Raw genomic sequence first — 129053 nt, 5'->3', positions numbered from 1 at the left:
CCCGTGGGTGCAGCCACTGTTCCAGCGGCTGGAGACACATCTGCTTACAACACAGACCCCGCGTCCTCACGGCCGGCGGTCGATAGGAGACAGTGCGCAGAGCCCATCCAGAAAACACAGCCCGTATGTCCTGGATGTACGTGGGACGTTCCGAGTAGGCAGATTGGAGAGCGGGTGAGGGGGTGCCTGGGCTGGTGGCAGGGGTTCAGGATCTGACTGCCACCGGGCACAGGGCTTCTCTCCAGGGAAAGGGGCGTGTTCTAAGATGTGCTCACGGTGCACAACTGCAAACACACAGAGCACCACTGGATTACGTGCTAAATTAAAAGGGTTACTTGTGTGATTTCTGAATTGTATCCCAATAAAGCAGTTTTAAAAATCATACAATGGGGGGGCGCCTGGGTGGCTCAGTGGGTTAAAGCCTCTGCCTTCAGCTTGGGTCATGATCTCAGGGTCCTGGGATCGAGCCCCACACGGGCTCTCTGCTCAGCCGGGAGCCTGGTTCCTCCTCTCTCTCTGCCTGCCCCTGCCTACTTGTGATCTCTGTCAAATAAATAAATAAAATCTTTAAAAAAATAAAATAAAATAAAAAATAAATAAATAATCATACAATGTAACATAAGCGATACCTGCTACAGGAAAGAGAACAAGATAAAGGGCGTGGGGGCTGGGTTCAGGGGAGACCCACTGTTTTCTTAGGAGGGATCAGGGTAGCCCCTGAGAAGGCACCAGCTGGAAGTGAGGGAGCAAGCCTGTGGGGCTCTGGGCAGAAGGAAGCACAAGTGCAAAGGCCCTGAGGCAGGGGCAGGTGCTGACGCATCAGGCAGGAGAGCAGGACGACCGCAGCCTGACTCCCAGGGACACGGGAGCGGCTCGCGAGTTCAGAGCCCAGGAAAGAACATCTTTAAAGGGCAGAGGAGGTAGGAAACCCAGGTGGGAGCTATCAGATAACCTAGGCAAGGGGTGAGGAACTCAGGGTGACAGCAGTAAGGTGGGCCATGCATCACGACGCAGCCAACAGGTCTTGCTAGCACGTGGGACAGAGGGAGAAGGAAGGAGTCGGGTGACTCCAAGGCTGGGGGCATCCGTGAGGGAAGGACGCAGGCACTTTTCGGCTGAGCCGAGGGTCTGCAGGAAGCGCCGGCTTGGGGCAAGATCGGAGTCCAGCCTGCATGAGCTAAGCCAAGAAGCCAGTTTGATGTGCTCGGGGAGGCCTGGTCTGCAGGGCCCTCCCCAGGTGTGGGTCCGACAGAACAGAAGCATGCTCGAGGACAAAGCCCTGGGACATCCTGACATTTAGAGATCAGGAGAGAACATCAAGACCACGAAGGCACAGGGGAACGGCACCGGAGTGGCCGCAAAGGACATTCTCAGGACACGGGTGGTGGAAGGGTGGGGGCGTGAGGAGGACAGCTCCAGTCCACCGTGGTCCGAGGGGGCGGCAGTGGGGTGGTAGGGGTGGGCGGCTGGACACAGTGGGTGTGAGAGGAAGTGGGTGACCCGACCACCAGAAGGCGGAGGCAAGTCGACCGTCCACAGATGGATAAGGGGTCCATCCACACAATGGGACTGTCACAGCCAAAATAAACTCCAAGGACACATGGAAACCTGCACAGTGGGGACAGACCTGGAGGACGTGACGTGGAGTGACACAAGGCGGCCACCGAAGGAAAGCTCCTGCAGGACTCTGCCCACGTGAGGTCTCGGCAGAGCTGTAGTGGCGGTGGGCGACCCCCAGCTCCTGTACATGGAGGACAGCACGACTCTGGATTGTCTCCAATCGGCACTGTCCCCCACATCTCCCAGGGGCGGTGAGGGTGGCACTTCCAGAAGCCCCCAAGCCCTGTGCTGCCACATCACACGCCCGCAAGAAGCCTGCTGAGTGTCACAGTGTCTGGGGAGCCAGGTCTGTGACCACGGCCCCTTCACCGCCATGCTGGGGGGACCCTGACACAGAGCCCACATGAGCGGGAGCGATGACACCCCGCCAGGCGGCCCCCGTCTGCTCGCGGAATCTGCCGGTCCCTGACCCCCACGCTCGCTGGCTCCTCTGCCATCCTAATTTTTATTTTAAATAGGCCGTTTCCTGTTTTGCTTAGAATTCCTGCTTAAAAAAATGGACAACATCACAGCACAAACCCATTTCCCTTCATGAAAAGTGCCTTTTAAGGAGCACGCCTCTTAAAAAGGGAATCTTTCGTGCATCTAAACCTGATAAACCACAGGTCAAGGGTCAGGAAGTCAGCTTCCACGTGGAACAAAGTGACCAATACCAGAGGGACATGAGCCAGCAAGTGGATCAAAAAAAGTTTATTCTGGATAATTAATTTAAAAAAAATCATACCTATGATGTGTGCTACAGAAACTTAGATACAATAATCGCATATAAAACCCGACCTAATTGTGGTAAAGCAAGATTATGCAGAAACACACTTCAGGAAGTAGATGCTCACGTCCCCAACACCTGAGACACCTCCACAGAATCTTCCGGAAAGACACTGCCCCTGACCGTTGCCAGCGTGCCCTGGCCTCCCCGACTCTCAGGGGGGCGACGTGCTCCTGGGCGGCATGCACAGGGAGCACCCGGCGGGGAGAACGCGCGCTCTGCTTCCCTCTTCAACTCAACGGATCGTGCCGGACTGTCACAGGACACGGTATTTTGGCACAACGAATATGAGTGCCCCAATGGGAAAACCGTCTCTGGCAGTGTACGACCGTAAAGACGCCTGCCGGCTGGCAGCAGAAAGCTGTCTCTTGCCCAGCAGACACAGGGTGTGGTGGCAGGAGGCCGCCCAGGGCACCCAGAGGGCAGTGTGCACGGGCTGGGAGATGCTGGACTGGGAGATGCTGCTTCAGGGGCAGGAGCGGGGGCAGAAGCGGTCCTCCCGGCGTCAGGCGTCAGGGGAGGGACGGGACGAGGCGGAGTGCGCGGGTCTGGGGAATAGGAAGATGCTCCCACCCAGAGCTAAAGCCACCGCCTGTGGCGCCCCTGCCCTCAGTCCCAACCTCCCACCAGATCTCCCTCTACCGGGGCCAGGGACTCCCCTGGGACACCGCAGGGCGGGTCTGAGCAGAGGCCGCCTGCGTCGGGGGCCCCGACCGCCACCAGCGGGGGCAAGGACAGCACGCACTCAGAACAGCGGAGGGTCCCCAAGCGGCTCCCATGACAGTCGGTTTGGCAGAAACAAGGAAAACGCCTGAAATGCGTAGACTCGATTACCAAGTCCTCCTAAGGAGCGCAGCTACAATACGTTCGCACGTTCTGCGGCGTGAGCATCTCCAGAAGCGTCGGCAGGAGGGCCCCGCGGAAAGGCGCCGCGTCCTGCGGCCCCCGGTCCCGGCGCCTACGGCCGTAGCTCCACATAGTTGGCCGGGAAGAGCCCGTACCTGCCCTTGCACAGCCCGCGCCACCAGCCGTCATCGATCATCTCTATGTTAGTGACGATGTCGTCAGGGTCGAAGGAGATCTCGTCGTCACCCGCTAGGAGAGAGCAGAGAAAGAGGACGTGGCGCTCCGACCGCGGCACAGCCCGGTCTGCAGGAGGGAGTGCCCTGGCAGCCGCAGGCGGGGCTGGCGGCCCCCGGCCAGGCACCAGAGCACGGAGAGCCTTCCCACGTGGCACAGCCTTCCTTCCACCTGCCCGCCCTTCCCTGTACACACCAGCCCCCAGCACGAGACACAGAGCCCGTGCCCGGGCCCCCGCTGCCAGGCTTCCCCGGTTCTCCCACTGGAGAGTACTTATAAGGCTTATAAGTATATAAGTACTTATAAGGGGAGCCTAGGACAGAGGCGAGCCGGCGGCCAGGGAGGCACGTTCAAGGGTAAACGCACCACACTGTAGAAACTCCAGGTGCCCCACTCCACAAAACCCACACCGGGATCAACAGAAGGAGTGAACAGACGTAAGTCAACGGGAGGGGGAACGCTCTTCCCGGGGCAGGAGGGCGGCACCACCAGCAGGGAAGGGACAAGGCCACGCCCCGCCAAGTGCTGACAGGGGCAGGGATACAGCCAGCAGCCTGAGGACGACACACAGGCTCTCAGGGACATCCCAAAATACCCCTCAGCAGCAGCGAAGGGAGAAAGGCTGGCTTTGCGGGGTAGAATGTGGCCCGCACACCGGACCGGGGCGGTGGGGACCCCGTGGGGCAGGACAGACAGAGGGACCCATGCAGGTCCCACATGGCATGCGGTGAAGACCTGGAAGCTCTCCCAGGACCGCCCGGTCCTTGGAGCACAGCCGCAGGTCCCCCCAGGACGAGAGGCCTCAGGACAGATCGGAGGAAGCTGGTACCAATACGACAAGAAGCGGCCGGGACAGAAGATAACAACGGACCGGCCGCAGATGTCATGGTGTCTCAGGGCTGACTCTCCCACTGGGGGACGGACCGCGCTTTGGGGTGGGCAGTGTCCTCAGTTTCGGGGAGTTCACGCTGGGCCCTCTAGGGGCCCCAGGGCACCCCTGTGCCTAACTAAGAATAACCGAAGGTTTGGGGATACCAAAAAACGGAGGGGAGATGGGAGATTCTGGAACTCTGAGATGATTTCAACACAAGTTACTTCTTAAAAATTGTAGTAAGGCCTGGGAGTGAAACCCCTAGAGAACAGGCAGGGAGTGGGAAGGCGGGTCCCTCACCGGCCTGGTAGTCATACAGGGCGACGGCTGTGATCCCGAGGTCGCTCTCATACTCGTCGTAGGTGTTTTCCTCTAAAAATAACCGAGACAAGAGCTGAGAGTTAACCAAAGCGCCCCGGGGCGCCGAGCCCTGTCGCCTTTGTCAGCCAGCCGGGGACACCCATCGGGAAAAGGACGGACCCCGGGTTTAAGGAGCAAAGCCCCTGCCTCCCAACGCCGACGCCAGCCCGCAGCAGGACAACCGGGGTGGGCACCGAGGCCGCTCTTGGAGGACAGGCTGCTACACTGCGCGTGTCTGGTTCTCAGAGGGGCCCGTGCCGCCCGACACCTCACGTCACACTGGGGGAAACGCGAAGGCTCTGTCCTGAGCTGTGTTCTCGGATGGGTTCAGGTTCCATCAGCCCAAACACATGGAAGGAAACCTCATCTTTAAAGCTAAGAGACCGATTCCACGGTTCACTCCACTGAAACATCTACACGATTTTCAGAGTTTATAAAAATCATCTTTAGGGACCTCAAAAGGCTCTGTGTTCCTGGAGCCCGGCTCTACCCCAAGTGCCCACCGCGAAGGGACAGCAGAAGCCCCTTCCTTCACACTCCTTGCGCCCACCACCCCGGAGCAGCCGGGCCTTCCTGGAACCCCCGTGGGAGCCCCTGCTAAGCCCTGGGGAGGGAGGTCTGGCGCCCTCCCACCTCGGGAGACGAGGACCCCGCCGGCATAGGCAGGGTGGGGCGGGCCAGGCAACAGGGAGACGGGCACCCCTTCCACAGAGGAGCAGGAAACAGGAGACTTGGTGGGGCACCCCTGTACCCGTACCTGTTTGATAGTGGCCGGGGGCCTCTGTGGCCTCATAGACGGCGTCCGAGGCGTAGGCCGGGCCTTGCTGGCTGCTGGCCTCCTGGTAGCCGGCCGCCTCCATGCTGTACACAGGCTCGGGCTCAGCCCTGAATGAAGCCGCGTCCTGGGGAGGGGGAAGGGTGGAGGAGACGTGACCCGTGGCCCACGCTGGGTCCCCAACACATGACTCGTCAGACCCGGGGGGACTGCGGCACAGACACGTGAGCGAGGAAGCACCATCACTAACGTCTTGAGCTCGCTCGGGTCCTGATCGTGGCCCAGCGCCGCGAGGAAGCCCACGTGCCATGTCCTCCTGAACAACCGCTTCCCGCCCACTGCCCCATCCCAGCCCCTGACCCCCCGGGACCCCACAGAAACAAAACCACACAGCCCGTGGGGAACAGCACCGCACCGAGCTGCCGAGGGAGGCCCCACCATGCCCTGCCTGGCGGCTTCGCAGCATCGCGCCCCCTCCCAGCCCGAGGGGCTGAGTCTGCCCGAATCCCCCAGGGGAAGGGAGAGTGACCGGCAAGCCAAGGGCAAGCGCAGGCACTCAGGGGAGGTCCACACCAGGCTGCTCGGTCAGCAAGACTTCTGACCCGAATGGAAGGAAGTGGCTTTAGGGCATCTTTCTGACCAGAGTCCATCCGAAGGTACCCTCAGGGGGGTCAGAGAGAGAAAGGACACACAGAAAAGCCCCAGTAAGAACCAGTGGGGTCAGGTACTGGCGTTTGTTGGCCGATGACCATCATGGCTTAGGCAGCCCGTGAGAGCCACGAGGGAGGCCACGGAGAGAGGACCCTGCATCCAGGCCAGGCCCTGTGCCACTCAAGGATCCAGCCACAAAGGAGCGACAGGCCCAGAGTCCATGGATGTGCAGGGATGCCCTGGAGGGCCAGAGGCCAGTCGCGGTACGGGGGGACTGTGCCGGCTGCCCCGCGGACCCAGAGCAGCCCGGAGGCGCAGGGGACCCCATCCTGGGCTGCCAGCGGCCCCCCACTCCCTGTCTTCTGGCATCAGCACCTCTGCCCCCAGCATCTCATGTGGTTCTGACAGGGCTGCCAGTCACGGGACCCCCCCCCACCCTCCGGCCAGGGACAGCAAGCCACACCGCCTTCTCAGAGGACCAACTCCTTAGTGACCGGCCGGCAGTGCAACGGGACGAGGGGAGATCGCTCAAGGGCCCTCTTGCCAGTGCGTTATGAGCCCCAAGATCATGCCCCAATGCCTACGAGCAGGAAGACACGAGCACCACACAGAGGGAGCCCAGTGGCCACGTGATTCCCCCCGAGATGCAGGCTTGCTGCCCGGAGCTCTCTGGTTCCTGAGCGAGCCGGGAGGCCCCCTTTCAACTGTCAGCTGAGCTGAGGCAGCTTCTGTTCCTCACCACACAATGGCCCTGATGCCCCAGTGAGAGAGGTGGGCAAGGGAACCAGAGCAGCAGCCGTGGGGACAGAGGAGACAGGACACAGGGCTCAGCCAGGTGGGCACTGAGGCAGTGGCAGCGGTCTCCCGAGAGACCTCTGCCGAGGAAGGGCAGACACCCCGCGACGGAATGAGGAACGGTGAGGCGGGGAGCCCAGTCAACTCAGAGCCCAGTAAAGAAGACAGGACACGAGCCGGCGGCCACAAGGCACAGATGACGGGAATGAGGATTACCGGCCAAAGACAGTCACCGGGGAGCACAATGTTCAAGAAGGACCGGGAGGGACAGCTGGCAAGGCCAGCTGGGGAAGTCGCCTCACGTGCCAGGAAACAGGTTTCTAGACTAAGGAATTGGGGTCAGTGTCAGATGCAGCAGACGGTAAGCGAGATGAAGACTAGAAATCGTCTACACGGCATCAGGAGAGCTGCCCGGGAGGGAGCAGGCTGGGCCAGGAAGGCCAGCGGGGGGGCCACACACATGGGGAGAGGCTGGACGTGCCAGCACGGGCTCCCCAGCACTCACAAGGGCCGTCCCCTCGGATGGGGCGTCAAGCAGAGCGGGGTAGGGGACCCCATGCACAGTCACATCGACCCGGGAAGGGTGTCTTTGGGGGGTCAGACTCATCTGCACGCTGAGCGAGAACACCAACCTCGTAGACGGGGCTTGGGGGTGGCCTCTCCTGAGCCGGCTGAGGAGTCGGGGAGGCTGGGGGCGTCGGCTTCTGGGCCCAGGCCTGCTCCTGGAATCGAAAGGCAAGGGGCGGTCAGGCAACCAGAGAAAGGTCCACCCAGGGTCACGCCACCGCCTGCTCACCACCAGAGCGGAGCACGGGGAGGACTAAGCACGGAGACTTCAGCACAAGGTGCACTGAAGATCTCACATCATCAACACACAGGACCTAAGGGGCCCCCGGTCCTTCTGCTGTCACCATGCAAAGCACAGGGTGCAGGCAGGCGGCCACCCCGTGCCTGGCCCAGACTTCGCACAGGTGACCAGAGGAGGACCTCGAGCCTCTGGGCTGTCGCTCCAGGACTTAGATTCTGCAGACCTACTAGCACGCGGGACAGACGGCAATCTTTGGGGGCCAGAGTGGGGGCCGGCATCTCAGAGACGCAGGCACCCCAATCCCCAGATCCTGGGAAGAGGCGACCTCGCAGGCCAAAGGGACAGAGGATGGAAGCAGTTGGGGACGGAGGTGGGAGACAATGCCGGGATCCCCAGGTGGGCCCGACGTAACCACAGGGTCCTTCCCACCAAGAGGGACGCAGACATGTGGGAGACCCATCAGAAAGGGTCACCACGGAAGCAGAGGCCGGGAAGGGGCCCCGGGCCAAGAACGCGGGTGTCTCTAGAAGCTGGAAAAGGCCAGGAAATGGGTCTCCTCGCAGCCTCCAGAGCTGAGAGAGGGTCCACGTGTGCTGCTCCGAGGCAGAATCTGGGATCGTGTGGGATGGCAGCCCCAGGAAACCTATGCGGACAGCCTGATGTCACAGCAGAAGAGACAGAGGACCAAGAGGGCCGGTGCCAGGAAGCAGCAGAAGCAGGAACAGAACCCTCCCTGGCCTCCGCCCTGCCGCCAGCCGGACAGTCAGGTTCCCACGCTGCCTGGAGCCGCCCGGGCTGGGGGTGGGTGTTCCCGTGGAGGGGGCGTGTCCAGGCGGGCTCTGCAGGCCCGGCCAGACACAGAGCTGCCCTTCACACCTGAGCTGCCATGGGGAGGTTCTGTGACGGCTCGTCTCACAGCCACTGGCCGCAGACAATAACCTGTCACCGAGAGCCAGCACGACCCGAGAGTCCAGTGCGTGTGGATTCGTGAAGCCTTGCCCGCCTGCCGATGGGAGTGTCCTATGGCCCAGAGGATTCTGGAGTCCGAGCGGCTCCCCAGGACCAGCAGAGGCGAGGGGCAGTGGCTCGAAGCAGAGGACAGGACGGCAGAAGGGACAGCAAGACAAGGCAAAACAAAGATGCCACACAGAACCACGGCGACAGCCGTCCGCAAGCCACCCGCTCGTGCTGGGCCGTCCAGATGCCGATGGAGCTCAGCGGTCCCAACGTGCAGGCTTAAAATGAGGAAAGCAGTCATTACTCGATGAAACCACTAGCAACAGCCCTACAGCGTGTGTATCCGTGAGCTGGACAACCACGAAAACCTAACCTGCAACCCCCTTAATTCAGAAGTTCTAGCGACTGGGGGCACAGCTCAGCGGTAGAGCATCTGACTGCAAACGTTTCTAGCAATCCCGGAACAGAAACAAGAAGCAATTACACAATCCTGTTCTTATTCTGCCTGCAACGGAACAACCCGCAGATTCTATTTAATTCGTCTCTCCGGTGCTCACAGCACGTTCATTTCCTCAACTCTCCGTTCCCTCTCGATGGGGGTTCTCTGAGCCCCAACTACTGATTTTGGGGAGGAGACATCTACAGAGTGCAACAAAGCTTTCCGGTTTATGAAAAAACATCACAGGCTTTATCTAGGACTCCGCCTCATAACTACCTGAGAGAGAGAGGTGGTGAGCTCCCCGTCTCCGCTCCACAGGAGAGCGCGAGGCCACAGCACAGGGAGCGGCTGGGCTCAGGCTGCCTGGCCGGCCGCTGCTAACATGGGGACCAGAGCCACCGACATGCAGGCCATGTGGAGAAGGCGGAGGAAGAAACAGGCCCAGAAACGCTCCCAATCTCCTCCCGGCTCCGACAGCAGAACAAAGACACGCACACACAGCGGACGCAGGTACAAATAGAAGAGAGCTGAGAGAGAAAGCAGAGAGCGGCTCTGCTCCTTCACAAGGAGTCCCTCTGTATTCTCAGCCTCCTCCCCAGGAGGAAGGGGCTTCCAGAGGGCCATGGGTCAGAACAGAGACTGCCCGGAGCACGTGGGGTCCGGGACTCTGCAGGGGCGGCAGGCACGGGAGCAGCATGGCTGACCGGCTAGGACCTGGCCATCAAAGGCTCCGCCCGCCTTGTGTGTGGCTGAGGGCACAGTTCCGAAGAGCAGAGCCTCGAACGAGGGTTCTGAACGTTTTCCATAGAGAAGCTTCTGGACCACGGGGCCCAGGAAGGCACACTCACGTGCAGCTGCCTCCGGGCCTCCTCCTGCTCCTGTCTCTCCTTCGCCATCCTCTGGGCCCTCTCGGCTTCCGCCTTCCGCCGGTCCTCCTGCTCCTTCTCCTTCGCCAGGTTTTCGAAATTTGCTCTGATGTTGCTTGTTCTGCTGTTCACTACAGAGGGGAGGAGAGATGCATGCTGGGCGTCAGAGTGGCAGCGTGACCCCCGACCCCAGCCCCACGCCAGGGTGGCCCGCCACGTGGGACCTGGCGTCACACGCAGGTGTCCCCCAATGGCCGGCTCAGCCCGCCCATCCCAGGCCAGCCTCCGCGCCCCCGTCTCCCGGATGTTCTAGGGGCCTGCCGGAGGGTGCAAGCCTGGCGTCGGGAGTATTTCCTATTTCAAACGGCGCTGGGTTCTTTGGCAGCACACACTCAGGAGGGGACCAAAACGTTTTCCCTGAGGACGGGGCCTGACGACTCCGCAGAGCACTGCTGTTCTGTAAATCTCAAGCCCTGAGCGCATCTCCTTGGCGGGGGAGGGGCTGCAGACCACGTCCTGCCAGGGTCTCAGGCAAAACCATTAGTGTGCTGAGCTTACGGACCCTTCACGGAGCATCGTTTCGCCCTGACATAACGGACGAGGTACGGGAGTGTGTCTTGTGCACCTGGCAGGCTTTCTCTCTAAGATAAATCAACTCAGTCTATCTCTCGTCAATGAGAAAACTCAAGCTTCCAAGAAAAATTCAGAATTGTGAAAACCCTGTATCTACTCTGAGCATGACACCCCCCAGGTTCATATAAGGACTCTGGTAAGACACAAAGCAATGCCACACTTTGGCACAGGTTTTGCTTCAAAAATGTTATTTTTTCCATAAAAAGTATTATGATGTCGGGGCGCCTGGGTGGCTCAGTGGGTTAAGCCTCTGCCTTCGGCTCAGGTCATGATCCCAGGCTCCTGGGATCGAGCCCCGCATCGAGCTCTCTGCTCAGCAGGGGGCCTGTTCCCCCCATCTCTCCGCCCACCTCTCTGCCTACTTGTGGTCTGTCAAATAAATAAATAAAATCTTAAAAAAAAAAAAAAAGTATTCCGATGTCAACATGGGACGTTTCGTTTTTAAGTGAATAAGCGAAATCGGAAATTCCTGTGTCTCAATCCCACTACAGCCAAGATCAAGAGACACAAGGCCCACCAATAGTCCCTGTGAGCGTAGAGGGGTAGAGGGTCCCAAGACCCCCAGGTCTGGGAACTGCTGACCCAGGGTGTCCACAGGAAACAATGGGACGCTCTGCCTCTCCTCCACTTAGCACTTTCTACACGTTTTCTCCAACTCAGCGATCCTCCTCAGGGTGTGGCCCACGTGGCCAGAGCAGGTAGATGGCACCTTCCCTGGCGGCGGCCAGCTCTGAGGGCCGGCAGCGGCAGCCGGGTGCACGACCCGCAGAGGGAAAGGGCGAGAGCGTCTACTTCAGCTTCTGCGCAAGCAAGCACCACGCTCCTCACAGCCGCGGCTCACCGGCCTCACTGGCCAGCCGGGGTGGGAGGGGGCCCTGCAGGCACTACAACCTCCCAGAACCTGGTCCCTGGCTGTGAGGGGGGCCCTTGCAGATGGGTGGCTGGCCCAGCTCTGCTCTGGAAGGTGCCCCCCCCACAGACGACCCCCAGTGGCAGAGCGTGGCCACAGGCTGCGGGGACATGCAGGAACCCCTTCCCCACCGTGAGCAGGACCAGGGCGCTCGCCAGCGCTCCTAGCCTACACGATGCCCACGACGGGAACACCACGGCACCAGGGCCAGCCACGACTTACCCGCCTCGACGGGGACGGTCTTCTGATACGCTGGGGCCACCTGGGCAACGTCGTCGAACGTGGAAGCGTTCTATGGAGACAGAAGTGGGAAAATCAGGGGAGCACTCTCCTGCCCCCTCCAGCCCGCCAGGCCTTCTACCTCGCCCCAAGGTGGGGGCCGGCCCTGCAGCTCCTGAAAGCACCACCGGGGGCGCCCAGCGGTCTCACGCCCACCTCCTGGAGGACACGATGGCGTCAGGGCGGGAAGATGACCCTGTGTGACACCACATGGGACCGGACGTGGCGTCCTGCATCTGCCCAAACCCATGCCATATGCAAGGCCGGGGCAAACCCCAATGTCAGCCAAGGACTCTGGGCAATGAACACGTGTGCGTGCAGGCTCGTGGGCAGTACAGGCGCGTGCCCCCAGGGAGCGGCAGCGGTGGGGTATCGGGAGAGCTAGTAACTGGCAGCAGGAGGGGCTGTGCACGAGGGAAAGCAGGGGTGTACCAGAACCTGTCGCTTTGCCCCGTGTTTGCTGAAACCGCTCTGAAAACAGTCAATAAGCACCCCCCAACCCCGCAAACACATCGGCGTCAGTGCCAATAACCTGACTACGGGCTCTTCTCAAGCCCCCCACTCTCCCGGGCCCCCAAGGGAAGCCTCCATGTTGGCGGGGACCCCGAGCCTCTGCTCTGCCAGGGACGGCGCCCTGGGCCACGCCGGAGCCTCGCGGGGCCTCATCATCCAGTCCCCGATGCGCGAGGTCCCAGCTTTCCGTTCTGCAGAGGACCCCACTCCGTCACAGCGCAGTGACAGTGATGACCACCCATCCAGAGCCGGACTCAGACGCATACGGACAGGCCCCCGGCACCCCGGCCATCCTCAGTTTCCCCATAAACACCTGCTAGAGGAACACTTCTGGGGCTCAGGACATAGCTGCTTCTGACAACGAGCGAGGACAGGGGCCCGCAGGAAGTGAGCAGCTGAAGGTCATGGCCACGCAAGGCTGAGGGAGAGTGGCTGCTCTGCGGGGTGCAACGCCGGCGGCACAGGGACACAACCCAGCTCCCCTCCCCCGTCACCACCTGCCCTTTCAACCCAGAGGCATCCAGTCAGGCACCTGCGCACCCAGGGGTCACCAAGCCATGCCCACCTCTCCTCCAGGTGCAGCTGCTGGGCTGCCCTGGCCAAACTCTCTGCCCCTTCCAGATGACCCCCCAAAAACTGCCCACGTCTGCCACACCTCTTTCTAGAAAGGTCTCCAATGCCCGTCCCTCACCCTACCCTGCAGCTCCCAGGGTGATGGCCTCGTCCAGCCGGTTCTCCAGCGCCGCTCGGGGTTGTCTCTGCTACCTCCCTGGGGGCTTTTGTCCCAGCTGTGCTGTCTCCCCAACACCTCGCCCACCTCCTCCTTCCGGACCAGAACCCTCTCCCTCTGCTGCTACTCCCCCACATGGACACAGCTCCCTGTCCCCTGGCCCAGGACGCGGGACAGCTCTCACCGCTTCCACTACCCCAGGGACCGCTGCAGACCCAAGTCCCAGGGGGCCCATTTCTCTCGGCGACAACCTCACGTCACCGCCTGGTTCTGAACCCCTTGCACACGTTTACTGGAAAATGGGTAGTTCCTACACCTTCTTTCCAAGCCTGTGCCCCTGCCACTTGCTGCCAGGTCCCACACAGTCACGTGAAGGGTCCCCCGGGGCGATAACATCCAAGTGGCCAGCTCTGAACCTGACGGAGCAAGACTGCAGGAGGACCAGCCCCGCCACCGGTGACCAGGGGCCAGGCACAGGACTGGGCAGAACAGCCTGCCTTTGTTCAGCGGACCTGAGAGGACACAGCTGCTCCCTGTCCCCAGCGGGCAGCTCGTAAGTTCACCCTGCTGATTAGTCGGGCCGTAAACGAGAACAGCCACCCGACACATGCTTAAGACTGACCCGCCGAGACTCTGAAGCCAGCAGAAGGGACAAAGTCCCTGGCGAGAGGAACAGGGCTATCCCAGGGAGGCCGCTGTAAGAGGTGGCCCAGCACTTAGGCTCTGGCTGTAGACGAACACTGAGCCACGGGCCTTCCACAGCAACATAGACGTTCCAGATCTGGAGGCCCCAGCGTGGCAGCCGGCGCCCACACGTGGCCAATGGGTTCTTCTACCATGGCCCGTGCGACCAAGGAGCCTGGTTCCCGAAGTGGTTTCCTACTAAGATGAATTCAGAGAGCGGCACGCCCTTGGGCTGTCAGTCTCGTTGGCCCACAATCTCGTGTCCAAGTTCCGACGGTGGCCCAGCTGCACTCCGACTACCAAACGGGCAGGGACAGTATCTGCCTCAAAGCGCGGCCATGCGCGGCCCCAGACAGGACACCCCCAACAAGCGAGGTGAGGCCTGAAACATGGGCAGCAGCACTCAAGGGTCTGTCCTTCCGAATGTGGGAGCCCCCACCCACCGGAGACCATCCCCAGAGCAACACCCAGCAGGACCTCCGTCAATTCCCGAACTGTCCGCAGAAAAGACAGCCCTGGGTCGGAAACACTCACCTTATCCATGCGGTCCTTCTGCACCCCGTATTTTCCGCCGAATCCTTTGGAGTAGTCTGAAAGGAGACGCAACACAAGGCTTACTTGCGGGCCGAGGAGCAGCACGGCGACACCACCAGAGCCATGCAGACCCAGAAACAGCCCAGGAAAATGCACCCAGCGCAGAAAGAACGAGAGCCACCAACGATGTGTCTTTACTTGCAAGGCGAGTCTGGATTCTACCACTGGTGTTCGGGAGGCAGGCAGGTGGGAGGCAGAGAAGAGGCGTGTGCATGCTTTCCCGCATTCTCCCGAGGGACGGAAAGGGTGCCAGGTGCGGGCGGGCAGGCGGTGAGGGCGAGGAGGCCACAGCGCGGGCCGGGGGGGGTAGGGGGCACCGCTTCAAGAGCACAGTCTTCCGCCCAGCAATGGCTGACCAGCCGCGGCCCTTCCTGTATCCTGCTCTGTGAGCGCTAAAAGGAAGCTCAACCGTGGGCTTCTCTCGCTTTTTCAAAAGCAAAAATAACTCCATGGGGGAATTCTACTGGTCAAAGACGTATGTCCCAGCGACACAGGTCTACAGGGCAGTCATGGCATCACGCAGCGCTGCCATGGAGACCTGAGGCTGTCCCCATGCCATCTCCAGGATGAACCCAAGTGCGTGCTCCCACCCTGCCGGGACCCTGGCACCGGACACCTGAGCTTTGCCCCCAGATCTCAGGCCATCACTCCTTTCCCAGCCACACTCCCCGTTCTAACAACTCGGTTAAAGATTGAACGGTCATTAGCGGCGCCTGGGTGGCTCAGTGGGTTAAGCCTCTGCCTTCGGCTCAGGTCAGGACCTCAGGGTCCTGGGATCGAGCCCCACATTGGGCTCCCTGCTCAGCGGGGACCCTGCTTCCCGCGCCTCGCCCCACCGCCTGCCTCTCTGCCTACTTGTGATCTCTGTCAAATAAATAAAATCTTTAAAAAAAAAAAGACTGAACGGTCATTAAAGAAAACACGCTGGCCAGAGTCCTAATACCTCCATCTAGAACTTGCGTTTCTCCCCCGTTTTGAGCACGTATCAGTGGCTCTGTGCAAGAAGCTACACGTAGATGGTGTCACCAAAAAACACAAACAAAAGACAACATCCCCACCCCAGCCAAGGACACCACCACAAGGGAAACACAGAGACCACACAGAACACGAAGGCTCGGGGCCAGGCGAACCAACAGCTCCTTGGGTGACTCCCGGAGGTCACGGTCAGTGGCAGAAGCTCCTGGGAGACCAAAGACAGCCCACCCCAGCCCTCGTCATGTTACAGGGTCAGGAGGACGTTACCCTAAGAACAACTCCTCTTACCAGACGCAAGTTCTAAAGGGCAGGGGCAGAAAGGGCTGCAAGTCGGAATCACCCCAGCCCCAAACCGGGCTGCAAACAGCCACGTGCCCCTGCCAGCGGCTAACTCGGAAGGCTGAGCCCCTGAAGTCCGTGCTAGAGGCGGCTGCACTGGAGGGGGGGAGGGGGGGGTGGGGCTGGTGAGCGACTATGCCTTGCTGGGACTCGTGCTTGGCCAGTCTCTCCTTGTAATCAAACCCCACAGCACAGGAGTCCTGCCTCTCGGACTGAACACCAAATCTGCCTCCGAAACCAGCCTTATAATCTGAAAATCCACAAGCAACAGTGGGGAAAACCGAGAGAGGAAACACAGTCTGGTTAGGATCGTATCAGCAAGTGCAGGCATCACAAACGTCGTCTGGAGAACGCAGAGCTTGTGCTCGCTTCGGCAGCACAGGTACTAAAGGCAGAGCTCCGCGGAGCCTGGGGCCGGAGCCAGCTCCCGGGCTCACACACAGCCCCGAGTCAGCGCTGAGGCCACAGGACACACTGAAAGTCGTGACACCTCAGCCCGGGTCTGAAGAGAGGTTAGGAACTGCAAATGAAATCATTCCGGAAAAGCACTCCATGCTCTGAGGTCTCCGTCTGGGGTCCTACCTGCACTGCGGACCCGAGAGTGCATCTCTGTGCGTGTAAGGCAGAGACACACTGTGCACAAGTACCACAGGGCCCCGCAGGTCGGCCCCCCTTTCACGTGTGCTGGCTGCAAGGGCGGGTGCAAGGCCGGGGCACACATGGCAGGGCCGCACCCCAGCCCACAGCCTGGGTCCCAGGGACGGTGCTTGTCCTGACGGGAACGCGCTGTCGGGTGCAGGCAGCGGCCGCGGCACACCTGGTCAGCGGGAACTCGCACGCGGGCAGGAAACAGCATTCCCAGGATGCTCCAGGACCACAGGTGGGCACGGCGCCCCCTTATCATAGCAGCTCCCGGGGGAGGAGGGCTCATCACTACACTAGCTGGGGAGGTTTTCAAAAACGTGGCAGGCAGAGGACAACCCCAAACAGTGGAGAGAAAAGGACACAGGACAGAAATGTAGCAAGAACACGGCACACTGGCGGACCTGTGGATGGAAACAAACTAACTTCTGGAATGTTCTCAAGTAGGAGCCAGCATAACAAACGTTACCTTTTTGGGATTCGTGCAGCTGCAATTTCTCCTGGTGATCCCAGCCAAGAGCACATTTGTCTTGTCTGTCTGTCTGTACACCGAATTTTCCTCCAAACCCTTTCACATAGTCTACACACACAAGGAAAGACCACGGTCTGGTGTCAGCAGGGAGCACGGGCAGCGAGTTCCCGTCACAGACAGACACACACAACCTGCTACACCCGTGCTCGCTCCTCCCGCAGGAAGAGAGCCTCCTCGAGAGCGTCTGGAAAGCAGCCTGATCACACAGAGGACCCCGCATACCAAGTTCCAAGACACGCGGCCCAAAGCAGCCCCAGCGAGCCGCCACGCCTCCCCGTTTACAACCCAGACGCGCGACACGCAGCTGTTATCACAGGCACTGGGGTGCCAGGGCTGAAGACGTGTCAGGATATGGTTTCCTCATTTAACAGCTGTGCTGGGGACCCGCTATTTCCAGGTGCAGGACTGAATTACAAAGAGGCATCTAACTTCAGGGGTTCCCTCCCCGTGACGCTGTCCCCCTCTGTTCTGGCCACCCTCATCAGGCCACCAGCTGCCGGCGAGAGAAGAGAAAACGGGACGCACCTTTCTGCGACTCGTGCTTCTCCGTCTTGCCCTGGTACTCGAAGCCCACAGCGCTCTTGTCCACCTTGTCCTTGTCGATACCATACTTGCCGCCAAAGCCCTTGGAGTAATCTGCACACGAGAAAGGTACTGTTCACACACCAGCAACACAATCAGCGAGCCGATCTGAGAAAGTACTCCCTTCACCCAGTTTAAAACAACACAACACAAGCCGAAAGTCTTTCAGGCGCACTGTAAGGTCACTAACACGGGAGACACTGGAGACCATTACTTGTGTACGTAACAGAAATGTGAACAGTATCAAGGACAACAGATGGTAACTAAACAGTCGTATCTCTCCTCCATTCCGAAGGAGATCACAAAATGAGCGTGTAGATGTCGGCGAGGAAGCGGAGAAGGGGGAGCCCTCTTGTGCTGCTGGCGGGAATGCGAGCTGGTGTAGTCACTCTGGAAAACAGTACGGAGGCTCCCCGAGAAGTTAAAAATAGAGCTGCCCTATGACCCAGCAATCACACTACTGGGTACTTAGTGCAAAGATTAAGAGATAGTGAGAAAAAGGGGCACGTGCACCCCAACGTTCACAGCAGCAATGTCCACAATCGCCGAACTGTGGAAAGAGCCCAGGGGTGCCTGGGTGGCTCAGTGGGTTAAAGCCTCTGCCTTCGGCTCTGGTTGGTCCCTGGGTCCTGGGATCGAGCCCCATATCGGGTTCTCTGCTCAGCGGGGAGCCTGCTTCCTCCCCTCTCTCTGCCTGCCTCTCTGCCTACTTGTGATCTCTGTCTGTCAAATAAATAAAATCTTTAAAAAAAAAAAAAAAAAAAAAAGAAAGAAAGATAAAGAAAGAGCCCAGAGGCCCATCGACTGATGATCAGTAAAGATGTGGTCAATATACACAATGGAATACTACGCAGCCATCGAAAGGAACGCGATCTTGCCGTCTGCAATAATGTCGGTGGAACTAGAGGGTATCGTGCTCAGCGAAGTTAGATCAGAGAAAGACAATTATGTGATCTCACTCATATGTGGATTTTAAGAAACGAAACAGAGAAGCACCAGGGAAGGGAGGGAAAAATAAAGACAAGATCACAGAGGGAGACGAATCATAACAGACTCTTAACTCGGAGACAAACCAAGGGCTGCTGGAGGGGAGGCGGGTGCGGGGCTGGGGTGACTGCTGAGGGGCACTGGGGAGGGCAGGAGACGGAATGAACACTGGCGTGACAGGCGATCGATAAATCCCTGAGCTCTGCCTCCGAAACCGGCAAAACACCGTGTGTCAACTGAATGAATTTAAGTTAAAAAACAAAAAACAAAAAACAAAAACAGGCAGACAGACACGTGCTATAAAAATCTCCTAGGCATGAAAGGAGCCACCAAGCCAGCAGCTCTCACAGGGTCGCTCTGCCGCCTCAACCAGAGCCAGCAAGATGAGGACACACACAGAGCGTCTCCCAGAAGCGTCCCTTCTACGCCACAGCGAGGCCACTGACGCACCCATCTCGACACTTAAGCAGGGCTCTCTCAGGGCCCCTCTCGGAGCAGACCACGGCAATTGGCCCCTCGGGGGAAGGCCTGGGCTGCAGAGGCCTGTCTGCCCCCACGTGCTCTGGCCTCCGCTCCCTGACTGCCCAGAAGCAGTTTTTGTTCTTCTTCAAGGGCTTGTGGCAGAGAAAGTCTGAAGAGCACTGAGTGGACCCCAGGGCGGGCCCCGATGCGCAGGCCGCGCGCCATACTGGGCAGCAGAGCACAGGTCTGCGACAAGCGGACAGAGAAGGCTGAGCTGCCTGTGACCCTGCGGGGCGTGCTCGGCGATACCCATGGCAAGGCAGAGGCCCAGCTGCCCCCAGGCTCGTGGCCGCTTCCCTGGGGAATGCCTAGCCAGCAGCACTTCCAGTGTGGACTTCTGTCTCTTAGAGAAATCTGGGTTTTTAGGGGCGCCTGGGGGGCTCAGTCAGTTAACTGTCTGCCTCAGCTCAGGTCATCTCAGGCTCCTGGGATGGAGCCCCACGCTGGGCTCCCTGCTCAGTGGGGAGTCTGCTTCTCCCTCTCCCTCTGTCCCCCCTCCACTCGTGCTCTCTCTCAGTCAGTCTCTCAAATAAATCAATCAATCTTAGAAAAAAGAAATCAGGATTTTTAAATTAGACGTGAGCTCTGTTTTTACATGTTGGAAACTGTGTTTATCAATTTCAGTGTGTAAGGGTGCCCAGCTGGTGGAGCATGGGGCTCCTGATCTTGGGGTTGTGAGTTCGAGCCCCACACTGGGTACATAGATTACTTAAAAAAAAAAAAAAAAACCTGGGGCGCCTGGGTGGCTCAGTGGGTTAAAGCCTCTGCCTTAGGCTCAGGTCATGATCCCAGGGTCCTGGGATCGAGCCCCACATCGGGCTCCCTGCTCAGCAGGAAGCCTGCTTCCCTTCCTCTCTCTCTGCCTGCCTCTCTGCCTAATTGCCTAATCCTGCCGGGCAGGATCCCCAACAACGGAGGGAAAAACCGGCTGGCGGGTGAGGCCAATGTGCAGTTGCCTCCTGAACTTTGAAGTCAATACCCTCTGACCCAGCAGTTCCCTTTCTCGAAACTTTCCGTTAAATGATCACTTACGGATGAGACAAATGGACAAGAACATTCACTGTGGTCGATTTTTGGCTTCAAAAATCGCAAATGAGCTCAATTTCACGTTCTAAGGAGGCATGGTTCCATGCTTGTAGCTTCTCCGTGCGACGGGGACAGAGCAGTCGACACAGACAAATCCCTACGCTGACCTGAGCGGGACAAGAGCGTCCCCACGCGTGCAGCGAACAAGGCCGTGCAAGGGTCACGCGAGCTGCCGGCACGGAGGAGGAAATTCCCCAGGGTGGACAGACACTGCGCGCGCGGGACGGAGGGGGAGGGAGGCAGGCCCCGCGCTGGCCCGACCTTTCTGCGACTCGTGCTTCTCCGTCTTGCCCTGGTAGTCGAAGCCCACGGCGCTCTTGTCCACGCGGTCGGCCTGCACGCCGTACTTGCCGCCGAAGCCACTCGAGTAGTCTGCGGAGATACAGCAGCGGTCGGTCGAGGAGCCCAGTAACAGCCTCAACTGTCACTTTGGCTCTTCGACCCAGCAAGACAAACACGTGTCAGAGTCAGGACTCGGCAAGAGATCAAGCGCACAGCTTAAAACACCCCCCACCCAGGATCACCCACGAGTGACCCCAACTCCGTCTCCAGTGCTGCCCCGGCACCCGTGAACAGCGCATGAGAGCTGCGGTCCCAGCTGGGAAACGAGCTGCGGGACCACGGAGAGCCGCACGGCTCACCCCTTCCCAAAGGGGCTGCGGAGGTCCGGTCCGGGCCGGGCCAGGCCAAATGGACAGCTCGCCCGCTCCCGGGGCCGCCCGGTGACATGCAAGATACAGGTGTAAGCCCGCGCGTGCGTGAACACCACATCAAGCACTTGGAGAAAGGGATGTGCTTCCGCTTTCAGAAAGAGGCTTTAGGAGGCGGCACGACTCCAAGGTCACGGGTGCCGTGTGAGGACCACGTGGGGAGTAAAGCATTAGGGATCGGAGGGCTCCGGTTCCCACTGCTAGGGGCAGTGAGCTTGTCACCAGCCACGCCGGAGACCGACTCTCCCGGGACAACGCCGCTCAGAAGGGAGACGGCAGCCTCTGTCGCAGCCTGGGAGGCACTATGACGACATGGACACTCAGGGAGCACGGCCCTCCCCAGGAAACCTCCTCCAGTGACAGTGCTCTCTCTTGCTCCCTCCTGCCCGGCCGTCCACAGCGCCGCTTACCTCTCTGCGAGGCGTGTTTCTCGGTCTTGCCCTGGTATTCGAAGCCGACAGCGGACTGCAGGTACCAAAGAAAGGGACACACATTTTTAAATGCCTCCAAATCAGTTCATCTGAACCCACAATACATACGACATTTTTAAAAACATGAACCATGTTATTTTTTGACCTCTGATTACTTAACCCAGGTGCAGGTCTAACCAAAGCCTAAAGCTCAGGTGTCTGACGTGTGTCGGGCCACGAAACGTGCACTGGGTCACGTGGGCAAGTTCCGCTCGTGGATTTCTGCCCGATGCCAGCCTGGGACAACTCCCACTGCCGCCGTGACCTCGCTTTCCATGTGAGCTCTTCCGAGAGCAACACGGACATCAGGCGTGAGAATGGGGGCGGGGGGGATCTGCACCCACAGCCTCGGGACAGGCAGGCACCATCACCCCATTTTACAGTTAACACAGACCCATGGCTCACGGAGCAAAGCCTGAATGCAGACTGAGGTGCTGGCCCACAGCCCAGGCTCTCTGAGGCTATGACAGAGAGCAAAGATGCTGGCAGGGCTCGGTCAGAGAATCGGGGACAGGCCGAGGCCCTGGATGACACCTGGACGCCAGGCCTTAGTTCTGGAAATGGGCGCGGGGGTTGGGGGCGGGGCTCTCCCGTGTCACAGGGACGTCTGTGCAGCGTGGGTGGCTATGACAGGGTCCCAGGACATTCTCAGGCAAATGTGAGGCTGTTCCTGGTCCATCTGATGACGTGACAGCAACACAGAGGACTTCCCCCACAAGAGCAAAAACGATCCTGAACGCGTTCCTGTCCTCACGTCCTCAGCCCAGCGAGCCAACCATTTCCGAGGCCCGGGGGGTGGGGGGGCGCTGGGGGTTCTTCCAGGAATCCTGCCCTCAGGACGCCCACCTGGCAGTGTGGAGTCGGAGCCACCTCGTGCTACAGTGACAGTCCCAGCGGATGCCACGGTCTGGAGAGAGTGGCCCGATCACCGCGTGCTGGCTCCCACGTCCCCCACTCACCTGGTCAACTCTGTCCACCTGGACACCAAACTTGCCTCCAAAGCCGCGGACGGAGTCCACCTGGGAGCAGTGCTTGGAGAGCTTCGACTGGTACTCGTGGCCGACGGCCGACTGCAACGGGGCGCGGAGGGGGGCAGTGAGCTGCTGGCTGCACCAGCCCCCCACAGCCCGGGCTGGGCTCCTCCCCAAAACACACACAGCGCAAACACCGGCGGAGGGGGTGCCCAGAGCTGCCTGAGTCCCTGCCAGGTGGGACCTCTGGACGGCAGCGGGGACAAGGCAAGGACCCTGCTGTCAATTCCTCCCCAAACCCAGCCTGCGACATCCAGCCTGCCCACGGAGACTGCTGGTGACAGTCACTTGCTCCACTAAAGCGTGACATGAGACCAGGAACCAAAAATACTCTAAGGGCCAGAGCCGCAGACAGCATGCTTCTGTTAGGACACATGTCCAGCCACTAGTACCGAGCGAGCGCCCTGTCCAGGCAAGGAGCAGCTGCCACCGTGTCCCTTCATGGCCCTCGGGGAAGGAGGCAGACTCAGCCACCCTCTGCCCACCGTGCCATTTGCTACAGACCCTATCAGTTGGGCTTTTGGGCCACACCGACCACCCAGCGCTCTGTAAACAAAGCTTCTGGAACACGGCCACATCTGCTCACTTATATCCCGAGGCCACTTCTGAGACTCAGCCACCAAGTTCTGGAAACTGCCCGAGACTCCACAGCCTGCAAAGCTGAACACATTTACTACCAAGCCCCGAGCACCGCCAGCACCGCCCCCAGAATGGACAGGACCATGGACAGCGGAGTCCCAGGACACAGCACAGGGACAGCACATCTGAGCCCTCCTTCTAGCTCCGACCATCACACCACCCGGGAAGCACCCCACAATCAACTGCCGCTCGTCTGTGGGGCTCCACAGGATGCCCTGGCTCAGGCTGAACTAAAGCAGGGTCAGCCCCACCGCGGACCCTCCGTGGGCAACTCAGGAGTCCGTTCTCGCCATATCCCAGGGGAAGGAGCAGCATCCCCCTGGAAGCTCCGGGGCTGCGCTACCACCGCCCGCACCCCGAGTCTGCTCAACCTCAGTACTGACAGACAAGCTCCGGGGCACGCCGTGGCCTCCAGGGTCCCTGGCCAGAAAGCGCTGACAGAGCAGCCCGGAGGGGCAGCCTTCCGAAGGGGTCCCCCAGCATGAATCGCACCAGAAGAAGTGAAAGAGGTTTTAAGACTTTCCTAAAAACGTAGCCAGAGTGACAGCTTGGCAATTTTTCTCAACCTTTTTATCCATACAGATTTTCCCAGTTGACGAAGTCATGTTCGTGACTAGAGCTCAGTACTGGGCAGGGCGCCGCCTGGACGCACACTCCAGGTCCCGGGGTGTGGCTGTGGCCAGCTCGACCCCGAACGAAGGGCAGGGGCCTGAGAGCCGAGCAGACAGGGGCTGGCGGCTGCCCCAACGGCCCAGGCCACATGCCTCTGGCCAATCCGTGCCTGCCTGAGACTCCCGAAAGTCTCTACTGCATCGTCCTCAACTGTTAACAGAGACTTTAGGGCTTAGGGCTTTTTCCAACGTCTGGAGAGAACAAGTTACAAGTAAGAGTGACTGGGCTGGGGAATCTTCGTTCTTTCTGACAACAGGTTCAACCGTGCCCCCGGAGCCGCAAGCGACCTTGCCGAAGTGTGCAGTGAGGCACAGTCGGAGGAACCCAAGCCCCATCAGCACCCGCCCCCGGCTCCTCTTTAAGGGGCCCCACAGGCTGCACTGGCACGAAGGGGCTGCCCTGAGCCATCTGGGGATGATTAGCACGTCGGCCAGGGACATACAACCCAGGCACTCAGAAGACATCCCTGGGCACCTTCATGGCGGCCAGCCGGGCACGAGGTGAGGACAGGCGCCGGCCCCAGAGAGCCTCTGGGGCACAGAGGACAACAGGGAGAAGGCACAGGGGAAGGGCGCTGTGGGCTGGCCAGAGTGGGGAAGAGGACACTCCTTAAGGAAGCTTCTCGACTAGAAAGGCCTGAGGCCAAGGTGCTGAGCGGGCAGGAGGCGCAGTCCCTCGGCAGCAGAGAAGCCAGAAGTGAACGCCAGGTTCTTCCCGCCATCCAGCTTCCTTAACACCTTGTTTTCCCCAGGGTGTCATCTTTCCAACCCAGACCCAGGTCCCAAACTAATCATTAATTTCTCTCCAACTGCCCACAGCCCCATGCGCACAGGCTTCGTGCGGGGTGGGAAAGGCTTCTACCCACCAGATTCTTTCCCTGGCCTAAGCACGTGGTGGTTGTGTGTTTGCATTGCAAAAAGCCACCAGGCTCTTCTTTAGAATCTGAAGATCAGAGGCGCCTGGGGGGGCTCAGTCGTTATGCATCTGCCTTCGGCTCAGGTCATGATCCCAGGGTCCTGGGATCGAGCCCATCGGGCTCCCTGCTTCTCCCTCTCCCACTCCCCCTGCTTGTATTCCCTCTCTTGCGGTCTCTTTGTCAAATAAATAAATAAAATCTTAAAAAAAAAATCCATAGATCATTCTGCTGCCCGCTTTCCCTGTCCAGACATCTCCAGGAATGAGTGTCACACCAGGAAATGTCCGTGTCTTTCCTGCGGCTCACACTTGGTCCAACTCCAGCTTAGGCGAAGTTCGGACCTCGTTTGGGGAGCCCATAGGCCCCCCTGCCCACCCACTCTGTGGTAAAACGGTGTGGCACGGTACACTGTGACCCAGCGGTGGCGTTCCATGTCCGCTCAGAAACTGAATCCAATCCATGCGTGCGGGAGTGGACGGGAGGGGAGGCAGGTCTGGAATTACAGACCAGAACCAGAACACGCCCCTGCAAACGGCCTCCCCCCGGCCAACAGCCTCCCCCCTGCCAACGGCCTCCCCTCTACACAGGATGTGGGCAGACACCAGCAGGTCACAGCAATCTCACATTGTGGAGCCTGGGAAACTCATGTCTACCGGGACGTCTGGAGAACGTGAAGAACCGTCTCCGGGGAGAAGCCTGAGACACACCAGCCCCTGCTCTGTCCTCTCCTGCACCACCAGCCGCCCCGAGCTCCTTGCTCCCTCTCAGGGACACAGAAGATGCAAACTGCTGACAAAGCCTGATCTGTTCAGTCAACAAGGCTGACACCATGTCGCCAGGTTCCTGAACTCAACCAGTGACAGCTCAGGAGAGGCTTGGCCACTGTTCTCAGAGGAAGCGATCTTGCCTGGCCCTTGTTTCACGGAGCGCCAGACTCCCACGTGCAGTTCATCACGCACGACAGATGTCAGCATACCTAGGGGGCTCATCGTTCGCCTGCGGCGTGAAACCAGGGCACCCCCAGATTTGGTCCCGGTCGGCAGGCCGGTCCAGGTTAGGCGGCAAGCTGAAGGGCGTGTGGCGGTCACGGCAACGCCAGCAGTCAAGAGGCTTCTGGGCTCTGTCTGGGTCCCGGGGCAGACCGCCCTACACGTCCCCATACCCCAGCAACCGTGAGACCCTCCAGCAGCTTCTGAAGAGCGGGAGTCAGGTCAGCCAACAGAGGATGACTTCTGGGCAAACCCCAGCTCCAAGACACCAACTGCAAACGTTTAACCCAAGGAGGTCAGAGCCCCTTCTCGGCCGACCACGTGCGAGCCGAGAACAGACACGCAGCGGCCGCACATCACCTTGTCCATCCTGTCCTGCTCCACGCCGAACTTCCCTCCGTAGCCGTGAGAGGCTTTCGGTCCCGTTTCAAGCTCCTTCTCCTTGAGGGTCTGGTGTTCTTGAAAAACGTTCTCTCTCAGCTTGTGTATGCTTTAAGGGAAGAGAGGAAATGAAAGCAAACCAACGGAACAGAAGTACACCCTCGCCTTCGAGGAGGACACACGAGGACGAGAGACGTCACCTTCGTACCCCTGTGATCTCGTGACTCTGGCCCCCCAAGTCCCCGACTTGATCACACTTTCCTGACTCCTCCGCCAGCCGGCCCACCTGCTCCAGCAGCTTAAGCTTAAGGGGGAAAAGAAACCAATGTGCACACCTACAAGGCATCCCAAACCCCCCGAGTAGCTACCCCGAGACATGGACCTTCTCTCAAACGGAGAAAAGGTTCTGCTTCATCAGGTAACAGCACCAGGAAAAGCAGTTCTGTGAACGCCACCCACGGCAGAAGGGGAAACAAAGTCAGCAGTCCCTTACCCCAGACATGCTGAGGACACTGGTCCAAGACAGTGAGGCAAAACATTTCAACAGTGTCCCTTTACTTGAAATACTCCAGCTTTGGAAATATTCAAAAGTGAAATGAAAGACTTTCAGATTTATCATCCAAAGCCACTTTTTACCAGAAAATACTGGGGATCATCAAACAGATCACAAGCTGTGGTCAAAGCCTGGCAGGTCAGGGAGTATCTACAGCTGTCCCCATCAGACCACAAAGTGGCACAAACCCGCCCCCCTCAGGAGCAGGAGGAAGAACACTGCTCCTCACCCCCGGAAGGACCCCAGGGCCCCTGGAACGGTCCCGGAGGCTGCTCCACCAGAGAATGCTGGCGATGGCCAACAGGTCTCAAAGCCACGGGAACAGAGAGAACGAGAAGAACGGGTGACCTAACCCACTGGGGAGACGGCCTGACGCATGACGCTGCTGGCTCCCCTCCCGGCAGGCCCGGGGACCTCCCTCGACGTCCTCCTGGGGCTTCTGTGGAGGGTGCGGACCCAGCAAGTCAGAGAGACTCGTGTCTAAAATGCCCACACCACGGGCTGCATCCTCTTCTATGGATGATTTACCGACTCTCTCGGCCAAGAAGGGCTCATCTTCCTGAGAGAGAGTGGGGCCAAGCAGGACCAATGGTGCAAACGGTCCCAGGGGTCACCCGGTCAGGGATAGTCCTTCACGAACAGGGAGCGAGAGGGATGTTCTGAAGCCAGTGAGGCCTACGCAAAAGTCTGAGCACATTTTAAAAGTCGGGTTTAGCTACACTTCCTGACAAGGAAACACCACCCAGAGAGGGAACAGGTCAAGACAGGGTCGAGTCAGGACCAAGGCCACGTTCTCCTACAATGGTGATCACTCAGTTCCCCTATTTTGGGCTTTTCGCGAGAACACAGTGCTTAGAATCCAGGACCCAAAGGCCCGTGATAAAATAGTAAAACTGCAATAGTCACGGCAGGGGTGGGGCGGTGTTTCAGGTCTAAGGCGTGAATTTCAAGGACACTGTGCGTGTCAGAGACGGGCTACTGGCAGAGGGGACGCAGGGGACCACGTCCTCCGGCGAGAGAGTGGACACCAGCATTGCAAGTGAAGGACTCGTCCGCAGCAGGAACTTGAAGTCGCTGCATCTGTGAGCTCGCTCACACACACACATACACACACACACGCAAAAGTACATCACCGTGTCCTACCCTCGTCTCCCACACTGAATGGAGGGAGGGACTGCGTGAGGGACAGAGGCCAGGGCCCCCGGCCCACCTGCTGTCCGCTTTTCAGGGGACCGTTTTCACACCAACAGGCTCTTACTTGATGTGCTCCTGGTGCCCAGACCCCTTCACGGTTTTGGCCCCCCATCTCTGCTCTTTCTCACTCACGTCGTTCTGAAAAGAAGAAAACATGATCAGCGGACTCCCCACGACCCTGGGGACGCGCGGAGGAAAGCCGCTTTCTGGAGCAGTACAGTGGCAGCGGGATGGAGGCTCGTACCACAAAGTCGGGGTCGGTCTCCCAGTCATCGGCGCCCCCGTCGTCCTGGGTGATGGACACGGCGTGGCCTGCCGAAGCCTTCCACATCTGGAAGAGCAGTGCGCGGGGTCACGGGGGCTGAGCAGGCGGCCCCCGGCACCCCAACTGCAACCCGGCTCAGGGGTCGCCTGCCCCGCGTGGACCCCAACACGAGAAAGGAAGGAAACAGAATACTGTGTTTCTAGCCCTGTTCTCAAGGGGCATCTGAAACAGGCGTCAGAACATGCCGCCTTCAGTTCAAGTGAGAACATCTTCGGGAAAATAAAAATGTCACGCGTGCGCTTACGTCGTGAAGAACCCGTCCCTCCCGCAAAGAGAAAAAAGAAGGAAACCGACTACCCGTTTTGCTTTCTATTGCTTAGTGGACATGCAAGTGCTTCCTTAGCTCGGCCTCTGGCAAGTGAATAAATGTTCCACGTGATTTACGAGGGTCCCTCACCATCTACATGGGGACGCAGCCAGGACGCGAACTGCCAACCTTTCCTGCCCCAGGCAGCCCCGAGGACGGGAGGTGGCCTTTCCGCCCCAGCAACGGTTTCACCTGGCACAGAGGATGACGGCTTCACGGCGGGGCAGCAGAGGCTTTTCCTAACCACAAAGGTAAACTCTAACCTTTCAACCTTTAATGGTGTCAAGAGAAAACGAGGTCTGAGAAGAGCGGACCCATCTTCCCCAGAAGATTTCATAAAAGTCCCCCGAGCCAGGAAGCACCTGGGAGATTATTTTAACTCGATCAACCGAAAGCTTCTGTGGCTTGAACTCAAACAGGACAAAAGCCCCTCAGGAGCCCGAGAACCTCCCGTCTGGATCCACCCCTGACCCCAGCTCTGCTGGGCCTCAAGTCCAAACTCAAGGTGGTAGTGAGGGGCGCGTGACAGCACTCTCAAGTTCCCAGATGCGACTCCTGTCACTGTCACCTGAGCCAAGAAGTTTGCTCCTGGGTAAGACAGGACCAACGCAGTCCCTTCAAGGCCACCGCAAACCCTGCTCTCCTCTGTCCGGCTGTCCCAGGCACAGCAAGAATTTCCCAGATATAATCTGCTTTTGACACGAGTTTAGTGAAAAAAACAGACTAAACGCTCAGCCCTGGGAGGAGCAACCAGATGTGCCCCGTCCCCATGCGCCCAATGACGAACGCAAGGACAGCCACCTGAAAATTCATTTGCCCCCAGTCTGCCTCTCCCAGTCAAACGTGCCCCGTATGTCACCACAGTAGAAGGGGCCACAACTGTGGGACGTCAGCTGCCCAGGGGTACAGCCACTGAGGACATGTCACACAGAAGGACAGGGTCTCTGGGGAGGGTCAGTGAGGCTACCTTTCCTCCTCAGGCAAAGGTGAAAGGGGTCATTGCTGCTGCTGTCATGGACTCATGCGGAGAACACAGCAGAGCCAACCTTCACGGGTCCTTCTGGAAGCCAGCCTCCTGGGGGGAGGGTGAGCACTGGCACCTGCTTCCTGACACCCTGCCTGGCAGCTCCTCCCACCTTCCACCACACAGATCCAAGAGGCCAGATGGCTCCTCCCAGAACAGAGAGGCTTCCAGAGACTTCTGGAACCCCCTTCTCTTTCAACCACAGGCAACACTGGAAACTGGGCCGACTCACTTTACTTATTTCTAAGTAATCTCCACACCCAAGGTGGGGGTCCGAACTCACGTCCCCAGACCCCAAGATCAAGGGTCACATGTAATTCTGATGGAACCGGCCAGGCGCCCCTTGACTTTACTTTTTAAGCAACATTTCCTCCAGAAAATGATGGTCCCCACCTCCACAGACCCAAAGGGAGAACACTCCCCCTCCCTGCCCGGGGAGCCACCCCGACAGTCCGAGGGGAGACGAGGTGAGAACGCTCACGGGGTACAAACCTTTCTTTCCGGCTGGCGACAAAAGGCTGCTCAGGGGTCCCTGTGGAAAGCCAGTGCTCCTGCGAGGAATTTCCAGCATTTGGGAGTGATTCTGTCTGCGAAAAGATGAAGGGCAGAAAGCTCAGAAGCAGCCAGTCTGGGCAGAGCCTCGTGCACAGGTCCTTTCGGGAAACTCTGACGTCCTCCCCCGCTGCGCGAGGCTTTGAAAGGAAGCCTGAAAGGAGGACGGCAAGGTTCGCAGCTGACGAACGTAAAAGCTCGACTTTCAGACACGCTGAGAAAACACAGACAACAGCAAGCTTCACAGGACTCACAGCCGCGTGGAGCTGCTTCCCCGAGCGAACGGAGATGACCGCGGCAATCGCTCGCAGACGTCTCCTGCTGGCTGCCACCCTGACATGTCTCCGTGTTTTGCTCCTTCTAAATTATGCCTCGCTCAAAACCCTAAATCCTATTACTGTGAGTTTAAGAAAATAATAACATAAGGAAAACTCTGAAGGGATCGTGTGTGGCTGGAGACAAAAGCCACATGGTGACGGTCACCGGTATGAGAAGGGGGCGGCGCTTCCGACGCGCAGGTACGGTTACCGGTAGCACAGGGATCAAGACTCCAGCGCCTCGGGCCACCACCGCACCACCTTCTCCACCACCCTCTCCCGAGACAACTCCCATGGGCACTGTACTGCCAGACATCCCAGAGCCGAGGAACCGGGTCCCCTTGCGCCTAGGAACAAGCCATTCAGAAGCACCAGCTGCCTCTGTCGGCACCCAGCCTTGTCCCACGTCAGGAACTGGACGATGATGCTTTGCCAGCCTTCCCTACACTCCCTACTGTGTTCCTGATGCTACTATTCACTCCTCCTCTCTTCTCAGTCCCCTCTGGAGACCCTAACTTCTGTAGGCTGCTTAGTACGTGCTAGGGGCTGAGGTTATTACCGTAGTCAGCGAGCACCTGTAAAAATCCACCCAAGGGCAGCCAGGGACAGACCCAAGTCCACACTTACCACCCCCTCAAATTTTTCAATTAAAAGAAAAAAATCACAACAATAACTGAGAATGTAAAAGCCTGGGTCTTTTTTTGGACCCAAAGATAATCCCTCTGGTGCCCTACCTCACACCATATACAAACACTAACCCCAAAACAGGTCAGAGATCACACAAATCTAAGCTTCCATTATTAAACTGTTGCAAGAAAACATCAGTGTAGATTTTCATCACCTTCAATTTGGCGACAGCTCTTAGATGTGACACCAGAAGCACAGGGGAGAAGAGGAAAGAACAGAGAAATTGGACAAAACTGAAAGGTTTTGCTTCAAGAGACAGCGGCAAGAGACTCAGGACCATTCCCAGAACAGGAGAAAACAATGTTTCCAGATCATATACCCGAAATAAAGAACTCAGACGACTCAACAGCAAACAGGACAATTAACCACGTTGTAAAACCAGGTGGGAAGATCTGAACAGACGTTTCTTCAACGGCTGCTGAGCTCACGACAAGATAGGAGGGAGCATCAGCCGTGAAGGAAATGCAAATCAAACGCCCAAGTGAGCTCTGAGGCTGAAATGAAACACCAGACAGTAACGAGTGAGACGGGGTGCGGGCCCCAGAGCCGCCCCAGAGTGCTGGTGCGAGGGAAAACGAGTAACAGAGCCACAGGTCGGCGAAAGGTGACACAGTCACCACTGGCCCAGCAGTCCCCACTCCAAGAGGCAGGCCCAAGAGAAAGGAAAATTTATGGCCGCACAAAACCTCGCGCGGGAACGGTCCGGCAGGATTCTTCTTTAGGGCCAAAAAGCACAAACAAGGCCAGCGCCCACGTGATGCAGCAGGTCCACGTGACCCACTCGTGCTGGAATGTTATCTGGCAACAGAGGGACCTGACCACCCGCTACAGCACGAGCGAGTCTTGAGAACATGCAAAGGGAAAGAAGCCAGACACAAACCCCCACATATCAGCCAATTTCCTTCACGTGAAATGTCCAGAACTGGCAAGTCTAGGGAGACAACCGTAGATTTGCGGTTACCTATACTGGAAGGACGGGACAGGGATCCTTTTGAGGGGATAAAATTACTCTCAAGTCGATTGTGCTGATGGTTGCACAAGTCTGAATGTATTACAAAACGACTGAATTGTTCGCTGTAACCGGGTGAATTATACGGTGTATGAACTGCACCTCAATAAAACTGTTACCAAAATACACCCCTCACCATCAACGGACCTTCCCTGCAAACGAGACACGTCACACGTACCCATCAAGACCGCACAAGGGTGACATCACTGTGCGCCCCATATGAACCGAGGGGAACATTCTATGGGACAAAGTTCTAGATGACGGGACGGAGTTGGCTTCCCATTAAGGTCACTATGGCCAGCGCAGCAGAGCAGGAGACCGAACCAGAAGGCCCTAGCTGTGTACGGCTGGCCACTCCTCACACCGCACTCCCCAGAGAAAAGTCCCTGGCGCCTGGGCCTGTTCCCCACCGGCCTGCACCCCCACAAACCTGAAAGACTAGGCCGGGGCTGGAGCCCACACCCTGCAGCCGCTGGGGATGCCTGGCATCCCGCACCACCAGGCAGTGCCGGTGCTCCCCAGCCAGTCCCGGTGCTCCCGAGGACTCAGGCCCTCCACCACGCCCTTTTTGAGCACCTCCCTGGGCTGCCCGGCACCCAAGGAAGTCTGAATCACCCATCGGAACCACTCAGACGGGCTTTAAAGAGAAGCCCCTCAAAATGACCCGCCCGAAAGTCAGGGGCAGCCACTGGGAGACAAAGGATCAGAAACAATCCTGCAGCCCCCTCCCTCTTTATTCTTATTCCGGAGCACTGGAAAGCATCCTTTAGGACTCTTCCTGCTCCGGGGGAAATCTGGGATTGGTTTTCAAAGACCGGGGCTGCCTCCAAGCACTGGGGCAGTGACTCACCCCACGGTCAGAGGGAGGCAGGGACAACAGGCGCCTGTCCAAGGCACAGCCCTTCCCAGCCCTGGGCCCGCTCCAGAACCTCCAGAACGCAGGGGGTTAACCCCTGACAAAGCACAGCGGGGCCAAGTCCACGCAGCCCAAATGGGGCGCTGGCAGGGCGGTCTCTGGGAGGGGACGCCCACTCAGGATGCCTCCGGAGCTGCGGTCAGCGGAAAATGGGATTCCTCCCTCAGAGGCCCCACTCCCCCACAGATTCCAGTCTCAGGAAGCCCTGTCCCCTCTTCTCCCGACCCTCCAGCAGGGCGATCGAGCTCCCATAATATTCAAGACACGGAAACAACCAGCCCAAAAGAACCCTTCTGGTGACTTCCAACACCCCCAGAGGAGGGGCTGCTCCAAATTTAGAGCCTCTCGACCAGCCGCAGCTGCGCGTGTCGCTGCATTCCCACTGACCTGATTGCAGAACTTCCCAGTAGGTGCCCCCGACTCCGGCCCCTCCCCGCCCGACCCCGGCCCCTCCCCGCCCGACCCCGGCCCTCCTCGGGCTCCAGGCCTCCCTCCCCCGCCCGACCTCGGCCCTTCCTCGGCTCTCCCCGCCAGACCCCGCCCCTCGGACCCCGGCCCCGCCCCGCCCGACCCTGGCCCTTCCCGGCCCCTCCGACGCGGGCCGACCAGACCTCGGCCGACCCGACCCCGGGCAGACCCCCGGTCTCCGTCCCTCGCCTCTCACCCACTCCCCACCGGGGCCCAAGCACGCCGCACTCAGACCGACGACCCTCCGGCCCCCTTTCTCCCCGCAGCCCCAGCCGCTCCCGCTCAGGGCCCGCAGCCCTCCTCTCGCAGCCCAGCGACCGGCCCGCGCCCCCCCCGCCCCCGCCCGAAACCGCGAGCGGAAGCGCGGCGAGACCGCAGCGACCGCCGCTTCCTTCCCGTTCCGGGGCTGGCGGCGCCCAGGGCAGCCGGCAGAGGAGCCGGGCCCCCCGCCCTGCAGCACGGCCGAGGAAGCCGCGCTCGCTCACCGCGGCCTGGCGTCCGTCGGTCCCGGCCCGGCCCCGGATCCGCCGCGCCCGCTGTTCCCGGGCGCCCGGCTCCACTTCCGGTTCCGCGGCGGGGGCGGGGCCGCATCCGGGTCCCGGCGAGGCCCCGCCCCGCGCCCTCCGGAGAGGGGGGGCGGCGGGTTGCGGGCGCCCTGGGAGCCGGGCGGTGAGTCTCGTCTGGCCGGAGCCGCCTCCCGCGCCCACGTGGCACCGGCCGCGCCCTCCGCCGGCGGCCGCGCGAGCTCGGCCGGAGAATGCAGGCGACTCCCCGCGGAGTGAGTGCGGGGCGCCCGCTCGGCCTGCGCTGGGATCCCTAGCACTGCCCCGGGTGAGAAGGGGAAATGCGCCAGGCCAGGTGGACTCCCAGGAGGGGGCTGCAGTGGTCAGTCAGCGAGGGGACGCATCCTCGTCCACCCGTCCACCCACCGTCCTTTCTTCCGCCCGCCCAGCCACGCATCCTGCATCCTCTCCGCCCGCCCACCCATCTGCCCGCCTTCATCCATGACCCGCATCTTCCATCCACCCCCCCACCGGAGCATCATCCGTCGCCTCCGTCCCTCCTTCCGCTCTCCATTCACCCACCCGTCCACCATCTGTCCACCCGGAGAAGGCCACATATGCAGCAAGAATAGAGAGTCAGCAGGATAAACATGGACCTTGTCCTCAGGGCCCTTCCAACCTAGAAGGGAAGTCAGGTATCATCACACGGACACATAATTAGGAAACAAGATAAATGCTATGAGAAAGGCAAAAGTGTTGTGAAATTGTACTGGGGGGGCGCCTGGGTGGCTCAGTCCTTAAGCGCCTGCCTTCAGCTCAGATCATGATCCTAGGGTCCTGGGATGGAACCCCACATAGGGAGTCCCTGCTCGGCGGGGAGTCTGCGTCTCCCTCTCCCACTCCCTCTGCTTGTGTTCCCTTTCTCTCTGTGTCTGTCTGTGTCAAATAAATAAATAAAATATTTTAAAAAGGAAAAGAAAAATTGTACTGGGGAGAATTTGGGACCTTAACTCACCCAGGAGATCAGAGAAGGATTCTTTTGGGCAATTAACATTTGCATCAAGATGCGAAGGTCAGTAGAATTAAGGAGGTCTGGAGGGAAGAATTTTCCAGGCGGAGAAAACAACGAGTACAAAGGCCCTGAGGCAGAGGAACCAAAAAAATTAGGGTAGAAAAAGTACAGTGATGAAGCGTGGCAGTGGGATAAGACCGGGCCAGGTTATGTAGAGATTGGCGGGGCACAGCAAGGACCTTGGTCTTTATTCTAAAATAAATGGGAAGTCCTTAGAGGAAGTTAAGGAGAGAAGAGACATCATAAAGTTTCGATTACAATGAGATCCCTCTGGCTTCTCTGTGGGGAATCCATGGGAAGACAGGTAGGAGCCTGGGACAACCAGTTAAGGCAAACTTGTGGTAGCAGGTAAGATGGAGAGACTGAGAGTAGATACAAGAGACATTGAGAAAGTTAAATTGTCAGATTTGGATGGATTAGGGGTGGCAAAGGAGATGTCAGGTGTCAAAGGATAATTTTAAAACATAAAGTGACTTTCCTACACATATACCTGTAAAATGAACACATGTCAAAGATGTTATGTAACTTAATAATGAATGAAGCACTAAGGTGTTCCAGCTTTTCTAGGAGAAGCCAAGGGACTGCTGAAATGAATATGCAAAACCAGTCTATCCCCAGGGCAAGAGTCAACTGTATTTCACTATATTCGGCTAATTTGTATACCTACGGACAAGAATTACTTGCATTGCCGTCTGATTTCTTCAGAAGTATGAGAGAGTGTGGGCAAAAACTCTAGCCCATGGAATCAAATGATTACCAGAGGCCCCTGAGTTCTGCTGAAAAATATCCCATAATCACTTTTGTCCTTCTAAAGTCTGAAATCCTTCCTTACAAAAGGATGGCCCTTAGCCTCTGCGCACATGGTCAGACAAGGAAAAGGGAGGGAGGTGGGGTGGGGGAAGAGAGAAGCACCCAGATGGGAGGGGTCAGAGCCGGAATACGGATTTGGACTTGGTACATCGGAGGCACCATCAAGTTGAAGCTCAAGAGGGGAAGAGGCGTCTTCAGCCGGGGGTTAAAAGTGAGTAGGAAAAGGATGTAAAAAATGGTGGGAAAGGGGTCCTAGGATCAGGGAGAGAGTCAAGGAGAGGTGCAGAGATGGGAGAGAACCAGACATGCACGGGGAACAGAGGGGGTCAGAGAGAAAGAACTCAAGGGTTTCCCCTTCCATCATTACTGCAGCTTGCACTCACTGAGGACAAGAACGGGCCCTTTCACGCAAAGACTGCGGAGGTCGAGGCCCCGACGACAACCCTAGCTCCCCCACCGACTAGCTCCCCCGCTGTGGACAGCCGCAGTGCGTTTCCATGCCTCGGTCTCCCCAGCCGTGCAGCCAGCACCCGCGTCCCGAACTTGTAATATGAGGACCGAGTGTCGTTTTATGAGCCCCAGACCGGGCATGCGGGTGCCTCGTGCGTGGGCCCGCAGGTGATAGCCACAGGCGGAGGGAGTCGGTGAGGCCCGGGAACAGAGTCTTAAGCAGACATGGAGGACGCCTGGGAGGCTCGGATGGGTAAGCGTCTGCCTTGGGCTCAGGTCATGATCTCCAGGTCCTGGGATGAGCCCCCCCGTGGGGCTCCCTGCTCAGCGGGGAGCCTGCTTCGCCCCCCCCGCCCCGCCCCCACCCCGTGCTCATGCTCGGTCTCAAATGAATAAGTAAAATCTTTTTAAGAAGGCAGAGACGGAGATCCTAGAGGCTGGCCGACACCCCGCCTCCTGAGGCCTCACAGCGCGGGGCGCCTGCACCCCCGTTCGCTCGGGAGCGCGCAGGTGCTCAGCTCCGCACCCGCGGTTCCAGCTCCGGTCCGCGCGCGCACCTTGCCCGGGAGCCTCGCCAGGGGACCGCCCACGACCTCGGCCTCAGCCAGTCAGCACGCCGCACACCGCAACCCTCCGGCGCTGATTGGCTCGCGCCTGGCTTCAACCTGGCCCAATGGGGCTTCACCAGGGAATCCGGGCGCGCCCCCCGGAAGGGCCGCCTCTGCGGACGTGAGGTCCCGGCACGGGTCGCGGGGCGCCTGGGCCTCGGGTCCAGGTCTGCGCCGCCGCGGTCCGGCGGCGGCCGGGGCGCTCTTCTCCCGAAGCGCTCCGAGCCCGCACGCCCCTGGCCGCCAGTGGCGGTAACCACCAGAGTGCGGGCGGGGGCCGGGGGCCCTCCCTGGAAGGCGCGGGGCGCCCCGAGCCAGCGCGCACCTGCTGGGGCTGCTGCGCCCTCGCGGCGGGCCGGGGCCGGGCTCCAGAGACTCGCCGTCCGTCTCGGCCACCGGGGAAGGCGAGCTGTGACCCCGTCCGCACCCCTTCGGGCTGCGCTGCAGGAGCGGCCCTCCCTGCGCCCTCCAGCTCCTGGCTGCGTCGCGCCGCTGGCCTCTGACCCCTGCCCCGGACCGCGGTCCCCGAGCCCCCGCTGCCCCGCACGAGGAGAGGTGGGACTGCATTTCGGGCCCAGCGGAGTAACCCGGGATAAGCTCTCCAGCCCTCACCGAGTCCCACCTTTGCCGCACCTTTGCCGCAGGAGGGAAGATCCACGTGCAAGGGATTAGGCAGGGACTTACTGGTTTTTCCCCTAAAGACTTTGTAAAATCTCGCTGCCCAAGGTGGCGCTGGAACTCACAACCCGGAGGTGGGGAGTCGCTTCCTTCAGGGACTGAGGCAGCCAGGCGCCCCTGGATTTACCTTTTGGAGGCCACCATCCGGCCCACCACAAAGGCCCCTAAAAATGTTTTATTTTAAAGATTTACTTATTCGTGAGCGAGTTAGAGTGGGGGGAGGGGCAAAAGGAGAGAAGCAGACCCCGCTCTGCCAGACCCCTAGCCGGGCTCCCATCTCAGGACCCCCAAGATCGTGACCTGAGCTGAAATCAAGAGTCAGACGCTTAGCCCACTGAGCCACCCAGGGGCCCTGAAAAATGTTTTGAAATCAGAAGGAAAAAGATTGAAATTTTAGGTTGAAGAACGTATTTGTAGTTGCTGTCTTCATTTTGATACCAATACATTTGTAAAAATATAATTTTCCCCCAGAGTAAGGAGCCTACAAAGTGTACAGAGCCCCTGAAAATGAGAATTCTGACCAGCTCACAAGGAGCCCAAGTCCCACAGTGAAGTGAGACCTCACCCTAACCGTTAATCCCTCCGTCGTTCTGTGCATCCTGGAGAGCCCAGGAGCAGCCGTCTGCTGGCCTGGCTGGGTTCGACTCTTAGCGCACAAGTTATTATTACCAAATCTGTACACTTGAGTATTATCTTCATGCTAAGGGCTCATGGCCAAGAAATTGTTTTTGCTAAATTAAGAACAGGTTACCCAGGGGCGCCTGGGTGGCTCAGTGGGTTAAAGCCTCTGTCTTCCACTCAGGTCATGATCTCAGGGTCCTGGGATCGAGCCCCGCATCAGGCTCTCTGCTCAGCAGGGAGCCTGCTTCCCCCCCTCTCTCTCTGCGTGCCTCTCTGACTACTTGTGATCTCTGCTTGTCAAATAAATAAAAATCTTAAAAAAAAAAAAACACCAGGTTATCCACAAAATAATTGATCTCTTATTCTCTCTGTTCCAGGGACAATAGTGATAGCATGGAGGACCCAGGTGGGTCATACGGGGGTTGGGGGGGGCGGTTTGCAGCTGAAGCTTACCGTTGAGACCTCCAGGAACCACGCTCTGTGCCTCTTTGCAAGGGGACTGGCCTGGTGTCTGGGTCTCTGTCCCAGAAAAGTGTGGAGGGAGTGGCTTACAAACAATAGAAACTTCCTTTCCCAGAGCTCTAGAGGCTGGAAGTCTGAGGTCAGGGCACCCGCAGAAGTGGTGTCAGGGGAGAGCCGGCTTTCTCATTCACAGATGGCCACCTTCCCAGGGGGCCCTCTCGGACCCCTTTACAAGAGCAGTGGCATGAGGTCCCCCCCGCCCACAGGACCTGAGCACCTCCCAAAGTTGCCGCCACCAAACACCATCACATCGTGCATTAGGTTCAGTATATGAGTTTCAGGGGGACACAGCGTGCCATCCGCAAGGGCGACCTAGCGTGTCTCCCGTCCAGAGACGGATGGAGTCTGTGTCTCTAGCCTCTTGCGTCCCGCCTGGGCTTGGGACTTGTTCTTGTCAGCATAAGGGCCGGAAACAACGTGGTATGAGTCCTGTGGACAGCGTTCGTTTCGGATCTTGCATTTCGGAGCTGGAGGAAGCCCTGCAATGACGCACCCCGGTGGGGGGTGAGCGGGCCACGTGAGCAGGAACACGGGTCCCCCCGACCTGCAGGCCGCATGAGCCCATGGCCCCCGGCACATGGGGGCATCCGGGAGAGACCAGCCAAGGGGCCACTCGGGTTGACAATCCAGCAAATCAAGAGAAACAGTAAATCGTTTCTTTACCATGAAGCTCTGGGCGGGGGTGGGGGGGACTTTTACAAGGCGGCAGGGAAGAATCCACGGCAGATGGAGGTCTCCGGGAGGGTTGGACGAAGACCGCATACAAACAGGAGGTCGCAGAACATGTGACAGTCTATGTGGGACACGAGGTTCTAGTCATCTGCTGCCGTGTAAGGCGGCACCCCACAAGTTCACGAGAAAAACCAACCCTCCATGCTGGCACGTCGGGGATGGTGAGTTTGGATAGGGTGCAGGGCAATGGCTCATGTCCTTTCTGGTGGAGCCTTGGCTGGACTGGCTCAGACGCTCCGCCGAATGTCTGGGAACTTGGTTCTCCCTGTTGTCATGCCTTTTCTCCGGCCTGTCGTCGGGGACCGGGCTGTCCAGTGTGGTTCCCTCACTTAGGAGCCGGGCACATACCGGGGGATGGGAGGAACCTCTGGGGTCTCAACGTCCACGGCGCCAACGTGGGGCTCGCTTGGGCTCCCTTACAGCGTGGGGGTTGGTCTCTGGGCAGTTGGACGTCTACTTGGGAGCTGGTTTCTAGAAGGCTTCTGATGGCCTCACTGCAGTGGTCCCCGAATGTCCCCTCTGCACATTCCCATGGTCAACCAGTGGCCCAGGCTTAAGGCAGGGGGGATTAGACTCCACCCCAGATGGGAGTTGTCGCAAAAGACCTGTGGCCCATCGCAACGAGGACACACTTCTCCAAGTCTGATGTGTTGCCGCTCCCAGGACGCATCCCGCCTTCACCTGCATCAACCCAGATGCCCCTTCGCCAGTGTGATCTCACAGCCAGTCCCAGGCGCCATTTCGTCCATAAACCCTGGGGAGCACAGTGGTACCCCGTGCCCAGCGTGCTATAAGGCCAGCAGTCCACGTGGCCGGCAGTAAATGATGCTAAATCCCCATCCCCCTCAAAGAGATGCCAGTAGTAGGTGAATCCTGACAGGTGAGCCGGGAGCCCACACTAAGCACGTGTTTCTTAGGGGAAAGGCGGGAGGAGAGAAGCAGGGGCGGCCGCACGCGGGCAGGGAGGGGGAGCAAGGACGGCGGCCGCTGCTGTTTTCCTTGGAATTGAAGGGGCACCTGGGTGGCTCCGTGGGTTAAGCATCTGCCTTGGGCTCGGGGCATGATCCCAACATCCTGTGTTGGGCTCCCGACTCGGCGGGGAGCCTGCTTCTGCCTCGGCCCTTCCCTCTGCTTGTGCTCTCTGTCAAAAAAAAAAAAAATTTCTTCTAAACAAAAAAGAGGGGCACCTGGCTGGTCCATTGGTGGAGTGTGTGACTCGCCGATCTCAGGGTCATGAGTTCAAGCCCCACGTGGGGTGTAGAGATTGCTTAAAATCGTGAAAGAATAAAACATTGAACAGAAAAGGGGTGATGGCGAACGAATGATTCAGAGCCCTTCAGCCCCGTAGCTTGTGTGATGTCACAAGTCCTCGGCGACACCGCTTTTGTTCAATTAAAAAAAATTCAATTTTCTTTACTTTTAATTTAAAAATTTAAAAATTGCTTTTGTTTAACTTTAGGAGATCATGCTGGCTGTGGAACTGAAGCCAGGAAGCCACGGGCTGGCGGCCGCCCCTCACGGCGGGGGGAGAACTGTGTTCTGTTGCCTTCCGTGGAAGAGGGCCGGCGAGGCCCATTGAAAGTAATGCAAGATGGGCCCCCCTCGGGCCCGGCCGCGGGACAGCGGGCACATGGGGGAAATCAGGACCCCCCTGCACAGCTCCATCTGCACTGGGGCACCCCGAAATCTGTCCAGGGGTGCCCCCTCAACCATGTGGCTGCCACCCGCAGCCTCCACTGCAGGACCCTGGCGCCCAGGCGGGCGCTGCCTCTTCCCACCAGCAGGCGGGACTGTTAGCTGTGGTCACGGTCTCCCCGGCACCTCCAAGTGGCTGTCCTGAGCAGGCCCTCCACCATAACCTCCAGGGGGTTATTGGAATAGCTTTTTAATAGAGCAGAGTCCCCCCAGGCCCCCAGCCCGGCAGTCACCAGTCTGTGGTCAGGCGATACTCGGCACACTCAAGTTCAAAGGTCAACCACAAGTAAATCTGTCTTTGTGCCAGAGGTGCCCCTTCATGATTTTGTGTCCTCTGCTCTCCCCTGGCCAGACCCTGGGCTGCTCCCTCCCCGAATCTCGGCTCAGCAGCTCCCTGCTCCCTGCTCTCGGCTCTCCATACCCTCTCCATACCCGGAGACAGTTCTGTTCGCTGGGAGGGTGGGGCCCGTCCTCCCTACCCTGATGTCGCCATTAGAAATGTCCCGCAGTGAGGCGGGCTGACCAGTGGGCCCCCCAGCAGACCTCCTCTGTCCAGGCCTCCGGAACCTGTGAGTGGGGCTTCACCTGGAAAAGGGGTCTTTGTCGATGCAGCTACGTGAGGGAGCTTGAGCCCGTCCTGGACCCCCAGGGAGGGCCCCTGACAGGTGTTCTTACGGGAGGCAGAAGGTACGAGAGGCCGGGAAGACGGCGTGGAGCTGGAGAGCCCCGTCCACCTGCACACAGGACAGAGTTAGCACGTTGTGAGGACTAGAACCCAAACCCACGGTGCTTCAGAACACAGGATGCAAAACAAGAAGGAGGGCTTAGGCCCAGCAGCGGGGAGGGCAGGAGCAGGAGCTCCTCCGTGGGAGCACGTGGGGCCAAGGGATGACAGACGAGCCCTGGGACATCCGTGTGGGAAGCGCAGACTGCAGACAGGCAGCCAGTGGGCCTTCTCAGAGCCACGGAACGTCCCAGACACCTGCTTACAGCTCTCTTTCTCAACGGACGTTTGCTTTTTAGGCATAAATGGAATCGGCAAGTGAAATCTTTTTTTTTTTAATTTCACTTATTTGTTTGACAGAGATCACAAGTAGGCAGAGAGGCAGGCAGAGAGAGAGGGGGAAGCAGACTCCCTGCTGAGGAGAGCGCCTGATGCGGGGCTGGATTCCAGGACCCTGAGATCATGACCTGAGCCGAAAGCAGAGGCTTTAACCCACTGAGCCGCCCAGGCGCCCGGCCAGTGGAATCTTAACAAAACAGCAGCACCTTAATGAATCTATGATGAGTTGGGTTTGTTTCCAGAAACTTTCAGATGCCCAAGGCTTGCCTGGCTGTGGTCAGCGACAAGGCAATGTGAGATTTTTTTTTTTTAATTTATTTGACAGAGATCACAAGTAGGCAGAGAAGCAGGCAGAGAGAGGAGGAAGCAGGCTCCCCGCTAAGCAGAGAGCCTGATGCGGGGCCCGATCCCAGGACCTTGAGACCATGACCTGAGCTGAAGGCAGAGGCTTTAACCCACTGAGCCGCCCAGGCGCCCCGGGAATGTGAGATTAAAGGCGCAAGGAGGCGCGGCACCGTTCCAGGTCTCACACTTAACGCTGCGAACTAGGAAATGCAGAGAACGAGGCTTCCCCTGAATTCCATTAAGATCAGCCGGCCCGGTTCTAACAGGACGACACAGGAGAACCCAGCTGTGCCCTGACGGAACCGAGAACAGCTGGATTCACTCAAGGGAGTGAAGGGAGACACGGCTCGTTCAGAGCAGCAGCCCGTCCGCTCTGCGGGGGCAGGCAGAGCAGGACGGTGAGAACCAAGCCGCCTTCGCAGGGCCCGACACGCAGGGCGCACGGTGGGTAGTGTGCCCGCCTCCCCACCCCAATGGGGATCCGGTCTCCGGCATGGGGAGGGGGTACCATCAGAGTCAGCTAGCCTAACCGCCCCCTCCCCTCTGCCCTGCACCGCGCAGGTTCCCAGGGGCCACGAGAAGTGTAAGGACGCAGCCCTGGGTACCGTCTCTGGTCACATGAGGACAGCAGCGGGAGAGGAAAGCCCAGGCAGACGACGGCCCGGAGATGAGAAAACAGTGGTGAGCATGCACGCTTGCACATGCACACGCTCCCTGGCCTCGTTGGGGCCCTGGAGGGGGGCCAGGGAGATGTGAGTCTCTGTGCCTCCGGGACCCAGGGCACAAACACCGGGTCCCCTCTGGGTGACACCCCGAGCCTGCACATGCACCCTTGGACAGTTTGGGTCTCCGAGCTGCTCTGCACACTAGACCCCCCGCACCACCGCGGGCCCCCAGGGGACGCGCACAGTGAGTCGGCGATGCCCGGTGGCTGGTTGTCAGTGTTCTTTATTGGCAGTGGAAAACGCTTCAGTACTGTATTGAAAGACAGCAATAAATAATACTGTGATAAAAATAGCTCCAAAGTAGACTGTACAGACTTTGTTACATAGTCAGGAAGTTCACAAAAGATTAATAGAAAAACAGAGTGGTAACAGTGAATTGTACGAGTAAATGAAAAGCAGAAACCAAATGTAGAAAGACATGCCATTTCCAGCGCTGTCAGCGGCATAATAAATAACGCGCCGTGGTCAGACACATTTCTGGCTGGCTTTTTAATATGCCGAGGAGAAAGGAAGAGTTAACATTTGCTCCTTATACAATCCAAAAGGGCTATCTCATCAAAGTCTAAAAATGTACGACTAGGTCCATTCTTTAAACATGTTTACAAACAAATGTAAAAAGATGATTTACATAAGAACAGTAAGGCCTTGTTAGAGTTGCACAACATTATTTCCAGGACGGCGCCCTCCTCCCCTGCGGGCACCCAGCTGGGGGGGGGCAGTGCTTCCTGACTGGTCCTCTGAGAGTCCTCGCCAGCGAGCTCCACACCAGGAGGGTGGCCCAGGGCCCCCCCCCCGGCCCTCAGGGTCCTCAGCCTGCTCCGAGCCCCCCCCGGGGGGCGAGGCTCTAAAGAGTCCAGGGGTCCTAAGAGATTCCCATAGTGTTCCGATAATCTTTCCAGTCCAACTTTTCAGAAGCTGATATTTAACACCAGATAGTTTAAATCTGTTCAGGCTGTGGAATAAAGCATTTCTTGCTAGAAAAAGTAGAGTTAAGGTCAGTCATTAAAATACAACAGTTGCTTGAAATCGAGTCTGCTTCTTTCCAAAATGACTGTTGTGGAGCCGGGTTCCGGGTGATAGCACACGTTGTGTCATGATGACTTTACAAGCGTGGAAAAATCCTGTCAGGGTTTACTAATAACAAATGAAGCAATGGTAATTACAATAAATGCACAATTTACAAAAGCCCTAGATTTGTCCTTACGATTTATACATACAAGCAGTACAGTACATTCATCTGGAAGACTAAAATTAGATAAAAGAACATGAATTGATTTGAAAGGATATTTATAGCCTGGATATACATGAAAAAGTCAGTAACTATGTAAATGAAGTCATAAGTTTACATAAATATAAGAAACATTAAATTCTAAAATATTTTCTCTATGGTATTCATGAATTTTTCGCTAATTAAAAACTCTGTAATAAAATATCTCACGGTCCATATAACAAGTATTAACAGATTAAAGATTCCATTGAACTTTAAAATGTAGTCTTTGTTGGATTCAAAATGCTGCATAATCATCTGTAGAAGTAGTGTGGGTAAACTGGAAAACAAAAACAGACAAAAGAGTCAGCCTTTTCATCATCATTATTATTAACATGTAACGTGTTATTTGTTTCAGGGGAAGAATCAGCCTTAAGACAAGCCACGTGAGCAGCGGCTTCCGGGCCGGCAGGTCCCAGCGCGCCTCCCCTCCTGCCACTGGGGCTTCAGCCCCTCTGAGAAGTTAGAGAAAACATCGAGCTTTTTGCTTGTCAATGAGAATTCATTTTGGCCTACGTCTAAAAGTTACCAATTTTAAAAAAGGATGAAAAAACAGAATTTTGAAAAGGTTTTATTTTTAAGTAACTCTACACCCAACGTGGGGCTCGAACTCAAGCCTGAGACCCAGAGCCGCACGCCCCTCAGACTGAGCCAGCAGGAGCCCCAGCAACCACACCTCCTGGCTGAGGGAGCAAACCCAAGTAAGAGCGAGCAAAGCCACCCCCAACCCCAGGGCCCCCAGAGCAGGGGCAGGAGGCCGGGCTCCTGGGCCTGCACCAGAAATTTCAATCCACAAACTCAGCCCCTCTCGGGGCAACACACTTGGCTTTTTGTTTCTTTGTGGTATTTTTTAGACCAGCCTCTTAGGGCGCCCGGGGGGCTCAGTCGGTGGGGCGTCTGACTCCTGGTTTGGGCTCAGATCGGGCCCTCGGGGTCGTGAGATCGAGCTCCGCATCAGGCGCCGCACGCAGCGCTGAGGCCGGGAGAGGCTCGTGCACGCGGCCCCTCCCCCACCGCTCACACGCGTGTGCACACGCGCTCCCCGCGCTCTCTCAAACCGGTCTTTATTTTTTTTTTTTTTAAGATTTTATTTATTTATTTGAGAGAGAGACAGTGAGAGAGAGCATGAGCGAGGAAAAGGTCACAGAGAGAAGCAGACTCCCCGTGGAGCCGGGAGCCCGATGCGGGACTCGATCCCGGGACTCCAGGATCATGACCTGAGCCGAAGGCAGTCGTCCAACCGACTGAGCCACCCAGGCGTCCCTCAAACCGGTCTTTAAAGCAAACCCCAGTCTCTCAGTGGAGACGCTCTCAGCGCCGCACGGTGGGGCTGCCTCACGAAGCTTCAAACTTGGGGCCTGTTTCACTCAGGACCGTGTGTCTCCAGGGGCTGGAGGCGGCGGCCTGGGGGGTGACGGCAGGTGCAGGCGGCCACCCAGGCGCCAGAGACTTGCTGGGGACAGCCCGCCAAGGGCCGGGTTCCCTCTCCTGTGCTGTCCTGCCTCTCCCCGCCCTGCACCCCCAGGAAGACAGGAGCTGACACCGGAGCCAGCCAGGACAGAAATGAGATACCCCATCTCGCTCGCGGACCCAGGACACGGCGGCCTGTGTGTGCGGCGCGCACGGTGGGCGCAGGGGCTCGTGCGCACACTCCTGAGCAGGGCCTGAGCTCCTGGGGCCGCCTCTCCCGGCTACTCACCCGCAGGAGGCGTCAGCAGGAGTAAGTCCTGACCGTGGCGGAGTCCAGCCTCTGCGGTCCTGACACGCCGCCTGCTCCGACGGCCGCGAGGGGAGGCGTGCAAACACAGCATGCGGTTAGTCTCAGAGCGGCGCGCACACACACGCACGCACACGCACATTCACGCCCATAGCAGCGCCTACGGAGGGGCTCCCAGGGGACCTCCGAGCAGGACTGGAGGAGCCGGAGGAGGGGAACTGAGTCACCAAGTGGCCTTGTCCCCCCACCCCCTGAGCAGCCGGGGGGCCCTGGGGCAGCAGGTGACAGGAGAGCAATTCTGCCACACTCCTCTGCATTAGTAACAATCATGAACACGGTGACTTCATCTCTCCTTAAAGCCTCCAGATTTATAGACTTTTCTGGACTTTCCTTTCAGCCCTAAGTACCCATCTGTCCAGGGAGAGTGGGAGGTGAACAGCCCGGCAGCAAGCTGAGCGTTCCCAGGCCGCTGCAGGGTCCCCAGGGCCCGTCCCGAGGCCCGCTCTGGCCGTCTGGCCAAGAAGGACGGCCTTGCCCTCCCAGCAGCAGGTGCGGGACCGCGCTCAGGAAACCCAAGCCCAGCGCCCCCTCCTGCGGCAGCCGCGGGCGCGCCTCAGGTGCTCTGTGCTATCAAGAGCCCCCGCGTGGCTGGGCGGGCCGCGGGCAGTCCCCAGCCCCAGCCCCGTCTCCCACAGGCGGCCCAGGAGCCCTGTTACTGACGTCTGCCCTGGGGCCGGGAAGCACATGCCGGGAGCTGGGGCGCCGGGCCCCCAGCACCCCACATTTCAGAAGCCAGGACGCCCACGGGACCCCAGTTACGCCTCCGTGGCTACGTGGGCAAGGGTCCCCTCCCGGGGCTGTGCTCCCTGCGCCTTTCTCCAGGCTCATGTTTCGTTCACCCGAGCTGCGATCCAAACGTCGCTAACGTTTCTAACAAGCCAGATGCGATTTGTGAAGCGAAGCTGCGAGGAAAGCAGGAGAGCAGGCCGACTGCCCCAGAAGCCGAAGGCTAAGTGACCACTACAACCTAGAGAAATCATCTACAGGCTTCTTGAAGAAAAATGCTATTTTCTTCAAAAGGCTGGGTTTTTCCCTCGTTAAGCATGCTGCTGAAGCCTGGTGAAGAGATGCAGTGTTTTAAATGAAAACACCACCCGGTAAGCCTCCCTCACTCAAAGCTCAGCGAAGGCTTTCTGGAAACTGCTTTCCTCGGGGCTGTACGTGGGCAGTGAGAGCAGAACTCGCAGCCCTCGGCACAGGCAGAGCGAGGGGTAGGGGAACCGGAATACCGCGCTGTGTGTCTACACCCGCGCCCTTCCCTGCAGTTGCCCAGCCCGTCCACCAAGCATCACATGGGCTGACGGGTCGGGGCACGCCAGACACTCGCCAACCGCTTCCCGTGAAGGACTCGCTGCCACAAGCCATCAGTGAGGAAGACGCTAGCAACAACCACTCTGCAGATGGGGACACTGAGGCAGAGGGCTCAAGGTCATGTGCCTCGCACGGGGCAGAGCCCGATTCCAGCCCAGGCCGGGGAGTCTGGGCCTCCCTCTTGTCACTTAGTGGGACAGGGTCAGAGCGGAGCCGTCCCTCTGCAGGCCACAGCCACGTCCTCACTAGCAGAGGGACCGTCGGGGGACCATCACCATGTGACACGACGACGTTCCAGCCAGAGTACCGACAGGACCGGCCGTGCCCTGTGAGGACCTCCCGGGGTCCCCCGCTCCCTGTGCCGCCTCCTATTACAACATGTCACGACCCTGGCAAGTGCGAGCATGGACGGAGGTGGAGACTGCGCTGATGACAACGGACTAGTCACTCTCCCCCGCAGAGACAAGTCCCAGGGGTGAAGGACACGGTGGGAAAGCTCCTGCCGTTCAGGGCAGAGCCCCCGGGCCACACGGACAAGTCTCTGCACGCACAGACGTTGGTCCCACACTCTGAGGACACACGCGCCGCTCAGCTTCCTCAGTCGGGAGAACGTGCTACTGTTCGACCAGGTGTGATCAGAAAACGCGTCTGTGTCTGAACTTTCTAGACAGCCGTGAGGGTCAATTTTAGAGCACGTGTACGCTCTGCCTATGCAGAAGCTCCGAGTTCTGCTCTCGCGGTCCACATATAGCCCCGAGGAAAGCACTTTCCAGAAAGCCTTCCCTGAGCTTGCACGCAACCGCAGCCACACGCCCCAAACTCCCAGCTCGGACCGCTGTTAGTGCCCCCGCCAGAAAGCGGCTTGTGCTGCCGGCCGTGGCCGGGGGAGCGTGCGGCGTCACGTACCATCCAGCTGCATCTTCTTTGGCTGCACAGAGGGCGAGGACAGAGAAGTGACCCGGAAGTTTGCGGGGAGAGTCTCTGCTGACCCAGCAGCTAAGCCACGAACGTCCTTTGGTCTAAACTTTTTCCTCCAGGAAGGTGCCCTCCTAAAGCTTTTATCGTCATCCTGGTAAATTAAAAGGCAGAGAGCAGGACTGCTTTTAAAATAAAGGACTAAATGCGCAGTAAAGTCACCATCCCTTTAAAATGTCCTTGTCACGGCATTTTTGTTCACGTGTATCTAACCCCATTCTTGAGAACCGTCGGACTTCGTGCCCAGACTGGGAACTTCCGGGAGCAAAAGGGAGCAGGGCCGCCCTCATGCTGGGACCCCAGGTGGGCACAAATCAGGACAGTCCTGGGCCTCCGGGGGTGTGCCTATCTGCCACGTGTCGCTCCTTCTCCAGCAAAGATCACCTTCTAGCTCGGTAAGATACTACGTTTTTGTCTTCAAAACAGTTTTCAGGCTGGGACAGGCCAGCGGGTCAGGTGTTCTGTTCCCACCACACTCAAGTGCTCGCACAGCGATGAAGACAGTAACACGTCGTGGTGTGGGAGCACACGAGTCATGGTCTCGTGTGATGAAACATGAACGTGTCCTGTGTTTCCAAATAAACTTCTGAAACCTTCCACCAGAGCGCAAGGGGCCCTGGCTGGGGTAGGTATCCAGCTGTCCCAAAACACAGCTCAGACTCTCTTCCTAGACTGCAACCAATGCTTTCTGATGCAAAACACATTTCTGAAGAGTATCAAAAGTTAAATAGCAAAAATTAAACACCTCCCCATCTTAGTGAAAATACTGCTTTCGTATTAGTTCATTTGTTAATAAATTAAGAGCAAAGCTTAGCTCGTAAAGTAAAACCATCTCCACATTTGCAAGAGTCAACAAACTACTCAGTGCCTACAAATACGCGAATTTATGTTGGTTTCTTTATATTTACAGATTTTACTTTCAGGTTATCTCTGTACCTAACGTGGGGCACAAGCCCGCAACCCTCAGACCGAGAGGCCCGCACGCCACCGAGCTCAGCCGGAAGGGCCCCCCCAAACATGAAATTTACATTTAATGCAAATTTAAAAATCATGAGGCTGAAAACTTACTTCATCGAACCTTCTGTCAGTCCCCATGACCAGAAGGTTGTTAAACTCTCTCTCCAAGACAGCGCGAGCCTGAAATCACAACAGAACAACGTCCCCAAACTCCCGTCAGCCTCATCTGGAGGATGTCCGCGTACCACGGCTGCTTTTAAACGGAGAATTTAAAAAAGAAACCAACAATAACTCAAGGGGTGAAGGCCTGGAACCACCCAGTGTACTTTAAGTCAGCAGTTTTAACGGGGAGTCATTTACGGGCCCTGGGAGGTGGGCATCCGCGGGCTCCCGGGACACCAGGTAACAAGTGTGCCGTGCGGGCTGCTGCTGGAGGGGAGGTTGAGGGACTGGGCAAGTACAACATTGTGTAGACAAATAAAACCATTCCCGATTCTCCAATGAGCCCATGGGTCAAAAAGGAGGACACAGGGAAATGAGAAAGTTCCCGAGACCTCTGTCCGGTGGCATACTTGAGTGAGAGTGTCCCTCTCCTTGGCCGGTCTACGAGTAGCCAGTGTGGACACGGGTCTCCTGGACACCATCTACTCCAGGACTCCTGCGTGCCCCAGGCCTGGGAAGGGCAGGCAGACTCGAGGAGCAGCTAGGGAGCACTGTGCGCTCTGAGCCAGCACGTGGCAGACGAGGCAGGGGGAGAGAGGAAGGGCTGGCCGGGGGTGGGGGGGGGGGTGTTTGGCTCAAAGGTGGAGTGCAGCGGTGGCTGGAGGGGAGGGTGTGGGCGCCGCCGCGTCACCTGCGTGTTCTGTGTTGGGATCTGCAGCAGGAGCGCCAGGGCGTTGGCATCAAAGGTCTCGTCCAAGGCCATCAGCGCGCCGTGGACGCCGCTCTCGATGAGGTTGTTGGCGTACTCTTTAAGGCCGATCGACAGGATCCAGCGAATCACTCGATCGTTGCTCCAAACCAGCACATCTGCAGACAAGTGAAAACAAGGCTCCAGGCGCCGCAGGAAGCTCTTTTCCCGCGTCCGCCCCGCAACACATGATCAAGACACCCCTGCAGGCCCCAAGCCTCCAGCGTCTGACACGAGATATGAGCCAAACGGGCCCAGGGGCACGGCCAGGTGGGCGCAGGGAGGGCTTCTGCTGCACTCGCACGCTGCTGTCCCGGCCTGTGGCTTGTCCGGTGGAGACCGTCCTACTGAAACTCACTCTGACTCGACCTGGGGGCAAGGAACTTACTACACACACCGAGTTTCTAGGGAATAGAAAGCGACGGGGGCCCAGGCTTCAGAAACCAATAGGACACACCAAGAATCCGAACACCCACTAGGTAGACACGTGCTTGCCCTACAGACCCCGGATCTTCTGAAATACTGTCCTCCCATCAGAGGCGGGGGCCGCGGGCACTGTGGCTGGGCAGCTTGTGAATTCGACACAAACCCCTCTTAATCTCAAAGACTTTTTAATTGTTGCATTTTAAGAACAGAGAACCTGGAAGATATTCTCCAGCATATTAGAAACTGTGGGGGAAGATCTTCTATTTATGCAAAGTAATAAACTATCACTTTTGCTCTAGCAGAGATCTAAGAATAGCCACCCTGTAAAAAAAAATACACCCAGAAGATCACCAGTTCCTTTCAAAGACTGCTGCCATCAACTGTGAAAAGATTTAAGATGGAAATACAAAACAAATGAAACAGATTTACATATCTCATCTCCCACCTCCTTTTCTAGATAAAAGGACAGATATACACACACAGGCACAGCGGGTAAAATATTTAGAGGTCATAACTGTATTTATATGTTAAATGCATTGTATTGCATTGCGTGTGTTTAGAAGAGAGATTACAAATGTTAGCTAAAGGTTTTTCCTGTGATTCGCAGTAACTCAATCATGGCCAGACTAGCCTTCAAATGGGCCACCTCCCCAACCATATCATTGTCTTTAACTTCTGTCTTACTAAAGACACCGGACGAAAACCGCACTTCCGGGGACTGCGGTAGTAAGGATCACATAAATCAACTCCATGCTTAGAGCTGGTCAACACGGCTCACCTGCTATTACCATTCTTAGTGATTCCTTTATACTGAAGATTGGCGGAGCCTTTACTTGGGAGCTTAATCGTTACGACCTTATTTCCAAGCAAACTACACTGCTCACCGAGAGGTGCCCTGGGTGGGCAGCTCCCCAGCAGAGGAGAGCACCTGCCGCCTCCCAGCTGGGCACTCTTGTCCCCGTAACACCACTCGGCCTATTTTCTACTCGAAATGCCTCTGCCCACGGCCCGGCCCCAAGAAGAGGCTCTCCATCCCGTCTTTAGGGCTGACTACCATGGAAACCCCACACTGCTCCCTCAGCCACGGGAGCAGAGCCACGCTGTTCTTCTCTTCTGGGCCGATCAGGCCCTGGCTAGACAGCAGTGCTCGTCACGCCTCCACCAAGCAGCACGCAGCACGGGCCTGTTCGCCTCTGTTGCTATCTGGCCTCACATAGCAGCATTTCTGGACTAAGGAGGACATGTGTCCTCACAACGGGAGAGGTCTGAGGTCACAGGAAAAATGCTCACCTTGAGACCCGGACCTTACAAACTGATGTGAGCACAAGGCAACAGGCACAGAGGAGGGTCTTAGAGGTGCCCAGTCACCCCTCCTTTCTCTGTAATGATGCCGGACTAGCCTTCTCCACTTAAAGCCTTTCCTTATTTTTTTAATTGCTTATTTTATTTATTTTTAATCTCTTTTTAAAGTTTTGTTTTTGAGTAATCTCTACACCCATCGTGGGGCTTGAACACACAACCCCGAGATCAAGAGTCGCACGCTCCGCTGACGGAACCGGCTGGGTGCCCCTTGTAATTTTTTAACTTATTTTTCATTTTTTTTTCTTCCTGTTTTTGTTTTTAAATAGGCAGTCACCAGGCTGTTAGCACCGTGGGAAGCAGCAGTACCCCACATCCCCAACACACGATATACTAGCCTTTTATTTCATTCTGGCTTTCTTCTCTTTTCTTCTCCAGTTCTTTCCGGTCATAATTTAATCTCCGCAGGCACATGATTCCACACTGGAAACTGTTTCTATTGGGGGAAAAAAAAAGTGAGCCGTGGCCGCGGTGCGAGCTCCTGGAGCTAAGGGGCAGGACTCCCCGCGGGCCCACCTGTGGAGGCTGTCCACCATCTTCAGCTGCCCCCGCAGGTCCTTCTTGGTCAGGTGGTCCAGCATGCGCGCGTCCACCAGGCACTCCATGAAGTAGCTGCGGTACTGCGCCAGGCCCAGGCTGGGCAACCACTCGTTGCCGATCCACTCGTGGTTCATGTCCCCATAGGCCAGGGTCTGGTTGCAATAATTAAGCACATCAGTTCAGAAGAAAAGTCCCGGAAGAGGTCATAAGGGTCATTCAAATAATCTTTAAATTGGATTTCCAATCTGTTACAGATTCTCAAAGGCTAAACTGATAACATTGTTTTTTATAATTTCAGAATAACTTGATCTCCTATTTACTCTTAAATTGCTAGTAACATTTTGTACAAAAGAAATTATACCCTGAAAAGTCTATGACTTGTGCTAATGAATTTAACATATTTACCAAAGTACAATAAAATGGTGACAGTTGCATGCTGTCTCTCTGAGCTAGTCTTCATGTATAATGATACAATGACAAAGAACGATCACGGCTCATGAACAAGTTTGAAGGATCAATCCAAGTCTACTCAGTAAAAATCTCTCTGGCTGGCTTTCATTTTATTTTTAACACTTTGCTTTCTGTATTTCTTTAATAAAATAGGTTAATTTCAAAATCAACTTTAAAAAAGTGAACTAAAAGATTGAAAGAAGAGAGGAACATGGTAAGGTTGAAGGAGAGACAGGAGACACCCCCTCACCTCGCCACCTAAATTGGTAACTAAGACCCTGAGCCAAATGACCGGCTCACGCTGACAGAGAAGTCCAGAAGCAGCAGTTGTCACCTAACCCAACCAACATGAGAGGCCATTCCAAACAGCAGCACACGCAGAACATTCTCCAACACAGAATAATCGCCATGTGTTCGGAGAGACTGCAATCATACCAAGTACATTTCCTCTGACCTCAAGTGAATTACATGAGGAATCCATAATAAAAAGACATCTAGAAAAGTCTCAAATATTTGGAATTAGCAGACTTCCAAATAACCCATGTGTCAAAAGAAGAAATCACAAGGGAAACGGGAAAATATTTTGAACTAAATGAAAGTGAACATGCAAGGAACACCTGGTTGGCCTTGGTCAGTGGAGTGTGTGACCTGATGTCGGGGTTGTGAGTTCAAGCCCCACACTGGGTAAATATAAAATGAAGAAGGTAAAACCGGGATCTTCATAAACATCACTGAGAGTGATTGAGAAGAAAGATATAAAACACCAACATCAAGAATGAAAGAGGGGGCATCAGTATAGACCCTACAGACACTGAAATGGTAATATGGGAAAACTGTGGACAGCTATAAGAAACCTGGATAAAACAGCCAAATTTCATGAAAGACATATCTATGAGAGCCACTCAGTAAGAAACAGGTGACCTGTACCTGAACGTGAACTTGTAGCTATAGACCACACACACACACACACACACGCACACACTATGCCCATACACTCGATCTCTACTCTAAATGCCTTCACTGGTGAACTCTACCAAACATTTATGAAAAAAGTACCAATTCTACACAAACTATTATAAAAATATGAAGAAGGAATACCTAACTCATTCTACAAGAGCGGCATTATCCTGACACTAAAATACACCAGACACATTTCAAGGAAACTACAGACCAATGAATATCCCTCACAGACACAGATGCAAATGTTTGTTAACAAAATGTTAGCAAAACAAATCAGTAATAAATTAAAAGAATAAAGATAGATAGATAAAGTGGGGTTTATCCCAGGAACATAAGTTGGACCAATATTTGAAAAAATCAGAGAAATTCACCGTATCAAAGGACTAACATGAAGAACCACAGAAATGTGAGAAAGGTGTGTGATCAAATCATCACTCATTCACGGAAACCTCTGCAACCCAGGTTTGGACGACAACTGCCTCAACTTGACAAAGGCTTCTAAAAAAATACAGAGAGGTCAGTACACTCAGTGGTGAAAGACTGAATGTATCTTCCCTACATTCAGGAACAAAGTTAAGGATGTCTACTCCCACCACTTTCACTCAACACTGTACTAGAACTCTCAGCCACTGTGATAAGGCAAGAAAGAGAAATCAAAAACATATGGGTTGGAAAAGAAATAAAACTGTCTTCTTTGCAGATGACTTGATGAGCAGTATTAGAAAAATACAGAGCAGGGGCGCCTGGGTGGCTCAGTGGGTTAAAGCCTCTGCCTTTAGCCCCGGTCATGATCCCGGGGTCCTGGGATTGAGCCCCGCATTGGGTTCTCTGCTCAGCGGGGAGCCTGCTTCCCCTTCTCTCTCTGCCTGCCTCTCTGCCTACTTGTGATCTCTGTCAAATAAATAAAATCTTTAAAAAAAAAAAAGAAAAATACAGAGCAGGGGTCCCTGGGTGGCTCAGTGGGTTAAGCCTCTGCCTTCAGCTCGGGTCATGATCTCAGGGTCCTGGGATCGAGCCCCGCATTGGGCTCTCTGCTTAGCAGGGAGCCTGCTTCCTCCTCTCTCTCTGCCTGCCTCTCTGCCTACTTGTGATCTGTCAGATAAATAAATAAAATCTTAAAAAAAAAAAAAAAGAAAAATACAGAGCAGCTATCTGAACTAAAGTGAGTTTAACCAAGTTGCAGGATACAAGGTCAATATATGAAAGTGAACTGTATTTCTAAATACTAGAAATGAGCTAGAAATGGAGATTTTTAAAAAACTACAATGTGATCAAAACTCACGAAATCCTTTGGAATAAATGTAACAGGCTATGTGCAAGATTTGTGCCACAAAAAAGAAACTGATACATCGTAAGTATCCGCATACATCAGACGAAGGTACTGGGTGTTCTTCAGTCCTAGAAGACTGAGTGACCATCACAATTCTGTAGTGCCTACGGAATCCTTGGAAATGGTAACTCTCAACTACCACGGTGTCCCGGCTTGAAAATACAGCCTCTAATCTATTATTTACACCAAACAAGCTAAAAGAAACTAGTCAAATTACAACAGGAATGCTCAAATTCAGTAGAAAAAAACCTGTTTCACTACTGTCTCTAAATAACCATGAGCGAGAAAACCAGTAAACATTTTTGGAAAGTTGTCACAGTGTCATGCTTTTTCAGACCTGAGTTTTAGAGTGTGAATACTCCTCACTGCTTTCTTGCCTCTGTTTACATATTCCTAATTGGACACAAAATGCAAAAAAATTTCTAAACAGACAATTCCATGGGAGCAGAGCCCTCCTTAACGTTCACTCATTCCTCTAGCTCCACTTCTTCAGTGGTCCATGACATGAGCTCCCGGGGGAACGGGGCTCAAAGCCAGGGCGACCCACACCTCCCGGGCTGCGGTCACGTGTGCTGAAGAAGCAGGTGACAGGGATCTCTCTCGTGGTCAGGGACCACCTGGGCTCGAGAGACTGCCCCGGCACGGGCTCTGTGTTTTCCAGCCCTGACATGACCACAAATACGGTTCAGCTTTGTAACCTCTGTAAAACGTGAGGGACGATGGCAGCTGTCACCAGCAAGCAGCTCAGTTTCGCACAGACAGCACATTGATGCTACTTGCTAAGTGAAGGCATCGACGACGTGACCACACCTTGGGTGTTTTCCTGCCCTGGGTGCCAAGGGCATCTCAGACTGCCCCTGGGCTTTGGAGCTGGTGACTATGTAACAGCCTGCGGAGGGCGCACTGTACGACTTCTGCCCTTGGTGGCAGGTGGCAGGTGCACCCAGGACGCCTCTTCGTCCTCCTCCCATCTAGATGAGGGATGGAGCGGAAACCGTCCTTGTTTACGTGAAGACTGACGCTGGCTAATTCTGGCGTCACTGGCATGGCCCATCCTTGCTTATGTTTCCACTGCAAAGAGCAAACGTTCAGCTGGTTTAACTCACAAGTCATGCCCCAGTACAGAGAATCGCATACCGAGGTGCTGTCAAAGTCCTTCTAACGAAAAACACTGACGTTTAAGCAATTACGAAATGCACCCTTTTTAATTCACTCATGGTCACTGCTGGCCCTGTGAAGGGACGCTGCGTGGGCTAAATGATTAATGAGGATACTCATCGGGGTAGCGGCACAGAGCGCCTGACTCAAACGGCAGGAGAGGGAGCGCACGGAGTACAATAGCCACTCTCCTCTTCTTTTTAAAAAGGTAACATCGGCTTGATTTTAGGAGCACAACTAGAGGAAAACAGGTGTTTCAACCACCAACTGGAAATGAGGAAAATTCAGATTTAGGATTAGTTTGACTTTTTTCAGATATACCAGCATCCTTTTGAGATCCTGGAACATGACACCGTTAGTAAGAGCCCTGGGAAGAACCGCCCAGCCGCGTCCTCGCAGCCTCCGGTGTGGTGCTATGACGGAAGAGCAAGTCGGGCAGCAACAGTGCTAGAATCCCAGGCGGGGAACCACTGCTTTTACTCAAGCTGTCTCAGATCAGGGTCGCCGGACAATCGCGACAGAGATTTACGTGAGCCGAAGAACCAGAAAGCTGAAAATCCGAATGCACGTTTTACAGGGAGAGGCTTGATTTCTGAGAATCCCACAAGTGAGACAGCCTCTTGACCAGCACAGCAGCAGGACAGCCCAGAGCAGCACCCTGAGACACAGACAGGCGGGGACGGTCCCCGTGCCAAGTCTCATGCTGGGCACGCACCCCAGGGGCTGCTGAAGCCGCGGCACCCCGTCCGCGAGCCGCGTGCTAAACGAAGTCATCTAGGTTACAGAGTGAACCACCACGGTGCCACATGGGAAAGGTTCAAATTTGTCCATGAGACGTACTCTTTAAACCTATGCTTCGCTCTGACTAACGCTTCTAAGTCATCAACAATATTCCGCACAAATTACGATGTTAAAAATGTCAAGAAAAGTCAATTACAAGCTTTCACACTCCAGCTCTTTTGCTGCGGTACATATAGTGAAGAGGATATTATAGAGAGTCTCCAACCTGAGCCCAGCTTCCCTCCTCATCCTCCTGGTGTTACGAGGTTAGGAATGCAAAAGAACAGAACTATTAGTATTGGTGAGCTTGGTGACACAGGCGCATCGACGCTGTAGGGAAGGTGTGGGTGACGTGAGAGGAAAAGTTAAAAAAAATCAAAGCATCATGCAAAACTCATGCAAAACCAACAATTTTGATTTCTCATGCAAAGAGCCAATTTCCCACGGCAAGCACCTCCATATAAGGAGAAAACTAGGGCCAGAACATGAAGACCGAGCGCCAAACTGAGGTCTCTCCTTAAAGGAGGCAGGAATTACATCTAAAGACAGCGAGTCTACTAATTTTAAGTTCCTGAAAAAAAATCTAAAATAGAATTCCATTTCACATATTTAACTAATACCTAGTGGAAATACTTATCGGAACAATTTAATGTGAAATGACAGTTTTGTTTCCCAAAGAAAAGCCAAGAACCGTGCCATTCTTAGGTGGGGAGCACTGAGGGGAGGGCAAGCTCGGGGCTGTGACTGACCGTTTGTGGCGTGGCTGTGAGCGTTTCCATCTCTTCATGCGTTAACCAGACATTTCCCGTGGTCTAGGGTGACCCCAGTGACCAACCACATCCAGGGCAAGGGAGCAGTGACAAAGAGGAAAGGTGGCAGACACGTAAGCCTCGGGCAGGTAAGAGGAGCAGGCAGAGGCCAAGGCCATTCCCCTCGCCTTCTCCTCTTAGGTGCCCGCGTGGAACACGACAGAGCGGAACAACACGCTCTCCCCGTCCGTGAAGACTAACCACACTGTGTTGTACCGACACTGAGTTGTCAGTGACCGGAGCACAGCCTACCGTTCCCCGAGCTTCGTCTGCCAGGCCTCCCGCCTGAGGCGTGTCAACTATGACAACGGTACATTCTGCACTTCTGAAAATTGTGCATCTCAACTAAGTCTCACTCGATACATCCACTGTCTCACCCAAAGCACAACTGAGAGCCCGGTCTCCAGGTCTAGCTTTGGACTGTGGGACAATGGTCCCCAGCACGTGCTCCACAGTGACTGGGCCACATGGACGGGACAACTCGTCTGGGGAACCTGGGAGACAGGGCCCAGGGCTGAGTGCGTCAAACGGCATGTCCCAGGACTTCAAGGAGCCAAAATACTGGCCCCCCTGAAGCGCCACAGCAGACCCGAGGCCCGTCAAAGCGCCGTGCCGGCCGCCAGGCCCCTCCGGAGCGGGCCATAGCCCGTCTCATGGTGTGTCCCTGCCCGAGGGGGCTCGTCATCCCTGTGCACTGCCTCCGTCCGTGAGCAAGCGGCCTTCACTGGGCAGTTCACAGACTCTGGGAAAACCTCCCTACACCTTCGTTTCTAGAAAGGGCACTCTAACTGGAAACAAGTGGCCACGGGGACCCGGTCAGATGCTGTGACAGAGCATCCCTGGCACGAAGCTCTCGGGGCCTCACGGAGGGGCACAGACTGACAGTTCATTCTGACTCGACCCCTAAGAGACAAGAGAAAACCTGCCAGCTGCAGCCTCTTCTGGTGCAAGGCGAGCGCCAGCCCCGAATTGGGCGCTAAGCTGCTGCGCGGGGAAGTCCGTCCGCGAGGCTCCGCTGTCTCCCGTCGGGTTTCCCCGCAGAGCCGACCAAGAGCCGAGCGGACGTGGAGAACCCGCACTTCACAGACGGGGGTGGCTGCTCTGTGCCCCAGCAGCCGTCCGGGTTTTCGTTAGAGGAGTGCTGCCCACGCCATGAGGAAGACCCTCCAGTAGGACGCTCGCGGGCTTCCCATGGGGAGAAGCGCGCGAGCAGACAAGGCTCGGCGTGCACCTGCACACTCACGGGCTGCTGTGAGCCCAGAGCGGGCCGGTAAAAAAGGGGTCACAGGGCACATGGGGAATCGAAGCTCTCTCCCCTTCACTTTTGGTCAATTTATATTGAATTAGAGATAGTTACTCTCCTACGCTTTTAAAAAAATTCCTATTTCTGTATGGGAAAGCACAGCAGCCAAGTGCGGTGAGAACGTTCCGTGAAGGACCCGTGAGCCACCCACCCGTCACCCGTTAGAAATTGCTGTGTTTGGGGAATGCTAAGCCTTTAAGTCGGAACACGGGGTCCGTCTGTCGGAGCTGGAGAGGCCACAGAAACAGCGGGGCTGCCCCGTCTACAGACACGTACCGTTCTCGAGGTGGGAGGGGCTGACGGACTGGTCAGGGACATGATCTCCTGGATGGCCAGCCGCAGCTTGAGCCGGTGCAGCGGGTTGCTGATGCCGATCTCCCGCTGGATCTCCGTGTCCGACAGCGCGGACATGATGGCGCCGCTCTTCACGTTGGCTCTGCAGGCGGCCACGTACCAGGCCGGCATCCCGACCCACAGCTGGAGGCGAGACGCGTTCGGGCCACAACGTCAGGCAGGGCGCACGGTCGCGCAGGGAAAGGGCTCCACCCCGGATAAAGGGAAGCCGTACCTCCAGCCAAACCACGACGGTCGGTCCGTCCCACTGTGCGAAAGGCAAACCCTGTCTCCGGGCTTCCTCGAGCAATTCGTGCCTGCGAATGACAAGAGACCCGGCATGAGAGCCTCGGCGCGCACGCACCAGCTGCGCCGAGGCATCCGCAAGTATCCCCTGGCCACCTCCTGCGGAACGAAGACTTCCCGCCAGCGCTAGCAATGCCAGCAGTCCTCGGGTCCAAGGGAGGACAGTCAAGGGAATACCTGAATAACGAGGAAAACTGGGTAGGAGAGGAAGCTAGAGCCGGGTCGGAGCCCAGGATCCTCTGGGAGGGCCCAAGGGCTCGGCAGGGACAGCATCACAGAGTCTCACGAGGGAACGGTCGCATGTGGCCCGTAAGTCACTTCTTCCGGTCTATCCTGCTGTTTAGGCTCACCGGGTGCTGTAGGTTAAGGCGCCGGGTAACCCTGGGGTTTCGCCCGCAGGCTTCGCACCCAGAAAGTTGAAATCCCGAGCACGTGTACCGGCACACACAGGGCAGACTGTGAGACTCCGGGAGCGTCAGGAGCCACGGCCCCGTGTCCCCAACCGTGCCTTGCCTTTCCTAGCATCTTTACTAAGGGCTGTCTACTGATAACCTAGTTATGTAAGAGGCAACACAGCAATCTTTACCAATCTTATCTTACTTTTTTTGTGTTGTGTACTTCCAAGGCTTTCTGAAAGACACAGATTCTTCCTAAAAATGAAAAGCCTTGCAGAGGAGGTAGGGCTGGCCTGGGGCAGTTTACCCCACGTGCCTGCTCAGCCGGAGGCATTTTCAGTCCCTAGGTCACTTTCAGTATTATTTTTCTTCAATAATTTCTGCAGTCCACATCAGTGAATCATTTCTAAAGATACAGACGGGCTCCTCGATATATTTAGTAGTATTAAACTTTCCCTGAGACTGTGAAATCCATGTAAAATTAAAGCTCAAAACGTTTCACATAAAATCTCAAGTACATGTTCAACCCGCAGTCAACCGCGCGTCTCCTTGGAGTAACAGGTACTGTAATTCTGCAGGAATGATCACACCAGACAACGCAACAGATCTTTTTTTTCTTTCTTTAAAGTAAGCTCTGTGCCCAGCGTGGGGCTCCCTCGAACTCACCACCCAATCAAGAGTCACATGCTCCACGGACTGAGCCAGCCAGGGTCCCCAGAAGGCAACAAATCTTAATAGCATGGGGGGGTGTGGGGGGGTGGGGAACGGCAAACTTTTCTCATTAGAATGAGCAAAGCTATTCATCAAAGAAGAAATGCAGGCCTCCCGGGCTGGGGTCACCCTGCCACACAGAGTCTCCCTAAAGAGGTCGGGGTGGGCCAGTTAGCAATGTGCTCAGTTAAATGCTGATTTCCGTGTCCTAAGGACAAATCCTCACAGACCGCGGCTGTATTTTACGTGAACTCTTACAGAAGCCGAGCGAGCCCTACAGGCAACACGGGCAGGTCCTTGGCCGACCGGCGGGCTTTCAGATGCCCGCATGCTCATGAAACCCATGGGACAGTGAACGCACCAGGGTACTTGGCCACACTTTGTCTTTTAATACGAAACAGATACTCGGAGCACCTGGATAGGTCAGTTGGTGGAGCGTGCGACTCTGGGTCTCAGGGTGGTGACTTCAAGCCCCACACCGGACGAGGAGTCTCTTTCGGAAAAAAAATCAGAAATAGATATTCGTTGTCAACAAGGACTATAGGGTTAAAAACGGTCCGTGAATCCCATGAGCTGGAGGATGGCGCACATGACTCTGACTTTGCCAGCACCTTCGTCCTAACAGCGGCCATTTGTGCAGGGAAAGCCCTTTCCAGCACGGACGTGCTTCCAGCTCAGCCCCATGGTCTTGCTCAGACTGTGACGAGGCAGGGCAGACAGGAGCCTGCAGCAAAGGGACGCAGAGGCCAGCAGGAAGGTGGGGCTCCTGCCGGGTGGCTAGGCCAGGCCTCCCCATCACAGCCCAGCCCAGAAGACTAAACTCCAACAAGACCCAGGGGGAACACTTGCGTCCCGTCCTTCTTGCAGGGGTGACTGCTCCCCCACCACGTGAAGCAGGCCTCCCGCCTGCACGAGGAGGACACGGAGCCCCCAGACGCTGCGCTGCCAGGAAGTGCACGCCAGGACGCCTGGGCCAGCTCCACCACCACCTGCCACACACCTCGGTGAGCAGGCGCAGCCCTGCCCTGCCAGCCCTAGGAGCTGTGCTTCTCTCACGGGCCACCGAGAACGGCCTACCGCCCACTGTGCACACTGCCCATCTCCGTCCTTTGTGGCCGTGTGGACCCTACGGACTTGCCCGTTTACCCAGACGGCCACTCTGTTAAGCAGCAGAACCAGCTGGTGTTCTCCTCCTTTATGGCAACTACAAGGATAAACACGATCGGTAAGATTCGACTGGAAGGAAACGAGGGATCTTATACAGGTCAATTTCCCAGAACCTGAAACTCTTCTGCCCCGAGTTCCGGAGCCTCAAACACAACACTGGAGGAGGTGGGACTCCGGAGTGACCGGTGCTTCTCCGCACCGGACTCTGCTGAAGACACCGGCTTACGAGCCCGTCTCCTGGAGCAGGGAGAAGGCGCGTCTGGCTTCTGCTGTCAGTTCCTTCCTAAGCCTTCCGACGCCTCCTTCCCCGCTGCCGCTGTGTCCTCCTCCGTGTATAGCCTGGGAGCCCAGCCAGGGGGGAAGGGGGGCCTGCCCCCTCCGTGGAGGAAGACGGGAGGCGCCCCGTGCCCACCACTGACCCGTCAGGCCGCGTGGTGCAGGGGGACTTAGCTGTGACCGCACCTCCCCGAGGGACCAAACTCTAGACCCACACTGCTTTTCCAAACGCCTGCTCTCACAGTAAACTGAGGCGGAATGTAGCCCAACCCTACAACGACAGTTGCAAGAGAAAGACATTTAGAAATTTGCTCACTTCTACAGGGGCAGGCGCAAGTATGAGAGAAGTCACGTGACCTGGGGCAGAGGACACACGTTTTTAGACATAAACACAACAGTAAAGTCACCTTCCCTACCAAGACGTGTGTGAGCCTTTGCTCAGCAGACACCGCCTGACAACAGGCGCCGTGCCTCATCTTTCAGAGCCCGCGCCCTCGCCGCTCTGGCACCTCGGATGCAGGCCCATGGGGCCCTGCCCCCCGCCACGGCTCCACCAGCCCGCAGAGCACCACTCTCGAAAATCCGCGGTAACTTCTCCCTAAAAACAACTCCCACCCTACAGCTGCCCAGAAGCCTTGCCAACGACAAAACAGTTAACACATATTTTACGTGTTATGTGCACTGCAGGTGGCGTTCTCTAATAAACTAAGCTAAAGAAAAGGTTAAGAATCAATGAAGCAAATATATCTACAGGGGTGCCGGGGTGGCTCAGTCCTGTCTTTGACTCAGGTCATGATCCCAGGGTCCTGGGACTGAGCCCCCCACAGGGCTCCCTGCTTGGCAGAGTCTGCTTCTCCCTCTCCCACTTCCCCTGCTTGTGTTCCCTCTCACGCTCTCTGTCAAATAAATAGTATCTTCAAAAAAAAAAGAAAATACACGTACAGTAGCCACACTGTATTTTTAAAAATGTCTGCATATAAGTGGACCTGCACAATTCAAAACCGTGTTGTTCAAGCGTCTACTGTACGTTCTAGAACTTGCCATGGGTGACAACAGAGTACGGACAATGACCCACTTTTCGATACTCAGTTGCAGCTATGACAGCACAGAACCAAATCCATCAACCTCAACATCTCGACTCCAGAGAAGCCTGCACACACGCGCACACACGCGCACATAGTGCGTGCCATGTACTTGGCCACGTACTTGAGCACACCTCCTGACAGCGACAAAATAAATGCAGGAAACAGAGGAACTGGCCAGCTCAGGCTCCTTCTGATCTATGTGAAATACACATTTCTGGGAGCAGTGGGGTGGGACAGCCAGAGGGCACTGCCACAAATCTTACTGTTTTCATTACAGAAAGTGTAAGGAAGTGAAATAAAATACATCAGCAAAATCTAAGGGACAGAATTTTCCTAGCATGTTCCAGGAGCACAAGGCCTTGTTTCAATATTAAATTTCACAGCGCCGAGTGGCAACAACCCAAGTTATTTTAAAACATTTTTATACAGTTCAAACGTAGCAACATTCAGATCAGACCACTGCTGAGTGGTTTCTACAGATTTCCATTCCCAGAGAACCAAGACTGAGCATTCCTATGGTACGATGAGCGGTAACAGAAACACAGCATTTCACCTGAAATACAAACCACAGGGTGTCAGTCAAGGTTGTTGTCACGATTTCTGAAAAGAAAACTAAATGAGGTGCACTTCACCAACGAGAAGCCGCCCGGCAGCCCCAGGACTGGAGGGGGGCCGGCTGCGCTGGGGGGGGGGGTGTCCCGCAGGCTCTGGTGGGACCGTGCGGCCGGCCGCAGGCTCCAGACCAGCGCTGGCTCTGAGGGTGCCCGAGGGCAGCCAGACGCCTCACCTGCTGTCAGGCTCACCGCAGAGCCTGCCGAGTCCTGCCTCTCACCGTCGGTTCTGTCTTCCTCCCTGGGCTCCCGTCCTCTCCTCCCGGCTACACTCCACTCTCCCTCTGCCATGAAGAGCGCCGGCGCCAGTTTTCAGGCGCGACGTGCTCCCGCCCTGTGTGGTTCATCCACTCAGCTCCGGTCTGGGACATGGTGAACCCAACACAACCTGCTCTGGGTGGGAAAGTCCCAGAGCACCCTGCCCACGCTGTGCCTCCGCGCCCCCTTCTGCGGCATCACGATGCCACGGCTCCCTGGCAGGAGACTGTCCCCACTCTTATCACCTATTCCCAGAATCAAGACAATTTAGAACTGACATGTGACAATAGACTACAAAACCGAGAGTCTATTTAGGATAAAAATTCAGACTCTCCTGGGGAAGGAAGAGGGACAGCACGGCGAGGACCTCCCGACAGATGACGAGTGCGAACAACGAATTCTGAGCGCCAGGGGCCGAAGCCGTTTGCATGGTCCCATGTGTCTTGGTTGAGCGCGCCCCACGGAGAGTCACGCAGACGGCGCGCCCTGGGAGCACAGGAGGTGAGCGCTCCCCTCGCTCACACGGAGGACGATGACGCAGAGGCGCAGGACAGCCGCCCCAAGGCTCTCCCAGAGCCCCTGACCGACGTGAGCCAGAGCCGCGGTTCGCAGTCAAGGGCTGCGAGGCCGAGCCCCAGGTGCACAGCACAACATGCCCTGGCCAGAGGGTTCCCGAGGTGGCCTGGGAGTCCACGCGGGTCCTTTCCCAACATCGTTCGAGCTCTACCTCCAGGAAGGACTGTCTGAGAGAGGCCTTCGGGGCACCTTCTTGGACAGAAGACGCACAGCTGGCCGGTCCATCTAACAAACAGCCAGTGGTTAAAAAGTGGGCGCAGGTGCGAGCGGCTCAGTGAGACCGCGGACTGGGGGCGCCTGGGTGGCTCAGTCGTCAAATGTCTGCCTTCAGCTCAGGTCATGATCCCAGGGTCTTAGGATCAAGCCCCGCATCGGGCTCCCTGCTGGGCGGGGTGGGGGTGGGGGCCTGCTTCTCCCTCTCCCACTCCCCCCGCTTGTGTTCCGGCTCTCGCTGTGTCTGTCAAGTAAATAAGATCTTTAAAAAAAGAGAGACAACAGACTAAAAACTACTTACTTTTTTTGAAGTTTACGATTTTTTTCAGCCTGTCCTCCCAGTTTGCTGAGTCCCAGGGTGTCCTGAGAGGAGTTTTCCATCTCCGAAGCAGCAGCTGTGGGGAAGCGGAGGGACTGAAACACTGAGGGGAACCGACGTGGCCACGTGCGGGCCCTTCCCAATGGGGGAGGGGGGGGCGGTAGCAGGCAGAGCGTGTGCGGCTCCGAGGGCACCTCCGACGGGCCGGCCGGCGCGCGGACGCCAGAGCAGTCAGGGCCCAAACCCACAAGCACATGCCACAAGCAACCGGCTCCCACGACAGGTACCACAAGGGGCACCCCAGCCACCCACCTGGTCCCATGGGCTCCTTGCTGGTGTGGCCGGGACGGCCCTTCTCCTTCTTGCCGAACAGCCGGCCGATGGAGGACTTGATGCCCTTCTTCCTGGGGGCCTTGTGCAGCGAGTCCTGGCTGCTGCTGCTGCTGCTGGGGTTGCTCACGGGCCCGTCCTGCGAGCCCGTGGAGCTGGGGACAGGAAAGGGTCTGTGACAAGCGCTCAGCACAGCACAGCACACCATTGCATGCACACGACCTACAACACCCATTTTCAACACTCCTTCAAGCGTCACGGCCAGCACCTGCGGCGCCGCGTTCACAAGTGTGAGAAGCACGAGCTCCCGCGAACGCTCCCCAGGAGACTGACACTCGATTCCCTGGGAGGCGACGGCCCCAAGCCACGGACCAAGCCACGGGGGCTCGAGAAGGCGCTTCCTGCAGATGCCGGCCCCGTCACCCTTGGGAGCCCCGAGCACCTCCCCGAGCATCTCCCTGAGCAGGCCCTTCCCGGCGGTGACAAAGTGGGGGAGCGGGCCGGGGTGGGGGGCACTGCACGGAGGTGTGCACAGCGCACCCGAGCACCATCTGGCATGGAACAGAAACGCACCCAGGCTCATTGGGGATGGCGAGCACGAGCAGCAGAGCAGCTACCGGAGTAGCCCAGGGGCGAGGACAGTGCGGGGCTCTCAACGGCCCAGAAGGGCCCAGAGCACCGCCGACAAAAGGACCCGTCAGGACCGTGCCGTGTGCTGGCATGGGCCCCATCAGAAGCAGAAGGTTCTCCAGAGCCGGTGTGCGGACTCTGAAGAAATGAAGTAGTCCTCCAAGTGTAGCCCCTTTCTTTCTAAACAGACTTGGGCACAAACATCCACGTGTCCCTGGCCTGATTTCCACATGGCTCTCCAAGCTCCCACAGGGGTCCCAAGGACATCATTTACACAAACTCCACTCGATTCACTGATATTTCTTTAAAATCATCATTCTGACCTTCTTTTCTCCCCCAGGAAAAGGTCAAAGATTTCTTAAAACTGCAAACTAACGCCCGAGAGTGCTTCCCGCAGGAAGAGCAGCGCCCGCATGCATCTTACTTTCTAACGTCTCTGATGTCCTCGTGGCTGGCCGTGTGCAGTGCTCCTTTGTGCAGCCTGTCTAAGCGGAGGGATCTCGGGGAGGAGGGGGGGGATGTTTCACATTTTATCGTTGCCTTGTCATCTCGTACCTCTTCCCGGGAAGCCGGCAACTGCGGGGGGAGACGGGAGACCAGTGAGTGAGAGTCCGCCGCACAGCCATCGTGTAGGCTGCGCGCGAGGCCATAACCTTACGTGCAAACCTAGGGGCGCACGAAAGCCTCGTGTAGTCCGGGAGTGTGCTGTGGAGTGGTCCTGCTTAAGAGCAGCCCCAGGACACCCCCCCAACCTGCCTGTGAGTGCAGCGTGCGGCACGGGCTGGGCCCTCCTATCCCTGAGCCTCCTGCAGCTCGAGGCCCTCCCTCCCTGGAACCCTGTGCTGCCACAAGGACGGTCACCGACAGGGATGGCGGAGACCGGAGCCACGCCCCAAACCAGGTCCGTATAAACCGTGGCCAGCCTCTCCCTGACGGAGTGCTGAGGAGCAACACATTCATCCCAGTGCCAGTCAAACCAAGAATGCCGCCACGCAGCACTGCCTGGAGCTTCTCGTTGTGGGGGGAAAAGGAAATAGCCTGTACCATAATCCATCATTTCTAGTAATAATGCAAACCGCAGAGTAATAATTTCTAGTAATAATGCAAACCCAACATGGGCCTGGCCCCTGTCTTTCGGGGACTAGGTTGTAACCTGAACATATGCGCAGCTTAGAGACAGCCTGTTCCACCCAGTGGGGACGCTAGGCTGCTGTCACGACAAGATGAACCCCTTCAGACTCCCCGTGTGTCTTTCTGAGCTGCATCTGTGCAGCCTCAGGCAGGAAGGCAGGGCCACGGTCTGGCCTGCGCTCTAGCCCCAACCACGGTCCTGGCAGGGCTCGCACAGATCTGGGCTTTGGGACTGGCTAAGGCACGGCTGGGTCTCATGAGACACACGTGGCAAACCCCTGTGTGAGACTGGGGCAGCAGGAGGTGCCTTGTAACAGGACTTCTGCAGCCGCAGGGGCTCAGGGACACCCACAGGCATCGGCGACGAGCAGAGCTGAGCTCAGGTAAGACACAACCATAATGAACAACTAGATGAGCCCTGCGTCCTCTCCTGAATTCCCATCACAATCATCAGACAACAAAAAGCTATCTTAACTGGTTAGATATTAACAACATAAAATTTAGCAGGGACAGATTACAATAATAAGGAAGGATTTCAAATTCAGGTTAAAGCAGTGCTTTGTAAAAAAACAAAAACAAAAACAAAACCACCACCACAACAAAAAAGAACAGGATCGGGAGAGAGACATTCGGGGCTGCGCTGACAATGCGGTCAGCGGAGACACAGTTCTGAGTGCAAGCCCACGCCGTGCCACAGTCAGAGTGTCACTAATGGCCACACCTGTCCGCCCAGCAGAGAGGCTCCCCTGGCTGCCGCCCAGCTCCCAACACTGAGCCCCAACCCTGCAGAAGCGTGGCCCTGGCAGTGCACAGCCCGGCGGGTTTGGGGTCGGGGCGCACACAGTCCAGGGAGCAAAGCACAACAGTTACAAGGAAGACACTCTGGTCAAGGGATCTGTCCCCTGATGCGCTGTGCTTTCTCTGAGACTGGGAAGACACAACCTGCGGTCCCCAGTACATAGAAGCCCCAAGCCCCGTGCGGGCCGGGAGGCAGCAAACCCACACGGCACCGCGGGCCCAGCCCGGGGCTCCGCACCTGGGAAGTGGGGTCATGACGCAACCTATGCCTCGCGGGGCTTCGTGCGACGGCAGCAGGCTCATGGAGCGCTCGGCGCAGCCTGGCAGACAGCGGGGCTCCGAGTGCTACAGCCCCAGTCGTTGACGCCAGTGGCGCCCAGTCTAAAGCCCATGGCCCTGCTTCACTAATTTCTTTTTGAAAACTATCATGTCCGGGCGCCTGGGGGCTCCATCGGTGAAGCGTGTGCCTCTGCCCCAGGTCATAATCTCGGAGTCCCGGATCGAGTCCCACATCGGGCTCCTTGCTCAGTGGGGAGCCTGCCGCTCCCCCTGTGCGCGAGCTCGCTCTCTCTCTGACGAATAAGTAAAATCTTCACAAACCAAACCATCATGTCTGGTGGAGCTAAGTACGCCGCGAGCAGGAGACACCCATGCGGCACAGTGAGCACCCCGGTGTGTGGCGGTGCCCTGTGAGAACCAGCTGGGCCCCCGAGGGCCACCCACAGCAGGCTGGAGCACCGTGGGCCCCACGCTCCCTGGGATGCGCTCCTGGGCAGGGCGGGTCGCTGTTTCACGGGTCACAGACAAACAGAGGAACGTTCAACTACTAAAAATTTTACCTTTCTACGATGTTTCCTTAAATCACTAGGCTGACAGAGGCATGCAAAGAAATGGAGAGAAATCAGATTTACTGCACATGCTGAAGCTAAAAATTCAAGGACCAGAACAGGCAAACATATTAAAAAAATAACAGATCAGATATAAGCGAGATGAGACTTGTTTAGAAACAACATAACTGGAAATAGAACTTCTTTTCACCATAAATTTAAACATAATAGGCTATTCAAGATTTACTAGAGAAACGCTATAAATTATTACTCAGGGAGAAGAATTCCATTGTAACACACACCCCTGATTAAAGTATGGCACCTTGTGTAGCACAGGGACCGTACAGCCGTCTGTGCTAAACTCGTCTTGAGTCTGTTTTCCTTACTGAAAAGCGCGCTGCACTTTTACAGTGTGAACCCCACGACGCAGATCCGGCCCACCTCCCCCAGCGCCCGGCGAACCCACTCTCCGGAAGCACCTGCCAGACGTTCACGCAGAATCCTCACTGATTGCAAGCTTCTGGAAAGTAAGAGCGTTGTTTAAAGCAGGGTGCCCTGTGCTATGTGTGAGGACAAACACCGGCGTAACAGCAGGGCCCGCTGCCTTCTGTGATTCCGCATCCCATGTGGAAAACAGCCTACGAAGGCAGAACATACACTCGCTCGGGAAGCTGACGAGACTTGTAGTCACACGTGGGCATCGAAACCGGACCGCGTGCCCTTCGGGTCAGGCTTCCCATCACCCCAGCTTGCTGCCTTAGTTCTTCATACAAGAAACACTTCGTTTCCGAGTGTTCACGTTGACGAGGCAGCTCTGAGTAAAACACTCCAGATTCACCTGCGTCGTGCCCTTTCCCACATCTCCCGTACAGGGACATGCTAATGAAAACGCATCCCTGTCGGGGGAAAGAAAAACCCCACTATCTAATGAGAAATGAAGACAAAGCAGAAACCACACTCATGAGCCATGACTGACCACACACACACACACATTGTGGACCGCAGGGTCACTGCCACCCGCGCATGCTGGGGAGGGCGTTACGGCACAGGGATGGGTGGACAGAACACCGGCTGAGGCGGGAGGCCGAGGTCTGCACTCACAGTGATAAACCAAACCAAAGGATGGGACAGGACATCAAAAGCAGCCACGGACTGTCGGCCAGCATACAAAAGCACAAAAACGGAAGAAAAAGAAGCATAACTGTTTTCTATAACCACTCTTACAAATCCCCTGGAAGGAAGGAAGCATGAAACCACAATTAAAACCCTCAGAGAGTTTAAAATATGAGTTAATTAGCTAACAATGTGAATGATAAAGACAGTAGGTCAGACACCACGAAGTGGACTCATTACCACGGCAGACGCCACCACAGGGATTCACGCCTCGTTCAATTACATGCTGACTAACGATGCAGCTAAAAATAGAAACGGACAGGAGAGCGTCTGACAGACAGAAGTGCGATCGAAAAGCAGAATGCTGTGAACGTGATTTTATGTGGGAAAGAGGCACGAGCTCATGAAACCTAAGCCACACAGGAAAGTTATCAAAGGTACTTCGGAGCTGCACACTTGTCACCGAAAACTGGAGGGTCACTGGGTTTCCAGACCCTGATGAGCAGAGACGTCCCGGGACCTCCCCAGGGTGCCGCGCTGTGTGGCTTGTGGTGCGGCCGTCCCTGCCTCGTGCAGACCCGGCGTCAAGCACGCGGTCCAGTGCATCATTGAAAGAACCAATTTAAGCTTTCTTTTTTGACTGAATGTCCTGTACTCTCCACTTCGGCACCTCTAACGCAAAGGACAGCAGTGACTTCTCTGTAAGTGTGTTACGCGCTGCAGAGACCATCCTCATTACTTCTGTGAAACTGTCTATTCCTAGAAAATAATAATACTCCCCTTGGAGCTGCTGCGTCGGGCACAGGCCCACGTTGTCCAAAGTTGCACCAGTAAAAGCTCTGATGGGCTCACGACGACAGGCTAAGCCGGTCATCCAAACGCCACAATTAACACGTCCCTGTGCTGAGTGATTACATACTCGCCAGTCTAAAATGTCTCGAGCCTCTGAACGCAACAAGTGAACCTGATTTCCCTCTGAGACAAGACACCAAACCAAGGCACCTCTGCCGAGTCTGAGGCTGAACTCAGGGGCTGAGGCGGGGGGCGGAGCTGGCAGAAGGGTCGGCAAATACTCACCAGTGTCATGACCCCCAGTCTGTCCACCTCTCTGGCGGGGCTGTGTGGACCCCTTCGCGGAGTGGAGCGCCCGCTGTGCGGAGGGGACGGGCCTGTGAGCGTGGACGTGGGGTGTGGGGGGGCGGTGCCCCCAGACCGGAACCGGCCCGGGCTGTCTAAAGTGCCACTGCCCACGCGGCTCTCAATCTCCTCCGCGCGCTGCTCCGCGCTCTCCTTCTCTTCTTGGATCAGCCTGGAACGAGAGCGTGTGGTCAGCCCCCGTGCCAGCGAGCGCGTCGGTCCCACAGATCTAGGCCTGCGTCGAGCGTATGCACATCAGAAGATTCCAGGAACAGCTGCTCTAACAGTAACGTCTTAGTACACGCTGTTTCGGGGCACGACCAAGTCAACCTTCACGGAGTCCCACAGGGCTGCTTCCCGCCACGCGTGTCTCATTCTACTCGTGCACCCGGACACTCCGATGGGGCCCGCTGGCAGCTCTCCTCCCACACAAGGGCCACGTGAACCTTATTCTTAGAGCACAGCCGTGTATTTACAGCTCAGAGTCCTCAACTGGAAATCGGGAACTGATGTACCTGAGGGACCAACTCACAAGGCAATCGGGAGTTCCCACTCAGGTGTCTAGGTTGGATGGAAAGGTGGAGCTGGTTTTTTTTTTAAGGCTGAATTCAAACAAAAGTTTTATTTAATGGAGTTTTGGACCAGCCTCCTGAGTTTCTGGATTCCCGTCAACCATGCTCTGCTGATTTGGAACTCAGACTGAGCACTCCTCTCCCCTCAAGTACGACTCGTCGGTGAACAGCAGTGTCCGTACGTGACTGCTTGAATTACTAGTCTAACATTAACATGCAGTGTCCCCGCAGGAACCTTTCCAATGACAGCTCCACTTATGTACCCTGAAAACGTGTTTTATTATGGGTAACAAGTTGGGGGACAGACCTGACCACTGGCATCGGTGGAAGACCCCTTGCACCTGGGCCTGGGCTACCCCCACTTCTCCCTTCCCAGACGGACGGGGAAAGGCTTTGGCGCTGAGCCAGTCAGTACGGAGCCAGCACTCGTCCTTCCCGCTTCGGAGCCGGCTGCTCTTCCCTGTCTCTCCCACTAACGTTTCTGTCCAGCTCCGCTCTCCACGGGCAGGATCGTGACCCGGGGCTGCTGCAGGACACACAGACACAGGAGCTATCGGGGCCGTGGGCACAGTGGCAACCCCCCACGCCCCAGCCTCCACCACTGTGGGGACCAGTCTCTAGGTCCCTTCCCCGGGGGGCCCAGTGCTCTGTCAAGTCACTACTATCACTGCTAAGAGCATGTCTAAGGAAAAGACCCTTGACATAGCGAAGAGACTGGAAGACCTATGTCCTCCGGCCTCTCAGCGTTCTACGAAGCACCACTTCTGACCTGTTCTGTTCGTTTAATGTAGCAAACTGCAAGCTTGAATGGGAACCTGCGGGCCTGCAAACCTGGGCTTTTCTGCTCTGTTCAGGCGGCTGAGTGACGCAAGCTGGCCTTCTCCGGGCGGGGGATGTGAGAGTGGCGGGCGGACACCACCCCGCACGCCGTCCACACAGGGTGCAGAGTTAGGGGACCCTGCAGCTCGAAGCGGGTAGAGAAGCAGCTCCCTGTCACCTGCGGCTGCACGCCTCCCCCTCCCCTCGCCCACGCACTAGGCTAGGACGTTCCGAAGCAGCCCGGTCTCCTGCCCCGTGAAGGACCCCAGCTGCTTCTCCACGAGTGCGCCAGGCCAGCCCCCTTCTCCCGCTCGTGACAGCACCCCGCCGCACACATCCTCCGTCTGCGTTGCGGGACAGGGAGGGCACCTTGGCCGAGTCTGGGGCCCCGTGGGGCACAGAGCAGCATTGTGGGCACACACTGGGCACCCCTGCGGTTCTCCCTGGCTGTGCTGTCGGCTTCTGGGGGAAGGGACCGAACACGTTCTGCTCCTCCCCCAGATGTCACACCGACATGACGAGACCGCGACCCTGGAGAGAACGCCCTGGCTAACCGATGTCACAATCAAGGGCAGTCTCAGAACTCAATTCCTAGGGTAGAATGGAGTAGTTTCATCATCGTGGGACATGTAGCAAGCGCTCACGGGATGTGTCCCCGACCTTCTGAGCGCGACAGCACTCCTCAGAGACACTCCCGTCTCCGGGGCTGGGTACCTGATCTCTTTGTTGATGGCGTCCAGCTGCTCCTGAAGCATCATGGCCAACGTCTGGGCGTCGGCCTGCCCACTGGGCGACAGCAGAGCAGCCGAACTGAAGAGAGTGTCCCTGTCGTCTTCGCCATCAGACACATCAACGTCACTCTCGAATGCCTGGGCCACGTTTGCTAGCACGCTGGCTTGCTGGGCACGTTCCCAGTCCTGCTCATTCAGAGTCTGTACCTACAAAGAGGAAAACGGAATCTCAGCGAAGACGGAATGTAACAGCAGCAGTTACAGGAACTTCAGAGAACTCATCAGAAACTCTACACGTTTCCACACAGGAGCCCCAAAGGAGCAGGGAACAGGCCGTGCTTCCAAGCTGCTGACATCTGCAGGGCAAGAAGCAGAATTTCAGGCACCGGGCGAGGTGGCAGTCTACCGCCAGGAGGACCCACACGCGCACCCGAGGTGGACACGTTTCTGTGGTATCATTTATGCGGTGGGACGACCGGCTCAGATACAAAATTTGAAAATTAAAGCAGCATCTCGTGGCCAGTCAGCCAGCCTCACAGGAAGTAAAAACCCATGAGATCCACGGAGGCTGGGTGCGCCTCAGTGGCCCTGACGTCTCACCTGTGTCCCCATGCAGGGGACCAGGAATGGCTGGAGTTTCCCACCCCACTTCCTGAGGCTGAGAGATGAGCGGACATGGCACCTGCCTCAGGCAGCAGAGGCCCACACCCTCCTGAGTGGGCGCTTACAGGCACCGCACACGGGACCAACCGCACACAGTCCCGAGTGCGGGCGCAAGCAGAGGCTCTTCCTGCCCTCCTCCCTCCATACCAACACCCGTTCCCCCTCTTCAGTCTCAGGGGGTGCTGCCCCCCCACCCCTGGGGATAGCCCCACCTGTAGGCACAAGGCCTGGCCCTCAGCGTACTCAAGGACATCATTCTGCCCTCTCTCTGGATAATCAACTTTCTACCGGTTTATTCACATCAGGCTAAAAATGTGTCCTCCCTTCTCCCTCCAAACTAATGGGACAGAAACCACAGAACTTCTACCCCAGGGGTCCTTCCAGCTGCCACTGTGACTTTGCTCCCAGCCAGAGTACAGGCTCTGCGGAACGTGGGACTGTTCCGTCTACACATCCTCACCTCCCAGTGGAGCTTGTCGCGAGCAGGCTCCCCCAGAACTGGTCTCAGCTCGTCAGCTGCCCTTGACCTGTCCCCTCCCCTGAGCACTTGGGGGTTTCTCCCGCCTCGATGTCATTGCTCTGTCACCGTCTGTTCTGTCTCTGTCCCCCCAGCCTGTGCACTGGGAGCGCCTGGAGCTCTATTCTTGGACTATCCACAGGTGCCCACTTGGTGACTTTACCTTGCCTGTGCCTCTAGATGCCACAAGTGGGTCCTGGTCTCAATCCTTCTCTCCAGTTAAGGCCTCCTCAGGCCCAGACTGGCGTATCCAACTGCTCAGCAGACCTGTCCCCTTGGGTGTCTGATGGGCCTGCCGACCCATGAGCCAGGCTGAGGCCCCACACTAGCCTCCACGACCCTGTGGTCCTCCCCACCTCAGGAGACAGACTTCCTGTCGAGAGGTCACGTGGCGAGGAACTGAGGCCCCCACCACAGCCAGGCAAGGGCACCAACCCCGGGTGGGTGTTCTAGTGGCCCAACCTCCGGAGACCTGAAGCCAGAAGCACCCCGCTCAACAACCCCAATTTCAAGGACATTGTGAACTACTGAATGTTCATTCCAAGCCACTAGGCACCACAGCAGTGTGTTCAACAGCGGCAGATGACGGACACACGTGCCGCATCTGACTCCACGGCTGGCCGCCCGTCGCCACACTGCGCGCACAGAGGATTCCGCCTCTCGTCCGTCCTTCCACACTGCTGCAGTCCCGGGGTCCGGGGACGCCGGCGGCAGAGCCGCTCAGGGAGGACGCGGACTCAGAACACAGACCCGTCTACAAAGACACATGCTGCACTTGGGACCAACTGCACACAGTCCCGAGTGCGGGCATGAGCACTGTAAGCTTCCGAACGTGAACTCTTTGTGCTTAAGGATGAACGCACGTGTTTACTCTGAACAGTTCGGGCCTGTACTAACGGGCACTGTGCTGTGCTTAACCGTAAGTCACACTTTACCCGCACTCCCATGCTTTAAAAAGAAAAGAAGCCCTAAGAGTAGACTCTGAGTCGGCAAAAGAAGGGGGGCCAGGGGTGGGGGGCCAGAGACAGTGACCTGTCAGCACTGTCACTCTGGAAGGGCATGTAAGTCAGAGGACACGGCAGGTGACACTCAGGGAAGTGCGGGGGTGCTGAGAGCCCACTGGGGACGGAGGTCCTTGCCTTGGAAGGCTCATCTCGCAGAGCAGCCAGACGGCCCTTCTGGGGACGCCGCAACACGGCGCCGCTGCTGTAGGAGTCCGTGGGGCCGTCTGCCACAGGGAACCGGAAATCAGGGACACTGCCCAAGTGCGGTCGGCTGAAACATGGGGAAAAAAGAAAAGGTCGTCACTGGAAGAAAAGTAAACTGTGAGCTCTGTCAGCCAAGCCAGAACCTGTCAGTCGGAAAATGATTTCACCAAAAAAGGCCTCTCGAAGGGCCCCGTCTTGCCCCGTCTGTTCCCAGCCTCCCCTAACAGCCCGCTGCCCACGCCCGCAGAGGGCGCCCCAGCAGGCTCAGCACTGGACGCCCAGGAAAGCAGGGCAGACGCCCCGCACGGGCAGGTGAGCGCGCCACGGCCCGGCGGTCTGAGAGCCGGCGGACGGGTGTGCTCTCCAGCTCGGAGCCCGTCCCCAGGCCCGCCGTCCTGCATTTCCGCGGCCCTGTCCCCCCCAATGATCAGGAAGCGCACCGACCCACCATGCTGGCCTTCAACTGCCACCGTCCTACTTGTGCCAAGGCCCACGGTGTGAGGCCTAGCGACCACAGGGACTCCCCCAGCTGCTACTAGCAGCCGTCTTAGGGCACCGGTGGCAGAAGCCTTCCGAGCCCCCACTCGCGGCTTATGTGCACTGGGTTTGGCGGCACACCCGGTGTTTCCGGCCAGAAGCACGGGCGTGTGTGCGGTCAGGCCGACAGACAGCCAGCGCCCGGGGATGAGCAGTCCCAAGGAGAGGCAGATGGAGCCCGGGTCACCAGAGAGCAGAGCTGCAGTGGGCCGTCAGCGGCTCCCCTCAGCGAAGGTTCCGGAGAGAAACTGGCGAGCAGAGATGAAGGAGTGCGGCGGCCGAGAGCCCACACGCCTGGCCTCAGCCACGGGTTCACCCCTGTGCCCCGATTCTGGCACGGAGTCCAGTGGCTCCTTGTCCTCAGGGAGAGGAGTGGCTGCCTGTGTTTTCAGAAATCCTTAAGATCCTGGGAGACGGAAGCCACTCATGTGATTAGGGTCACCTCAGGAGGGCGCCGCTGGCACCTCCCCACCATCTGCAGACGGGGCCGCTTCGACGGGCTGCCCCCTCCACTTGCGCTCCGCGCACCTCCCTCTGGTTTTTAAAGGAACGCCTTCGTTCAGGGCCGCCAGAGGACTAGAGGTCCCCTAGTCCCCGCGTCCCGAAGCCGCCTGCTCGCACTCGGCAGTTGGAGGATGGCTGCTCTGGGCCACGGCACGTCGCGAGATCAGTCGGAGCCACACGCAGGGTTTCGTGTGATGTGGGGTGGTACACGGACCCTCCAGGGGTCATGAGTGTCCCCTAATTCCGATCCCCTTCTGGGGCTCACTTCCTCCTGAGCCCGCCACCTGCCTCAGGGTGCATCCCTAAACTATGTCCCATCGGTCCCGTGTGTGGGAGCCTGTCTGTCACCTCTCTCCTGCTCTGCAACCTAGACCGTCTCCTTCTGCTGGAAAAGGTCACGTGGACAAGACTGGAGAGGCTGCACCTGCTGGCCACCAGCCATCTTTCCAATCCCACCCTTCATGGCCCGCCTGTGCTTATCACGACACGTCTGTCCCACAGCTCCTACCAGCCTCTCGTCGGCCACCGGGGGGGGCGGGGTGGGACTCTACACGAGACTGCTTGAAACACACCCCTCCTCTGCACCCATCTTCGGACCACACAGCCTCCTGTGACCCTGGCCACTCCTTCCGCCCCTCTCCATCCTTCACGTTTGCTAGCACACCCAGAATAGGCAGACACACACGGACTTCTGTCATCACACTGTCCCACGGTGCCACCCCTCAGGTTTCCACATGGCCCCTTCCCTTCATACTCCAGCTTCTGCCAGTGCAGCGGGCGCTGTGTCCGCCTCCTCACACACACGCCTTCAAGCTGGGAGCAGCGCCACTCGTGACCCTGGCCTCCCACCGGCGAGGCTCTCAGTCAGCAAACCAAGAGCCTGCTCTGCACCCCGATCCTCCCACGCTTTGCCCCATCTGCACACTATCCTGCTCCTTCTTGAAGCTCTCCCTCTGGGGGTTCCCCACACAGGGACAGCTTCCGGCTCTGCCTCTCTGTGACTCTGCCTTCCCCGAAGCGTCCCCCTCCTTCCTACACGCAGGCCCCCCAGGGACAGTCACAAGATACCCCCGGCCTTCCCGAGAGCCCATGCCTGTGATCGAAGAAACACTGGCGCGGCCTGTGTGTGCCCGCTTCCCGCAGACCGAGGAGGCTCACTCAGCTACCTGGCAGCTCCCGGTCAAGTGCGACTTTCACGTGATGACTCTTTGCCACAATGGGGCAAACAAACCTCCAACACCTTTGTGGGACTGACAGCCTGCAGGACACGGGGTGACCTGCTAGGCTCCCGGGCCAGCTGACCCCCTCCCACAGCCGCTGACTCCAAGCTGTCCCAGGAGACTTAAGGCGACCACACATCATTCTCCTTCAATCCCTTAAAGAACGTAAAAAGCTACAAGCACTAAGCCAAGCCCATGAACTCAAGGCGCCCCTCACAATTCTGGTCATGTGGCCGCTCCCCAGCAACCCCACTGGCCTTGCGGGGGGCCCACTGCTCCCAGGGGCACAGGGCCCTCCTCTGACACGCTAGGCTCTGTCCTCCGGGACCCACACCGTCAGTGCTACACTCTGGGGGCCCGCAAATTCACCCACCCACACACAGACTGATCATTCCCTACCTTCCGCATCCCCTCCCACAGCTGGGAGCTTGGCCAAGGACAGGACTCCCAGTCCCTCAGGTGCCTAAACCCAACCCTCCGCTCCCGTCTGCCACTAAGCAAGCTTCCAGCTCCGCATGACCCCAGGAACACTCTTGTGGATGCACATCAGGTGCTAAAACAGGGATGTGTGAACCAGTTCACACGAGGCCCGTGGCTCCTCCAGCCCGTATTTGCGGGCAGGTTCAGGTCGGACAGGAGGCGAGGAGAAGCTACCCTCGCCTCACCCGGAACATCCCTGTGAACTGGTCCGTGTCATACCCGTGATGAAGGGACGCGCCTCTCAGCCGTGTCTGGTCTAACTCCGCTCTCAGCGCCTCCACGTTTAGGACAAGCTGGTCCTACAAGAGAGCAGAGGATATCAACTGCGGCCACCTCTTGCAGGACTCGAAAGACAACAGACTCTGTTACAACAGACTCTTAACCCGAAGCCCACGCTGCTGGCCGCCAGAGGGGAGGCAGCCAGGCGGGTGTGGCACCGAAGAACGGGGTGAGGAGATGAACACGTAGGAGCTTCTGGTTCGCGATCCATAATTCACGGCGGTGGAAAGTGTGGCCCAGGACACACAGCCAGTGATCCCACAGGCACTCGTGGGGATGGGACGTGACTGCAGCGGTGGTGAGCACCGAGTGACATACAGACTCAAGAGTCCGTGTGCTGTATACCCGCAACTGTCTGAACCCCGCAGGTTAATGATGCACCAATTAAAAGTACGGAAAAGTGACTTGCATCACGCGTGGTCACACGGGCTCGTGACCACAGCAGGGTGTCTGTAGCGGTCACGAACACCCAACGCTTAATTTCAAGCAAGTGTTCTCCAAGAGTCCTACGGTAAACATGAACACTCGGGTCACCAAATTACCTTCATCAACCCCGGCAGACAGAGCTGTGAGCTCTCAGTCACAGCCAGCCTTTAGAGGAGAAACACCAGACCGTGAACAATGACTAACTTTGTAGCAAGAAGTGGAACTTTCTGGGTGGTGCAGAGAGCCAGGCCCGCGCTCTACTGCGCAGAGTCTCCTGTTCTCGTCTTGCTCGGGGCATCTGGAGCCCAGCCTTGCCTCTGTCCACGCAGAACAGCGCGGGAAGCCGACAGAAGTCTTAGGGCACCCAACAGCTCACTAGCCACGCTGTTCCCCGCAGCGGCCGCACCGCCCGTGTGTCAGGTTGGGTGAACTTGAACTTCACCGCTTCTCCTTACGGTTGTAAACGTGGCTGCAAGCACACGTTAGGTGACCCCGGTGCCTCACACTGATCTCCTGCTGCCCAGCACTGCACCACATGAGAGGTTTATGGGAACATTTCCACTTTTGAATGAACCAGAATGGACTGGAATCCTGAACCACGCCTGTGGAGGGCCGCTGTAAAGCTCAGGGCTGCGGCCCCAGTAGCAGCCCCCAGATAGGCTCCGCTCCCGGCTCGGCAGACCCCCACCCGAAGAAAGAAGTCAGAGAGGAAAGTACCTTATCGTGTTGTGCCTCTTCTAACTGCTTCTTCGCAGTTTCAACTTCTCGCAACAGAGAATTCTGAAAAAGATGCAGACGGAGCTTTGGTGTTGGTTCTTGAAAATGTCCCATGCGATAGAGTATGGCCACGCTTTTGTGTAAAATAATATGGTACCACAGAAAAGGAACAGACCACAGGACCACGCCAACCGCAGGCCACGTGCCCACAGAGCGAATGCAGACAATGACATCATATGACAGCATGTAACAATATAATATATTCGCATAAAATCTCTACACCGATCGATTCTCTAAACGTAAGTATGACAAGTTCGTGGAGTAAGTTTACTTTAATCAGTTAAAGTGGTTTGTACTAGCTTTTAGGCTTTGTAATTCACCAGTCACTTGGGAATCCTGACGTAGGTGTCAAATGTATAATTCAAATCTCAGATAAAAATATTCCTACACGAGGGCTGGCCCATAGGTGCGGTAACCGCCCTACGCAGTAAATAATGAGTTTCATTATAGGTTCTACGTAAAGCAAATGTGTCATGTCATCAGCTGTGATCACTGGTGTCTCCGAGATGAGTGTGACTCCAAGTGCCAACCTTAGGAAAGATTCTGGGCCCAACCTGAGGGAGGCGGCTGTAGCCAGAATAGGTTTTATCAAGCCGGAATCCAAGTGTCACCACCAGAGCTTCTCTGACATAGGTTCTAGGACACGCCTGCACTCCAGTTACAGCTCGAGTATTTCCATGATGACAGTAAGAGCCCAGGCTCAGACTTTTTCCAAACCAGATGAAAAGAGAGAAGGCAGGAGATGAAAAAGGAGAATGTCTGTCTTTGGTCGATTAAAGCCCTTACGTAACACTGGGCTCCTACAGAGTCATCTTCCCAAGCGGGACAGAAATTCGTCCCCGAGCAAGAGCATCACGGCTGAGGGCAGAACACAAAGTTCCGTGCAGGGCTGGCGGACGAGGCCACATCTGGCCACTGCCCGGTGCTAGAAATCAAGGGTCCCTGGCACACAGCCGCACCCACTTGTCCCCTACAGTGTGTGGCTGCTTTTGTGCTAATTCCTGACGGCAGGAGGTTCCTTTACACAAGTCTACACAGTATTCGCAATTAGTAAAAGCCTCCGATCCCTACAATTCTGGCCCTTTACAGACCCGGTTTAGACTCCTGCTCTAGACGGAGAGTAACACAGGTGGCAGGCGAGGACAGGATGCTGGCAAGTCAGTTCAGTGAGTGGGTAAAGTCTGTCCTGTTTCCACGTCAGAGAACAACTCCTGCCTCCGCTACCGGCTGTCACCCGCCGTTCCGCACTAGTCCCCAGGAGCAGAGCGTGAGTGCTCTCCCATGGAGGGCGGGAGCCCCCGGGCATGCTCGTGATGTCCCACCTTGTCCTCCAGAGCAGCCATCCTCTCCTTAAGATGGAGCTGAAGCCTCTCGTTGGATTCCGAAAGAAGCCTGTCCACGGTGTCTGACAGGCGCTTGTTATGCTCCTCGTTCATTTTCTCTCTCTGTCTCGCCTAAAACCGAAGAAACAAAAGATTACAAACTCCCAGGAAAGGTAGCACCCAGAGTTAGGCCACGGCAGACACGGCTGCTCTAAATACTGGGGTGCAGGTGCCCCTTCGAGGCACTATGTTTGTAGCCTTTGGATGAACACCCAGTAGTGCAACTGCTGGGTCGCAGGGTAGCTCTGTTTTAAACTTCCTTTTAATTTACTGTTTTCCAGAGTGGCAGTGCCAGTTTGCATTCCCAACATGGACAGACAAATGAATAGAGAAGATGTGCTGTGTGTTAGACAATGGAATGTTACTCAGCCACCAAAAAGAACGAAATCTTGTCCCTTACAATGACGTGGACGGAACTAGACAGAGGATATTATGCTGAAGGAAGTAAGTCAATCAGAGAAAGACAAACACCATATGATGTTACTCACGTGGAATTTAAGAAACAAAACAGATAAACATAGGGGAAGGGAGGGAAACATAAGACGAAATCAGAGAGGGAGACAAATCACAAGAGACTCTTAACTCTAGGGAATAAACTGATGGCTGCTGGGGGGGAGGGAGGGAGTGCTGGGGTGACTGGGGGACAGGCATTACAGAGGACTGGAGATGGAGAGAGCACTGGGTGTTACATGCAACTGATGAGTCACTGACCTCCACCTCTGACACTAATAATACACTATAGTGTTAACTAAACTGAATTTAAATTTAAAAAATTTTTAAAAAGAATAAAGGGTGTGATCAGTGTTTCCAAAATGCCAAGGACTAATGGCGTGATTCACTCACGTGCTTCCCTGGGCTGGTCCATCCCACTGCCACCCTTGGGGCACTCGTGCACCAGCACCAACATATCGGTGCAGAGAAACGCAGGGACAAGTCCCCGAGAGCATTAATTAGAAGGTCCCACTGTTTCTGTTAAAGCACTCACAGGGCTGCAGGCATGTCACGAGTTACTAACAGACGACTCGGGAGGCAGATTTACAGGCAGGAATGAGCGTATTTTTCAGGGGATCAGCTTATCTACACACGGGGGGAGGAATTTTCCTGTGTGTAAACAGAAGCTTGGGTCTGGATTCGGGGTGGCGGGGGGAGGTTGAACCAATTTACAAAGCAAAAGGTAAAAAAAACGCATTTTGGAGAAAACTTCAGCGGCAACAGAGACTTGCAGCTGTTTTTCTGCGTGTTCATACTTCGCCTGAATGTTCTATAATGAAAATTTATGTTCAAAGATTATAACTAACTACCTCAAGGAATTTAAGAATGTAGTAACAAAGCTGATAGTCTGTGTTTGCCAAACCATCACCCATTTCCCGGTTTACAGAGCTTGTGCTGGCCCCGATCCGGAAGGAAGACAAGACCTCAGGCATGGGAACAGGAAGTGCCCAGGGCAGCAGTCGGGACGGTGACCAAGAGCATCACCTGAGTTGGGGACAGGGCTCAGCGGGTTCTCCTGGGCAGAGGGGACAGGGTGGAGAGGGGCTGTCCAGGCGTGCCACCCATGTAGGAGGAGTGAGCCCACAAAGACGCACCACAGACTGGACAACAGGGTCAAGTCCTCTGTGCCGGCCTCCTCGTCTCTAAAACATGGGTGCTGGCACCTCTCTTCCTGCCAGGATGAAAGAGCACAGAGAAGCCCGCCGCGCAGCAACTACGAAATGACCCACCACACCCCACAGAAAGGAAGCGGTGGTGAGGATTTTTAAAGCAAAACAGCTGAAAAGTTGGCTTTGAATTGCCTGAGTTAGGAAAGAACCCCCATCTCCACACCTGTCCTTCCCGACAAGCCAGCCCCAGAAGCGGTGAGTCCATCCCCGAACAGCTGAAGTCTAACCCTCTAACAGGAGAGCGTCTGCCCGTATGCACGCGTGTGCGTGTGACATGGGGGGGGGCTGCCTAAGCTGCAGTCCTGTGGCCAGAGACAGAATTCTCACTTCCGGGGGCGCCTGGGGGGCGCAGCGCGTTAAGCCTCTGCCTTCGGCTTAGGTCATGATCTCAGGGTCCTAGATCGAGCCCCACATCAGGCTCTCTGCTCAGCAGGGAGCCTGCTTCCCCCGCCTCTGCCTGTTTCTGTGCCAACTTGTGATCTGTCAAATAAATAAACAAAATCTAAAAAAAAAAAAAAAAAAAAAAAAAAAAAGACCCTCCCTTCCCATGAGCTTGTGTGTGATCCTCCGCAGCCCCTGGCCAGGCACATATGCTTCTGGTGAAAACACAATCTGATGGCCGTGAGCTGCCGGCCTACGGCTAGGGGCCAGCTGACTGGGGCCATGGCCCGGTTGGCTTGAGTTTCTCCACACGGACACGTGAGCAACTCCTCCAGTGAAGACTCTCTGGGGATTCAACAGACGCGCACCCCCTCCCTTCCACAGCTCAAGGACGGTCGTGCTTTTCTCGGGAAGAGCTATTCTGGCTGGTGCCTTTACGTCTTGAGCGAGACTTCAGGACTTGAGGATCAAGGTCGGCCCGTGACCTGACTTCGGGACCTCAATGTCATGGCCTAGGCGAGCGGACTAATCCTCTCGGACCCCAGCCAGCACCTGCAGTTTGGCTGAGGGCACCTGTGAGATCCCACCTGCACGCGGAGCAGCTCTGCTGATGAGCCAGTCAGAGCGACGGGACATGGGGTCTCTGTATCCCAGCAGCACTGCCCCGGGGCACCGCTCTCGTCCCCCGCCACCAGTGCTGACCTGACATGATCTGTGTGGTGGCTGCACCCACCAGCACACAGCTGGCAGAGGAGACCACTAACTCTACACCCGACGGAGTCAAGAAGGGGACCAGTGCCTGGGTGGGGAGAAGCGGGAAACGAGGCACCGCCTCCCCCAGCAGTGCCCGGTGCGCAGCCCGTGTGCCCCGACACGTACCCGCTGCAGCTCCTGGTTCTTCTCTTCCAACTGTGCCTCCATCTGCCGGAGCCTCTCCTCAATGTTGCCGTGCCTCTCCTCGGCCTGTCGGCAAAGACACTGTCAGCCCCACAGGCGGCCCCGTCCGTGCCAGCATGCTGTGCGCCAGTGCGGGACAGCCACAAGCACGACATGCTCTGTGCGGGGCTCACAGACCGCCGGGCGGGGCGGCCTCTCCTCCCGCCCGGATCGCACCCCGTGCAGCCAAACGCGCCGCAGCGCCAAGCACCAGGCCACCGAGGCCCAGCCGGGCCGGTGCCGGCCTCTGCCCGCGCAGAGGGGCCTCCCCGCAGGCCTCCGCCCGGCCCGGCCGGGGGCTGTCTCCCGGGCTCGCTCAGCACAGACAGCAGGAAGCGGCAAGGAGCAAGGAGCCGCGCGCGCGCTACCTTCCTAAGCTGGGAAGTGAGTTCGAACAGTCTAGCTTCCTTAGCAGCACAGCTTCCCGAAGACAAGAGGTCAGGCTACAAGGCCGACCGGGGACAGAAGCGATGACAGGGGGAGAAAAGAAACGGAGACTTTACACGCAGATCACAGAGGAGAGGAGAGGAGAGGAGAGGTTGTTACAAGCTGGTAGCCACGAGCCCGCTCTCGGGAACAGTCCTGTGAGCCCCCGATACCGTCTGCCCCAGCTAAGGGCAGCCTTCGAGAACAGCACCTGGGACCGTCTGCCCCCTTCTCCCTGGGGCCCTCACAAACCGGAGCCAGGTGAGGCGCGAGGACTGGCGGGCACCTCCCTCGCAGGGCACTCTGCCTGCTGGTGCCTGCGCCCCGGAAGGCTGGACTGTTCTCTGGCATTTGTGCTTCCTCTTCCCACGCGGACCCCCCGACCTCAGCAGCCACATCACAGCTGGACACTGCGTCCTCGCCTGCTGGCGCCCGCCCCCCACCACCCCGTGGATGCCGAGGACTGGGAGGGCAAGGCTGTGTCGCACACATGCTAGCCCGTATCTCTCAAACCCGTGAATGAGTTAAAGATTTTGGTATTACATACTTATTTGGATCACCTTCAAAAGAGAATAGGATTTTCATTTTTCTGGGAAAAATTGAACCTTTCTTTTAAAGTAATCTCTCCGCCCCACGTGGGGCTTCTCCTGACAGCAGCAAGACCGAGAGGCACACGCTCCAGCGGCCGAGCCCACCAGGGGCCCCGACCCTTGCTTTAGCCAAAGCTCGTGTCTCGAGCTTTGAGGTATTGACCTGAATCCCCCTGAGCAGCAGTGGGCGTCAGAACAAGCCCTCCGGAAACAGGGCAGTACACAGCTGACAAAACTGGGGTTAATCAACGTAGGGAGAACGAAAACGGGGACGACTCCTCACGCTTAAAAAAGCTGGCGACCTCAGACAGAAGCGCGCGGGACACAGCCCCGAGCTCCTTCTTGGGCCCGGACGCGCCGACACGAGGAACAACGGTAACTAGGGCTTGCGAACCCAGCACCATCCAACTCCCAAGTCCCGGCCCGGGCCCCGAGGGACAGGCAGCCCACCTTGGAGAGCGCGGCCACCCTCTGCGCCAGCTCGGCCTCCACCTCGGGGAGCGTCTCGGCCTTCCGCAGCGTCTGCTGTAGCTTCTGCTCGGCGAGCTCCAGGCGCTCCTGCAGCTGCCGGTTCCTGTCCTCGGTCTAGGAGGGAAGGCAAAGCGTCACAACGCAGCCCGTCGGCCGGCCGCTCCCACGTTTGATGACATGAAAAGGGACCTAAGCGCAGGAGCTACTGAATGAGCTCTGACAGAGCCCACTGTTTTGGTAGCTGCTTCCGAGTACAATGTTCCTTCCTGCGAGGAACATACACCCACTTTCTTGGGCCTGATTTCAACATGCAAAACACCTGCTGCCAAAGCACTGCTCCTCCTAAGCATCTTCAACCAAGTCTCTAAGTACAAAAAAGGCTCCCAGGCGTTAAGGAAAACCCGCGATCTGTAGAAGCTGGCTCATTCTTCCTGACAACTTAAGGAAAGAAGGGTTCGGTCCTAACCCTGCTTAATAAATGACTAGACGCCTCGCCTTTCACTGACCGTGGGCGTGTAAGCCACACGCAGCTCACACAGCCTCGGAAGTGCAGGCCTTCTAAGATTCACCTAGTGAAATGCTAGTCACGTTATTTTCGTAACTGAGTAATTATTCCTTAAAAACACTCTCATTCTAAGAAACGTTTTTTTTTTTAATGAAGAAAATTCAAACAAGACTGTTTCTTTAAAGAAATTTTAAGAGGCTCCTGGGTGGCTCAGTGGGTTAAAGCCTCTGCCTTTGGCTCAGGTCATGGTCCCAGGGTCTTGGGATCAAGCCCCGCGCCGGGCGCTCTGCTCAGTGAGGAGCCTGCTTCCCCCTCCCTCTCTCTACCTCCCTCTCTGCCTACTTGTGATCTCCGTCTGTCAAATAAATAAAATCTTTTAAAAAAATTTTAAAAATCACGGATAAGCCGAGGTTCCTGAGAGGCCAACACCTGCTCACGTGCGGGCTCCTTCTTTCTCCTGTGCGCCCGTGTCCGTGTTTATCTGTACACACCCTCGGAAGACACAGCACGCTATACGCAGTGTTTTGTCGCCTACCTTTTACGGTCATTCTTTGGAACATCTTACGTGCTCTGGAAGAGCATCACACAATGTAATCCTGAGTGGTTTCCTAGTATCTTACTTTTTATTATCTAGGACCTAACAATATACTTTACAACATATCAGAAAAGCTCACTTTGTTTCCCAGAGGCTGGCTTTGGCTCTCCTGCTAACTCCGGACGACCTGAGACGTGCAGGGCAGAGAAGCCGGCGTGGCTTCCCAACCACAGGAGGGGCCCATTTCTGCACCTGCCATTCACCCCCATCCCAAGTACCAACAAAAGGGGCCAACTGCCTCCACGTTCTCGGCCATTCCCTCCTCCTCTGGTAGAAATGCTAACATGCACCAGATTAATGTGCAATGAAAACAAAGCAAAGAATGGAGGTTGCACAAAATCCTAAATAAGTAAAAACTTACAAGTTGAGGTAACCAAGTTCTTGAACATAATTTTCTAAGATCATAAAAACTTTACACTGAGACTTGATTTCCAACACAAAAGTCACAGGAAAAAGGTCTTTAACTTCATCAGTAATAGACGAAAGTCAAATGAAGTTCGACAAAAGCCACTACCTGCCGGTGCATAGAGTCTTTATTTGCGATCTCGTTTTCAAGTTTATCGTTGAGGTCGTGCACAGAGGTGGCTTCGCGCTGTGCCGCGAGGTAGCGTTTTTCAAGAGTAGTGATCCTCTCCTCCATGTCCTCCTTCTGGGCCATGGCCTACATCAAGTATTTCAAAGGGAAAAAAGGCAAATAATTAACGTATGCACATTAATATACTCCACACACAAAAACCGGACTAAATCTTGATTTTCAAAGTCAAATATAAAACCAGTGTCTTCAAAACTGAGAGGTGCCAATGCCTCCAATACGAATGAAAATATACTTACCTCAAACATCCCAAGCCCCTACACAACCAAAGAAGACTCAGCTGTCTTAATACTACGTCTGGCCACTAAGTGTACCAAGCTTACTCTTTCCTACATGACGCTACAAAAGAAACGCGGAATCAAATATCCCCACACGGCAAGAATGCCGGGAGCTGAAGGTGTGAGCAACGGCAAAGAGGCACGGCCTCTACCGGCCCTGACACTGGCGGGCTTTCCACGGAGCAGGCGGTAGCCTCTCCCAAACAGATCAGGGGGCGCAGCCCTTGTTTCCCTGCGTAAAGGCTGGATGAAACCGCAGCCGATCACCACAGAACTGGGGCACTGCTGTCAACAAACAGAAGCGAAACGCCACGTCTGCTGTGACTGGAAGCCACCGTCTGCAGCCCCATCTCGCAGCAAAGTCCACCCCGGGGAGTCTGACGCAGAAAGGGGGCCCAGAACCTTCCGCCCCGCCTTCCTGTCCCCCACCTAAAGATTCATCTTAGGTCCCTCCCTGTTTACTGAGGAACTTACGTCAGTGAAGTCTTAGTATTTAAAGTGATGAGTCTTAAAAAGAGAATTTCACAATTCTCTGCACGCTAAACTCAGCTACAGAATCTCCTACCCTTGCTGAAGAAAAATATAACTAAGGAGGCTAAATAATCCCTACAAATGTTTTCCTTTGTTTTAAACTCTTGGGTGAAATTAGGCCCGCTACGCTGCTGTGCAGAAAGGAAGCCTGTGCATCCACATTCAAGGTGTGACAGGTCCTCCTGCAGCCCGGGGGTGGGGGCGACTCTGTCTACAGGGACAGCGTACAGGGAGCGACAGGTGGGGACGCCAGAGAAAGCATCCTGCTGTTTACCTGTTTTGCAAACATGATTCGATTCCCATAAATCACTGCTCACGCAGAACGACTGCCAGAAACGAGTACCCGTCTACCGGGCCTGACAGCATGATCCTGGTGACCCAAGTGTGAGCAAGGCCCAGTGCCCAGTGGGTCTGACCGCTGACGTCTGAGAGCACATGAGCAGAAAGCTCGGACGGCGGCCAGCGCATGCCCCTGCACATCAGTGCACGGACTAGCAGCACAACAGACATGGACGCGTGCACCAGAGTGAAACACGAGCGTGACGGAGAAGAGATCCAGACGGCTGGACTCTGCCGAGGGGAGACGTCCACACACCAGGGTCCCCCCCGAGCACCCCCATTCAGCTCGACGACAGCACGGTGACGCCCCCGTCACTCACTTCACGGACATCGCGCTGCAGCTTTGTGTTCACCTCCTCAGACTTGATGAGGTCCTTCCTGGCGGTGTCCAGGTCCTCCTCCAGCTCCGCCACGTGACTGGAGAGCGCGGCCAGGCGCTCCTTCATCTGGCTCTGCTCCTCTGACTGCTTGTCTATGATTTCCTGGAGCTCGATGACTTTGGCAAGGTCTTCCTCGTGGCTTAAAGAACCGTCGGAAGATCTCTGGGGGGGAAAAATCCTTGAATAGCCTTGTTTGGTGAGTTAAGGGATAGAGCCCTTCCCGGAAAGAGTCAAGTGCCGAGATCTACACTGTGGTCGGCTCCCACAGCCCTCGGGAGCACACAGAGGACATCGGGGAAAGACACAGACACACTAAGGACTTGCCTGTCCGTTTGTGCTCGGAGTATTTTCTTGCTCGTGGTTCATGTCAAGCACTCCGTCGGTTAACGTTTTTTTCTGATTATTCTGTTCTTTAAGAATCATTAGCTAAAAGCAAAGAATTGAACACGGGGTGAGGAGATAAAGAGAAATTCCTCTCGGAAAGATGAAACTACAAACTAAACACGGGACTGGGGAGCACACACGGTGATGTTGTCTAGCCTGAACACAACTAGGTCAGCAACTAGGTCAGTGCTCTCGACTGGACGATGGGGACATAAGGGACAGTGCGACCCGGCGCTAAGAGCCTAGTGCTGGTCACTGCAGTGGCCCGGGAGGCTGGCTCGCTGGTCAGAAAGACCAGTGATGCCTGATGGCCGGCACTGCAGGCTTCATGCTTCTTATGAAAACAAGGGATAAAAATTACAGTCCCTCTAATCAAATTCCCTGGTGATTAATGCAGCTTACCTCTTTGTGTGTGGCCCCTAGTTCTTCTTCTAACAAACTACACCTTTCAAGTGCTACTCGTAGCCGCTCCCTCACCTGGAAAAAGAGGGGTTGAGTGTGTATGTGTTTTTGTTTAATTGCTTCTTAACGTAAAGTCACCCTCGGGACCCATCTGCGTAAGGTAATATGACAGAATGGCTTCAATGTCTTCCCCTGATGTTAATGTCAAGAAAACTGGCTTGCTGGGGCACCTGGGTGGCCCAGTTGGTGAAGCGTCTGCCTTCGGCTCAGGTCATGATCCCTGGGTCCTGGGATCGAGTCCTGCATCAGGCTCTCTGCTCAGCGGGAAGCCTGCTCCTCCCTCTCCCACTACCCCGCCCAGCTCTTCCGTTCTCTCTAATAAATAAGATCTTTAGGGGGAAAAAAAAAACTTACTTTGTAACAGCTTTAAATTTTACATTTGAGAGAAATCTTCCCCTAAATAAGTTACATTACCCAAGTCTTCATGACAAATCAACATAGAACATCTGGTAAGTCTTAAGACATTTATACCAACCGCCACGTTTTAACCATAGAGAAGTCTGTCCTCTCACAGAAAAGGTGTGTACAGGAGCTGGAGAAGGTTAAAAGTGAACTGCAGCCACACACGCACGAAGCCTGTCCCTGACTCAGGGCACGCGCACACTGGGAGCCGCGGGGGCTCGGGCACCTTTTCGTCCAGGGCTTTGTGGTGCTCGAACAAGGACTTGAGCGCTTTGAGCACCTCCACCTCGCTGGACACGCCCGCCGGGGACTGCGCCTGCCGCTTCACCACCGTCATGCGCAGGGACCGTTCGTGCCTGGACACGAGGCACTCCAAGTGCTCCAGCAGCAGCTGGTGGGACAGGCCAAGGTAAAAAGCATGTTGAAAGAGCACTTGTGATTTCACACTGCCCTCGGGGACAAAAACCCCTTTCGATCGCAAGCCAGGCCAAACACGAATCCCTTCAATTCAGTCTAAAAGGAGAGAGCCCCCCGCCAACCCCAGGATGAGTTAAAACAGCGTCAGTTCTCATCACGACCCAAACACGGTCTGAGCACGCTGAGCTCATCATTCAGGGTCGACTCCACGGGGCAATGTCGGCAGAGTGTTCAAAGCAGGTCGAGCGGGAGCGCCGAGTCTACAGGCAGCAGCCGTGCTTCCCAGGCGACCCCCGCCAGCCTGCGAACGGTGAGAACGCGCCTACTGACCCTGGTGTTGTTCCTTTCCGCCTTCAGTTCTGCGATCTCTTCCTCTCTCTCCAGGAGCTGCTCCCTGCAGACGTTGAGCTCCTTGGTAAGTGCCGCGAACTCCTGGAGGGTGGCAACAAGATCGGAGGGGGCAGCGGGTCGTGGGCCTCCGCACCTGCCCGCCACCCCAGAGCCCCGCAGGCACACAGGCTCCCTCCTCGTGACCCACCCGAGTCCCACGTGTGTTTCCGAGCGCGGGGCCTGACACCCAAGGGGCCAGGGAGGTTTTCTGGCGCCTCGCAGATACACGGCTCAGAACCTCGGCTGAGGGGAGAACACCGAGGAGGCCACCGCTCGTCTCCAGCCTCCTGTCCTGTCTTAGCCAGCTCCTGGAGCCTGCGAAGACCACGGGCTTGGGGCAGCCCTGGGAAGAGGCTGGCAGCCCCCAAAGCTGGTCCATTAGCCTCAACTGGCTCAAAATCAACCCCGTGAAAAGGACCTCTCACAACTGCTGGCAGGCCTCGTGAGGCAAGGGACGCGGAAGATTTACGTCTGTACTCAGAGAACTTTCTGGGGCAAGTGTCCCTGAGGGGATGCCAGTCCCCCTCCCTGCTGTGGGGTCGCTCTCCCACAGTACTGAGCACCGCCCTGGGGCCCGACGCACAGGCAGACTCCAAGAAGTGGACACACACTCTCTGGTCAGTTTCTCAATAAGCAAAACTCCTCGGAAATAAGTAACGTCTTCTGTCCACGAATCTCTATTTCTAAGAGTTTTCTCTTCAAAGGACAAAGGAGGGAAAAGAGGTTCACTTAACAATCTGACATTCAAAGTACAGAGAGTGGTTGATTTAAGCAACTCTAGAAAATTAATTAACAAGTGACATACTTGAAGTCCGTTCGTAAATTAGCCCTTTGCAACTCAGAGGGAACTTGACTGCGGAACGCACAGCATTCCCGGCGATCCGACTTCGCAAGGCCGGCACACAAAAGCCTACGGAGCCACGACACAGAACCGAAACGGCTGACCCGCCAACACCAGGGCTTCAACTGTGCAGTTCCACCTCTACCTGCATTTTTTCCAATAAACGCATCGGAAAATCTTCTGGAGATGAGCAACAATTTGAAAAAACTGGCAGACGAACTGAGTAGCCTAGAAAATGTCAAGAAATTAAGAAAGGGGCGCCTGGGGGCTCAGTCAGTGAAGCGTCTGCCTTCGGCTCAGGTCACGATCCTGGGGTCCCGGGACTGAGCCCCACGTCGGCTCCTTGCTCAGCGGGGAGCCTGCTTGTCCCTCTCCCTCTGCCCTCCTGCTCCTGCTCTCTCTCACTCACTCGCACTCTATCTCAAATAAATAAAATCTTTATAAAATTTAAGAAAAAGGGGCGCCTGGGTGGCTCAGTGGGTTAAGCCTCTGCCTTCAGCTCGGGCCATGATCCCAGGGTCCCGGGATCGAGCCCCGCATCGGGCTCTCTGCTCGGCGGGGAGCCTGCTTCCTCCTCTCTCTGCCTGCCTCTCTGCCTACTTGTGATCTCTGTCAAATGAATAAATAAAATCTTTAACAAAAAAAAATTTTTTTAAGAAAAAGTCATGTCATAAACGTATAAAATATATACAGGTACTAGCCTTTCTTTATCATTTGCGGCCATAAACCATGTGCAAATTTACTACAAAAAGTTAACCTTTATGAGAGCGCACGCGTGCAAGCACTCCCCGTCCCATGCCCGGAGCCGCCCGCAGCTGAGAGCAGCGCGAGCGAACGCTGACTGCGGTCTTCAGTCACGCCTGCGCGCGGGCCGCTGTGGTCCACGCGGTGCTCGCGTGCAGATCCCGCGCCACCTCCCACGGCTACCGCGGCAGCCGCGAGAGCGGCAGGAGTCCGCCGGACACTCTGGAACACTCGTCCTCTCCCGTAAGCAGCTCTGTCCTCCAGAAACTTGCGCATCGCAGTCAGAGGCGACCGCCTGTGCTTCCGGCCTGTCTGTCGTGTCTGCGGCAGTCCCAGAAGCCCGACCCCCACCCTACGACCCATACAAAGTGCCAGTCACTAGTGCTGCTGGGCGCACTCCCAAGAGGCAGAGCGAGTCGAGGCGCCCCAGGAACGAGCCGAGCCGCGCGGCCCGGACCGCACACTACGGCCTGCCCTGCCAGCGAAGACGAGCCCGGGGGTCCACGAGGTTGTCACTGCAGCGGTGCTGGCAGACACAGAAAGCTCGCACTTTCCGCAAAATACGTTCCAGTCCCGCAGGGCAGACGCAGCCGTGCTGCAGAAAGAGCACCCACACCCTCCAGTACCAGTCTTCAAAACGGGGGGACGTCATTAGGGGACACCTTCAAGCCGAAGGAAGGGGACAGATCTAAAGCTGGAGAATTTCAATGCCAGCAAAGGATCGTAAGGGAATTTTAGAAAGAGGTATGGCTTTAACACAGGTCAAGGTAACAGGAGAGGTAGCTTCCGCCATCCAGAGGAAGCGGACCCTCCCCGGACACCACTACGAGAATCGCCGAGATGCTAGAACGGCGAGACACGGTGCCGACTGTGCTCCAGCGTAGGAGAGGGAGGGGAAATCTGTGAGTACGGGGCGTCTGCCTGCCCAGGTTTTTCATGCAGATGTTAAGTGCCCTATTTTGGCGGGGGATGCCGCAAAGGACATTTATTCCTGCGGAAGAGAACTGAATGCCAAGACCAAAGGCAGGGAGGGCAGAACGAGCGAACGCGTTGTGCGGAGGCAGTGGGCTTTGTGATCAGGCCGGCCGTATCTGGAGCGGACCCCCGGCCCTTGACACCACCAGCCAGTCCTCCAGTTGTGCAACAAGGAGGCCTGGACAACCAGAACGCTTTCTCCGGGTCAGGTCCACTGATGCTTTGTCCCTTAACTTGGGAGGTAACCTGACAGGAAGGGGCTGCCTCTTAACGTTCTTCTGATACTGGACAATATCCTGGTCACTCCCAACCCTGCGAGCTTGACATGGAATGTGTCCTGGTGGCCCACATGCCCTGAAGCACATCTCTAATGCAGTCTGTGGGTCGGGGGCCATGAGGACCTGCAAGGCTCATTACCAGGATCCTTTATAAAAAGGACGACCAATGTTCTAAAAGTGAAGCACGACAGAGAGAACGCCTTGGAAGTCTGGAAGGATTATACCACTGAAGACGCCATCAATGTGACAGTTAACGTCGTGAAAGCCTTCAAACCCAAAACAATAAATTCTTGCTGGAGAAAACGGCCCAAATGTTAGGCATGATCTCCCAGGATTACGACACAGCTAGTGTGGCAAATCATGAAACCGATTGTGGACAGGGCAGAAAAGCTGGTGGATGGAGGGTTCTGAGATGTGGATCTTGGAGAAATGCAAGGGCTCACAGACGCCACCCCAGAGGGGCTAACAGGGGATGATGGGATGGAGATGAGAGCTTCTGAGCCAGCGCTGGGGGTGAGGAAGGAGACTCAAAGACCCTGTCCAGAAACCACAGTGTCATCACGTACTCTGGAGAGGGCTCTGCTTGCTCAAGACCACTCTTGGCTTCCTGTAGCATGCAGACCCATCTGTGGTGCGGGCACCAAAGCCAAAGCCCGCGGCGGAAGAACCAGCAACGCATATACAGACATTTGTAGAGAAAGGAAAGGGCAAAACCGGAGACAGACTGTACTTCCAGAAAGCGACACCAGGCGCGCCTGCTCCCCTGAGATGGCGAGACCACCGCACCCCCCCCCCCCGGCCTCCTCCCCCTTCTCAGCCTACTCCACGGGAGGACCACAAGGATGAGGACCTTTACAATGACCCACGTCCACCTAACGGATAGTGGAGAACCATCATGGCATACATACTCTTACCTGCTGTGCGTGCAAATCTAGAAAGTGTGCGTGGGCAAGGTGAGTGAGATTTAACATATATTCTGGGATATTAACATGTGTATGCACACAAACATATTATACAATGAACACATTATACCATGAACTAATCATGTGCCGGTTGTTTTAGAACTTTGCTTTCGAAGAATTACATTACCTCACAGAATGCCTCTCTCCCCATTGGAGAAAACATGTATCAGCCTATTATCACAATTTTTTTTTTTAAAGATTTATTTATTTGACAGAGAGATCACAAGCAGGCAGAGAGGCAGGCAGAGAAAGAGGAGGAAGCAGGCTCCCTGCCGAGCAGAAAGCCCGATGCGGGGCTCAATCCCAGGACCCTGAGATCATGACCTGAGCCGAAGGCAGCGGCTTAACCCACTGAGCCACCCAGGCGCCCCACACAATTTTTTTTTTTAAAGAAGGTGGTGTTTCCAATACTACACCATGAGTACGTCTGTAACACGGCAGGCTGTGAAAGTTTTATAACCATTCACTCAGTAGTGGACAGGCGAGGCTATGATGAAGCAATTGTCCCAAGGACACCGGGCCTCGCCAAAGCAGTCCCACGCAGTAACGCACGATCTCGACCTAGACAGGAACCTTTCCCGTTGCCTTCTCATTTCCGATGTCTGACGGCAACACCGTCACACCCGCATGTCCCAGGAGACAGCGCTGCTGCAGGCGCTGACAGGCCACCTTGTGAACGGACACATGCAGCCGTCCCTGCGGCTCAGCGCTGTCAGTGTATTTTCCTCGTAATTTTCTTAAAATTTCTTCTCTAGAGTACTTTGCTTTAAGACGATGGTGTATATAATACAGCACAGAAGGTCCGTGTGACCCGGGTGCTCACGTCGCCAGTAAGGCCGCTGGTCAACAGGAGGATATCAGCTGTTCAGTCTGGGGGAGCCCAGAGTTAGACTCAGATGTTTGGGGGCAAATCAGCACCCCTAACCCCAAGTCATTCAAGGGGCAACTGTACTCGTCCGGGGAGAATGAACAGAACAGGCGGTACTGCTACAATCAACAAGAGAAAAGAGTAAAATTGGAGTTTTCTCTTGAATGCAGTTACTTCAGGGGACAGACTGAAGGGGGTGGGGAGGCAGGTAATTTACAGACCCCGAGCATTTTCTTGGATACAATACGCTAATGGTCATTATATCTAATCTGCCTTCTAAGTCAGACCTGCTTCTTCAAAAACCCACAGTTGTGGGTGATCAGCTTCCAGGATCACAGCATGAAAAGGCCTGTACACCTGCCTCTCCGGAAACCTGGGGAGAATCATACATAAGAGCAAATACTCAAAGCCTCCAAAACCGTCCAATGGCACACAACAAAGGAAGGAACATCTACTCGAAAACACCTACAAAATTCAGTAAGAAAGGTGAGTCTGTAATATCTGAACCCAATCTGACCGCCCCTCCCCCGCAACTTCCTCCCAGCTCAGGGAGGTGGACATTCCCCTCCAGAGGCTGTAGCCAAGAGCATGGGTCTGCCCCAACCCCCAGGAGCAAGAGCATGGGGTTCTCATGTCCCCCAGCCCCCAAGCACTAGGGCTTTCCGGAGGTGGGAGCAGGACACCAGTGTTCTCGCCGTGCCCCAGATGCCCATCAGGTATAGAGGCCACATGCGGGGCATGAGTGCTAGAAAGCAGGGCTCCCAGGTTCTGCTCAGCCTGCTCAGGAAACAGAGGCTGGCACCCTGATGAACAGGAAGGCTGAGAAGCCTGGGTCCTGGTCCTCTTTGCCCCTGGTCTTGGAGACGGTGGTTGCAAGGCAGGAGAGGACCCCAGGCTGCCACCCACCTTCCACCAAGTGCTCAGCTCCTGGACCAGGGGTGTCATTCCAAGCCTGCAGCTGTCCCTAGGCCTAGTGCAGAGACTCGGGGGGGCGGGGGCGCGCAGCAAAAGAGATAACTCCTACTCTCCTCCCAAAGACAACGACTTCACAGGCCTGGTTTAAACCCAGGTGCTCCAGAGAGCAGAGGGGGCTGTCCTGAAGGTCAAGTGGGTGGAGAGCAGCCTAGGCGGCAAGCTGCTGTGTGCGCAGGAAGACGAGGGTGTGACGGCCACGGGAGGAGTCCTCCCAGGATCAGGACACACACCGAACACCAACTTTGTACCATTCCTAAGAAGGAGCCAGAACTGGATCAGTTTAGTTTGTAGAGACATGTATACCCCAGAGCATCACTGAAAACAACAGAGCAACTGGCTGGCAATGGGGGGGGGGGGTCCTCACAGCTGAGTGGGGCCACCTAGGAGGGCCTGGGCTAGGGGCGAGGGAGCCTTCACTGAAATCATCCAGGTGTCATCTACGGCCATACCACCCTGAACGCGCCCGATCTCGTCTGAAATCATCCAGGTGTCAATCAACTGGTTGCAACATTACCTTTATTTTATATATATTTCACCACGATTCCCTGACACACACACACACACACACACACACACACACGGCTCTCTACAGACGAGGCTGCTCCCGCTCCAGAACCCTGACAGCTCTTTACTTCAGTGTGTCAAGGCAGAGCCACAAAGAAAGGACAGTAAAACTAAATGAGAATAATCCAAACGTGTCCTCAGACCTGCCCCAGGTGGCGTGGACAGCCGCGCCGTCCCAGAGAGCCAGCGGGCAGTGGGGGGAGGAGGCCCGCCGTGGCCGGGAAGCGGTGCGGAGGGGGCCTGCTCTCCCACTGGCTCCCGCTTTCACGAGCTGCAGACACTCCTTTCCTATGTGCCAAAGTGAATTAGGCCAAATACTCTGATTTTCATCTCCTGCTGTAAATAAGCAGCGACCTTCAATGCCTAACACCGAGAGATCTGCATCTAGTCACCGAGATCTCGTATCAGAACACGCCGCTCGTGTTTCGGTGAAAGAGAACCTGATCCAAACCAGTCTCGGTGAGATCCTCGATCACTCACGTGGCGGGCAAGTGCAAGGGGGGCGGGGGGGGCGCTCGCCGGGCCAGGGCCCGGTGCCGCCACCTGGGTCAGTTCACCACTTTGCTCTCCGATTATGTCGGTGAAAGTTTCCGGTGCCAGCCGACACGGAGCTCAGAGACCGGACTGCAGGGCGCTTTCTCGTCCCTCCCCCGCTTCCCTTCTGCTCCTGTTTCACCACTGCCTGTTTCTCTCGGCGACGTCCGTGTACCTGTTTAAGCATTTGAGCAGGCTCTTGCGGACCGCCGCTGAGCTCTTCCCGCTCAGCCTGAGCAGCTTTTCTTGCTGGCGCGTCCCTCCCTGCCTGGTGTCCAGCGGCTGCCCCTCCGAGCGTCCCAGGGCCTGAGGCCAGAGCTAGGTTTCCACGGTGACTGAGGGTTCCTGCTGCCTGTCCCTTACAGATGATGTGAATCCCATGAGTGGCCCAGCCCAGGCAGTGCTTCCTACCCTCCCAAGGCCCACGACTTCCTATAAAGCCCCAGTGCACCGGGGACAGAGACCTTCCGTGGGGAGCCTCATCTAAACCCAGCTCCAAACAGCAAGTCTGATTTTAGTTCTAGTTCCTCTGGACACATTAGTCCCTGCTACCCCCAGTGCAGGAGCCAAGTTTCCCACTGTCCCTGCAAGCTTGGAGCACCACAGGCCAGGGAACCAGGCCAACTCACGCTGACCGCACACTGGGCTTCTCTTCTGTTTCTGTACTGAGGGTATTTTTCTCTCGTGGGGGCCTGGCTATATATTTGGGCTGATTTCTTTCTATATTTAAATTTTACCTTTGCACTGCTGTTTGCGGATGAGCCCAGGCAAAGAGTGAGTTTAGGCTGCACACGGACAGCCAGCCACTGTCCATTCCAGAGCTGGCCGCTCGTCTGCTCTAGCTCCACACCGGACGGGCGTACCCAGCCCCTTCGGGGTGCTCCTAGCAGTGACCCCCGTGTGGTCAGCGCTCCAAGCAGGAAACGCCCCGGCTACCACGGGAGCGGCGTCAAGGTCATCTGTAACAGGAGGTGGCCATGTGGCCCCAGAGGTCTGCCGGAGGAGAGGGTGGCACGGCTGAATCCCAGACAGGAACCCGCTGTCTGGCAGGGGAGGCCTCTTCACAGAAGCACAAAGGTGGCTGGGAGTGGAAAAGGGCGTCACTGGGATGTGACCCGGGTGCTGTGCAGGACGGGGTGAGGGAGGCTGGGCAGGGGCAGAGCCGAGACGGAAGGCCCCCGCGCACCACATGAGGAGTCCGATTTTACCCCGAAGGCGCTGGGAGTCGTCCATCTACAGACTTTGAGGGCCCTGAACAGGGAGCCCAGGCGGTGCTCGACACAGAGGGTGGGCTCAGAAGGGTCGGAGAAAGCCCTGAGAGCCGCGCTGGAGCGGGGCTGGAGGAGGAGAACAGTGGGAAGCCAGCTCCAGGCCCACAGCTGGAGAGCTGCCACGGCCCTGGGAGACACGAGGGGCTGAATCAAGACCCGTGTTAGAGAACCTGAGGCCAAGAGAGAGTTTTCAAAATGGAACACAAGTAACCAACACACCACTTGCCGTGTCCTTCATCAGTTTAAAGGATTCCCTGTACGGGGGAAGTGGGGGAGGGGGGACCCGTCAGGCACTGCCCTAATGCAGCCAGGGCGCAGGAGCCGGCCGGTTCCGGACAGGCCGCACGGGACAGCCGATGGGCCCGAGAGCTCCGGCCGGAGCAAAGGACGGGCAGGCAGCATTTCCTGAGGATGGCAGGGTTCGGGGCAGGGCGTGTGTGGAAGGGAGCTCGGACAGTCCAGTCCAGGTTGTGCCCCGTGCGGGGTATTAAAGACAGGACGTGGCAGCATCAGGTAGACAGTGTAGCTGCTGGGGTTCCTGGGGACGGCGGCGGAGGCAGGAGGGCAGTCTCACTGCGGGCAAACCACGTGGCGCTGAGCGCGGGGACACAGAGGTGAGGCTCAAGCAGGTGTCTGACACCGAACATGCGGGACACGAGGCACAGAGTGGGAGCGGCCGGCGAGCAGGAGGAAACCAGGAAGGGACCGTGTCAGGAGTCAAATGCTTCCAGGAGGACAGTCACCCAGGCCAGCTGATGCTCACGGAGAGGCGGGCCCGCTGAGGTGGAGGGCAGCGGGGGCCGTGGGCACAGCCGTCCCGGAGCAGCAGTGGGGCTGGAGGCCTGACTTGCACAGGAGTCAGCAGAGCATGGGAGGAGCAGCAAAGCCTTGAGTAAGAGGTGGGGGGGTTGGTGAGAGAAAGAGGAAGATCCGGGTCGAGAAAGGCCCTCTGTGGTAAGAACCCAGGGGAGAGGAGGACTGACCGGGTGGCCACTCTGAGCAGCTGGGAGCAGAGCACGGGGGTGGCGCAGAGGGCAGCCCGTCCTGGGAGCGCACGGCTCCTCCACGGGGAGAGGAAAGGCTGCCCAGCAGAGACCCAGACCAGTCGGGAGACGTGCGGTGGGCGTTTATGGGAGTCCTCCTCGGATCTGTCGCAGCCTCACTGGAAGTGGAATGCAGACAGGACGGCCAAGGAATACTGGCGGGAGAACCGCCTGGAGGAGCGGGGCCCGGGACCACTGGCCATGAATGTGCACAGAGAAGGCACCACTGGGTGCGGCGTCCTGCCCACTGAGGACAACAAAGTGAAAGCAGCCAGGGGCTAGCCAGGCTGTGGTGGGATTTCAGGCAGGGGAGGAAGAAAGGAGAGCCACGAGAAGGGCAGAGAGCCACTACGCAGACACCCTGGTCGGGTCCCGGACTATGGGTCCAGGAGAGTTGAATATCAGTGTTTTATTTTTAAAAGCCTTTCGATTACAAACAAATCTCACTGGCTTTGAATGAAATACCTAGTCAAATCACAGCAAGTGGACACGGGATACTCAGAAGGAGTGAAACGGTGCTCCAAAATTCTGACATGCTCTAGCCACAAGGAGCTGACCACCGTAGAGCCTCCCGGGTGAGTCCTGTGTCCCCGCCTAGCTAGGAGGGGCCCATCACTCCCGCACCCCCTGGCCAAGAGGAGCCCACCATTCCCATGCCCGCCAGTTAGGAGGAGCTGGTCACTCCCGAGTCCCCAGTTAGGAGGAGCCAGTCACCGCAGAGCCTCCTGGATCTTGGCAGTGGGCTCCTGGCAGTGGAGGGATCACCGCCTTGTCCCACCTGCACTCAGCTACAAGCCCCTCACTGCAGACCCCCACTGGCTCACTTTTCCTGTAACTCCTCCTTCATCAAAGCAAGTCTGAGTCTGAAGTCCCTGACGTTTTTCATAGATCCCAAACTGTCTTTTGTTCACCTATGAAGAGAATGTATTTATTTCCCATCATTTTGGTTAAATGTAAGTGTTTCTTACAATAAATTCAACAGCCCAAACCACTCCACGATACACTGCCTTGGCGATGGTAGAAAATGAATTTCTAAGATTTGACAATTATGCTTACTCAAAGAAAAACCTTTCTCTTCGGACAAAAGAATTCAAGTGAAAAAGCATCAACCAAATTTAAACTGAGGAGTTCGGATAAACATTCGACAGGAAATTCCAAAGTGTAAGATTCCAAAAGCATGTTCATATGCGGACCGTGTTTGCCTTCCCGCTGCAGGCAGCACCAAAGGCAGCAGAACCGGCCCCAAACGCGGTTCACGAGTGACCCGCCTGGTCAGCACTGACCACTTTCTCCTCTTAGAAAAGAGGTTTATTTAAGAAACATAGCAAGCCGAACATAGGAAAGTGACATTCTAGTTACGAGGATCGAAGTCTGAAGTATTTCTTGAAAGGGAACAGATACGCCCATCCCTGGAGTACTCTCACTGTCATAAAACAGAAGTCCGAGCAAAACAGATTCGTGCTTCTGTTTGACATTCCTCGGACTGAGAACCAGAAAAGCAACACTGAACCATCAGAATCAGGTTAAGAACCTGGTTTCACACAGTGCTTGGAAATGTTGGTATTTGTCCTTCCTGGACAAGAGGTTCAGACCTGGGTAACAGGTTCAGGTCATACAAGCCAGACGCTACTGATCAAAATCCACACTCGGTCCAATTTTAAATTAAGTCCCTTGGCTCAGATGCGACACTCAGCTCCCAAAGTGACGAACATGGTCGTCCCAGTGGTTGCAGGAGGACGACTCTGGGTAGAAAGCAGCTGTGAAGCCTCACCCTGCCCCCCAAGGTCCTGACCCCTCCCCCTTCTCCTGCCCTGGTCCCCTGGTCATCCCGAGTTACGTTTCCAGCCTTTGGTTTTGATGGTCTCCATCACTGGCTCCATTTTATTTCTTCCTGACTTTTCACTATTCTGCTAACCTGCTGAGACAAGAGTAAAGCTTCACGGAAGGCAGATAACACCATGTCCTTCCCATGCGGGAGCAGAGCGCATGACAGACAGAAACGGGCTCTGATTTTTAGTAATCAGAAAGGAATACCTGAAAAACGGACTTGCCGGGCAGGCTTGGATTATTTTCTGTCTGTAGAAGCTAAAAGCATGCCAAACTTTGAAAAGAAAACTGGAAATTTATATACCAAAATGAATGAGCAAATCATAAGTTCTGAAGCCCCAGTGTCTTATTAAACGTATGCTCAGAAAGGTCACAGAGGGGTGCCGGGGTGGCTCAGTCGGTTGTGTCCAACTCTTGATTTCGGCTCAGGTCATGATCTCAGGGTCATGAGATCGAGCCCCACACCAGGCTCTGCGCTCAGTAGGGAGTCTGCTTCTCTCCCTCTGCCCCTTCTCTCACTCTCTCTCTCTCTAAAATAAGTAAATCTTTTTTTTTTTTAACATCTTACTTGTATTTTTGAAAGGGGGAGAGAGTGTGCTCAAGCAGGGGGATGGGAGAGGGAGAAGCAGACTCCCTGCTGAGCAGGGAACCCAACATGGGCCTCAATCCCAGAACCCTGGGATCATGACCCAAGCTGAAGGCAGACACTCAACCAACTGAGCCACCCAGGCACGCCCCTCCCCCCTTTAACGGAAGGTTATATACAGTTGCCTGTCCATGCATGAGGAAGCAGGGAACACCGAGAGAGAAAGCAGAATTGTAGAACGGGGCTCACGGGCTCACTGGACTTACTGGGAGCCACTTATCAGTGCAGCGGCACTGGATTTTCAAACACCGACTAGTACTTGCAAGCATCGAAATAAAATTCACAAGCAGTTAAAAAATTCCAATATATATAATTTATGTTTCCTTGTCAGTTTCTTTAAGCAACAAACACTGATAGAACTTATGCTCATACTGAGTATTTAAAAATGAAATAATCAAGATTTTATACTTTGAATCAAAAAACACATGGTGCAGAACAGTATTTCAAGGTGATCTCGATCTGGGTAAAAGCAAACACGTATCGGTATTTTCTGTATGCACCTAAGACAAACTACAGACAGACACCCACCTAATGAAGGTTACCAGTGTGGCTGGGAAAGGGGGCTGGAAATGAGACTTTCTACTTAGACTCCTTTTTATTCAATTTTAAGTATGCATTTTCATCGTATTTAAAAAAAAAACAACCAAGCCTCCCTTCCGTGTTCTTCCTCCTGAACTTGGGAGAGCTACAGGACAAGCATGGTGCTCACAGCCCGCGCAGACGCACGGCTCTCCCTGGAGTCGCTGGTTCTTTCTCTCGCTCTCCTACCTGCTCCGCGGCTTCCGACCCCATCACTTCACAGCAAGAGCTCTGGCTGAGACCCCAGCGATGGCCTCATCTTGGCTGGTCCCAGGCCGGTTTCAGTAATCCTGCCACCTGCCCGATGGGGGAGCCCCGACCTCCTCCCTCCCACTCTCCTGCCTCATCCTGTTCCCATGTTCTCTGCTCATCGCATACTTGCTGGTGCTCCCACGGCTCCATCCTAGGTCCCTGCCCATCCGACACACCATGCCTGCCTGACCGGTGTCCAAGGCTGCCACCACTGCTGCCACCCCCCGCCCCACTATCTGGGCAACTGTCCACCTGCCCACGATGCATCTCCATGTCTTCCAGGAGGCTCAAACTATCTTCCTCAAACTGCGTTCGTCCGTGTCGTCCGTGCTCCTGTCCCTAGCGGACTGTCCGCCCTGGCGCAGTGCAGGACTGCATCCCTCCAGCCGTCCAGGCCAGACACCTGGGCACATCGCCTCCTTCCTCGCCCCCATGTTAACGGACGGCTGGCTGCTCTGGCGCTACTCCACACAAGCGTCTTCTGGAACGTGTCCTTGCTCTGGGGGGCGGCTCCCGAGGCCCACACTGCAGGCTCTGCCGGCTTCTCTCCCCAGCCTCTTTGCTCAGCACTTTGTGCCTCAGGCACAGCATATGGTCCCAACGCACCCATGGTTCCCTGAACACGTTTTGTTCCTGTGCTGCTTCTGGACCCACGGTCGTCCCCTGCCGCAGACCTGTCAATCAGCCAGTCTTCCCCTGACCTGCTCCCGCCGCCGGGCCAAACACCCGTCCGCCCTGGAGGTTTAATGTCCAGCAGGGGTGGGGGGGAAGAATATTTACTTTGTTTTTTGTTTGTTTCTCCCCTGTACAGGCCCCTTCAGTGCTCAGCGCCCAGCAGCGAGGAGGCCGGGTGACGGTTCGCCGGCGCGGGGCCACTCCGAGGGGCCTGCGGGGAAGGGACCCCACAGCGCGCACGAGGACACGTGCTCAGAGGAGCATCCTCGGATCAGTCGCCATGATTCCGTGCTGGGCAGCAACTCACCTCTCCGACCGCACGCTGGTCTCCGCGTCCCCCATCTCCGATGTGGGGGCAGCACCAGCACCCCACCCCAGAGCACAGGCCAGACAACCGAATGAGCACCCCGTCCCCGTGCTGTCCCCGAGGGTGCGCCCCGCTCTCGGCGGAAGCCAGCTGCTCCATAGACACGGGCGGGACGGGCTTCAGGGCTCCGATTCCCTCAATCGGCCACACAGCCGAAAGGAAGTCCCCGAGACACATTCAAACGTGAATCCGGGTCCTGACAGCATCCGCACGCGTGAGTCGGGAGAGGAGCACAGGGCGCTCAGCGTGTCCGTCTAGAGGACGCCCTGGGCTCCGGGGCTCCCCCCACCCCCCAGACAGACTTTTCACCGAACAGCGTCCGCCCTCCACCCGCACTTCCTGCGTATCTCGCCCACAAGTTCTTGGAGCCTGCGCCCCCTCTCCTCACAGCACCCCACGGGCTCTCGGGGACCCCGAAGCCGAGCAGCACGGAGCACCTGCCGACCCCCGGCTCCCGCTTCTCGTCCGCACTGCGTCCTGGGCTTCGCTGGTGGGGACGGAGGTACGGGCTCCTCGCCTACTCGGGGCTTTCGGACGCACATTCCTTTGCCCCTCGCTTCCCTCGATTAGGGACAGGAGTGCAGAGGGCCCCGAGCCGGTTCTGGGGATGCCGTCCTGTCTGCGGCCGCTCGGACGCGCGTGCCTGTGAGCGCAAAGGCCGCCCGCCGTGGGCCGGCTGCGTCCGTGCTGCCCGCGCTCTGCTCTTGCCAACAACGCGGCTTCGGGGAACGCTACCCGCCGCCTGCCCGTTCTGACCCTGCGGCTGCTCCACCTGCGGGACAGACCCTCGAAGCGGCCTCCTGGGGCCCGCTCCCCCCACCCCCGGGCAAAGGGAATACATAAATCTCAAGAAGAACAACGCTGCGAGTCTCAGCAGCTTGTAAACCACCAGGGGTACAGATCGCACGGGCTGCTCTGACTCCGGCCGCTCTGTTTATTAAACTAAACGTTATTCCGGCTGGAGGCTACACTCTGACATGCTTCTCTTCTATGTCCGGTCACATCACACGGATGTAAAACATCCCCAGGAGATTCTTCGACTATGTTCTCGCCCTTCCTTGCTGTGACAGCTGCTCACCTGTGCGGAGCCGTCTGGGAACCCCAGGACACCAACCACCATGAGGGTGTCCCCTCGCGCCTCCCGAGTGCCCTCACTGCAGGACACCAGGCAGACGGCAGCTCCCTCGCTCTCACGCCGCCAGGCTCTAGAACCACTGGGGGGCCTGCCCCAGGATGCCGGTCGTCTCCCTCGCCGCTGCGGCGACACCACCAAAACCTGGACCAACAAACGCACGGAAGTGACAGCAAGTGTTCCTACCCCACAGATGGCCCTGCCGCTCCAGTCGCCTGCTGCCCCGCGGGCCCCCACTGCACTCAGGCACCGCCCTGTGGTTCACAGGCGCACGGTGCTGCTGTGAGTGAGGGTGGGCCGGGGTGCCCTGAGCTGGCTATGCTCCAGCACAAGGCAGCCATGTCCTTGCTCCCTGAAAGCACTTCAGCTGTGCAAAGAAAGCTTCGATCGACTCTTCCACATGTGATCAGGCACTCTGAGATGCTTTGGGGTCCTTCACTAAGTTAGGTTCTAGATGAGGGGCAGTGTTTGGACACAGGCCCTCACAGCAATCAGCAAGCACAAGTGCATGGCCAGGGCTGTGAGACAGGACTCCCTCGGCAGCGCCACGAGGCTGCTCAACTGACAGATGAGAAATTCTGACCCACTTCAGGCAGGTGTGCTGCATGCAACAGAATCCCCTCACCCTGCCTGTGACCACGGGGGCCCTGAGGACAGAATCCACGAGACAGTGATGGAGAGCGTTGGCCAGCATCTCCCAGGAGCCAGAGGCGACGGCAGAAAGCCCAAGGACAATGCATGGGAGGCCGAGGCGGCTAGCAGGCCACCTGCTCCCCTCTGTGGACGGGGCGAGGCCCGACACCAAGCTGTAATGGCCAGTGCTTTACCAGGGACATCTGGGGCTCAGCAGAGCTGCCAGTGGGAGGACGAGCCCGCGGCGAGCCCCACGGCCACACAGGCAGCAGCACCCCGTGCCCGGTGGCCCGGCCAGCACACAAGCACTGTGCGGTGCAGGGCCGTGGAGCGAAGGCTGCTGGCATCAAGGACAGGGAACTTGAAAACACCTTCTGGTTCTCTGTCATGTACTTCTCAGAACAGGAACGACACGGCCTCCGAGAAAACCACAGAGCTGGGCTGCTGGAAATGACCCAAATAAAGCATCTGCTGTCCAAGGAAGCATCTCTTCCGCCTACACAGTGCCAGCCCCTCCACACCTGTCCCTGTCCTGAGTGCCCCTGTCCCACCACGACTGCCCTCTGCCAGTGTCATGGGTGCACTGACTCCAGCCCTTGGTAGCCTCCGTCCAGTGAGCTCCCACCCTCAACGCCAAGACTGTCTGGCCACGCGGCCCCACAACCGCACACCTCCCGCATCTGCGGCCCCAGACACTGACCGCGAGGTCTCCCCCCGAGTTCAGTCACCCTCCCTCCACAGCGGGCTCTCCCAGCCCGCGATCCCTCCGCGCACAGCACACTCGGTTCACCCCCCGCGTCTGCTCGGGGGGAAGGACTGCCCCCCACGTCCTGGCAAAGCGGCGGGCAGAGTAAGGGTGTCCCACCAGCCGGCGTGCGGGCGCGGAGTCAGGGACACGCCACGGCCAGCAGCCGGTACTGCTTCGTGACTCTGCTCAGACTCTCACGGCTCTGAGGTTCCCGTCCCGCGAGCCTCGGGCACAGACGGTATCTGAGAATAAATCCGAGGTCTTGGCACGAGACTCTGATCGAAGGGACCTCACTGGGGAACTTCTCTGTGGCTCTGTTACGCTTCGTCGATAGAAATACACAGACTTGAGAACGAGCAGCCTTTGAGCGTGGACAAGTAACGTCCCGAGCAAGATCAAGATGCCCGAGACGCTACACCGGGTGCTTGGTAGACACGAATGCTCGTTTCAGTAACGTTAGATCTGCTTCCTGTTTTACAGTTTTTAAAACTGTTTCCTACCTTTTCCCACATGTTTTGCTCGGCCGCCCCGCCAGGCCCCCACACTACCTCAGTTTACAAATCAGAACACAGGCCCAGGCAGGTCAGGGATGGGCAAAGGTCACCAGCTTACCAGGTGGCCCGGCGTTCAGAACTCAGCATGGATGTTCTCTTCAGGGCACGAGAGGATAGCGAGCCGCCAGGGAAAGCCCCCCGCCGGCCGAGGCACCTGAGCCCCAAGTGTGCGCGGGCTGCGAAGCGGCTTGCACAGACGCCTCGCGCCTCCGGAGCCCCCAACTCGCTGCGGGCCGCTGGCCGGGGCCGCCGTGGCGCTCACAGATCAGCACGTGCTACTGACACAGCAATGGTACCCCGAGTTCATGCACGACCAGTCTCAGGAGTGAAGGCCCCTGGCTGAGAGGCCATTCTGCAGGGCCCCAAGGCTTGATGTGGGGGGCAGAAGGGAAGCGTGCTCGGCAGTGAGGGGTACAGTGGGGCTGGTCGTGACCCACCACTAGGCCCCACCACCATCGTCACACAGGCCCATGGAGCCCAGAGAGCTCTCTCTGTGGCTCTGTCAACCAAGGGTGACTTTGATACACAGTCAATACAATTTTTTTTTAAAGATTTTATTTATTTGAGAGAGAGAGAGCAAGAGAGAGAGCAAGAGCTGGGGGGAGAGGGAGAAGCAGACTCCCCGCTGAGCAGGGAGCCTGACATGGGGCTCGATCCCAGGAACCTGGGATCATGACCCAGGCCAAAGGCAGACACTTAGCCCCCCTACCAGGCTCCCCACATCCAATACTATTTCATCTCTATTTTTCTTAAAACTGATGGCATTATTTATTTAAAAAAATTTTTTTTAGGGGCGCCTGGGCGGCTCAGTGGGTTAAAGCCTCTGCCTTCGGCTCAGGTCATGATCCCAGGGTTCTGGGATTGAGCCCCGCATCGGGCTCTCTGCTCAGCGGGGAGCCTGCTTCCTCCTCTCTCTCTCTGCCTGCCTCTCTGCCTACTTGTGATCTCTGTCAAATAATAAACAAAAATCTTTAAAAAAAAATTTTTTTTTAAAGATTTTTATTTATTTGACAGAGAGAATGAGAGATCATAAGCAGTAGAGGGAGGGAGAAGCAGGCTCCCCACTGAGCAGGGAGTTCAATGTAGGGCTCGATCCCAGGATCCTAGGGTCATGATCTGAGCCAAAGGCAGACACTTAACCCACTGAGCCACCCAGGCACCCCCTGATGGCCTTTTTAAACAGTGGAGAAAAGATAAAAGAATAGAAAATAAAGGCAGCCCCAGACATCAGACCCCATCCTCTTTGAGACGTGGGACAGGCCCTGAATGTCAGCGGGCATCAGGCGCTCACAGCAAGCCTGGAGAGACAGGTGGGGTGTGACACAGGGAAAGTGAGGAGGCCCTTCCCGACAAGGGAGCTGTGCAGGCCCAGGGAGGGGAGCACAGTCAACAGACTGGTTTGGCCACAACGAGGGGGTCTGGAGAGGAGATGGGTGGGAAAGTTGAGCTGCAGCAGAACGTGGAGCTGTGAGTGCTGAGCTGAGAGAGTGTGGATCCTGCCCCTGCGGCTAGCATGGACGGCCATGGCAGGAAACCTGGCCGCGCGAGGTCTGGGTTCAGTGGAGGGTATCAGAAAGTGTGCTGGCTGGACTGGAAGAGAAGGTGTGAGCGGAGCCCTCACCATCCTGGCCTGAGGCACAAAGGGCCCAACCTAGGATGCTGGAGTACAAAAGGAATTAAAAATGACACCAGAAGAGAAAACAGGGACAGAAACTGCGCTGTGGGACAGGGGCTGGGAGAGGAGGAGCGTGGGGTGAAGCCGGGGGCGTGGGGGGTTGAGAGAGAAAGGATGATCACAGTTCTGCACTCAACAAACCGGTGGGGCATCTCGGGTGTGGAACGGCTGGGCCGGGACGTGGAAGGAACATCACAAACACGGGGCTGAGGACACAGACGTATTCCAAAGCGGAGGCTGACCCACGAGGCAGGTGCACCTTCAAGGTAATGGCCACAGGAAAGAGCGGAAGGGGTAATACAGTTCCTAGTCCTGGGTGTAACACCCTTGTCGAATGAAAACAATTCCCCAAATGCGTCTGCACAGCAAGTGCTTCCTTTCCCTCGAGTCCCTCCACAGAGGCCCCCAACATGAAAGCCGTGCGGGCGCAGGGACCCCACAAAGAGCGGACACAAGCACCAGGGAGCCTGAGCGTCCTCTAGATGCCTGACAGGTTTTTGCTTTTTAAAGATTTTATTTATTTATTTGAGAGAGAGCGGCACCCGAGCAGGGGGAGAGGGAGAGAGAATCTCAAGCAGACTCTGCTCTGAGCACAGAGCCTGATGTGGGGCTCGATTGTGGGACCCTGAGGTCATGACCTGAGCCCAAACCATGAGTCGGCCACTTGACTGACGGGGCCACCCAGGCGCCCCGAGACCGACAGTCTGCGAAGCTACTTTAAGCTCGCATTTTGTGTGTCCTGTGGCTTTCTGTAGTATCCTGCGGGCCTTGCAGGATAACCCTAACCTCAAGAGGAATGGACAAGGACGCAACACGGGGAGGGTTCTGGTGCAGAGGCGACTGCGTTCCAGCGAGGACTCGGAGCAGAGTGCTCCCTGAGCTTCTAGGCCAGCTCCACGGACTGGGGCGGCCGGGGGCTGCTTCACAAACAGGCCGCCTTCCTAACAACTACAGCTTCTCTGGAGAGAACCTCACTTCCTCCGAGTACTGGCCCCTGGGGCAGTCCCGTGCAGTGACACACAGGACGGCGCTGGTCGCCCAGGGTTCAGGCGACACGCACGGAGCCGGTCCACGGGAACGCGCTTCACGCAGTCTCTCAGTCCGCCACTGAATCTTGGGGCGAGCAAGTATTTCTGTAGTCGGCGCAGGAAAACCACCTCGGACTGTACATTCCTTCCCACCGCCCCGCGTCGCCCGGAGCCCCGCACACCCTGTCCTCCCCGGGCCTCCCCGCTGCAGGCGACGGCGCACACCGGAGATAGCACTTGGGTCCACGCACCTTTCTCATTCCTGCGCCTCGACACGCGGCGAAGGTCATCAGGAATGCGAGTAAGGGTAAGAAAGGCCAGTGACGCAGCAGGGGGTGAGGGGAGGAAAAACCCCCAAACCACCCGTTTCAGTCCTTATTTGCTAAGTGTCCTTTCCCTCTGCCCAGGGGGAGTCGGGGCAGAGGGCAGACGGCCGTGACAATTCTCCCTCATCACCCAGCCAGGCAGTGCCAACACCGGCCGCGGCTCTAAACAACACTGCGTCCTTCAGTTTTACAGGCACAACTGTCACTCCTCTTAGTCCTGCTGTTGCCATGTCACCGAGTTTGGCCACCCAGCCTCTGGGCCCCCTTCCCGCCTCTCAGGAGCAGCACGTGGCCCGGGGAGGCCGAGAGCAGCCAGCGCTGCCCCCCCCCCAGCCTCTCCTGGAGGTCGGGATGGCGCGGGGCAGCCCTGGGCCCAGTTACACGCTCGGAGCCTGACTGTGAACGGGAAGGAACACATGCCAGGTGCACAGGAAGCTTCCCCAGAGCCTCCCACAGGCAGGCTGGGCTCCCCGCCTTCCCAGAAACACTGCCGGCTGCCCCATCCCCACTCTACCCTCCTGCACACGACAGCCGGGCAGCGCGTGGCGAGGCTCGCTCGTTATGCTACGCCGTCTACGCCTGCAGCGTGGAGTGTCACCCACAAGCGCATCGCAGCACACCACCTCTGGGGCGGTGCCGCACACGGTGGGCTCTGGGGACGCCGAGGACCACGTGCATCGTAAGCATCCCCATCGTTGGGACCCTCTCCCTACTGGCCGCAGCCACCACAGGGAACCAGGAAGAGAAGCAGCCTTCACCACAAGCAAACCATGATGCGGCTCAGACGTGACCAGCAGAGCAGTGGCTGGCGGTCACTGCTGCGACACCATCACAGGGATGCTCACGTCACCGTCCCCACAGCCTGTGAGGCTGCTCTGAAGGCGGGCGGCCAGAGCCCAGGCTCTGAGCACGACCTGCGGGTCACAGCGCACGAGAAAGCCCTTCTGCGTGCATTAGCAATGCCGTGACCCCATGCGCAGATGGCGCCAGAAGGGAGGACCCCGGCGGACATCCCAGCGCAGGACCACCTCACGGCCCGGGCATAGCAAGGGGCAAAGGTCCTGAAGCGCCCAGACCTCTCTGCGCCCCCGTTTCTTCATCTGTAACACAGGGCACCAGCTCTCCGGGATGGTTTACGGTCTGAAGGATACGTTACAGGACGGAGACGAGGCTTCGGGGAGGCGATCCCTACCCAGAGGCTGCGGGCCGTCAGCGCAGCTATCGTCTTACGGCGTCTCCCAGACACCGGCTCCCCGGCTCTCGGGCGGCGCCCTGCACATGGCAGACGCGCGCAAACGTCTGCTAAATGAAAACGATGCTGGTGGCCCCCACCCCTCGGATGGACGAGCACAGGGATGGACGGCAGGGATGAGGTCACGAGAGAGAGACTGCACGCAAGCCCTGGGCTCAGCTGAACAGACTGCGGGGCTGCCCTGAGCTCGGGCGCGAGGGGCGGGGAGCGGGTGGGGAGCGGGTGGGACCAGCCCGCAGACTCGGGCGGAGGCAGAAGAGATGCGCTGGTGTGCACCTGCGTGCCCGCTTTCAGCTGTCCGTCTGCTCGAGGAGGGAGATGCACTTGCTCTGGGAAAATGCCACCCGACAGCAGGAGGACGGGAGTGCCAGCTTGCCCGCGGCCTCCCTGCAGCGCGTGTGGGCGGTGGCGGTGAGGGGACGGAGCGAGCACAGGAAGCCACACAGCACTTCTGGACCATTAGCGTCCACGGGTGTCACCAGCGGAGCCCTCCACCATACCGCACCGTTCAAGTGAACACTCAGACTCGTCAAAACCATCTTCCCCGCCGCTTCCTTGTTTACTTCAGGGCACACAGGACACCCGGACCTGACCTGCCACCCATGTTTCCCCATAAACTTCTTGCAGGTGTGCGAAGAGTGTGCCCCAGCTTCTTAACAGCACCTTAAGATTTCAAGAGAAATCAATGCCTCAGAAATATGGATGAGCCTCAAGGAGACCTCAACTTACTTTCTTTCTTTCTCTTTCTTTCTTTCTTAAGATTTTATTTATTTATTTGTCGGACAGAGAGAGACAGCGCAAGCAGGCAAAGCGGCAGGCAGAGCGAGAGAGAGAAGCAGGGTCCCTGCCGAGCAAGAAGCCCAATGTGGGACCCGATCCCGGGACCCTGGGATCATGACCCGAGCCGAAGGCAGTCACTTAACCAACTGAGCCACCGAGGCGCCCCTCTAACTGTATAGTCTTAAGACATATTTATTCTAAGACCCAGAAGAACTGCAAAGACATTCTAAAACTTCACTCAGTAGAATTATTATGCCAATACGGTATTAGAAGGCTGAAACTGCTTTACGTACATCACAAGATAAGGAAAATAATGCTGACATCGTTAGAAATGATAGGACAACAGACAGAAACAGAAAACAAATCAAGGGGAAACTAAGTTTTAATTTGCTAATGAACAGCAACGTGAAATCCAGGTTTCTCTTTCAATGAGTATTTCTGTCTAGCTCTGTCTCCAAAAAGGACCTAAACGATGCAAACCCAGTGACAACAAGCACACCTTGCTCACTTAGATTCTAAACATCATTTCCCCACTAAAAGGAACCAGGGTTCCTCAGAGGAGTGATTTCAGATCTGAGGCAGGAAAAACACGAAGTGAGGCTGGGACAAATTCTGGTACCAGAAAACAGTGAAATGTTCAAAGAAAATAGGGCCTTGGCAAGAGGACACAGGAGCCCATCTGAGGGGACAACAGGGCATCTGAGGAAGGGTGATGATAACTGAGCGCGATCACTAAGCGGACACAGACGCTAGCATGCGCAGCGATTACACGGGGAGAAGGATGACCATGGGTGCTCTTCACGGAAGCGGGTCCGTCAGTCCAGGAAGGACCCAGGGCTGCCCAATTCCGTCTGCAGCACGTGAACCGGGACGCGTGTGCGCCAGACGCAGTGGACGGTGCAGCCCCCAGGGACGCCCCGTGGCTCCCTGCAGTCAGAGGGCAGAAAGAAAAAGAGGGAAAGAAAGAGAGAAAGAAAGAATGAACGAACGAATGGATATAACAGTATATAGACCAAAAGAAAAAAGAACAGAAACAGATCAAAAGATATGACCCATATACCAGAATTACTGGATGCACACATCAACTTTTCAAATACATACTTGGCAGAGGGGAAATTTTCAGAGAATCAAATTCTAAACTGAAAAATATAGCAGTTAAAATTAAGAACTCAATCTGTGGGCTTAACATCAGAATAGACATAGGTGAAGAGAGAATTAGTGAACTGGAAGACAGGTCTGTAAAAAAATATATTTAGACAGAAGTCGGAGGAAAAAGTCTAGAAAACAGAAGAGCTCAAAAGACACATGAGATATGGTAAAAGGGTCCAATGGGGACCCTCAAAGTAGAGGAAAGACAGAATGGGGAATTTTGAATATCTACAGAAATAACAGTCAAAACTTTTCCAAAACTGATTAAAGAACCACGCCACTGACTCAACAAAGAATGTCTGAGGCAGAAAGAAAATGTTAAAAGTAACAAGAAGAAAAAAGATACTGCGTTCAATGGGATAACAGTAACACTGCGAGCTGACTTTTCAAGGAAAAAAAAAAAAGGAAGCCAGAAGACCATGGAATGGCATCTATAAAATGTTGAACAGAAATAACCACCAACCTGGAAATCTATGTCCAACAGAAACATTCTTCAAAACTAAAGGCAAAGTAAAGATGTTTCAGACAAAAAAAAAAAAAAAAAAAAAAGACAACTCCTCAACCACGGACATGAACTAAAAGAAATATTAAAGCAGTTCTTTGGGGAAAAGAAAAGAAGTCTTTGACAGAAATGTGAAAAAAAACAAGGAGTAAAGAACAACTTCATGACAAAAAGTTTAACTAGGAAGATAAATCTTAATCAGTATTTTTTAAAAGTTTTTATGTATTTATTTGACAGAGATCACAAGCAGGCAGAGAGAGGGGAAAGCAGGCTCCCCGCTGAGCAGAGAGCCCAGATGTGAGACTCAATCCCAGCGCCCTGAGATCATGACCAAGCTGAAAGCAGCCCCTTAACCGACTGAGCCACCCAGGTGCCTCAAATCTTAATAAGTATTAAATGCACAAAGCAATGATGACAGAGCCAAAATCGACCTAAAATTTAAAAATATTATGATGACAAAAATGGTGGAGGGGAGTTCAATGCCTTCAAGTGTCAAAGTGTACTATCAGGGAAGTAGTAAAAGTACTAAATTGGGCCCAAGTTTAAACTGCACCCCACACCTAGGAATACGTATATTCCAACAACCTAACAGAGAAGTATACAATTAAAAAACACTTCCTACTTGGAAACGAAAGCCAGAGAGAAAAGAACACAGAGCAGCTGGGACAAACAAAGAACACACAGTAACACGGTACCTGTAAACCAACGTATCGGTCTATTTAAACAGAGCAAATATGCCAACCACAAGATAAAGACTGTCAAATTCATTAAAATAAAGCCAAGCGTGTCCTTTTCACACAGGTACACCGTAAAACGTGAGCTCGCAGAGAGGTGACAGCAAATGACCCGCAGGTGAGCCGAAACCACAGAGAACTGACAGGGCAGATGCGACTCCCAAGTAAAGTGACCTCCAGAGCCAAAGCCATCACTGGAGACGAGCAGGAACGTTTCACGATTACAGTTCCATCGACCAAGAAAACAAGAGTTCAAATCTGAACAGACCTAATAACACAATCTCAAGATACATAGAAATTGATGAAAACAGAAAAGGAGAACGAGCCAAACCCACAAGCATGGAGGGCGGCCTCGGATGTGCCCTCAGTCACTGACAGAAGCCACGACAGCGGCAATGAAGCCGCGGATGCAGGGCTGGGCTGTCCGGTCTGTTGTCACACGGGGCTACTCCACGGAGACGTGCTCTCAAATATAAAACACACGCCAGCTTTTAAAGGCTTCATATGATAAAACAATGTAAAATATTCCATTAGGGGCGCCTGGGTGGCTCAGTGGGTTAAGCCGCTGCCTTTGGCTCAGGTCATGATCCCAAGTCCTGGGTTCGAGCCCCGCATCGGGCTTTCTGCTTGGCAGGAAGCCTGCTTCCTCCTCTCTCTCTCTGCCTGCCTCTCTGCCTACTTGTGATTTCTCTCTGTCAAATAAATAAATTAAAAAAAATAATAATAAAATAAAATATTCCATTAGGTTTTTTTCCTGTTGATTATCCACTGAAATGATATTCTGGATATGGGTGTTAGATAAACCATATTCTTTTTTTTTTTTTTTAAGATTTTATTTATTTATTTGACAGAGAGATCACAAGCAGGCAGAGAGAGAGGAGGAAGCAGGCTCCCCGCTGAGCAGAGAGCCCGATGCGGGGCTCGATCCCAGGACTCTGAGATCATGACCCGAGCCGAAGGGAGAGGCCCAACCCACTGAGCCACCCAGGCGCCCCGATAAACCATATTCTTAAAATGAGTTTCACCTCTTTCTTATCTTATTGAACGTGGCTACTAGAATCTGAATTACGTGAGTAACAAACATCTTCTCAGCAGTAAACACAGAACACCGCATTCCCACCGACACGCATAATTTTCAAGCGCCCAAGGAACACTCGATGAAAAGGAGCGCGCGCTGAGCCGTCAGAAAAGCTCGACTCGTTTCAAAGGACTGAAACAACGCAGGGCGTATTTAGGGGCTGCAACAGATGAACAAAAAAAAATTTTTTCTTAAAAAAAAAAATTAAGAAAAAGAGACAAAGCACAAATTACCAGTATTGAGAATTTTTTTTTCTTTTTTCTTTTTTTTTCCTTTTGAAGCAGACTCCCGCTGAGCAGGGAGCCCGAGTCGGGGCTCGATCCCAGGACACTGGGATCATGACCTGAGCCGAAGGCAGACGCTTAACGACTGAGCCACCCAGGCGCCCCAGTATTAAGAATTCTTAAAAGGAAATAATCACAACATTATTCTGCAAAATATCACAATCATTCTGCAGATGATAAGGGTGTTATGAAGCATTTTACATCATTACTTGGAAAGTTTGGGTGACCTGAGCAAATTCTTTTTTTTTTTTTTTTTAATTTTATTTATTTGACAGGCAGAGATCACAAGTAGGCAGAGAGGCAGGCAGAGAGAGAGGGAAGCAGGCTCCCCGCTGAGCAGGGAGCCCGATGCAGGGCTCGATCCCAGGACCCTGAGATCATGACCTGAGCCGAAGGCAGAGGCTTAACCCACTGAGCCACCCAGGCGCCCTGACCTGAGCATTCTTAGGGAAAAAAAGGCCTTCTCTAAATAGACACAAGAAGAAATATAAAGTCAGAAAAATCCTATTTCCGCATAAAAAAATGAATCTGAGATTGAAAACCTTCTCACAAGGAAAGCCCTATACCAGCTGGTTTTGCCAAACAATTCTTCCAAATACTGAAGGAAGAAAACATCAGGCCCACACAAACCCTTCTGGGAACACACAAGGAACACTTCCTGCCTTGTTTTATGAGACCAGCGGGAACCTCAACACCGAAACCTAACAAGGACAGTACAAGAAAGTACAACTACAGACCAACCTCCCTCATGAATAAATCCTAAGCAAAATATTAACAAATAAAATCCAGCAAGAGAGAATACACAGAGATCAAGTCGGGATTATCGTTGTGTGGCAAAAAAAAAAAATTAAGTCACCACACTAACAACAACAACAACAAAATCACTTATCCCAAAGATGCAGAAAACACATTTAAGAAAACTTAATGTAATTTAATTCATGATTTAAAAGAAAACCTTAGCAAACTAAAAATAGAGGAGAACTTTCATATTTTGATAACAAACATCCCAGTAAAGCCACAGCCGGTATCACGTGCGATGGTCAGCTCCTGAAAGCTCTCTCTGGTACTGGGAGTGACGCAAGGACACCTGTTCTCATCGCTTCTATCCAACGCTGCACTGCAGCCCCGGCCAGTGCAAGAAGCCAGGAAAAGAGAAACGGCTGCTGCGCTGGAAAGGGAAAAACCTATCAAAGGACACCTCTGAGGGAATGAAAGGCAAACCCACAAGACTATTGAAAAAATCTGCCATTCATATATGTATTCAAAATAATACAAAGAACTCCTTCAAATCAGCAAAGAACAAAGCAGACAACCCCATCGACAAATGGGCAAGAGGGAATCATTTCACAGAAGATACCCAAGCGGCCAACACACGCACACAGAGCCTGCCCTGCTTAGCCCCCCACGTCGGGCAGCAGCCGGCGCACAGCCCACAGCGCCCTCAGCCTCCCGCCCCTTCACGCCCACCCAGACAGCTAAAATGCGGGAACCGACAGCACCAAGGGCCGGTCGGCCGCTGAGCGCGCACACACCGTGGGTGGGGGGACAACCACGCGGTCGCGCCGGAGAAATGCACACGCACCGGCACCAAGAAGCAAGAGAGACCGCCGGGGGCCGCACCTGGGGCTGCCCACGCCCTGCAGGAAGAGTAACCGTGGCCCGTTCACGCCAGGGGCTAGACCGCCCCGAGAGTGAGCAGAGCTCCGAGGGGCCAGACAGACACGTCGCACACGCGTAAGGCTCAATGACGGTCTCATTTACACCAGATCAGAGCACAGCAACGCCGTCGGTGGTGAAAGTCAAGGCCACGGGTAAGCTTTGGGGCACAAGTGCTGCGAGGGGGCCGGAGGGGGCTTGCAGGAAACTTGGAAATGTTCTATCTCTTCGTCCAGGTGCTGCCTGCCTCAAGGCCTGAGCCCCTGAGAGCAGCATTTGAGAAACAGGAACCATTTAGTAAACCGTTTGGGGGACTGTGCTTGCTGCCGCGTTTGACGCGAGTTTGGCAGCGGAGTGCGGCGGGCAGGTATGTGAGTAAAGGCACCTGCACTGCCGGCACAGTCTGTGAGCAAGTAACTACACACGTTAACAGGTTTCAACTATAACATACTCAGAGAAATTCACAGTGGGGAGTGTTCGTTTCAGAAAACTTGTTTTCACTTGGCGAACACGTGCTTGTGACCAGCACCTGGTTCCCTGGCGTGAATGTACCACAGTTTATTCTTCCTGCTGGGCATGGGCAGCCCCAGGTGCTCTCAGGTGCTCAGGCCTTGAGGCAGGCAGCGGGGAGGGGAGCAGGGAGGAGGGGAGGCCGGGGAGGCAGGGAGGTGGGCAGGTGGGCAGCCGGGGAGGTGCTTAGCGGGTGTGGCCAGTGTTGCACTCTCCACTCAACGATGAGCTTCCAGGCTACAGCACACTGAGCAGTAGCTAAAAACAAATCACGGAGCAATCGTGGCAACCGGTGACAACCCCGCCACTGCACGGAACTCCTGTCCCTTCTGTCAGGTCATGTGTGCTCCTTCTTCCAAAAATCGACCTGATCAAATACTTAAGTATTTGATATGCACTTCAGTGCACGGCCTCAAATTACACTAAGACACGTAACAATCACAAAACAAAACAAGAAAGCAAAATCTACTGAAAAGTGGACAAGGACACTAAAATGCGGTGGCGCATCACGGGGCCCATGCTTTCGAGCTCGCAGTAATAAAACCCGACCCGCGCAAACTACAGAACTGGTGAGGCTTGCCGGAGAACCGCGCTGGTCCTCCGAGCCCACGGAGAGGGCGCACTACAGCACTACCGCGAGCTCATTACTGCTGAAAAGGAAATGCAAACGTTTGGCTTATCCATCTTTCAGGAGAACCGAGTGCAGCCAAGAAACGCATGCGGGCGAGCAATTACTCATTCGCTAATTGAGCACGGGAGCCCGATGGCGGGAGCACAAACGTGCGCTTAGGCAGGCCCACCTGAAAGGACCACAAAGGCGCCTATTACGGCTGAGTCAAGGGGCACCCAGGCAGCGGCGAGCACCCAAGCACCAGGTGCCACTCGCCTTACACTTTAGTGGATGACGTTCTCCCCTCACCTATCATTACGTCCTCACTGGGCTCCACAAGGAGAAGCGGCTTTGAAACAGCAGTGAAACGTCACAGGCTCAGACGAACGATTTGGTGTCACTTCAAGCTGACGATTCTCATCAGCGAAGAGACAGTTCCGAAGGAATTAATCTCTGTCTCATGTCCCCCCAGACAAACTGCACTCACAAAGCACAGGCGTTCTTCTAAAGGTGGGCTGTAAAAACATCCTTCCCGTGAGATCAATCCTATCTGCCCATTAGATTTCTTTAGAAAATGGGAGCTATGTGATAAAATCCACGAGAAGCACACGTTCAGCCAGAAAGGCCCGAGACAACAGAACGGAAGGCACCACAAGCTTGGGACGCCTTGTGGCCCCCGTCCAAAATCTTCAGAGCCCTGTCCCAGATCCCGACAGCTCCTTCTGCTGCCCGAGGAAGGGAACAAGAGTTACGAGGTATTTACAGCAAAGCACACCACGGAGTTCATCCTTGCTCGGTACGTTTAACCGTCAGAAACTCTCTGCACATGACTTACGAAAACCAGACCGTTTCACAAACTCGCCTAAAACGTGAACACCGTGAGAGATGATACCGTAAAAACACACCGAGAGAGGAAAAGCAGAGTCTGTAGAGTTCCAGGTGCAAAGCATCCATACCTGTGGGAGCGCCGTGCTGAGCTGCCTCTGCAAGGAGTCTCGCTCGTGACCAACCTCGTGTAACTTCCCCTGGGTCAAGGCCAGCGTTTCCTGAGTCTCTCTCAGCGTGTCCAGAAGACGGTCCCGCTCTTCCAGCATGGACACCATCAGCTGTTCGAAGTGTGAATCTGCGTCTGGCTGCGATGGAGAGCCGGACCCATGACTCCCACTTCCTCCCGGGGGGCCTTCGGCTTCACTGATGGTCGGCATCACCTCGCACATCATCTTGAAATAGAAGACCCAGACTCGAGTCATTAAGGGCAAACAGGGGCTCCCGCAAACCTGCAACATTATTGCTGTGTGTGACTAACACACCGAACCTCATTATTCTCAGCTCTGACTTTACTCTGAATATAAGCAAGTGCGGGAAAACACACACAGGAGTGCCAAGTCCGCAACCCACAAGAGGAACACATCAGGCGCGCAATAATCCCGGGGAGGGGTAAAGACCCCAGAGACTACCCCTCCCATGAAGAACAAACCCTGTGGCATGCTGTTTGCGAAGCCCTACTTTCCAGTTGTTGCGACCGAGTGTGCTTCTGTAACCCTTTTTTTTTCCCCCTATTTCCCGGTGGGGGAGAGAGAAAGTCAAAACACATGCCACCCAGTCCTTTTTCGGGGAAAAGCACAGAAGGAGCATACAGCCTGTGAAACCCACCAGTACAAAATCCACCAGGCATCTTACAGGAATGTGTGCAGTCAGCTCCCGAGGAGGACTGACGGCTCCCTCAACTCTGGGGCTGGATCTGCTGAGCGCTAAAAGGAACTGGGCTCGTTCAGCGCCGGGAAAGGTGTCTTCCAATGGCTGCAAGGTGCGGCGGTCCCGCACCCGAACTTACGTAAGTTTGCAGCCCAAAAAAAGGAAAGAAAAGGAAACTTTCACAAGGGACACGGAGCTGGTCGCTACCGCTGCGGACCGCCAGGAAGGAAGAAAAAGTGAAAGGGGAGAACGGAGACGCTGTGAAGTGTCCCCCACATAAGGCCGGCATGAGGGGAAGGAGGGCCGGAACCCCGAGGAGCCGATGCCGAGGACTGCGCGCCGGGCGGCGACACAACGACCTCGGGCACCCTCGCACCCGCGCCGAGCGCCGCACAGTCCCCGGACCCCGAGGCGGGGAGGACCGCTGACAACTGGAGCGCAGCCCAGGTCGCGGCTTCTCTCGGGCACAGGTCCTCGGCCCCCGCGCCCGGCGCCGGGCTGACCGGGGCTGACCCAGCCACCCGGGTGACCGGGGCGCCGCGGTCAGCGGAGGGGGCGGCGCGCGGCCCCAGGAGCCAGTCCCTCGGGGCGCGTCGGCCAGGGGTCCCGCCGGGCTCCCGCCCCCGCGCCCGGGGTCTGACAGCGAGCGCCGCGCACCCGCCGCGGGGAGGGGGCCGGCGCCCGGGGCGACCTCGGCCCCGCTCCGCCCCGAGCCTGCCTCGGTCTCCCGCTCCTTTACCTTGCTCGCCGGCGGGAGCAGGCGAGGAGGCTCCGCGGCGGCTCGCGGGCGGCTGCTCGCTCCGGGCGAGCTCGGGGCCCGACGAAGGCAGCCCGCGCCCGCGCCCGCCGGCCCCGGGCCCGCAGCCCCCTAGTCACTAAGGCCGGCCCGCGGCCGGACACTGGCTGAGCGCAGCAGGAGCGGGCCCGGCTGCGCGTCGCCGGCGTCAACGTGCCCGACGTCGGGCGCGTCGGCGCAGCGTCAGCGCCGAGCGCCGCCGACCGGCCCCGCCCCCCCGGGAGGAGCGCCGTGGAGGCCGAGTGCGCAAGCGCCGCCCTCTCAGGTGGGCGGGCCGGGCCTCTCGGGCGACGATTGGCTAGGTGCGAGAGGAGCCACGCCCACTCCCGCGCCCCGGCCCCGCCCCCAGCCCCGCCCCGCCCAGGTGGGGGTCGTCTCGGTGTTGCCGCAGCTTCCCGAAGGCATTTGACCCCGAATGTCCCCTTCCAGCCGCCGGGCAAGCCAAAGGCCGTTATCGAACGTCTACTGTGCATCAGGTTCTGAGCCAGACCCTTACCAGACGCACGTCCGCACACCTTACAGGAGGGCGCGCCCAGGTGCGGGTCACCTGCGGGTCACCTGCGGGCTGCCTCCTCGGGGACCGGAGCTTCCTGGGGACCAAACCTTACGGGACTCCGAAGGACGCGGTTCTGCGCGGGGCCCGCTCACCGAGGCTTACCTGCCGTACCTGCGGAGGCCCAGGTGGGCAGCGTTTGCTGTGGAGGCCCGTGGGCGCTGTGTGGGGAGAGCAGGCTTGGGAACCAGGAACGGCTGGTTCGACTCCCAGCACAAGCTTGTCGCCGAGTGTGGGGCTGGGCAACTCGGGGAGCCCGCGGGCCCCTGTGCCCCATCTGCAGGATGCGGAAATGACAAAGACCTACCCCAGGGATGTTATAACGGGTGGGATCCTACCGTGGTTAGAGTCTTTGTCCTTATTCATACTTATATTTTGTACTTAACTTTTAAAAACGCCTGTTCTGGGCCAAGTCCCTGGCTGGCTCTTGCAGACCAGAGATGATAAATACGCCTTTAATAAATTAAAGCAGATGCTGGCCCCTCACGGTTTCACACCTGCAGCACAAACTCTCCACAGGCCAAAGGGCCAGGGCCTTGCTGCCAGGGCCACTGGCTCCTGTGTCGGTGGTGAGGGAGCCAGGAGTCCCCGAAGTCACCCAAGCCTAAGTGAAAGTCCTGTGGGGAGTGGGTGGATTCCTGATTCCCACTGAGAGCTCCCCAGCAACAGGCGCTGGTCTGACTGGCTTTCTCTCCTAGGGCCCAGGACCTCTTTCATTCATGGGTCAGTTCATCCAATAAATAATGATGCACAAAAGTAGGAATTTGTGCCCCTGGCCCAGGGTCTGGAACAGAGGAAAATTTCCAACTCTCCTCAAGTGTACCAGCTTAATCCAACCAGCCCAGATTCGCACCACACCCATAAAGTATTTGTCTCCTAAGAAATCAGCCCAGTGCCAACATTTAGTTCAACGGTGTGGAATGTTCATTCATTTCATGAACATGTGTAGAGAGCATTATGAGCCAGGCATGGCCTAGGTTTCGGGAACACAGAGCTGTCTAAGATATCCCTTGGCCCAGTTCACAGCCTGGAGGGGAGAGGAGAAAGACTATTACAATGTCAAGTTAACAAGTGTGTAACTTAGCGCTGTGGGACCACAGAGGACATAACATCTCAGCTGGGTCTCGAAGGATGAGCAGTTCCCCAAGCAGAGAAGGGAGAAGCCCGTTTGGTACAACTCCAGGAAAATGAAATCCCAGATTTCACTCATTGTCCTTCATTCATTCCATTCCCTCCCAGACTGCAAAAATCATTAAGAGGAAGATTGTAAACCGAAATGGCCTGAAGAAAAGATTGATTAAATCTTTGCACTTTCTTTTTTTTTTTTTTAATTTTTTTTAATTTTTTTCAGCATAACAGTATTCATTATTTTTGCACCACACCCAGTGCTCCATGCAATCCGTGCCCTCCACAATACCCACCACCTGGTGCCCCCAACCTCCCACCCCCCACCCCCCCAAAATTCCCAGATCGTTTTTCAGAGTCCATAGTCTCTCATGGTTCACCTCCCCCTCCAATTTCCCTCAACTCCCTTCTCCTCTCCATCTCCCCTTGTCCTCCATGCTATTTGTTATGCTCCACAAATAAGTGAAACCATATGATAATTGACTCTCTCTGCTTGACTTATTTCACTCAGCATAATCTCTTCCAGTCCCTTCCATGTTGCTACAAAACAGACATCCAGATGGCCAACAGACACATGAAAAAGTGCTCCATATCACTCGGCATCAGGGAAATACAAATCAAAACCACCATGAGATATCACCTCACACCAGTCAGAATGGCTAAAATTAACAAGTCAGGAAATGACAGATGCTGGCGAGGATGCGGAGAAAGGGGAACCCTCCTACACTGTTGGTGGGAATGCAAGCTGGTGCAACCACTCTGGAAAACAGCATGGAGGTTCCTCAAAATGTTGAAAATAGAACTACCCTATGACCCAGCAATTGCACTGCTGGGTATTTACCCTAAAGATACAAACATAGTGATCCGAAGGGGCACGTGCACCCGAATGTTTATAGCAGCAATGTCTACAATAGCCAAACTATGGAAAGAACCTAGATGTCCATCAACAGATGAATGGATAAAGAAGATGTGGTATATATACACAATGGAATACTATGCAGCCATCAAAAGAAATGAAATCTTGCCATTTGCTACGACGTGGATGGAACTAGAGGGTATCATGCTTAGCGAAATAAGTCAATCGGAGAAAGACAACTATCATATGATCTCCCTGATATGAGGGAGAGGAGATGCAACATGGGGGGTTGAGGGGGTAGGAGAAGAGTAAATGAAACAAGATGGGATTGGGAGGGAGAGAAACCATAAGTGACTCTTAATCTCACAAAACAAACTGAGGGTTGATGAGGGGAGGGGGTTGGGAGAGGGGGGTGGGGTTATGGATATTGGGGAGGGTATGTGCTATGGTGAGTGCTGTGAAGTGTGTAAACCTGGCGAATCGCAGACCTGTACCCCTGGGGATAAAAATATATGTTTATAAAGCTGTAAAAAAAAAAAATCTTTGCACTTTCAAATGACAGAAAGCTTGGTGGCATTCACTCTCTGTCGTGTTTTCAGTAACTAGCTCATAACCGGCATAATTCCACATCTCAATGGTGGCAGCAGTCACGGAACCGTGTACTTTTCTCACAGAACTGCCCATTAGTATGGGAAGTATGCTCTCATATTTAAAATGGAGGAAAAAAACTTTTTAAATAAAAGCAAGTTACAAACTGTGAGTCCAAGTTCAAAGAAGAAAACGTCTGTCTTTAGATGAAGAACATATCATGTAAAATTTACCTTGTATCTGAAAAACTCTAGAACATTATTAACCAAAGTGATAAAACTTTACGAAAACGAGTTTTACATGAAATAAAATATTTTTGAAAAGCAAAATTAAATTTTAAGTCTCAGAGTTACAAGAGACAAACATCTATGTTTCTATTTGACCGTAGTCAATCAGTCCTCCACATTTCTATGTGTACACGTACGCTTATATATTCCCGGAAAGAGATCTGTCAGAACGTGAGCAGTGGTCTTTGCGGGGAACTGTGGGCATTTCTCATTTCCTTCTTTGTGCTAGTTTGTGCTTTCCAGATGCTTCATCATAAATGTGCATTAGTTCTATCATTAGGCAAGACCTCCCCCTGCCGCGAAATGTTCTTTTAGTAAAACCTAGCCAAGCATGAATCATGAAAACTGGCTTTTGGGAAGCAAAAATGCCTTTTCTATGTATCCGTCTATACCGCCCAACTAAACTCTTTCCCCAAAGTAACTATCCAAAAATACTTTGGAAAATGGGTGGTATCCTCGTAAGGTTCAATCAGGAAAACAATGAGCAAGGGAAATATTTTGCACATTATTCCTAACACTCCTGTTGAAGGTTTGATAAAGAAAACCTGGGCACCTGGGTGGCTCAGTTGGTTAAGCGACTGCCTTTGGCTTGGGTCATAGGTCCTGGGTCCTGGGATGGAGTCCTGTGTCGGACTCCCTCCACCCTGTGGGAAGCCTGATTCTCCCTCTCCCTCTGCCTGCCACTCCCCTTGCTTGTGCTCTCTCTCTCTTTCAAATAAATAAAATCTAAAAAAAAAAAAAAAAAAAAAAGAAGAAGAAGAAGAAGAAAGAAAAAGAAAAAGAAAACCCAGTAACACGGGAGGGGAGGGGATAGATAGTTCAGTATTACGCCCACGATTGTGTTTTTTACAAACGTGCCCACCAGCTCAGCTCTCTGGATGATGTAGTTGTTTGTCAGCCTTGAACCTGACCTGAGCCACCTCTCCTCTCTAGAGACTTAAGCAGCTCAGAAGTGTTACTGTAAGATCAGAGTGTATAGCCTAGCCGGTGTCCTAGAGGTCTGGGTGTGTTCCAAATCTATCTGAAGTATGGAAAAGGGGCGCCTGGGTGGCTCAGTGGGTTAAGCCTCTGCTTTTGGCTTGGGTCATGATCTCAGGGTCCTGGGATCGAGCCCCACATCAGGATCTTTGCTCAGCAGGGAGCCTGCTTCCCCCTCTCTCTGTCTGCCTCTCTGCCTACTTGTGATCTCTCTCTGTCAGATAAATAAACAAAATCTTAAAAAGATAAATAAAGTATGGAAAAGAACCTAATGACAGGCAGGGGGTTGGGGGGTGGGTGATGATACAATTCGGTGAAGGGTCAAGCTGCGGGGGGTGTTCGATGTGGCCCTCTGTTCTAGAGGAGGAAACTGCTGTCCCGTTTCCTTTTGAATCCCAGAAAGGATTCGCCCGCAGGCACCTGCTTAGTTCACAGCAGACCTGGAACCAGAGCCGCAAGTGAACTGGGGACTTTGGATTCCTGGTCCAGCCGCTATGCTATTGTGACCAAGGAGTGGTCTCTTTAAGGGACCCCCGAAGAGCTTTCTATCAGTGGGTCTCCAGTGCTGCCCAAGTAGTCCAGTCCCCTGCAGAAGAGGTGGGGGGCCTGGGCTTGGTGACTTCAGCTGCTAGTGTCAGCCCTGCTTGGGTTTCCTGTGTGTCCCCACTGAGGTGGGAGGCAGTAAAGGAGGAGAGAGGGAAAGAAAGAGAACACTCGTACTTGCTTTTTTTCTGCCATTCTCGAAGTAATTCACAATCTGTCCTGTATCTTTCCTACTCCACGGAGGAGGAAACAATGATCCAAGTGGCCAGCAAGCTGGGGAGATCACCAGCCACAGTGTTCTAGTTGCCGCGGAAGTTCTACTGCCCATTGTTAACCCGGCCTGGAATTCTGATCTCACGTGGGCCAGTTGGGAGGTTGGTTGAGTGTGTGTCCATCCCCGAGGCCACAGACAGGAAACATCACATTTACAAAACATTTATGGAGATCCCTTCCCCCATATAATCTCACTCAACCCACCCGGGTGTACAATGAGGACACTGAGACCCCACAGATGAACTCACCCGCCCAGTTGATGATTCCATGGAAGTTGGGCTTGCACTGAAGCCTGGCTCCAAAGACAGTTTTCTTGATGGTTTTGAAAGCATCCAAAGACACCCCCAGGGCCCCAAAGCTGGGGACGAACCCCCTGGACCAGTGCTGGACCACAATGATACTGACCCCGATGCTCACAAAGGGTCTGTGGGCCTCTCGGCCATCTGGTCCCAGCACAGTGCCAGGCACAGGGAGTCCCCAGCTCCTGGAGCAGCCCAGGCTTCCCACACGGGCATGAAGACTTCAGTCCCTTTCTTCTATATAATTATATTTTAAAAGCAAGTCATAAACTGCTTGCAATTTGTGTGTTGACAACTTCATTGTGTTCATCACATTCTTAACAATGCCCAGCTATGGTAGGGAGAAGGGCCCAGAGAGGTAGTTCAAGCTCTCCCAAGGCTAGGCTGGAGCCCCGGCCCTTACCTTTACCTTGACCTCGGGCAAGGTATGCTGCAACCTGCACTAAAGCCTCATTATTGTCACTTGTCAGGGATATTAACAGCCACATGAAACACCACGATGGGACTTTGGGAGACTCAAGGCTGGAAATAAGAGGTGACTGAGGGCCCTGGGCCCCCATCAGGGGTGACCTCCCTGGCTGGTTACCTTTTTCCTCTGTGAGTGGTGCTTTCAGACCATCATCATAGACTCTGGAGCCAGGAGCTCTGGTTCCAACCTTGGCTCTGCTTCTTTTGGCTATGGCTGTGTACTCGTAGGCAAGTTGCTTGACCTCTCTGGGCTCAGTTTCCTCATTCCTGAAGTGAAGATGATTGTGCCACCTCGGAGGGGGTCTGTGAGGGCTCAGGGAGTCGGGAAAGGCCATATGGGGGATCGTCACATAGCGGAAGTCTCTTGTATCTGGGCCTTGCCCACCCCCCTGGAGGGAAGCAGGGATGGTCCCTGTCCACTGGTGTCTCATTCCCCTTTGTCCCTGATAGGCTGAGAGAAGGCCTGGGCCCCTGTTTTCATCAGTGCCACATAAGGGATAGCCTGCAGGGTCTTTCTTCAAACCGAGAAAGCCCCGAGGCCACTGCCCTCTCCCGTTTGCATCCTGCCCTGGGAGATGTGTGGCTGGCATCTGTGACAGCCACGGGACGTCCTGACACACTACCCAGCATGCTTCCAGACAGGAATTTCTTCCCACCATCTCTCAGGCAGGTTATATATTTCCCAACTCCAAATAGTCAGAAAGATCCGTCCAGGAATCCGGAAAGAAGGGGGCGTCTGGCTGGCTCAGTCAGCTGGGCATTGGGCTCTTCAACTCAGCTCAGGTCTGGACCTCAGGTCGTGAGTTCAAGCCCTGCATCAGGCCAGAGCCTACAAGAAAAAGGAAGGAAGGAAGGAAGGAGAAAAGGAAAAGGGAAGGAAAGGAAGAAAAAAAAAGAAAAAGAAAAAAGAAAAGAGAAAGAGAAGGGAAAAGGAAGCTGGAAAAAGGGAAAAGTGTCGTTAACTGTCTTTGTAAAGTTAAACTTGATCACCAGGAAGGGCTGCTACTGGTTGGTCCAGTCAGAGCAAGGACAGGAAATGCTGTCACGTGGAGTCACCTAGGAGGGCGAGGTTGACAGCTGGGAGCCGCAGACAAGTGGCATTTCTGGCACGTGCGGTGTGAGACGGTGGCAGCCTTGCTGGCTCGGGGCTGCTGCATGATGGGGGTGGGGGGTGCCT

General features: G+C 56.0%; 3 protein-coding genes and 1 long non-coding RNA gene across 15 annotated transcripts; 2 read left to right on the top strand and 2 right to left on the bottom strand.

Moving 5' to 3' along the window:
• Nucleotides 1-2295: 2295 nt before the first annotated feature.
• Nucleotides 2296-33761, bottom strand: CTTN (cortactin). 9 transcript variants are annotated; one of them, XM_047691501.1, is made up of 19 exons: nt 33642-33761; nt 29700-29794; nt 28447-28545; nt 27796-27882; nt 27616-27689; nt 25784-25913; nt 22136-22246; nt 21117-21171; nt 20258-20368; nt 17345-17455; nt 16757-16867; nt 15785-15895; nt 14272-14327; nt 11754-11823; nt 9968-10119; nt 7551-7643; nt 5455-5599; nt 4638-4709; nt 2296-3481 (listed from the first exon to the last, which is right to left on the bottom strand). In XM_047691501.1, exons 4-19 carry the CDS (start codon nt 27880-27882, stop codon nt 3345-3347), a joined length of 1626 nt encoding a protein of 541 aa, XP_047547457.1. In that variant the 5' UTR covers nt 28447-28545; nt 29700-29794; nt 33642-33761; the 3' UTR covers nt 2296-3344. The 9 variants fall into 9 exon arrangements, with proteins under 9 accessions (XP_047547457.1, XP_047547458.1, XP_047547455.1 ...); XM_047691502.1 differs by having other exon boundaries at nt 29700-29790; nt 33642-33657; XM_047691499.1 differs by lacking the exon at nt 28447-28545.
• LOC125079903 (basic proline-rich protein-like) lies at nt 32066-34504 on the top strand. The gene is made up of 3 exons (XM_047693623.1): nt 32066-32113; nt 33223-33825; nt 34109-34504. The coding sequence occupies exons 1-3, from the start codon at nt 32066-32068 to the stop codon at nt 34289-34291; spliced, it is 834 nt and encodes a 277-aa protein (XP_047549579.1). The 3' UTR covers nt 34292-34504.
• A 4363-nt stretch (nt 34505-38867) lies between these two features.
• Nucleotides 38868-41159, top strand: LOC125079338 (uncharacterized). The gene is made up of 2 exons (XR_007121092.1): nt 38868-39250; nt 40612-41159. It is a non-coding gene; the product is annotated as an uncharacterized LOC125079338 (long non-coding RNA).
• A 2028-nt stretch (nt 41160-43187) lies between these two features.
• PPFIA1 (PTPRF interacting protein alpha 1) lies at nt 43188-127080 on the bottom strand. 4 transcript variants are annotated; one of them, XM_047690812.1, is made up of 31 exons: nt 127014-127080; nt 120372-120635; nt 91304-91405; nt 90783-90947; nt 90095-90169; nt 89633-89734; nt 89249-89470; nt 87703-87849; nt 86068-86202; nt 84970-85044; nt 84545-84628; nt 81564-81695; nt 80182-80244; nt 78979-79058; nt 75950-76085; nt 73614-73837; nt 71449-71680; nt 66927-67078; nt 65855-66027; nt 65525-65618; nt 59861-59942; nt 59569-59769; nt 57930-57992; nt 57407-57433; nt 52479-52654; nt 52301-52398; nt 50121-50296; nt 49379-49447; nt 48242-48404; nt 45947-46017; nt 43188-44527 (listed from the first exon to the last, which is right to left on the bottom strand). In XM_047690812.1, the coding sequence occupies exons 1-30, from the start codon at nt 127029-127031 to the stop codon at nt 45959-45961; spliced, it is 3789 nt and encodes a 1262-aa protein (XP_047546768.1). In that variant the 5' UTR covers nt 127032-127080; the 3' UTR covers nt 43188-44527; nt 45947-45958. The 4 variants fall into 4 exon arrangements, with proteins under 4 accessions (XP_047546768.1, XP_047546765.1, XP_047546766.1 ...); XM_047690809.1 differs by lacking the exons at nt 57407-57433; nt 84970-85044; nt 127014-127080 and adding an exon at nt 121850-122064; XM_047690810.1 differs by lacking the exons at nt 57407-57433; nt 57930-57992; nt 84970-85044 and having other exon boundaries at nt 127014-127036.
• Between the last annotated feature and the right edge of the window lie 1973 nt (nt 127081-129053).

Source organism: Lutra lutra, chromosome 10, assembly GCF_902655055.1.
Source record: "Lutra lutra chromosome 10, mLutLut1.2, whole genome shotgun sequence".
Lineage (NCBI taxonomy): Eukaryota > Metazoa > Chordata > Mammalia > Carnivora > Mustelidae > Lutra > Lutra lutra.
Note: the sequence above shows the minus strand (reverse complement) of the source record. Positions and strands in the feature narration are given on the sequence as shown.

What these genes read in the sequence shown, in the direction of transcription:
- CTTN (XM_047691501.1), bottom strand. Translation starts at nt 27,882, where the DNA reads ATGTGGAAGGCTTCGGCAGGCCACGCCGTGTCCATCACCCAGGACGAC. An exon ending in AGAAGGACCGCATGGATAAG is followed by an intron (nt 11,824 to 14,271) that starts GTGAGTGTTTCC and finishes CTGTCTCCATAG; the next exon opens with AACGCTTCCACGTTCGACGA. An exon ending in CCCCAAGCCCCGTCTACGAG is followed by an intron (nt 5,600 to 7,550) that starts GTTGGTGTTCTC and finishes CCCCCTCCCCAG; the next exon opens with GACGCGGCTTCATTCAGGGC.
- LOC125079903 (XM_047693623.1), top strand. Translation starts at nt 32,066, where the DNA reads ATGGCCAGCGCAGCAGAGCAGGAGACCGAACCAGAAGGCCCTAGCTGT. An exon ending in AACCAGAAGGCCCTAGCTGT is followed by an intron (nt 32,114 to 33,222) that starts GTACGGCTGGCC and finishes TCTCCCCGCCAG; the next exon opens with ACCCCGCCCCTCGGACCCCG. An exon ending in GGCGCCCTGGGAGCCGGGCG is followed by an intron (nt 33,826 to 34,108) that starts GTGAGTCTCGTC and finishes CCGCCCGCCCAG; the next exon opens with CCACGCATCCTGCATCCTCT.
- PPFIA1 (XM_047690812.1), bottom strand. An exon ending in TCACTTCCCAGCTTAGGAAG is followed by an intron (nt 84,629 to 84,969) that starts GTAGCGCGCGCG and finishes CTTTGCCGACAG; the next exon opens with GCCGAGGAGAGGCACGGCAA. An exon ending in ATGGTGGACAGCCTCCACAG is followed by an intron (nt 52,399 to 52,478) that starts GTGGGCCCGCGG and finishes TTCCCCCAATAG; the next exon opens with AAACAGTTTCCAGTGTGGAA.